At 38.0% G+C, this 144,179-nt stretch overlaps 8 protein-coding genes and 6 pseudogenes across 12 annotated transcripts; 4 read left to right on the forward strand and 10 right to left on the reverse strand.

Moving 5' to 3' along the window:
- Positions 1-6,606: 6,606 nt before the first annotated feature.
- LOC116108733 (transcription initiation factor TFIID subunit 9-like) lies at positions 6,607-8,999 on the forward strand. 4 transcript variants are annotated; one of them, XM_031394967.1, is made up of 2 exons: positions 6,607-6,993; positions 7,837-8,999. In XM_031394967.1, exon 2 carries the CDS (start codon positions 7,966-7,968, stop codon positions 8,527-8,529), a length of 564 nt encoding a protein of 187 aa, XP_031250827.1. In that variant the 5' UTR covers positions 6,607-6,993; positions 7,837-7,965; the 3' UTR covers positions 8,530-8,999. The 4 variants fall into 4 exon arrangements, with proteins under 4 accessions (XP_031250827.1, XP_031250826.1, XP_031250824.1 ...); XM_031394966.1 differs by having other exon boundaries at positions 7,840-8,999; XM_031394964.1 differs by having other exon boundaries at positions 6,607-6,962.
- Positions 9,000-10,043: 1,044 nt separating this feature from the next.
- LOC116108704 (RNA polymerase II C-terminal domain phosphatase-like 1) lies at positions 10,044-13,651 on the reverse strand. Its single transcript, XM_031394934.1, has 6 exons — positions 13,503-13,651; positions 12,321-12,556; positions 12,118-12,204; positions 11,294-11,359; positions 11,090-11,163; positions 10,044-10,960 (listed from the first exon to the last, which is right to left on the reverse strand). The coding sequence occupies exons 1-6, from the start codon at positions 13,564-13,566 to the stop codon at positions 10,852-10,854; spliced, it is 636 nt and encodes a 211-aa protein (XP_031250794.1). The 5' UTR covers positions 13,567-13,651; the 3' UTR covers positions 10,044-10,851.
- A 398-nt stretch (positions 13,652-14,049) lies between these two features.
- Positions 14,050-23,108, reverse strand: LOC116108703 (RNA polymerase II C-terminal domain phosphatase-like 1). Of its 2 annotated transcripts, none has more exons than XM_031394933.1 (17): positions 22,445-23,108; positions 21,102-21,578; positions 20,578-20,788; positions 20,288-20,445; positions 20,093-20,163; positions 19,827-19,932; positions 19,649-19,732; positions 18,922-19,503; positions 18,753-18,816; positions 18,512-18,642; positions 18,377-18,430; positions 17,509-17,605; positions 16,327-16,562; positions 16,124-16,210; positions 15,300-15,365; positions 15,096-15,169; positions 14,050-14,966 (listed from the first exon to the last, which is right to left on the reverse strand). In XM_031394933.1, exons 1-17 carry the CDS (start codon positions 22,703-22,705, stop codon positions 14,858-14,860), a joined length of 2,868 nt encoding a protein of 955 aa, XP_031250793.1. In that variant the 5' UTR covers positions 22,706-23,108; the 3' UTR covers positions 14,050-14,857. The 2 variants fall into 2 exon arrangements, with proteins under 2 accessions (XP_031250793.1, XP_031250792.1); XM_031394932.1 differs by having other exon boundaries at positions 20,288-20,448.
- Positions 23,109-47,386: 24,278 nt separating this feature from the next.
- On the forward strand, positions 47,387-56,477 carry LOC116108725. Its single transcript, XM_031394947.1, has 13 exons — positions 47,387-48,154; positions 50,287-50,386; positions 50,861-51,200; positions 51,861-51,973; positions 52,642-52,770; positions 52,864-52,957; positions 53,142-53,255; positions 53,339-53,997; positions 54,110-54,357; positions 55,073-55,304; positions 55,453-55,550; positions 55,627-55,708; positions 56,083-56,477. The coding sequence occupies exons 1-13, from the start codon at positions 47,646-47,648 to the stop codon at positions 56,164-56,166; spliced, it is 2,802 nt and encodes a 933-aa protein (XP_031250807.1). The 5' UTR covers positions 47,387-47,645; the 3' UTR covers positions 56,167-56,477.
- A 265-nt stretch (positions 56,478-56,742) lies between these two features.
- Positions 56,743-57,604, reverse strand: LOC116108709 (annotated as a pseudogene).
- A 1,053-nt stretch (positions 57,605-58,657) lies between these two features.
- Positions 58,658-60,221, reverse strand: LOC116108710 (annotated as a pseudogene).
- A 12,200-nt stretch (positions 60,222-72,421) lies between these two features.
- Positions 72,422-74,892, reverse strand: LOC116108711 (annotated as a pseudogene).
- Positions 74,893-74,969: 77 nt separating this feature from the next.
- Positions 74,970-76,822, reverse strand: LOC116108734 (bifunctional epoxide hydrolase 2-like). The gene is made up of 5 exons (XM_031394968.1): positions 76,703-76,822; positions 76,404-76,618; positions 75,972-76,139; positions 75,648-75,883; positions 74,970-75,388 (listed from the first exon to the last, which is right to left on the reverse strand). The coding sequence occupies exons 1-5, from the start codon at positions 76,770-76,772 to the stop codon at positions 75,142-75,144; spliced, it is 936 nt and encodes a 311-aa protein (XP_031250828.1). The 5' UTR covers positions 76,773-76,822; the 3' UTR covers positions 74,970-75,141.
- A 12,314-nt stretch (positions 76,823-89,136) lies between these two features.
- LOC116108705 lies at positions 89,137-91,664 on the reverse strand (annotated as a pseudogene).
- Positions 91,665-99,013: 7,349 nt separating this feature from the next.
- Positions 99,014-104,403, forward strand: LOC116108712. The gene is made up of 11 exons (XM_031394940.1): positions 99,014-99,126; positions 99,787-99,899; positions 100,568-100,696; positions 100,790-100,883; positions 101,068-101,181; positions 101,265-101,923; positions 102,036-102,283; positions 102,999-103,230; positions 103,379-103,476; positions 103,553-103,634; positions 104,009-104,403. The coding sequence occupies exons 1-11, from the start codon at positions 99,015-99,017 to the stop codon at positions 104,090-104,092; spliced, it is 1,965 nt and encodes a 654-aa protein (XP_031250800.1). The 5' UTR covers position 99,014; the 3' UTR covers positions 104,093-104,403.
- Positions 104,404-104,599: 196 nt separating this feature from the next.
- LOC116108728 (bifunctional epoxide hydrolase 2-like) lies at positions 104,600-106,020 on the reverse strand. The gene is made up of 5 exons (XM_031394958.1): positions 105,869-106,020; positions 105,582-105,796; positions 105,344-105,508; positions 105,018-105,256; positions 104,600-104,941 (listed from the first exon to the last, which is right to left on the reverse strand). The coding sequence occupies exons 1-5, from the start codon at positions 105,936-105,938 to the stop codon at positions 104,668-104,670; spliced, it is 963 nt and encodes a 320-aa protein (XP_031250818.1). The 5' UTR covers positions 105,939-106,020; the 3' UTR covers positions 104,600-104,667.
- A 1,165-nt stretch (positions 106,021-107,185) lies between these two features.
- Positions 107,186-109,079, reverse strand: LOC116108730 (bifunctional epoxide hydrolase 2-like). Its single transcript, XM_031394959.1, has 5 exons — positions 108,920-109,079; positions 108,621-108,835; positions 108,189-108,356; positions 107,865-108,100; positions 107,186-107,604 (listed from the first exon to the last, which is right to left on the reverse strand). The coding sequence occupies exons 1-5, from the start codon at positions 108,987-108,989 to the stop codon at positions 107,358-107,360; spliced, it is 936 nt and encodes a 311-aa protein (XP_031250819.1). The 5' UTR covers positions 108,990-109,079; the 3' UTR covers positions 107,186-107,357.
- A 2,387-nt stretch (positions 109,080-111,466) lies between these two features.
- LOC116108721 lies at positions 111,467-112,839 on the reverse strand (annotated as a pseudogene).
- Positions 112,840-122,331: 9,492 nt separating this feature from the next.
- On the forward strand, positions 122,332-125,253 carry LOC116108713 (annotated as a pseudogene).
- Positions 125,254-144,179: the final 18,926 nt, after the last annotated feature.

A 144,179-nucleotide genomic window follows, 5' to 3' on the forward strand; every position in this document is an offset into this window, starting at 1 on the left:
AGAAATTTGAGGCTTTGCTGATATGTTTTTATGATGAACTTCTAACCAATCAAATAATGACTCCACTTATGCACCGCAAACACAATAGCCATTAGTTCTCGTTCATATACAAATTTCTATTTGGAGGAAACCAAAAATGCTTTACTAAGGAATGCTACTAGACGACCGTGTTGCATCAGAACAACCCCTATGCCTTGGCCCGAGGCATTAGTCTGAATTTCAAATGGTAAAATGAAGTTAGGAATGGCGAGCATAGGAACCATGACCATGACTTTTTGCAATTTTTCAAAGGCTTGTTGAGCCTCCACAGATCACTTAAAAGAGTCTTTCTTCAAAAGTTTTGTCAATGGCTAAGCAATCTGTCCATAATTTTGAACTAATTTGCGATAATACTTTATGAGACCTAGGAAGCCCCTCAAACTTTTCACTGAAGTTGGAATCGTCCAAGAAAGCATGCACTCTATCTTTGCTGGATCGGCTTCAACCCCTTTAGCCAAAATTAGATGGCCTAAATACTCAAGCTTTTCTTGAGCAAAAAGACATTTATTTTGATTAACTACCAGTTGATTCACCTGTAGAATCTGAAAGACCTATCATAAATGCAATAAATGAGTAGAGAAGTTAACACTGTAGATTAATATGTTGTAAAAGAAAACAAGGACAAACTTGCAAAGGTAAGGTCGGAATATGTCATTCATTAGTGCTTATAAGGTTGAAGGCGCATTTGTTAATCCAAATAGCATCATAAAGAACTCATAGTGCCCGTCATAAGTATGAAATGTTGTCTTTGAAACATCTTCATCTCAAACTCCAATATGGTGATATCCAGGTTTGAGGTCTAACTTTGAAAAAATCATTGCTTCCCCTAACTAATTCAGCAGTTCATCGATCGTTGGAATTGAAAATCTATCCAGTATATTGATATCATTCAATGCCCTATAATTGACACATAAACGCAAGCTGCCATCTTTTTTCCGCACAAGAAACATTGGGATGGATTATTCCTGCAACTAACATTTCGCCGACAAGCTATTTGATCTCATTCTTTTTGGAGTATGAGTACTTGTATGGTCTAATATTCGGGGATTGGGCACCTTCTTTCAAATTAACTAGGCAGTCATGGTGGCGATGAGGGGGTAAACCAGATTGTTGGTCCAAAATTGGAGCAAATTCAGTTAGCAATGAACTGATTCTTGGGTCTAAGGGTGCTACCTTTGATTCCTCTTGATGCACAATTGAGCATAATTCAACCATGTAACCATATCCCTTCTGATGGACAGACTTGAGCATTGGCTTTAAAGACACCACAGTCTTTAATAAAGAAGGATCTCCCTGTAGTTTAACCTGACGCCCATGTAAACCCTCGTGTCAGCGTTCCGATGCTATAAGGTATGTAATTCTACCATTAAAAGGATTTTTTTCAATAAAAGGGTAAAATGGTAATTTTTTATGCATTATGAGACGTGAATGTTGTAAAGTGTTAGTAATTGATGATATTGATAAGAAATATGGTTAAAAGGTCATGAAGGAGGTTAGTGGGGTTAAACGGCATAGATGGTTCCCAAGGGGTATAATGATATTTTCACAATAATTTATAGGAATCAAGTATCCATAAAAGTGCATTATGGGTAAATTAGTTAATTATCTTATGAATTTACTTGGTCACCAAGTAGAAAAGAGAAGTCAAATGGCATTAAAAGAGTGTAATAATTATGTTGTAGTGGAAATGGCCAAAATGCCCTTATATGCAAAATTTATACCAAATGACCCTTATATCTACCTTTCAATGGCCATTCCCATTTGGGAATTAAAAAAATGAAATATTTATAAGATCTTTTCTTGGTTAAGTCGGGCAACACTCTTAGAACACCAAACTCTCTTATTCAAGTCTTATTTTCCTCGATTACAGGCTTTAATTCAAGCTCTCTCTCTCTCAAAATTTTCATAGGATTTCAAGTTGAATTTGGAAGGAGATCACCATTCACACTTAAAGAACTTCAATTTCAGGGTTTAAGGTGAGTTTTAAAACCCTAGTTTGTTGTGATTTTTAGTTGAAAGAGAAATTCATAAGTGGTTATGTGTGTAAGGTAGAAAGGGTGAACCTTTGGAGCTAAGGAGGAGTGTCTTTGTGCTTTGAATACTAAGATAAGAAAAAAAAATCTCTCTTATGACTACGATAACACCTAGGGTTGATGAAACTTACATCTATTTATGTTAATTTGAGTGTGATGCTATGTTTTGGTTATGGATTGTTTAAATGGGTGTGTTGATTGGTGTATGTGTGCATATGGAGGATAATTATGCCAATTAAGAGATTTGTAGTTGGATGATGTTTTGACACTTTTTTGTTTTGTAAAAAGGGAGGTTTTTATGGCTTTTTATACTTAGAATGATATAGCAAATACTATGAATGTGCAAATGAATGTGACATGGTTAAAAATGAATAGAATTCAGATTTGGCTTCTTAAGACTTATACTGTACATGCTTCGCTGAATCAGTCATAACTGAAGTTATAAAAGTTTGATTGAGCTGATTCTTCAAGTATTAAAAAATTAAGAAAGACCTAAAATTTTATGTTTTAGCCAAAAATCAATTCAAATTGGAAGATGAGGAAAAAATTGCTTGAAAAGTGACGAATTATATGGCATCCACCTCCTTAATAAAAATTCCCATCTTTTTTTATAATTTCTAATAAACCACTGAATAATCTTACTGTTGAAATTCCTTGTGTTGTATGAGAAATCAAATGAATTAAGTTAATGAATTTAATAGGAAAATATTCAAGTCATGGAGTTTTGTTAAATTGATTGATGAATTGTGAAAGTGGCCAAGGGTATATGTTAAATGAATGAATAGTATGATTGAGTATGGGAGATGTTATCCCATATGTTTACATTCATAATGGTAATGCATATAGCTTATTTAGTTGACTTATGAAAAATTTATGAAATGTTAAAGAATGAATTCCATGAGTCTCTTGAGGTATAAACCAAGATCAGAGGAATATAATTTTTGTGGAAACCATGAGTCCCTTGAGGTGACGACCAAGAACAAGGTAATGGTTCAAATGAATCCGATCGAATAATAAAGACTAATGAAAACATCAAGTACAAAGGCAAAAGAAATAGACATGCCATGTTTATGAATATTGCATAATTCATATATGTTCTATGTTATATTATATATGGTTATGTTATGACTTATGTTTATGAGGAAAGTCCAAAGTGTATGACATGTTTTATGAACTTGATAATGTCAATGAATAAAGGTCATGTCTTGTAGGTAGGTAAAACCTTGAGTGATATGCTTATATAATGAACCTTAATAGTTTATAAATGGTCATATTCCCTTATTGAGCGATTAGCGCTCACCCCACGACAGTTTTTTAAAAATGTTTTGGAGGTAAGGATTGAAGCTTGAAGCTGGGAGAGGCTACTGGGGAATGACATGCGCATGAAGGAATGCTTTTGCTATGCTTTGAAATTTTGTTGTAAAATAACATCAAATGGTTTTTGGTTTATGGATGTTGAAGTAAATATGTTTTAATAAACCTAGTATGACCATTTCCTTGTCAAATGAATGAAAAAGGTTAAATGATATTATATACTTATGATATTAAAAAAAAAAAAAAAAAAAAAGACAAAACAGACAAAAGTATAGGTTTTGAAACAAACTCATTTCTTAGGCGTGTCTTTTCTAGGTTCTCAATGGCCAAGTGATACTTAGGAAATAACCGGTTAAGGAGGGGTTTTACAACCCATTAACCTCAAACTTCATTGGAAGACACTTCCAATTAGCACAAACATGAGCTAATGAACTTAATCATGCCAACCCAAGACAACATTAGCCCCTCCAAGCTTGAAGGGAAAGAAATCTTGTATTACAGCAAGGCCTTGCATCTAAAATTTCAAGCCATGACATATTCCCGTACTCCTAATAGTGTATCCATTACCCACTATTACCCCAAAAGATTTCATTCCATCCATTGTCAATTCTAACCTTTGAATCAGATCATGAGAGATGAAATTGTGCGAGGCGCCACTATCTACTAACACTATCACATCCTCGCCTCTAATCTGTCTCCGTAACTTCAATGTATTGGCAAAAGTTAACCCCACAATAGAATTCATAGATGACGCAACAAGATTACCTTCAATATTATTCTCCTCCTCTAGATTGAACACGACGTCCTCTTCATCAACTTCATCACTTTCAGTCATCAATAAAATTTGTAAAGCTTAGTTTTTGCATTGGTGAGCTAACCCAAATTTCTTGTCGCACTTGAAACATAACCCTTTCTCTCTCTTATATTGAATTTCAGCTTTAGAAAGTCGTCAAAAATTGTTTTCTCGACCAAATGCTAGTGTTGACTCACTTGTGTTATCCCCCTTTTTCAATTCGTAGTGGAGCTGTTGGGGATTTGTCTGAAATTCGTGGAGAATCAAACCCCCAACTGATACGAAACAGGTTTAGGCTTGGGGTGAATCGCGTATAAGCTTCAGGCCTGCTGTTCCATTGGGCTCGACCCAATTTGCTTTTATATTTGTCTAAGACACAATTCTTCTCCTCAATCTTATGGGCATGGTCCATCAACTCAATTAGATTATTAGGCTTCACCAAATGCAATTCTGCCCTAACTTCTTCCTTTAACCTATTTGTAAATGATCCCATGAGCAGCTCTTTTTCCAACGAGTAATGCTAGTCTTACTCACTTCTCTTACTTACTTTTGTAAATATATAGCATAGTACGGGTACTATACACATAGTACGGGTACCATATGTCATTTTAACAAAGGTGAATAAGAGAAGTGAGTAAGAGAAGTGAATAAGGATAACATTTTTCTTTTCCAACTCTATCAACGACACTACACAAAGCTCAAATTGCTCACGATATTATGTCACTATTCCAATTTGCTTCAGCGCTACCAGGGATTCAAATGTTGATCCCTTAAATAACGGTCGAAAACGCTTAATCAGTGCATTTTTAAACGTCCCCCAACTGGGAAATGTTGTTCTCGAATCCACCCACAGAAACCAATTGAGTGCTTGGCCTTCCATATACACCACTGTTGTTTCCACTTTCTCTTCCTCCGCAAATTTGTTAACATTGAAATACCGGTTGGCTCTGAAAGCCCAACCATAGGGACCTTCTCCGTTAAACATTGATGGCTCTAATTTCCTCAGCCTCCGATCTTCTCCATTTGTTTTTGTGTTCTTAGCTCGACCGGAAGTACTCCTTTCATTGATCACTGGAATTTCAGTTGAATCCATCTTCTCCTTCCTTCAATTCTTTTTCTCATCTTTCAACCTGATCCATTCTCGCAACTTCATTAAATATTCTTTCATGTTGCCAATATCCTCTCTAACATTTCCCATCTCCTTCTCTAACCCTTCCACTCTTACATCCATTTTCCTATTCACCATTACCCACGCCCGAAATCTGTGTGTTGGCTCTGATACCAATTTTATAGAGACCTGAACAATTCTGACGCAAAAATCAAGCAATTCCAAACAACCAATAGATTGGAATGAAAATTGATGAGCTTTGTATTGATAAACTATAATGGAAAGTAGTGATAATGTTGAAAAGTAAAATAACAAATAAAAAAAAAAGATAGCCTAGCACTTCGAGGAGCTAGTGACCTCCTAACCGAATCCTTACTAAAAATGTTCCCCCCTTTACAAGTCATGTTTCCATACTTATACCCAACAATCACACAAATCCTACTGCCTATGCCACGTGGCTAACAACTTCCCCAATAGCTAACAAATTACTCAAATAGATCAAATACTAAGGCTTCACTTGGTACACTCTTTCAAATATTATTTTGATTTTTTTAATAAAGTTAAAACTTAAAAATGTATTTGTTTCAATATTTTCAAAAATCATATTCTACTTTATTCATCTCACAAAACATTAATAATTATACTTGTCGTAAACATAATCCAATTTTTTTTTTCAAAATATTATTCTAAAAGTATCAGAATAATGAACCAAATCTAAATAATCCTTTTCTTCCTCAACTTATAAACATGAGTATTGACTTATGGTACTACTGGAGTTCTATCATTCTTATTGTTCAATGACTATCAATTTTGAGCATTTTTACCTTATACAAAATTAAACACAGAACACGCATTTAATCGGTAATGTGGTTTTATTTTTTTTTTCTTCTAATTTTTTTTAAGATGTTTTGTGTAATTTGATGCTGTGTTCATTAATCATTGAAAATATTAATGGCTCCCGATTTGTAGCCTTTTGCTCAATGGATTTTCAGTTACTTTACCTGACCTCTCTATTTTTTTGAAATTGATTACTTGGAGAATTAATTAATTAATTATTGGCTCTGCGAAACTTGTATTTTTCACAATGTTTCCCATTTCAAGAAGGAAATTGTAAGAGGAAATTAGAAACATGATGAGAAACTAAAAGTGCAGTTTGAAGTGTATGGAGTTGTGAACTTGTGTGTTGAATTGAAATGAATTCGGAGGAGTTGATTGTGAGGGTGTAATTGTAAAAAATAAAAACTGTAGAAATTGTGAGATTGTAACTGTAAAAATTGAAAACTGGAATGAACGAACAGTGTGGACAACGGCGGGTCCACCCGTACCCGTTTAAGAAAGGGTACAAGTCAAACTTTTCAGCCAACTAACCCGTTTCGTATCCGTTGTCCCGGCCCGCCCATTTTGCCAGGTCTACAAGTAACCCCTCTTTGTCCGGTTTCCATTTAAGTTAAATTTCTCCATAATCGACTTTCTGTGAGCCCTTGACGACGGCGAGAGTTCCGGCGAGAATGATGAAGGAAGGCGTCGACGAAGTTTACATAAACACCGCCTGAGTTCAAAGCTTCCAGAAAACCGCTTGTCGACGGCGAGATTGACGAAGGGAGCCCTCGATGAAGCTGCCAAGAAGCACCGTGTATTTCTGAACATTCCAGAAATACCGTTTCTGAACGGCGAGGTGAGTTCCGGCGACACTGACGAAGAAGAAGGTTATTATTATTATTATTATTATTTTTCATATTGATTTGCTTAAAATAAAACACATTGAGGAAAATTTTGTGTTTTAATTCTAGTCAATTACCGTCCAAAACACAGACATTGAATTTCTTTGTGGATGCATTGTGACTGATTTAATTTCTGATTAAAAAACTGAGACCTTTTTCTCTATAAAGGGCTGCTAAGAATTGGTGTTTCAATTTTGCAATCAATTTGTAATAAATTGAGGTCTGTTTGTATTTGATCGTGTAGAAATTTGTTTAGATTTTTTTGTGGAGTTGAGTCTGTTTATTCGGTAGTGACTCCTTAAAGTATCACTTCTTTTATACAGACACATCTTGTTGGGCTTCTTTTCACAAAAATTTGCACCAGGCAGACTTGTTGGTTTTTAGAGCCGGTGAATTCTAAGAAATAAAAGGAGAAAAAACTGAAAAGTGAACTGCATTTTCATTACACTGTAACTTGCAATATATATTCAACAAAGCTTACTGTTTTACCAACTGCAACAACCATTCAGACTTTTAAAATTTAAAAACAAAGTTGGCAACTTAATACAATCTTATCTTAAGCTGCATGTCACAAAATTAACAACTCCAGCAGCTTCAATTTCGGCAGACAAGAGGGAATGCATCTGCTGTTTGGCGCCAAAAACTCATTAAAAAACAAACTAACTTTAACTGAATTTTCCAGCAAATTATCAATGCTTCAACAAGACTGCTTTGTTGCTGTTGTCTGCGGATGTAATGGTTTTGCCTTTTATTTTAGATATTCATGCATAATAACAAAGATAGAGTTATTTCACATTATTAATAATTATTGAGCTTCCATGTATTTAGTAGGTGTGACAAGTGAGAAAGCAGGAAACAAGACACAGAAATACACTAAGAGAAAGTCACTTTTTTTCAACTAAACTCACCTCGGCACAATCCTCTGTTGGTCGACAGGCAGAGTAGTCAGTCAAGAAAATGGCCGAGGGAGATGAGAACATGCCTAGGGATGCGAAGATTGTTAAATCACTGCTGAAATCGATGGGTGTGGAAGACTATGAGCCTCGAGTCATACACCAGTTCCTGGAGTTGTGGTACCGGTATGTTGTTGATGTATTAACGGATGCACAGGTTTACTCGGAGCATGCTGGCAAGTCTTCTATTGATTGTGATGATATCAAGCTTTCTATTCAGTCGAAAGTCAATTTTAGCTTCTCGCAACCCCCACCAAGAGAAGTCCTACTACAGTTGTCTAGAACCAGGAACAGCATCCCATTGCCAAAGGTAATAGCATCACCCGGTATCGCACTCCCACCTGAGCAGGACACATTACTCGGTCCTAACTACCAACTGTTGATCCCAAAGAAATCTGCCCAGCCAATGGAGGAAACAGAGGAGGATGAAGAAACTGCTGATCCCAGCACATCCCAGCAACAGAGAACAGATTTGCCACAACAAAGGATAGATCTGCCGCAACAAACACCTCAAGCTCAAAGGGTTGCATTTCCCCTTCTTAAACACCCAAAGCGCGAGATGTTCTAGCTTTTCAAGACATCTGATTGACACCCTGTTATGTGAAAGAGATAGGGCTTAAGGTGCATCATCAGTCAATAAGTATGTGTTTGGCTTGTTTCTGATTTTATGTGGGCAACTCTTAGTGCATGAATTTATTTTTAGTTTTGAGGATCTTCAGAAGAAGTAATTCACCGGTTCATTGAATTAATAGATTTCAGTCAGAAATGATAGGGCATATTTTGGTATTATTCTTGTTCAATGTATCCTGGAATATGTATAGGACTTGACCAAGTTTATAGCAACCAACTCTGATGATATAACGTTGCGTATGCTTCTTGTTGTCAAATATGCTTCTCTTTGGCTTAAAGAGTCATATTTCATGGTACATATGGTTTAACTACCCGTTCCAGTCTCATGTAGGCAATGGAAAAGTGGTCTTGAATGTTATATATGATTGTACAATTTGGAAAACCAAATGTGATAAGAGTTACTGTGCTCGGAGAGATTGTAATAGAATCAAATGAGAAGGCTCTTCATCATCTCAGAATTTTTTTTGGGATCTTTTAACCCGAAAAGGACAAGCATATTAATGATAATGGCTTGCGGATTACATACATGGATTATTGGTTCCTGCAACTTCAGAGAATTTGGGTGCTCTAAAATGAATTGCTCCATTAGGTATTCACATTGTTCTATGTGTAGTTAAAATAAATTAAATGAATCTTAATGTTCAATAAAGAAGTAGATTTTTTGTTGTGGTTGTGTTTCCTAGCTTGATCTGCTCGTAGTCATCACCTTCTGTTTTACTACAAGCTTGCCAGTTGCCAAATAAGAAGATAGGCCGAAATACATTTTCCACCCTGGTTTAAGCAAACTATCACCCTTCCACCCATAGTTCGTCTCCGGCTATAAGAATTCAGCTTTGACCATTAAAATACTTTTTTACCCTTTAAAATCTATATTATAAGCAAATTGACAAATTCCTAGTAACCCCAAATTAATAACATTCACAAAACAACCACATATATTTCAATTTTCAATCATCTACACCCTCTTCTTCAATTCTTTCATTTTCACAAAAAATAAAACACAAAATAAAAAACTTCACCTTATCCACATCTCCAAACTCATCATAACAATAACAAAAATAAAATTGAAATCCAAAAAAGTTTAGATCTAGAACATAATTAAACCAAAAAAAAACAGGCATCTTGTGCGGTAGCACACACCATGATCAGATCACGGTGACTAACCGATGGCCACACAAATAGTTAAGAGACATGACACAGAAATCCCAGCTACACAGAAGTGATCTTGCTCATTCATTCCATCGAAATCACAACTACCTAAGTTTCAATTCAGACATGCGGTTATGTTGATGTTAATAGTTTGAATAAAATATGTAAAGTAATTCCTAAGATTACGATAATTGAATTCAACAACCATGCAATGCTTATTGTTGGAAATTGGTTATTTTCAATCACTTGTTTTTGCAAAATTATTCTATATTACAGAACACGCTATCGATTAAACCATTGATATTCAATCAAAGAAACAATTTCTATTAAAGCATGATCCCCCACAGGGAAGAAAGAAACGTGAAATAAGAGATGCATTTCATCAAAACAACTAACAAGCAAATATGAAAAATTCCCGAGCGTGGATTTATGAGTGAAAACTTGTGTTACATCATTTCGGGTAAAGTCAGTAAGATGTTCACCAATGTCAGCACTCTAAATTCAATGTAATCTTCCGATTGGTGGGATTGACGAAGGGCTATATGACAATGACAACGATAGTGTCTTCTGTGACTCTTGAGTACACCCAAAACCAGAAACTCAAGCTGCCCTTGATTGCCTCTCAGTGCACAACTTCCACTTAACAAATATACATCATAAGCAATTCCACCCCAAGAAGGCTCTGCCAAATAACTTGGCACAGAAATGGCATCATCTGCCACAAGAATGAAAGAAATCAAGGCTACGCCTACATGGCACCCCGTTTTAATCTTGTCAGGCTTCTATGGATCTTTTCAGGAGGAAAAAATGATACAACATTGAGTCAGCCGGTCCCTGTTTCTTCGCTTGTCTCCTACGATGCAGAGACAAAGGACTGGAAAGACCAAATTTACATCTGAGAATTACGGTTACTTGGCAAGATAGTCTGTCTCCTCGTGTGCTGGAAGAATTCAAAATGAAGCGATAAGGTCAATCTGGGGCAACAAGGTGGTCAATTGGTGGCAGCCTGGATCTCAACAGCCCTTCCTCGTCTCTATGTTATGTACAATAAAAATGTCCCACCAAATAGTATAGCCAAAGCGTGGGATGAAAAAGCATATGCTAAGGGCTTTCAAGGAACAGGAGGAGCATTCTTGGGATATCTACCAGAAGGGGGCATTCGCTGTAAAACTCGTGGGAAGTCTGGCTTTAGACGTTTACTTGGCATCCCTTGCAATGGCCTGCATATCCTTTGGCATGTCATTAAGAATCGGCAAAAAGGAAATAGTGAAGAGAGCAGAGATAGATGGTACTCAAACACGCTATTTATAAAGGAATAAATAATATTAGCGACAGGAGATTTTGCACACCTTGGGGATCCCTGACGTTTTTGAGGAAATTGACCAAACGTTGACCTTAGGCTTCCAAGGGCCTTTTCAGCAGCCTAATGAAAAACATATCAAGGTGTTGAGATAGCATATAAAACAAACAAGGAGCATAAAATGTACTCATCAAGAAAAATACAAGCCTCATACAAGAAAATAAAAAATTAGAACATCCAACAAAAGATGTACCTGCATTTTAGCTTCATCCCAAGTTGACCCAATCCCCTTTCCTAACACCTGACCATCAATTTCAACCTAAAATATGGGCAAGGACAAAGATAGTTATAATCCAACTCAAATAATACCACAAAAACATATAACAATAATAATCACTTCTATTTCTAACAAATGACATTGTTACAACTTCTTGACACCCCAGAAAGAAATCATTCCCATTGTTTCCATGAGAAGTCATTTCTTAAATGTTGACAGTCCCAATATGAAGAAGTATTAGACCATTAAATGGGTTGCAGATCATTTTGCTTGAGATGATTAACCCAATGTTAAGTTTCAGTCAAGCAATATGCAATTTTTTTTCTTTTTTCTTTTAAAAAAAAAAAAAAAACCATTAATCATCCCTATAATGGCTAAAAAACCTAATGACTGGCAACTATACATTAAGAGCCTACTTGCAAAGGGTGAGAGAGCAAGCACTATATTGTTGCACAGGAAGGACATGGTAGTGTAAAAAGAAATGAAACAAATTTATAAATAGAAATGTAGGCCCTTCATTAAATAAAAATAAAATAATGTTAGAAGTTAACGAGCAATCAACCCTAGCTCATTATAGCCTGGAGCATTGTGCTTCAATATACATATAATAACTTTGCTTTAACTTATTTCACCAAATAATCGTGTTTTCACAACTTATAAAATTGGAGGATCATGATTGTTCTACAACTCGCTACACAAGTTAAAACTCAATTTCAGACAAAAGAAAAGAACTGCACTTCCAAACTTCACGCCAATCATTAAGGCAAATAATAATGATAAAAAAATGGTCAAATGCAAACCTGTGCATATACTTCGTCTTTCTGGATGGAATTAACTGGTGATGGAGACAACTTTGAAAAAGCAACTCCAAGGCCCTCCATCATGCACTGAAGAAGGTCATCGTAAATCCAAGTGAGAACAGAAACTCCAAGACTTAAATTTACCCACATGCAACTAATTTAGATAATTATAATGCAAGTTTTCCAAGTTCATGAAATCTCACTAATTCTTTAAGTGCAGACACTGAACCCATTGGTATCTTAGAGACCTCCAGCCTTGGATCTAGAACTGTAGATGGCTCTGACACAGTTGAAAATGACACAGACTCCTCTTTGGGCAACGGCTGACTCCCAAATAAATTAAAATTACCCAAAAACCCATTATCATTCGTGTTAGAAAATCTTCCAACATCTCCATGTGCAGAACCAGATTCAGGCTTTACACGTGACATATATACGTCTGCAAAAACATTTTCCAAGTTGGTAAAAATCTCCCAGAAATACCAGGAGGGAGAAATCTAAATTTGCAGGATATTTATCCAGAACAATAGTGCACAAGTAATAGAGTCCAGAATGGTAAACATGATAACTAATATATTTCCCTACGTAGTGACAAAGCTATATGGTATGGCAAGTTTAAGCACAATAATAATGAGTTCAGACAAATAGAACATTAAGCTTTTAAGTTCACTGAATTTAGCTCAAGCAGAAATCAAGTTTAATATCAAACTCATACAATGTTCAAGCTTGGTTTTTATTTCTTTAAATGAGCTCATCTAGTAAAGAAATTTATCATTTCTGTGAAGTAGACAAATCTAACACTATTTGCACATGAAATAAGCTACATTTGTGCATTACAACATGTATGGTAATGATATCATATATTAAAGACTTGATTGATAATTATTTTTACTAAAATTACCAACAAGCCACATAATGTGATCAAGGGGATAAAATCAGGACAAAGGGAAACTCGAGATATTAAGTATCTACAGTCTAATTTCTTTGGAATAAATTTGTCAAAGCATTTAAAATATAGATGCACTCTGCTATATTGAGCTGTTGTGCAGCAGTTACACTGCAAACCTAATCATAAATATTTGGCTCGTATGTAAAATAAGTGTTTTATAAGACATTCACAACCAATTCTCTTCATCCATCAGGTCCTGCTTCAAATTTTACCGTGCACACTAATGATCATAAGCTATCATTCTCTTACTAAACATTATGAGATACAAAACTTACTCTTTTACTCAATAATTTGTTGCAAAGAAGTTCTTCATGAAGAGAAAATTCACCAAATCATAAGCTTTGCCCAAAATGGCAACAGATAGGTAGACCATGAACTCTAAAAAATAAAAGCTTGTACAAATAAGTAACAGCTATAACCAAGAAAAAGAATTTACTAGCCAAGTTCTTGATGGATGCCTCAGCAGCCTGACGTTGGGCTTCCCTTCTTGTTTTACCCATTCCTTCACCTATCTTCTCTCCTGCAAACCAAGCCTACAAGAAAACAATAAGCATGATGAGGCACGTGGAGATATGTCATTTGTCAATTAAGAACTGGCAAAGTCATTTTGATAATATTTTAGATCTAGAACATAATTAAACCAAAAAAAAACAGGCATCTTGTGCGGTAGCACACACCATGATCAGATCACGGTGACTAACCGATGGCCACACAAATAGTTAAGAGACATGACACAGAAATCCCAGCTACACAGAAGTGATCTTGCTCATTCATTCCATCGAAATCACAGCTACCTAAGTTTCAATTCAGACATGCGGTTATGTTGATGTTAATAGTTTGAATAAAATATGTAAAGTAATTCCTAAGATAATTGAATTCAACAACCATGCAATGCTTATTGTTGGAAATTGGTTATTTTCAATCACTTGTTTTTGCAAAATTATTCTATATTACAGAACACGCTATCGATTAAACCATTGATATTCAATCAAAGAAACAATTTCTATTAAAGCATGATCCCCCACAGGGAAGAAAGAAACGTGAAATAAGAGATGCATTTCATCAAAACAACTAACAAGCAAATATGAAAAATTCCCGAGCGTGGATTTATGAGTGAAAACTTGTGTTACATCATTTCGGGTAAAGTCAGTAAGATGTTCACCAATGTCAGCACTCTAAATTCAATGTAATCTTCCGATTGGTGGGATTGACGAAGGGCTATATGACAATGACAACGATAGTGTCTTCTGTGACTCTTGAGTACACCCAAAACCAGAAACTCAAGCTGCCCTTGATTGCCTCTCAGTGCACAACTTCCACTTAACAAATATACATCATAAGCAATTCCACCCCAAGAAGGCTCTGCCAAATAACTTGGCACAGAAATGGCATCATCTGCCACAAGAATGAAAGAAATCAAGGCTACGCCTACATGGCACCCCGTTTTAATCTTGTCAGGCTTCTATGGATCTTTTCAGGAGGAAAAAATGATACAACATTGAGTCAGCCGGTCCCTGTTTCTTCGCTTGTCTCCTACGATGCAGAGACAAAGGACTGGAAAGACCAAATTTACATCTGAGAATTACGGTTACTTGGCAAGATAGTCTGTCTCCTCGTGTGCTGGAAGAATTCAAAATGAAGCGATAAGGTCAATCTGGGGCAACAAGGTGGTCAATTGGTGGCAGCCTGGATCTCAACAGCCCTTCCTCGTCTCTATGTTATGTACAATAAAAATGTCCCACCAAATAGTATAGCCAAAGCGTGGGATGAAAAAGCATATGCTAAGGGCTTTCAAGGAACAGGAGGAGCATTCTTGGGATATCTACCAGAAGGGGGCATTCGCTGTAAAACTCGTGGGAAGTCTGGCTTTAGACGTTTACTTGGCATCCCTTGCAATGGCCTGCATATCCTTTGGCACGTCATTAAGAATCGGAAAAAAGGAAATAGTGAAGAGAGCAGAGATAGATGGTACTCAGACATGCTATTTATAAAGGAATAAATAATATTAGCGACAGGAGATTTTGCACACCTTGGGGATCCCTGACGTTTTTGAGGAAATTGACCAAACGTTGACCTTAGGCTCCCAAGGGCCTTTTCAGCAGCCTAATGAAAAACATATCAAGGTGTTGAGATAGCATATAAAACAAACAAGGAGCATAAAATGTACTCATCAAGAAAAATACAAGCCTCATACAAGAAAATAAAAAATTAGAACATCCAACAAAAGATGTACCTGCATTTTAGCTTCATCCCAAGTTGACCCAATCCCCTTTCCTAACACCTGACCATCAATTTCAACCTAAAATATGGGCAAGGACAAAGATAGTTATAATCCAACTCAAATAATACCACAAAAACATATAACAATAATAATCACTTCTATTTCTAACAAATGACATTGTTACAACTTCTTGACACCCCAGAAAGAAATCATTCCCATTGTTTCCATGAGAAGTCATTTCTTAAATGTTGACAGTCCCAATATGAAGAAGTATTAGACCATTAAATGGGTTGCAGATCATTTTGCTTGAGATGATAAACCCAATGTTAAGTTTCAGTCAAGCAATATGCAATTTTTTTTCTTTTTTCTTTTAAAAAAAAAAAAAAAACCATTAATCATCCCTATAATGGCTAAAAAACCTAATGACTGGCAACTATACATTAAGAGCCTACTTGCAAAGGGTGAGAGAGCAAGCACCATATTGTTGCACAGGAAGGACATCGTAGTGTAAAAAGAAATGAAACAAATTTATAAATAGAAATGTAGGCCCTTCATTAAATAAAAATAAAATAATGTTAGAAGTTAACGAGCAATCAACCCTAGCTCATTATAGCCTGGAGCATTGTGCTTCAATATACATATAATAACTTTGCTTTAACTTATTTCACCAAATAATCGTGTTTTCACAACTTATAAAATTGGAGGATCATGATTGTTCTACAACTCGCTACACAAGTTAAAACTCAATTTCAGACAAAAGAAAAGAACTGCACTTCCAAACTTCACGCCAATCATTAAGGCAAATAATAATGATAAAAAAATGGTCAAATGCAAACCTGTGCATATACTTCGTCTTTCTGGATGGAATTAACTGGTGATGGAGACAACTTTGAAAAAGCAACTCCAAGGCCCTCCATCATGCACTGAAGAAGGTCATCGTAAATCCAAGTGAGAACAGAAACTCCAAGACTTAAATTTACCCACATGCAACTAATTTAGATAATTATAATGCAAGTTTTCCAAGTTCATGAAATCTCACTAATTCTTTAAGTGCAGACACTGAACCCATTGGTATCTTAGAGACCTCCAGCCTTGGATCTAGAACTGTAGATGGCTCTGACACAGTTGAAAATGACACAGACTCCTCTTTGGGCAACGGCTGACTCCCAAATAAATTAAAATTACCCAAAAACCCATTATCATTCGTGTTAGAAAATCTTCCAACATCTCCATGTGCAGAACCAGATTCAGGCTTTACACGTGACATATATACGTCTGCAAAAACATTTTCCAAGTTGGTAAAAATCTCCCAGAAATACCAGGAGGGAGAAATCTAAATTTGCAGGATATTTATCCAGAACATTAATGCACAAGTAATAGAGTCCAGAATGGTAAACATGATAACTAATATATTTCCCTACGTAGTGACAAAGCTATATGGTATGGCAAGTTTAAGAACAATAATAATGAGTTCAGACAAATAGAACATTAAGATTTTAAGTTCACTGAATTTAGCTCAAGCAGAAGTCAAGTTTAATATCAAACTCATACAATGTTCAAGCTTGGTTTTCATTTCTTTAAATGAGCTCATCTAGTAAAGAAATTTATCATTTCTGTGAAGTAGACAAATCTAACACTATTTGCACATGAAATAAGCTACATTTGTGCATTACAATATGTATGGTAATGATATCATATATTAAAGACTTGATTGATAATTATTTTTACTAAAATTACCAACAAGCCACATAATGTGATCAAGGGGATAAAATCAGGACAAAGGGAAACTCGAGATATTAAGTATCTACAGTCTAATTTCTTTGGAATAAATTTGTCAAAGCATTTAAAATATAGATGCACTCTGCTATATTGAGCTGTTGTGCAGCAGTTACACTGCAAACCTAATCATAAATATTTGGCTCGTATGTAAAATAAGTGTTTTATAAGACATTCACAACCAATTCTCTTCATCCAACAGGTCCTGCTTCAAATTTTACCGTGCACACTAATGATCATAAGCTATCATTCTCTTACTAAACATTATGAGATACAAAACTTACTCTTTTGCTCAATAATATGTTGCAAAGAAGTTCTTCATGAAGAGAAAATTCACCAAATCATACGCTTTGCCCAAAATGGCAACAGATAGATAGACCATGAACTCTAAAAAATAAAAGCTTGTACAAATAAGTAACAGTTATAACCAAGAAAAAGAATTTACTAGCCAAGTTCTTGATGGATGCCTCAGCAGCCTGACGTTGGGCTTCCCTTCTTGTTTTACCCATTCCTTCACCTATCTTCTCTCCTGCAAACCAAGCCTACAAGAAAACAATAAGCATGATGAGGCATGTGGAGATATGTCATTTGTCAATTAAGAACTGGCAAAGTCATTTTGATAATACTTCACATTAGTTACATAAGAAGTAAGATGGTTTAACTCCAAAACAAAATGTCATATTACATTTCAAAAGGTTCACATTGCAGCCACCTGATAAATCACATACACTCAGCAAAAGATAGTATTTCCTTGTTCCTCATGTTATTCTTTGGTGCAAAGCCTTGTATTCAAGGTAATTCTATGAGTCTGTGAATGTGTGTGCACATATTAAGTGTAAGGAGAGAGTGTTTCCCTTTGGAAAAGCTTTGATATGCTATGGTCTAGTTATCGAGGCACTAAATAGAATGGCATAAATAATAACCCAAAAATATTGATATCAATTAAAGAGAGTTGTTTCATAATTTACTTTAACATTTTTATTTATTCAAATGAAATGATGTCCTCTAATTTAGAGAAAAACATAAAATCCTCCTATCCAGCTAGTACAATCCAAGCTCAAAATCTACTTAAGATTTCTTCGGCAAATATAATTGTTACACACACATATATATGCAAATGTGTACAAATCCTTTTTTTTTTTTTTAAGAAAAAAAGTGTGCAAATCATGTCAAAAATATAATGAAACAAAAGGATGCATTTCAGCTGACTAACTTAATTCATTCACTTGAGGGAAATAGATAAAAAAAAATGATTTAAATCTGAATTGACTAGTGCAAAATATCATATCATGGAAAGCAATGATATAGAGAACCTCAATGGAGAACTGTAATTCCATGCTAGCAACCAAAGCTGGCCTAAATTCCACCTGTAATGGGGAAAAAAAGGAAAGTGGGTCAATGGATATGGAACATAGACTATCTCATACAATTCAAAAGTTTTGTACTACCTTGGCTCCACACTTTATAGCAATATCCTGTAAAACTGCAGCTGGAGTTTCCACACTTGAAACATCTCGTCCAGATTCAAAGTCAAAATCCTTGTTGCTAGAAGATGATCGGCTCAACGGGACCTCATCACCTTCAAATGGAATCCCCACATACCAGACACCATAAGTATAACTGTGGGAAATCTACAAGCACCTCTTAAACAATTCATCTAAATACCCAATTTAATGTGTAATAGCTTACCTGAGAACGAATTATAACTAGACAGGGCATGGTTTAACCTCAACCGGTCATCTCTACGAAGTGGCTGCAAATAAGTATAATCCTATAAGATCAACATGATTTACTAGCAAAAGTAATTTTGACATTTCGGCACACAAATTCAATGCTAGACAACCACAAGATAGATTACCTCTTTTGTCAATCTTTGATTTTCATGAAGTCTATCAGGTGGAACAGGACTCTCAACCTTAGGAAAAAAAGGTGGATGATGAGGCCGGTGCTTGTCAATTTGCATTGGCTCAGAATCTAAAGAAAATTCTTTGGGTCCTGCTCGGTTCAGCTGTCGAGGGCTCATCTCTTCTTCGGATGGAAACCAACTTCCACGTGATTGCACACGTGGAGCTGAAACTTGCATCGGAGGTCTTACAGGAAATGAGGGTTCACTTGGTGGCTGATCTCTGGTATCTTGACCATGTTGCAATATGAGAAGTCGCCTCCTAGTATCAGGATCTAATTCTGATTCTGGCACCTCACCCTCTTCTCTAGCAGGAGAACTTTGCAAGCTTGGTTCTTGAGGGGGAACATGACCCAATGGTTTCACTAATGAAGCTGCTGAAGAAAACTGCACATTGGGAAATGGCAAATTTGCCACTTGAGATGTTGGGAGAGGAATTGAGCTAGAAGAAGTTGGCATTGTGTACTGAAGTGAAGCAAGCCTTGGATCAAGATTCGTGAGGGCTGAAGAGATTGTTGAAGAAGCCGACATTGCATCCTGCATGAAAGAATAACAGGATATCTTTAAAGCTTACAGGCTGAACAGTGAAATTATATATCTTTACAAAGATTTCCAGAGTCCCATATAAGTATATCTAGACATATAGATCAAAATAAGAGCTGAAAATGGCTACAATAATTACCTTAAGTCTTCTTTCAACCTCTGCATCTGCCATGCCGTCAAAAGTAAGTGGATCTTTGGTTCCATTCAAGAGAGAAGCATCATCCTGGAAAGCAACCAAAATCACAATAGTAAATAAGAAATTTAAGCATGGATGTGAACAAAAAAATAATCATGGATAGGGAATATTCATGACTAACCTCTGAAACTAAATAGTTGCTCACATCAGGAGGCAAAGGAATATCCTTCATATCATCTTCATATGAAATTTCCGGTATCCTTTGTAAAAGACCATCATCAAACTCTCTGTTATCAAATTCATAGTTAATATCACACCAAAGAATGATTAATTCAATATATAAAAAGGACCAGAACTTTGCTCAACACTTTTGAGTTGCAATGATAACAATAAATGAGGGACATGCGTGCCACGAAAAAGAAGTTAGTCAAGGTTTCACATTCTCACTTGAAAAAACCGCCTCTAACATTGCAAGCAACATTTCTCGCCACACACAAGACAGGAACTGCATTATTTGCCTGCAACATGAAAAAATATGATGAGTGCATGCTGCCAAGAAAAGGTGATAACTTTGATGTGAATATGTGTGTTATGGCAATATGGAAATTTCAAACTATATAGCCAAAAGTAGATAAAATATACTTCAGCTTGAGGAGCATAGTATGGAGCAAATGCAGGAACAACATGCACCCGAGGTTGATCTTTCTCATCCCACACTTTTAAGCGATCATCTATCACAAGTGCCATCTTAGGATGGCAAATTCCATCTTGAAAGACATTGAACAATGACTTCCTTGAACCTGCTAATAGAGAAATAAGCAACATTAAGTATAATGAACAAGCTATTTCAGTAATTTGAGGCAAAAGTTACAATAATGAGAAGCAGCTGCAACAAAGCAGAAGGCATTTGCAAGCTTTATCATGCCACATACCAGATTTGACACACACGATGCGATCCAACAGTTCTTTAGTATTTATCAAATTTGACTCTGGATCAAGAAGCCTCCACATTTCCAGAGCATAATCCCTTTCAGCCATAGTGCAAACATAGACCTCAAAACGCTTGCGTCCTCTAGCAGTCAAGTAGCTCCGTAGATCTTCCCATGCAGGTCTCAACCTCACAAGAACACTGGTATCACGAATCTATAGGAATAAAACAGTTTTGTGTTACTTGGACAAACATAATCTGATAACTTAAAAGCTTCAAAACTACTCTGAGCCAGAAACCATCGAGACTATTAGTTGAACCCAAGATTGGATGCTGCAGAAACCTCAATTTCTTAATACATTTTATATAAACTACAAATAAATCAAAACAGATATGAAACTGCAACCAAGCGAGAAAGTAAAACCAAGAAAAAAAAAAAGGTGGTGTGTAAGTCCAAAGTTGCAATAGCAGTAAAGACAATGAATCAATGCATTAAAGCAATTTCCTTCAGATTTGATATATATGTACCAGCGGGTTGATGCGAGTCAGAATGATGTTTTTCTCTTGTAGCCGTATAAGTGGCCGAACAATAGTTTGATGGTTGTCAGACAACGCTGGAACAACCTCTGACTGAACTTTGATCACCTTCCCGTTTTCAACAACCTGATCATTGTCTGCATATTGCTTCAATATAGTCTTGTCATCTTGATAGCGCTTGATCTCAGCCTGCATACCAGCAATGCGCTGTGGATCCACCTCAGTGCTTATTTTACGCAGCAAAGCTTCAATTCTATCCTCAAATGAGCGCATTGTATTTGCAACTATAAGGGTTTCATCCAGATCAAAAACAATGCCAAGACATCTAAGGTTCAACATGACAAGACAAGAATTATACAGTCCAGATGCAACAATGAATCCCCAGAAACAGGGATACTGCCTCTCGTTATTCCTAGAATACATAGCAACCAAGTGGAGCTCGTCTGCCCCTAGTGGCATCACTGCAGTCTGCAGACACCAAAACAATAATCATTATCTATGTTCACCAAAAATATCCACCCTTGAGTATGACAAATTGCTGAATAAAAGGTAAATTAAAATAAGTAAGATATGCATGAAATATACATAATTCCTTCCAAACAAATAAGGCTACATTCAGAAGAACTGCCATGGATAAACACCCTATGATTGTGTACTTCACATTTAAATATGCATTGTAAGCCACAAAGCAATCTCAGGTACCCATTACTTTTAATTCTCATACACATATAACCAGTGTGAGCCAAATCACTGAACATAGAAATCCTTGTATTGTTTCTTTCAACATTCACAACTATCTCCAACCAAGAAAATTATGAACCACAACTATTAGCAAGAAGAAATCAATAAAATTGTCACAAAATGACAAAGCATTCATAATATTAACTTAAGCAAGCTCCACCACAACGCCTAATTTAGCAAGTGCAGTAACCTGGGCTAAAACGCTGAGTTCAAAGTTTAATAAAATTAGATCATAACTTCTATTTCTGGGCAAACTTATTAACTCAAGCAGTTCTCATAAACTTAGGGCAAAAGTGGCATAATTGGGTTCACTCAAATTCTTAAAGTTCCCCCAATTTTTTAAAATCAGTTCACACAATTTACTTGCAAAAAAATTGGCAAATGGGTCCACTGAAATTGTCAAAAACTCAGCACAACTAATTTCATTCAATATTAGTAGTCCTTGCCAAAATTTTGTTGTTTTATTTGTCCAGAAGAACAGTCCCTGTAAAATTCAAGTGAGGTTTATTTTTTCCAGTTTCAAGTTCAAAATTTTTAATTATATTTTACTTAATTAATTAATTTAATTTGTTAATTTTGGGTTGATATTATACCTTGTTTTCTCTGATACAGGAGGAGTGCAATAGATGTAGCTGCGTGTTGTCCGATGATTTAGACTCCATTTTGAAGCAAATCCCACTAGACGTAATGGTATGTAGCACTGCCAGGGGTGGACATCTCTCACTCGCTTCCGTGTAGTAACTTATTCTGATTTCATCGAACACTTTCTTGTTCTTTTCTTCTTCTCCTTGTTGTGGATATATCTCTACTTCCCCCAATTTTTCTTTTCCTTCATACACCGCCGTTTTATACATTTTCTATTCTTCTCAGATCTCCCCAAAAATAAAGTTGTCAAAAAAAGAAATTCGAAAAAAAAATAGAAAAATATCTCAGTTCTTGGCTTCGATTGTGTGTCTCATCTCATCTCATCTCATCATCGTCAAATCAAATATAACAAAAAAAAATCATGAGGTTTCTTTTGATCATCATCGGTGCTTTTAAGATTTGATCCGATTTTTGTACAAATTTAAAAAAGAACAAGTTTTTTCTTAGATAGATCATAAAACTTCTCCTCCTTCTTCCTCGATGATCTACCGCTTTATTTGATTGAAATTAACCAGTGAGTGGTGGTGCTAGGGTTTCTAATCTTGATGATGATGATGGTGAAGAACGAGTCTTGAAAAAAGAAAAAAAAAAACCCTAGATCCGGATAGCGAAAGGTCAAAATTAGTACTCCAATGACGATAATAATAAAAATATTTACGAATATTTTTCAATTTAACATTTTAAAATAATACGAGTTCTAGTTGAATTGTGCTTTACTTTTTTTATTTATATACTTTTTGTGACGGGAAAAATTAGCAAATACACGCGAATTTTTGTTCCATTACGTAACTTTCGGTACGCTGACGTGTCGCGAAATATAGGGATGTAAGTGAATAGATATTCAAAAGTAGGTAGGCGTTTCGGGAATTTTCCGAAATATGTGGGACAGGGAATATAGATTTTTGGTGCCCTTACGTGGCATGAACTCATTGGTTTTCCCTTTATATGGTTGTAAGTGTAGTTTCAAGATTCCGATACTTAGTCCCTTCGTGTGAACTTACTTGCATCACTTCTGCCTTCTTTGGCTTCTGAATTCTGAAAACTTAAGCTCAAGGTTTACGTAATAAGTTTATTTAATTATTATAATTAAAATATAAAAAATGTATTATGATATCATTAATTAAATATATTAAAGAGGTGTCAGTTGTTGCATCTTCTACTTAAGACAGTTGATGTGGTCTTTTATTAATTTTATGAATCCCTTTTTTGTTTTTTGAAATTAATAAGAAAATATGAAAAATTAAAACACATGTTTTTAGTAAGGTAATTGGTGGGTCACCCATTTGGTACAACTCAAACTCAAGACTCAAGAGTCAAGACGCTTGGTCTCTCAACCCTTCACCCCTCCTTCAATCCATCTTGTCACAAGGGGGTGGTTAAAACATATTTTGTATGTTTGTTCGAAAATTATTTTTTTATATGTGAAAATGAAAACACTTCGGATGTTATTGTTGAAAGCACAAAATAGAAAAATGATAAAAAAATTATGAAATTCATTACTTATACAATTGATATACCCCTTCAAATTACTACTTATTTTGTTTATCTCAAAAAGTTTGTCTCAAATATATTAGCCCCTGTTTTTTACACTACTTTAAATCATTTTTCTATTATCCTATTTGGATTAAAAAATAGAATATGTGTTTTTCAACTCAAATATGATTTTTTGTCTCAAAATGAAAAATTGGTGAGACTTGTTTTCTATTATCCTATTATATTCAACTCAAAACATTTTTCCAACTAAAAACAATTATCTTTCACTCCTTCCAATATGAAAATTAGTCAACCCTTGCCAGATCTGGTCGTTCGTGCATTGATCTTAACGTTTCTAGTCAAATCTATCATGGATACAGCCAGAAACAACCAGATCGACGATTAGATCCAACCATTAACGACCAGATCTATCTGGTCATTGACAATGGCTAGATTTTAGCTGTAGATCTAGTTAGAAACAGTCATATCAGCGCATGACCAATCATATCTAGTTGGTCGTGCGCGGTTCCGACGACTGTCGATTACCGCCTGACAATGGTGGTCGGTGGTCCTCTTAGATGGCTATGGTGCTTTAGTTAATTTTTAAACTTGTATGTAGGGGGAGTTTAGCTAAATTAATAAATATAGGGGGTTAAAATGAATCTAAAATATTTTAAGAAAATATATCAAACAACTATTCAACATTTTATCAAACTCTGAATATACTTTTCAAATATTTTACCAAACACATTTTTAGAATCTGATTCAATTCGATTTAATATAACTCAACTCAACTTAAAATAATTTTTCAGAAAAACATATAATCTACCAAACATGTCTTTAATTTTTTTTGTTTTTATTTGCAGTTTGTGATAAAAATATTGTTTTTTGAGAGAGGAGAGAGAAGATAAAGAGAAAATAAGAAAAATATAAATTATTAAAATGTTATGACATAAATGATATTCATTTTATTATTTAAAATGTTATGACATAAATGATATTCATTTTATTATTTAAAATGTTATGAATGTCATCACAAGTATGTTGAAACATGAGCATATGTCATGTCGTAAGTGGTATTGTAAATTTTTTAAAATAATGACGATTATGATACTGTTTCCTATTTTGCAATTTACAAACTTTCTATGAATGTTATACATGCCCTCAGCATCGGGTAAAATTACAAAATTTTATTTAAAATTGAAAAAAAAAAAAAAAAACACTCTTATAATATTTACAAAAGGATTTTATTTCCCTCATAGATTTCCTTGAATAAAATTTTCCACTCTCAGGTATATGAAATAGTAATATTCCCCTTTACGACAATATTATGTTAGGGTTTTGGTTATTAATTTAACTAATAATTTGGGTAAGTTAGATGACAAAAACCTTAAACAATTAGGGATAAATTATTATAACAAATGCAACCCTATTTGTTTTTGAAAGCTTAAACTTGTCTTTAATAATATTAGGGCTGAGCATGGGTAACGGGTAGACCCGATACTGGCAGGTACTTGAATCGTTGGTTTTGAGTAGGAATCGGAACCGGCCTGTATGTGGTCAATTCTGGTTCTGCTGTGGGTGGAACCGATATAGTGTGATTTCGATATCGGCTCCACCCATTGAAGGAATCAAAACTAACATGGGAACCAGACCAGGAACCGAGGTTCGGGTACTGGATTGGAACTGGTTTAAAAACCATCTAAAATCTTATAAATACCGAAAACAAGAAGAAGAAGAAGTTAAAATACATCTAAAATCCAATAAATATCGAAAAGAAGAAGAATAATTGATTGGGTTGTGAGAGGAAGAGCCAGGAGGGTTTGTGGAGAAAGGGGTGGTGGCTAGGCTTTATGATGAAAGAAGAGCTGTTGGATTGAAAGATGAAGGGCTTTTGTAATTTTTATGAACATTTACACTTTGGGTGTATTTATAATTTTTGTAAACTATTGGGGTATATGAATTTTATAGGGTTCATTTGTTATTTTTTAAAAAGTAGGGAGTAATTAAACTATCTCAGGTACCCAGAACGAAGCTTATTTTGCAGGTTTCAGTTCCAGGTTTTTAGGTATCGGAACCGGCCGATTCTGATTCCAAATCTAAGGAACTGGGCAGTTTTAATTCCTTTGATTTTTGGCGGGTACCCAAACCCGCTCACCTAATAATATTATGCAAGTGATGCAAGGTATATTTGTAATAATTTTAAACAATAAAAGGCTTTAACATATAGTATAATATAGGTGGTTAACTGTAATTCTCCTACAAGACAACACATATATTTTTCCAGAAATCTTTCTGAAGAAATTATTAGGAATCTGTCATTTTTAAAAATTAGGGAGTTCCATTTAAAATTACGATCCAGTTATATATATATATATATATATATTATTATAACATGGGTATTGTTGTTTTATGTATACTTTTAAGAATTTTGATAACCCTCCTAAATATTTATTTTTGATTGTGTCTGATGGAGGATTACATAAAAAAAAAAAAAAAAAAAAAAAAAAAAAAAAAAAAAACATATTTGATTCATTTATCTTCAAAAATTCACATCGACTATAAATATTGTGTTGAGAAATTATGTGTAATGTGTTAAAAGTCTTAAGATCTTCGATATAGATTTTCATATAATTTAGGTGAGAGATTTTAGAGTTTAGTTGGAGAGAAAGTGAGAAAAAATGAGAGAAAATAATATTTCTATTAATTGAGTTCAGGTTTCCAATAATATCCTTTCTCATACACTTTTTTTTTTAATAACCGGGGCGTTCGAGCCAGCTTACGTGTACCTTAACTAATCTTTTGGGACTCTAAAACTATCGACCGGGTAAGAGTTTCAATAGCTACTCTTATTAGCAATCGAGAAAGGACTCGCACTCGAGACCTCTTGAGTAATACATCCAAGAGTCTTTATTGAACCACTCGGCCACTCAAAGGTAGTTCTTGCTCATATACTTGGTATCTCTTTTCCAGTATATATATATATTGGAAAAGAGATACCAAGTATATGAGCAAGAACTACCTTTGAGTGGCCACACAGTGTTATTTCAAACTGATTTAACAAGATCAAACATAACAGTTCCTAAAACAATCAATTGGGACCAAATAACTTTACTAGAGGATTAGGGATTAGCTAATGTAGTCATTCCTTCAGAAATGAGAATTCCTAAACCTTTAACCCAACCAATCCAAAATACAGAAATTGAAAATATAACTGAAAATTCTTATGGAAGTGTTTGGATTAGGTTTAGTAGGCCTCCAAGAATAAGTTTTGATGACTCACACTTATCCTCATCCAGATTAAATCCCAAAGAACCTCTTGAACAAAGAAGATTTTCTTGTTCAGTAAGATACCCCCCTAGACCTAGCCAGGTTAAAACAAATATTCAAGGAATTAATAATTCCTCAACAATACCACAACCTTATTATTCAGTTCAAACACCCTTCTAACAGGATAGGGAAGAGACATCACAAAGAATGTCTCCAACCTATTTCCAAATGACAGATTTGCTAGAATTAAACATGATTGAAAAATTTGAAATTGATAAAACCTTCTTAAGAGATTTTTATTCAAAAGAAAATCAAGAATTAAGAGAAACATTCTTCAAAAACTTTAATAATAATTCAACAAAATTATTACAACTTTATGAAAACACACCAAATTCTTATACCTTTCTTCCAATGGTTTGATAGTGAAAAAACAATCAATATCCAAATAAAAGCAAAATAGTGGAAAATCACAAGAGGAAAAGATAATGAAGAAATAGAGTCAATTCATCCACCTTTAACAAAAGTAACGATTCCATATAAAGGAGTAGAAATTAAGGCTCCATCTTTTAAAGTCAAAGAAAATTTAAGTGAAATATCAGGAAATGATATAAAAAATATTTATCAGCAAAATAATTATGCAAACTAATGTTTGAATACTATTAGCGAACAACTGAATAGAATTGAAGACATTGTAGCAAAACCCATCCTAAAACCTATTGACGAAAGGTCAAAACCACTAAAAATTGTTGATAACAAACATTTATTCGTTCCACATGAAATCCCTCCAAAACACACTAAAACTTTAACCAACAAAGAAGAATTTATGCAAGAAATAAATAGAAAACTCAACCAGATAAAAGAAGAATTCTCTAGTGTTGTCGTACCAGAATTCTCTAGTGTTGTCGCACCAAACACCCCACAAACTTCTAGACATATAAATTTTATTGGCAAAATAGATTCATTAGAATCATCAGAAATTGATTATCAAAATACATCCTCAAGTGATAATTTTATTCAAATCAACAACATGAATTGGAAAAAACCCCCGAAAATGTATTATCCAAGAGCTTCAGCCCCAAATTCAGTCTTGGAAGAATCCTCTCAAATACAACAAAGAAAATACAATGCCAATTCCATCTATGAATGGAACATAGATGGCATGTCTGATTATAATATTATTATGGTCTTACAAAAAATGACTATGGTCAGTAATGCCTATAGGACTAAACATAATTCAACAGACCAAGCCATAGCCCACTCGTCGGTAGCTGGTTTCATTGGCTTTCTCAAATCCTGGTGGGATAGCCACCAACAAGAAAAAAACCAAAGTGAAATTCTTAACGCAATCAAAATTGATGATAATGGAATACCAATTTTGGATGAAGATGGTAATGAAATCCAGGATGTTGCTAATACCTTGATTTTTGCAATAACTCTCCACTTTATAGGAGACTCTACAAACGTAAAAGACAAAAGTCAAGCTACACTAATGAACTTAAAATGCAAAATCCTTCATGATTATAGATGGTATAAAGAAACATTTTTTGTTAGGGTTATGCAAATGCCTGATAGTAACAAAGCCTATTGGAAGGTTAAATTTTTGATAAGATTACCTAACATCTTAGCTTAAAAGGTTAGAGAAAAAATTAGGAAACAATATGATGGTATTATACCATATGACAATTTAACTTATGGACAGTTACATAGTTTTGTCTAGAAAGTTGGAATGAAAATTTACAAAGATGAAAAACTCGCCTACCAAAGGCAAAAAGAGAGAAAACAGCTAGGAAAAGAATTAGGAAATTTTTATCAACAATTTGACAATCATCACATAAATTCTTTTAAAGGAAAGAAAACCAAGAAAACAATAACCTGCAAAGGTCAATGTGATAAAACCATCAATAATTGTAATAAAACCATGAATAATCATAAGAACCAACATACAAACCCACATTTAGGAAAAAACCTTTTCAACAAAGCAAATTTCCTAAAACAGACAAACCCACAAAACAATTCACGTGCTTCAGATGCGGTAAACAGGGTCATATCGCTAGATATTGTAAAATTAGTAAAGGAATTAGAGAATTGAGCCTTGATGATGAGATCATACATAAAATTGAAATGATAATGATACAATCCTCTGATTTTGATTCAAGTGAAAAAGAAATGTCTGACAACAACCAAGGTGATGAAATCGAAACCTCCAGTGAAAATGAAATAAATGTCTTAACCAAAGACCAAGAATTCCTCCTAGAAGCCGTTAATAAAATTGATGATCATCTTTTGAGAAATGAGTATCTAGAGAGACTAAAAATACTGTCGAAAAAACTGATAGGAAAATAGAAACCCATAAGGCTTATAGTTTTCAAAATATTATTGACAAATTCGAAAAACAAGAAAAAATGAAATTAACACTTGAAGATTTAACAAAAGAAATCCAACAATTAAAAATTGAAGTTAAAGATTTAAAAGAAAAACAAAAACAACATTCGAAATTACTTGTTGCCCAAAAAAAAGATAAATCTGAAGATGATGAAGATCATAATGAAAATTTCATAAATATGCTAACCCAAATAACTTATCAAAAATGGCATATTAAGATAGAATTCTTAATCAATGATAAATTTATCCTAGAAACAATTACTCTATTTGATACTGGAGCAGACTTCAATTGTATCCAAGAATGATTAGTTCCTACAAAATACTATGAAAAAACACTAGAATCTGCTAAGTCAGCCAATGGCTTAACACTTTTTATCAATTACAAATTATCAGATGTTAAAGTTTGTAATCAAAATATTTGTTTAAACACCTCCTTTTTATTAGTAAAAAATTTGAGAAGAAGTATAATATTAGGAACACCCTTCATTAATTTAGTACAACCATTTAGTGTTGATGATTCGGGGATATCCACAAAAATAATGGGTGAAGGTCTTATCTTCAAATTTATACACAAATCCATCTAAAAAAACCTTAATATTCTGCAAGAATACTCAACGTCAAAGAAAGAAATTAATCACCTTATCCTACATAAACAAAAACATATATACTTCCTCCAAGAAGAAGTTAAAAGTAAGAGAATTGAATCCCAACTTCAACAGAATGATATCTGCACAAAGATAAAACAAATACAAAAAACTATTGAAACTCAAATTTGCTCTGACCTACCTAATGCCTTTTGGGATAGAAAAAAACATATGGTTAGTCAGCCTTATGAAAAAGAAATACCTACAAAAGCCAGACCAATACAAATGCATAAAGAATTAGAAGAACATTGTAAAAAGGAAATCAATGATCTTCTACAGAAAAAAATTAATTAGGAAAAGCAAGTCTCCTTGGAGTTGCTCGGCCTTCTATGTTCAGAAAAATGCTGAACTTGAAAGAGGAGTTCCAAGACTTTTCATAAATTATAGGCCTCTAAATACAGCCTTAAGATGGATAAGATACCCAATCCCAAACAAAAAGATTTATTACAAAAACCATCCAATTCAAGAATCTTTTCCAAATTCGACATGAAATCTAGATTTTGGCAAATCCAAATTAAACCAGAAGATAGGTATAAAACCGCATTTACTGTACCATTTGGTCAATATGAATGGAATGTAATGCCCTTTGGGTTAAAAAATGCCCCATCAGAATTCCAAAGAATAATGAATGATATATTTAATCCATACTCTCAATTCCTTATTGTCTATATCGATGATGTTCTTATATTTTCATTTAGTATATATCAACACTTTAAACATTTAAAAACATTTATTCATATTGTCAAAACAAATGGTTTAGTTGTATCAAAAACAAAAATAAACCTTTTCCAAACAAGGATCTGATTTTTAGGACAAATAATCTACAATGGTACAATTATACATATTCAAAGATCCATTGAATTTGGTAAAAAATTCCCTAATATCATCACTGATAAAACCCAGTTACAAAGATTCTTAAGAAGTCTTAATTATGTAATGGATTTTTATCCTAAACTTAGTAAAATTTGCAAACCTTTATATGAAAGGTTGAAGAAGAATCCAACACTGTGGACAAGCCAACACACTAATACAATTTGACAGATTAAAGCCCAAATCACTCATTTGCCATGTTTGCATTTAGCAGACCTATTAGCCTTCAAAATAGTTGAAACAGATGCCTCAGATTTAGGATATGGAGGTATTCTCAAACAAGTACAAGATAATAAAGAACAATTTATCCAATTTACTTCCAAATTTTGGAATGAAACTCAACAAAAATACTCCACTATAAAAAAAGAGATTTTATCCATTGTCCTATGCATTTCTAAATTTCAAAGTGATTTACTTAATCAAAAATTTCTACTTCGTATTGATTGTCAAACTGCTAAACATGTTTTACAAAAGGATGTTCAAAATATTGCATCAAAACAAAGTTTTGCAAGATGGCAAGCAATTTTATGTGTGTTTGATTTTGGCATTGAGTACATCAAAGGAGAAGCTAATTCCCTGCCTGACTTCCTCACCAGGGAATTCCTTCAGGGGAGATAACCATCATGCCTCCCAAAAAGACCAACCGTCCAATCACTCAAAAACAATCAAATGCTTCTTATGCCCAAAAGCCCACAAACACCAAATTGTAGTATGAACTCGTATGTGAAGAAGAAGCCCAAAAAAAGGCCCAACAATCAAAAGGAAAAGGCATAGCCTCAACAAGCTCTTCTTAAAGCCTAACAAATACAAAGTAAATCCAGAATTGGATCAGCTCTTTTCAGCAAAGTCCAGAAGCAGCCTTAGTCATGATTGGGTTAATACCAAATTTACCAAAAAATGAGATTTTGAAATTTAAAGAACCTCAAACTCTTCCAAAAAGTTCCCAAGAATTTTCCCAATGTGAAAAAAATTCACTAAGCAAACTGCAAAAGGCAGCTCAAATTGCTCTTTCAAAAAACAAAGAACTTGTTTCTATGGCTACACCATTAAATGCCCTTAAACTAGGGCAAAAATATATTCAAAAAGGAATTGCAACAAATCTTTTGGTTTTTGAAGAAGGATATGATTTTGAAAACCCTAAACAATTAGTTCAACAAATTTTTCCAAAAAATATTTAATTTTATCCCTGAAGATTTAAGGAAAACTAAAAAATTTTATGAATTTATTCTTGTTGATTCTGGCTCTTGTGAGTTTAAACACTATGAGGATAAAAACCAACCAGGATTTATCACTCATTCAACCTTTCATATCATGAAAATCCTTAGTCCTTCTTATTGGGGATCCAATCCAAACCAATTCAAAAAAATTTCCCAAAATTTTGTTCTACCTATATATAATTACTAGGACTATCAAAGGGCCTGGAATAGATCACTCGTTCTCCAAAATAGTCATCACAGGCACTCCTGGATGATTTACTTCAAAAAGAACAATTTATTCAAATTTCCCAATTGGTTTTCCCAATGGTGGGATCACTTTGGATTAATTCCTGAAATCCTACCCCCAACTGTCCATGAAGGATTCAATGAGTTCAAGCTCAAGTTCAAAGTTTCCGAAGCAGATTCAAACTTCCCTCCATCACTTCATTTCTCAGCAAAGTTCCACCTCTCGTGGATATTACAATGGGAATATGAAATTGTCCAAAATATTAGCAATATCCCTAATTTGATCCGGAAATTTAAAGTCAAGTGGTGGGATAAATTTGATGCATCCCACGTGTCCAAAGAAAAAATTCAACTTTGTCTTTCAAGTTCACCTCATCAAACTTAGGCAATTACCTCTAAAATTGCCAATTTTTTACAAAAAAAGACTATGGCATCAGTATCCTTAGCAGGAGCCAAGACAAAACAAGAACTTAAAGACCACCTCAAGACTATTCTTTCACAACTCCAAGATGAAGATGAATCTTACCGAAGCTCTAGTGCCTCGATCAATCTTGCCTAGAGCAATGAAGATGACTGTTATGGAATCATCTAAGTTATTCCAAACAGTTTGAAATTACCGCTTCTCTAAAAAAGAAGACTGCCAAAGAACTAATATCCAATTCAAAGAATATCTGGCATAATATTGAAGAGTTAGAGATTCCCTGCAAAAAGAGACATTTAATGCTCTTTAAAAAAAATATTAAAATATTCACTCAATAGTAATCATATGATGCTATAATAAGATAAGATTTCTATAAATTTGGGGGACTCGTGCAATGTGAACCAAGCTTTAAAAAGCCAATTCTTAAACTTTCTCCCTCACTCTCTTTACATGTAAACCTCTCAAAGCTCTCCAAAAAGAAAGCTTTTATTGTAAGTTTAATTTCCTTAAATCTTTCAATAATCATTCAATGTTTAATCTTTCAAGTTCTTTAATCTTTTAATGTTTAATCTTTCAAGTTCTTTAATTATTCTCTTCATCATTCATCATGTTTGGTTTTAATGTTTGTTTAAGTTTTTATTTGTGTTCTTTGTTTCTTTAAATTTTTGTTCATCACTTAATCTGGTTCTAGTGCGACACTGTTGCCATTACCTGATTAAGAATTAATCTCATTTCTTAATATGATTTCAGTGCGGCTCTACCGCCGTTGTCTTATTAAGTTGTAAGATTATTTTTAAGTTAATTTTTAAGTTTCTTTAAGTTTTATTTAATCTCTGCATATCTCCTCTTTCTGTGCAACGATCCTGTGATTCCTCATATATATGTGATTCCTTATATATATATATCCTGTGATTCCTCATATATATGTGATTCCTTACATATATATATATATATATATATATATATAGTTTCATAATTTTACTTCAACACCCATATGATTTTGTTTATTTAATTGATAATAGTTATTATTATCCCATTACTTATTTAATTAACATTAATTGAGAAATTCGCCAATTTAATATTAATATACTAATAACATCAAATAAATGATAGTTTCATAATTTTACTTCAACACCCATATGATTTTGTTTATTTAATTGATAATAGTTATTATTATCCCATTACTTATTTAATTAACATTAATTGAGAAATTCGCCAATTTAATATTAATATACTAATAACATCAAATAGGTAATTAACTAAACCCGTAGAGAAGTTATAATTAAACATTTTGTTCCGAGTATTGAACCATTATATTCTGAATATTTAAAGAAATAATCACAACCTTTTTTTAAGAGTTAAATTGAAATTGACATCTTTTTAATTGGCTTAATAAATAAGATACTTCATCCAATTTCTATTCATGTTTATCCTTTTCAGTTTTCACCCTAGCAATTAGAGAAAGTCACTCTAATACTAATCGTTAGAGTCTAGTCAACTTTAGTACTAAAGTTTAATTTTTTTTCATTTCTTATTTCTAGAGAATTAAAATAACTCCTATTTACAATATATTTTATTTCTTAATTTTATTAATAAAATATAATTAGTTAATTTATTTATTAGTTTAAAGAAATTACTGAAGTGTACACATTCATAGAGATTTTGGAGACAATGGATTTCAAACATTGCATGATTAATTTCCAACTTAATTATCATTTTTTTTAGGTAACTGAGATATCTAGGCTTCTATTGGAGTCTGCTTAATCTTTAGGGCCGCAGAACACCCTACAAGCCCAATCGATCAAGGCAATTACACAAATTATGTGATAGGTACCTCTCCTACGATTCGAATACAAGACCTCATAAGCTAAAGGGTTTACCGTCCAACCACAAGGGGAGAGGTCTTGATTATCATTTTGAAATAGGGTTCACTAAGATTTTATCGACTCTTCCTTATATTTGCTTCTCTAACATTTATTATTTTTGTTGATAGTATTTCTTTTTTTATGAAACAATTATAGAGAATAGAAGCTACAGTTTCAATGAGAATAATTCCACACACAATTGATTGATTCTGTTCCATAAATATATATATATACAAGACAACTAATCTATCTTAGGCAATATACAGCCATCAAGGCTAAGATTCTAACGGTTACAAAAGAATCAAATAATAACGTATGCAAGATTTTAGCCTATACTAATTACAGAGAATATCTTGATTGTGTGAGCTGTCTAGTTTTGAAACGCTTTCCTTAATACGCCCCCGCAAGATAGGGCTTCCATCGGCAAGACCAATCTTGTTTCTCAAGGTTTTTGTTCTTTGCTTGGATAGTGCTTTCATCATTAAATCTGCTAACTGATCTTGAGTGTGCACATGGCAGACTTTGAGCAGATTTTGTTGAACTAAATCCCACACAAAATGGAGGTCAATTTGTATATGCTTCTATCTGGAGTGTTGCACTGGGTTGAAGCTTAAGTGAGTGGCTCCAAGATTGTCACAAAGAAGAGATGGTGGAGCTTTGATAGAGAAGCCAAGTTCCTTAAACAGAGATAATAACCACATGGTTTCAGCTGCTGCATTTGCCAATGCTCTGTATTCGGCCTCTGTGGATGATCTTGCAACTACCCGTTGTTTCTTAGAGCTCCTTGAGATAGGATTGGAGCCAAGAAAAATGATGTAGGCCGAAGTAGATTTTCTGTCATCATGATTCCCTGCCCAGTTAAGTGATGTGGTGCTGACTTGTTAATTTGGATTCCATGAAATACAGTATGTTTTAGACATCGAAGTACTCTCTTTGTTGTTGTCCAATGAGTGACTGTAGGCTTATGCATGAATTGTGATACCTTGTTGACAGCAAAGGAGATATCTGGACGCGTCAGTGATAGATATTGCAAGCTGCCAATTACACGCCTATATTCAGTATTGTCCGCTACCGATGTACCATCCAGTAGTTGAAGAGAGGTGTTTGTTGAAAGTGGAGTGGAGACATCTTTTGCACCCAACATGTTTGTGCTTTCCAAAATATCACGAACATATTTGTGTTGTGATAGAAATAAACCAGCACGTGTAGGAACTACTTCCACTCCAAGAAAGTAATGTGGAGAACCCATATCTTTTAATGAGAACTAAGCACCAAGTTTGTGAATGACAGATGATACAAATTTTTTATCATTTCTCGTAATGACCAGATCGTCAACATACACAAGTAGGTAGCAAGTAATAGATGCATGGGAATAGACAAATAGGGAAGAATCAGCATGAGAATTTTGAAACCCGATCTGAGTAATAGCAGCTTTAAGTGCTGAGTACCATGCTCTTGGGGCTTGTTTAAGCCCATATATAGCCTTTCTTAGTTTACAAACATGCTCAGGTTTTGACATATCCTTGAAGCCTGGAGGCTGCTTCATATAAACAACTTCTGTCAAATTACCATGTAAAAACGCATTATTGACATCCATTTGTCCCAAGTCCCAACCATTCATCACTGCAATTGCTAACACAGACCTGATTGTTGCAGGTTTGACAACAGGACTGTAGGTCTCCTTATAGTCAATTCCAGGGCGTTGGTTGTAGCCCTTGGCCACAAGTCTGGCCTTGAATCTGTCAACTGAGCCATCGGCTTTCCTCTTGACCCTAAAAACCCATTTATAGCCCACTGGATGACAATTTTTTGGTGGTGGTACCAAATCCCATGTACCATGATGCATAAGAGCTGTAAGCTCACTGGACATGGCCTCATGCCACTTTGGGTGAGACACGGCTGGACTGACACATGTAGGTTCAATTGGTAATGGTAACGGGTGTTTGGTAGTAGTATGAAGCTGTTTAGGTTTGTAAATATTATTCATTGACCGCGTGGTCATTGAATGAGTTCGGGTTGGTGGGTTGGTGTTTTGAGGAGGTTGAGTGGACTCAATGATTGGAGTTGGAGCATGCGAAGGTAGGGCTGATGAATGCATTAAAGAAACATTTAGGGGAGGATGCGATGGTGGGACGTGAGAATTTGGGTTTATTTCATCTAGAGTTTCATGAATATGAGAACAACCATGAGGATGAAGAGAGGAAACGTTACCTGGAGGTGCAGCGGTAGCAGCAACTACAGTTTCCGAGTTCCCTGGCGACGACGACGGCTGAGATAGGAGACTGATTGGAGAATGAGACACTGGAGATTGAGTTTCGATTTGGGGAACATTGGAAGATGAGTTCGTGTGAGTTGAAGAGGAAAGAAATTCATGTGGGCTGGAATAATTGTGAGCCACGGATGGGCTTGAGAAAATGTTTGGGCCTTTGGGATTAGCCCGTGAAGAGGAGTTTTGCATTTCATCAAACGTAACATGTCTTGAAATGTATATTCTCTTGGTCAATGGATCCATGCATTTATAGGCATTTTGATTTGGAGAATAACCAAGAAATATGCAGGGAGTAGATTTGGGCTCCATTTTATTGGTGTTATATGGCTTGAGAAGGGGATAACAAAGGCATCCAAATTTTCTTAATTTGTGATAATTTGGCCTTTGACCGAATAGAGCCTCAAAAGGAGATTTGTTTTGGAGAAGTGGTGTGGGTTGACGATTTATGAGATAAGTGGCCGTTTGGAAGGCATGCGGCCAGTATGAAAGAGGTAACAATGCATCATGAAGTAATGTGAGACCCGTTTCTACAAGATGACGATGACGGCGTTCCGAAACACCATTTTGTTGAGGTGTGTATGGGGCCGTTGTGTAATGGCTTATCCCATGGAGAGAAATTTTTTTTTTAAGACTGATGAATTCTCCTCCATTATCAGAGTATAAACTTTTTATTTTTGAATTGAAGCGTGTCTCAACAAGAGTTTTAAATTGTGGAAAGATGGTTGATACACTGGATTTGGTGATCATCGGATAAAACCACATGTATTTTGTATAATGATCAACAAATATGAGATAATATCTAGAACCATCCAAGCCAGTGTAGTGAGCAGGTCCCCAAACATCAGTGTAAATAATTTCAAGAGGCAAATGACTTTGAAAACTAGTGGAACCAAAAGGTTGTTGATGTGCTTTATTAATGGAGCAAAAAGTACATGAAGATGGTATTTTTTTTGTGGTAAGCGGAAGAGAAAACAAATTAATAAGACTTTGAACAATCTTTATTGATGGATGTCCAAGACGCTTGTGCCATCCATCAATTGAAGTCTGTTCATGCACATTTGCAACCATTTTGGATTGAGAAGCCGCCAAAGAGTTTGGAAACGTGTAGACACCACTTTCACACGCCTCTCTTAGTAATGTCGCCCCCGTAGTTTGATCCTTCACAAGAAAATGGAAAGGGTGAAATTCAACAAAAACATTGTTTTGTTTTGTAAAATGATGAACCGAAATTAAATTCTTGTGAAGATTTGGAACACAAAGTGTATCAGTTAAATGAAAGATTTTTTTTTGGGGAATATAAGGCTGGAGAACCAATATGTGAAACAGTCAAACCTGTGCCATCACCTAAAACCACTTCATTAGTTCCATCGTATTCAGAGTGAATTGACAGATTTGATAAATCTCCAGTGATATTATGAGAGGCTGCAGAATCTATCAACCATTTGTTTTCTCCAGAATTTGATGTAGCAGTAGAGTTGACGGACATTTCAGTGGACTGGAGTTGAGGACACGTTTTTGCTGTATGGCCCAATTGGTCACATAGTTGACACTTAGGCTGGTAGCGTTTGTGGGCTGAATTGTTACGGCTCGAGACATTATTTTTGCGCCTTTGATCTCTTTGTTGGTCATTGCCCGTGCGAGAAGACCCTTGAGATCGAAATGGTGCATTAAGGCGTTGAGCTCCTCTTCCCGAATTGCTTCCATGGAAGCTGAGGTTTTTGGAGGTGAAATTGGCGGCAGCAACTAGTTGCTTAGCGGCGGCCTCCATGCGACTCAGGTAGTTTTTGTGTCCAACGAGCAAATCGTGGAGTTCTTCAAAGGCTAGGGATTTCTCTCTCGCGAGAATAGGAGCGGCGATGTCTCTGAAATTCGGACCCAATTTGTTGAGAATGTATAGAGTAAGATCATCATTTGAAATTGGATGATCTATGAGAGCAATTTCATCAGCGAGTGCTTTAACGGCATGGAGATAGTTCGGAACCGTGCGATTCCCTCGCTGGATCAAGGTTAGTTCCTCTTTCAGCTGCATTGCTCTTGTACGTGACTTACTAGCATACATATTTTTGAGTTTTTTCCATGCTTCTGGGGATGTCTTGGCTGTGGCAATGAGAGGAGTGATGGTAGTAGACGTAGAGGCAAGGATAGCATTGATGATCAGCTTATCTTGCCTAATGCAGTGATTTCTCTTTGACTGGGATGAGGAAGTTTCATCGGAGGCAGGGCATATAGAGTCTCCATTGACATAGTCCATCAAGTCATATCCAATTAGAAGTGCCTCAAATTGAGCGCGCCATTGAGGAAAAGAAGAGGGTGTGAGTTTCTCATTGATTTGTGCCGTGATGTTGAAGACGACAAGAGGATTTTCAGTGGATGAAATAGGTTGGGTGGTTGTTGCGGAAGCCATTGTAAGGATCGAAGACTCGTTTGAGGGTAGGACTCTTGATACCATATAGAGAATAGAAGCTACAGTTTCAATGAGAATAATTCCACACACAATTGATTGATTTTGTTCCGTAAATATATATACAAGACAACTAATCTATCTTAGGCAATATATAGCCAACAAGGCTAAGATTCTCACGGTTACAAAAGAATCAAATAATAACGTATGCAAGATTTTAGCCTATACTAATTACAGAGAATATCTTGATTGTGTGAGCTGTCCAGTTTTGAAATGCTTTCCTTAATAACAATAACCTCTTACTTTCAACCTCGTTAAATATGATCAAAATTGAAGTTCACTGACCCATGCTTAAGGGCAACAACAAGAAGGTGGCCCTAAGAATTTTGATCAATTACATATTAATTTTAATTTTAATTTTATAAAAATATATCTCTTAATCTTAAATAATAATTTTAATTTCTCATTTCACAAACAGCTTTTTATTCTATTTTCTTGTTTATTTTTTCTAAGTTCTTAAATAAAAAACAATCTATTGTGTGAGAACTTATGACAGGCTCTAAATGAGTGGTAGCTAGGAGCTTGCTTAAGCGAGCTATAACTTGGAGTAACTATTGAGCTGCGGTTGGGTATGAGCAAGCAATGCTCATTGGAGCGAGCTAATCAGACAGTTTTCCCACATATCACAGATGAGCATTATCCCCTAGAATCAAAAAGAGAATTTTGACATCTTATTAAGCAAAACTTGGATTGAGCATATGATTACGCCTAGGGCTACAAACGAACCGAACAGTTCGCGAACAACTCGATGTTCGTTCGATAACTGTTCGACATTATTCGCGAACAGTTCGATGTTCGTTCGATAATATGTTCGATCGAGTTCGAACATGAGCTGTTCGTTCGATTATGTTCGCGAACATTATACGTTCGATTGATCCATCCGTTTGCGAACAATCTGTTCGATTGTTCGTTTGTTTATGTTCGAAAAACATGGTATGCATTATTATAATTTATATTTTTTTTTTCTTTTTTATATTATATTTGGTTTAGTTTGGATGAATTTTTTTAATAGTAATCAATAATAAAATATTATGATACTTTTGTTTTTCTTATATATAATATGTTTGGATTTTTTTTTTTTCAAATGTCATCAATAATTAAATATATAAGTATATATCATTTTAATTAATAAGTAATAAATTATTATGATACATATCATGACAAATTTAATAACATAATAGATTGTATAATCAAGTGATATATAATATAGTAAATCCAATAACATAATTGCTTCATATTTTTCCAGATATAATCAATAATTGAATATTATAAGATAACATTTCAATTAATAAATAATAAATATAATATGGTAAATTGATGAACATAACATGTTGTATAATCAAGTGATGTATAGCATAACAAATTTAATAATATAATAGTTTAGTTAAATATAGTATGATAAATTGATGAACATAACATATTATACAATTAAGTGATATATAGCATGACAAATTTAATAATATAATAGTTTAATTAAATATAATATGAGAAATTTATGAACATAACATATTATATAATCAAGTGATATATAGCATGACAAATTTAATAACATAATAGCTTAATTAAACATAAATTAATAACACATTTGTATTGATCATATATTACAATAAACCCTCGTACCACTATGAATTTATAGGTGTTGATACAAAATATATATGTAGATAGTTATTCGAACGGGTTGGTGTATATTTTTTATTTGAACAGGTATTCGAACGAGTTATTCGAACATGTATTTACAAGTTATTGAACGAGTTATTCGAACAGGTATTTACTAGTTAGTCGAACAAATACGAATTGGTCTTTTGTTAATCGAACGAACACGAACAGTCATTCTATGTTCATTCGAGTTCGAACATGAAATCGAACAATTGAACATGCTTATCGAACGAGGCTGTTCGTTCGTGTTCGGTTCGATTGTAGGCCTAATTACGCCAATCATGGGATTAACTTCCTATGTTTAAGCCACAATCTCTAAAATCACTCTGCTTACTGTTATCAATTTCAGTGTATAAATAACCCTAAAAAAAACTCATTGTAAGGGGTTAACAAATTTAGAGTGAGAAAAATAATGTTTATTCTTGTAATTTCTCATATTTAATATGATAACAATTGACGTAAGCTTAAGAGTTAGCTCACCACACTATTTTAAAAAGAGTTATTGTCTTTTGATTTAATCTTCTTTGTTGATTATTTATGATCAAGCGACAATCTGATTTGGTTCCATCAATGTCAATTAGATCTCTTTAGTTGGTGTGACTTTCCGTATCAACATAATCTTATTTCTCTTCTTAAAATTTTGTAATAAATTCAATTTAATGTGAGTATTTTCTTCATTTATCGCCTTTCCAATTTCTTTTTTTTTTTCCAGAAAAATTAAAAACCAATATAATAAATAAATTCTATATTAAAAAAAAAAAAATTGAATAGAAGATGACTATAGGTGGCCGAAAGATGACATGTTCAGTATTAGTGTTGACTAAACTAGGGTTTGGATTTATTTGCATCATTAATAGTTTGCTTATCATTAATGGTATTTTAATTAACATTTTTTAAAACGTATTTTTGAAAATTTAATTAATATCACATTTTTATGATAAACTTGTTATTAAATGATGTCATAGAATCAACATTGTAAAGCATGTTGGTTCATTATTTTTATTCCTATCCTGGACCGGATTATTAAAATAATGTTTGGTATTTTTTCACAACTCTATCCCCAAAACATGATCCTGACACAAGTTTGAATTATCTGCATCTTCACAGCTTTCTCAAGTTTGACCGTTTCAATTTTTTTTTTATTCATTTTCTGCACTGCGTGAACCATTTTGCACTGCATAAACCATTTTCTTCACCTTTTCTTCACTTTTCGTGACTACTTCACCATTTTTTGCGCTGCATCTGACTGAGAAAATTAAACCATTTTCTTCACTGCATCTTTCACTTTTCGTCAATGCTTCACCATTTTTACACTGCATCTGACTCGAGGTGTGGACCATTTTCTTCACTGCATTCTTCACCATTTTCTTCACTGCATCTCACACGTGAACCCACCTCACCTATTGCATCGCAACAGTCGTGAACCACCTCAGCTACTGCAGCTCCCCAGCCGTGAACCACCTCAGATATGCATCTTCACAACCGTGAACCCACCTTAGCTATTGCAGCTCCCCAGCCGTCAACCCACCTCAACTACTGCATCTTCACAGCCGTGAACCCACCTCAGCTCCCCAGCCACCGTCAACCACCTAGCTCCCACCGTGAACCCACTCAGCTCCCCAACCACCGTGAACCCAGATCTGTCACTTCTCTTCTCACGTTCGCAAATCGCAAGCTGTGAAGCTGATTTTCTCTCAATTCTATGCCAGTTGTCCTTCTCATTCGGCTATTTTATACAAAGTTCGTTGATTAATTTCTTCGGCGAAAGTATTTTCCAGTTTTTTATTTCTATTTCTTTGACTTCGTGTGTAGAAATGTTGTAATTGGTGGTATTGAACTTAATGGTCGTGGATGTTGTGATAATAGAGTGATAATGATGTGGTATGACGGTGCTGGTGGCGGATCGGTGTAGTTTTGGTCGTTGTGGTGTGAATAAATTTGAATATTAGGGTTCAAATTGGGGGTTTTAAAATTTAGTCCTTCTGTCGCAATGTTTACTTGATAATGGCTATATATTTTACAAAATCTTTGAATTTTTTTTTTTTTGGTTACTTTAATCGACTAATGTTGTTGGCAGATGATGGAAACTAAATAATCATTAAATGGTGAATGTGGTTCAATGTTAATGGGTTTGGATTTGAGATTGGGGGTTTAGTTTTGAAAATCAATGATTGATTCTGAAGATTTGTTGATTCAGGTTTTGATTCGAAGAAGAAGAATCAATCGAAGAAAGTGTGGTTGTACAAAGGAGTTGTAAACAATATAGGGTACCAACGAAACCGAACTAGTAGGTTCTAAAAGCTTTGGTAGTAGTATTTTGCAAAGCTTTTTTTTTGTTTTTATTCTATTCTACAGTTAATAAAGCTGAATTTTCCTAAGCTTGATGAAATTTTTATTTGTTTGGCAGGTTTTAATATTTAATTCGGATTTCACTAATTGATATATTTGTTCTATAGATTCGACATCGTGATTTATCGTAACAGAAATTACGCTCATATGCACAGATGTCAGTATAATTTGTCTCGATGGCGTAGGATTAATTACTACTTCCAGCAGAGGCGAAAGTTTTGATGTTTTCCAGACTCGGAGTTTGTCATACACCCTGTTGGCTCATTATCTTTATCTTCCCCTGCATTGACGTTTTCAAGCAGTGTCGGGTCGAACGAGGTATAAGTTTATATGTGTTTAGTTGATTACATTACATGTGAGTATTATATTTTGCAATGTGATTGGTGATTCGTATGGTGTCCCAAGTTGGTTGTCCCTGATCGTACCGTCCTTAGATGAGTGATTCTGTGGCCTGGTCCGCTGAAATGACCCACCGATTTCTGGTCCTGTTATCTGAGCGAGCCAAAACTTCGCACGGTATGCAATAAAAACAGCTGATTACCAAGAAATGTTGGGCGACATATCATACTGGCTGGCAGAGACTCAATGTCACACAATTAACCTCTAAGTTCTTTCGGCTGCGAAAAGTGTATCAAGCAGGGCGAAATTGCTGCAACACACGGGGTTTGGGTGGGATCACGAGTCACAAAGTCAACGTGTCCGTTGAGGTGTGGCAAGAATATGTCAAGGTATATTTTTATATTTTTAACTAATATTATTCAACGACACGTAAATGTGCACATTTTTTTTGGATTGTAATATTAATATATTATTCTTTTAACTTACCAGCAAAACCCAATAGGCAACAATTTACCACAGGGGACTTCCTCACAAAGAGCTTTATGAAATAAATTCAGAAGCAAACTGCCACTGGAAGATATGCATACAATCTACATCCCAACCGGTGGAGACCTCCAGTAATTCCAATCCCGGGCGGTTCCCATGGATGATAGTGAGTTTGAACCTGATCTGATCAACGATAGGGGAAAAACGGTCAAACACATCTGGCCATGGAAGAGCTAGAAATAAGAGGCACAGACGCAACTCGAGACAATCAATTGCGGATGCCATTTTCAGCTTGAGGGACGAGCTTGCGGAGAAGCGGACTATGGGATCGAGGGCTACCAATCGCAGTGCAGATGAGAGGGAAGAAGAGAACACCAGTGCTTCATCTGATTTTTTCCATGAGCAATTGTATTGACATCATGACAGCCATGCAAGTACCGACACATTTTACCTGCGGTTGTCACGTACTTATATGAAAATCCAGGGTGGCGGGAGATATTTGTAAAACTCCCACTGGAGGAAAAGGCTAACTGGATTTATAACAACTTTCCTAAGAAGTAGATTAACACTATATTTATAAGTGTTGGCAACAATTTGTATATGTTAGTGGGCAGTTGTGCATTACATTACAATTTATAACGCTACTGTATGAACATATTATGGATATTATATGTGTAAACACCGTTTTCGATTGTCATTACAATTAAAAATTAACTATTATATTTGCTAAGTAGTACAACAACTGTTAATTGTTGATAAATGTTTTGCAAATGTGTAGGTATAAATGGTGTCGTCTAGCCGTACAGGAAGAAGATGACGTGCTACAGATGAGAGGGACGAAGAAGAAATAATGATAGATGTAGCCATTGCACTTTGCGCTGCTGCCGCATTAGAAGCAAGTGGGCATCCACGACGACATACATCCGTATTAACTGGTCATCAGTACATGTTGGAAGTACTCAACGGTCATCTGACAGGATCTATGACAAGTGCCGCATGGAGAAGACTGTTTTACATTGTTATGTGAAATTTTGTCTGATCAAGGCAAATTGCAACCAACCAGGACAAGAGTGTGGAAGAACAAGTTATGATATTTAACAATTGTTGGAAAAAACGAGACAATCAGAACAATGATGGAGGATTTCAACATTCGGGTGAGATGATCTTAGACATGTTACCGCAGTTGCAATGCTATATGTATTTGAAGACAAGTTAATCAGACCACCTGACTTCAATGATGTTCCATGGGAAATATCGGCCAACAGAAAATATTACCCTTTTTTAAGGTATTGGTTCATTATGTTTGCTATAAGTAGATAGTTAAGTTCATTGTGTTATTAATTTTATAGTAGGTTAATATGAGTAAAATTCAATTTTCATTATAGGACTGTATTGGAGCATGGATGGACACAGTATATGCTTCAGTTCCACGTGAATTGCCGTTAGGTACCGGAATCGCAAAGGATCGATGTCATAGAATGTAATGGGGTATGGACTTAAGATGATGTTCACTTATGTCATTACTGGATGGGAATGATCTGCGCATGATTCAAGAGTTTTAAATTCAATTATTGATGATCCTAATTCTGGATTCCCACATCCTCCACCGTATAAGTATTTCTTGACGTATTCTAGCGTATTACCTCCACTGTTGAGACCTTGTAATTCAAATAAAATCTTGATATTATTACGGGAAATACTATTGGTTGATGCGGGTATCCAAATAGAGATGGGTTCCGCCGCTCATAGGCGAGTGGCTTACCATATTTTAATTATCGCCGTAACGAAGGGGGCACAAGAGTTGTTTAACTACAGACATGCTTCACTCCGCAATGTTATCGAGAGAACCTTTGGTGTTTTGAAAAAACGGTTCCGTATTCTAAAGGATGAACAATTACCGTTGGACAAACAAGGGAAGATTGTTATGGCATGTTGTGTACTTCATAATTTTATCAGAATGTACAATATGGACGACCGTATCTTCGAAGAAACAAATAGTACGGGTAATGAGCAAGTATATTGTGGTCGTCAAAACGGGGCAGAATAGGGCGAAATGGAGAAGGACCGAGTCAACCCAACAAGGTATTATAGACAACATGACGACTGTAGGGATAATAAACGAATGCACTGTGGACAACACAATGGACCATGGTCGTAGTTGTTAATGGAGTATACGTGTATAATGATTGTAAGGGTTGATAGTTAGTACTTTTGTCATATATGTATTAATGTGTGTTTTTAAACAGTTGGATTAGTACTTGAAATTAATATGGGTTTTTGTTTTTTAATATCTACGGGTGACAAAATACCAATAAAATATTTAGTATTATTAAAATATAACTTGATAAGTTATAATATAATAATACATTATTTCAACAAAATTCAACAAAATATTATATTAATAAATCATTTATAAAAAATATATTAATCAAATATTCAACACAATATCAAGGTCAAAATACTCAACCAAACACTATTCTATAAATATATTCTCGTAATCAAACCTTATCAACTATCCAATTCTATCACCAAAATCCTACAAATAAGAACCAAACGCACCCGCAATTCAAGCTCAAAGGGATATGTCTTGTCTTGGGTGATTGAACAATTAGATGAATAACGGTTCTCATATTTTGAATCACAATAAATTATTTCTTAAATTTTCACAACATCCATATTTATGAAATAGATTTCAAGTAATCATTTTTATAAAAAATTAAAATAGAAAATAATATTTTTAAAATATTATTGTTTGCCAATTATATCACATGTATTTTCATTTTCTGAATCATCAAAACACAAACGGACCCAATATTTTTAATATTTAAATAACTGTAACACAGCCCAGTCATTCTAGCATTTGTCCTACGCATTAAGCAATGACTATACTACCCCTCACCTCACATTAATCTCATCATAAAAGTTAACCCAGCAGCCAAAGCGAAAACCAAAAGAGGAAAAAATAAGAAAAAAAATAAAAATAAAAATATTTTTTCAAAATCAGCTCGACGCTTTAACCAACCAACACCAACAGAAGCCTCAGCTCCTTCTTTCACCTTCTTTTCACTCTTCTTCAGCTCCCTAATCGCAATTCTAAGTCTCAGATTTTTCCTTTTTATTCCCCAAACTACCCTCGCATTTCCGTTTAAATGCCGAATTCAAAATCTTTTTCAAGATAGGCCAAAACGACGCCGCCACCGCCGCCGCTTCCAAGATTTGAAAATGATTGTTAGGACATACGGGCGCCGGAATAGGGGGATCACGAGAACGTATTCGGACACGATAGACACCGACGACGACGTCGTTTTGGACGATTCATTTAGAGACTCTTTTTCTCTTTCCCAAGATACCCCTCAAGATTTGTATAGTTTACCATTCTCGTCCTCTCAAGATTCGTCTCCGCTTTGGTCTTCCCAAGAACCCGACTACAACAATAATTCCGTTCAAATTTTGCCTTCGACTAGACCTCTTTTTACCAATTCTGACGAGGGCGTTGTCGGTAGGAGGTCAAAGAAGCAGAGGAAGGGGAGCTCTGGGCCGTTGATTCCGGCAACTTCGACGCTGATGGAGGCGCAGGAGTTTGGAGAGATGATGGAGCACGTTGATGAAGTGAACTTCGCTATTGATGGGTTAAAGAAAGGGTCTCAGGTGAGAATCAGGAGGGCTAGTTTGTTGTCTTTGTTGTCGATTTGTGGCACCGTCCAACAAAGGAGGCTTCTAAGAACTCAGGGGTATGTTAAATTTCAAGAATTCTGATGGGTTTCTCTTGTTCTTTTTAAAGTTCATTGAAAGTTTGGTTCTTGGAGGTGAATCTTGCAAAAAAAATTTTGGCGTGATTTCTGTAGACGTGTTGAAAATTTGATTTTTTTATTCGGCATGCGAATTTTGGGTGGATTTTGATCGATTGTGGGTTTTATTTTGGGATATTTTGAAATTTAATGCTGGGTATTTGAGTTTTATGGTAGATTATTTTTTTAGGGTTTCTATGAAATGGGGTTTAGTTTAATGCTTGACATTGGAGTTCTTTTTTGGGAAAATCTGTGAAATTTTTGAACTTTGGGATGTGGGTCATGTTAGTTTGGAGAAGATTTTGGTGTGTAGTTTATTACTCAGTGGAAGTTTTTGAAATTTACGGATGGATTTATGAACTGAGAAGGTTCTTTGGCGGCTTAGGTACGTGAGTTCTGTTTTGTGGATAATTTGTTGAAATGGTGCATAAATTTTTGAAATTACATGTGGTCTTTGGGGAAGTAGCAATTTACATATGGAAATGTGTTGATGATTCAAAAATTTGTGCAACTGTTGTGTCATTTTTGAATTTGATCTTGCACTGAGACTGCAAATTTCTACTTAGGTGTAGAAGTTACTTATTGGTAGTTTGTGACTTGATGTTATCAAAATCAACTTGGTTTTCATATCTTTTGATGGTTTTTCGGGGTTGAGCATTAAACTTGGTTTCTAATAAAAGTTGAAGTTAACTTCTATTTTGTACATCTAACAGTATCAGCAATGTCATCAGGGCTCATTTTAATTTTTATGTTAATATCTTCTAGATGTTCTTAAGAATACCTGCAACTATCTTCTAGATGTTCTTAAGAATACCTGCAACTGTTACTATTTTTTAATGGAGGGAAAATGTTCAATCTTTGTTCCCTAGCTAGTTTTCTTGTCTTGAAAAAACCACATGGGTTGTTAAAGCTTTCAATTTCATCTCAGGCTCTCTTGAGCTAGGGCTTCCAAATGCAAGATAAACATTTTCATGTCAAGCTTTCTTAATAGATTAGGTGTTATAAAAATATGAGGATGAATTTGGCAAATTTGAAGTATGTTCAATTGGTTTTCGTGAAGAAATGCATGTGTGGGAGCTGAGCTACTTCTGAAGCATAATCACACCTTTGTTGGAGTTCAATTGCTACCGTTGGGACAATTCCTGTCAACCCAAGCCCTTCAAACCAACTGTGTCTGAACATAATATTACAGTTGGGGTTGATCTTGATGTTTGGTGTTCGAATTCTCCATTTTATTAAGAATATCAGTAAACATACAATCTTTGTATACTAACTTTTTGTAAAACTGACATAACACATAATGTATTGTAGAGTGTATATAAAAGTTCAATTTCATAAACTGTCAATAAATGAGGATGAATGATCTGACAATAAAAGAATAATTCCACATTAATTTGTACACTAGAGTTTGTCTACATTATTTGTATGTATTGTATTACTCTTCAATTAACTATGAGTTTGTGTTAGTGTGCTAGGGTCTTCATATATATCTGTGTATGTTTGGATCCACTAAATAAGAACTGTTTATTAGATTCTGCCATGCATGTGAGGGGAAGTATGTTAGAGTATTGATACTTTTGCTAGGCCTTTTTTATCAGCCTAAACATTTGGGATCAATGATGTCTCAATAACCTTTTTTCATTTGAGCTATGACCTTGTCTTGGAAGTGCTTTGACAGAATATTGTTTGAGGTATCAATGGAGTGCCATATACAATTGAACATGCTAAACATATGTGGTTATTTATTACAGGATGTATAACACTTGTAATGTCTTCCGGTTCACTTACCTTTTGTTATTTTATTTTTCATTTAATCATAATTTTATGACATTGATCCCGATGATTTGGGATTCTAAGTTCTCTTATCTGAAACGGTTCTTTAAAGAAAAGGGTTGTATGAAGGGTTGTTCCATTGATGGATGGCCATCCAAATGAGTAGTTTTATTTTGGCCATTCACTATATCAACTATATTCTATGAATTATTTGCATAAGGTTGGCTTCCTGTCTTGAAGAAATTAAAATTATTGTGCTATGCCTACTGATGCTTTAATTAACATCTGACACTTGTGTCCAGGTTGGCAAGGACAATAATTGAGGCTATTTTGGGTCTCAGCTCTGATGACTCACTCAGCAATTTAGCTGCTGCCACACTTCTTTACGTTTTGACTAGTGATGTAAGCTGTAATTCTTTTTGCTTACTGATTGATGTTCTGTATAATTTGAACTGTCCATAACAAAGCTGAAGACAATGATGTAAATATGTATAATTTCCAGTGATGTTTTAAGATATAACCAAGCCTTTCACATAACCCAATAACTTATTGTAACATATATTAAATTATTTGAACAGCTCAAAGTCATGTATAGAGCCTTTTTTTTCTTTTTTGTTGCGTGATTACCCCTATACATGTACTGAGATTTCTAACTGGTAATGGAGTATAATTTCATTGATAGAAGCATTACATTGATTCTTAGTTTTGGGGCTGAAAAGCTTATTGATCCAACTGAGTTGTTCTCTTGGTCTCTCTTCATCCACCGAAAACTGTTCCTCAGTTTCTTTAAATTTTGATTGACCTGCATTTTCTGGAAACATTTTTAGCTACTGTTAGAACAGATTTAAAAATTCTGTTTAAATTTTACTTTATCAGGGTCAAGATGATCACCTCTTGGAGTCACACAGCTGCATTCATTTTCTAATTAAATTGTTGAAGCCAGTCATTTCTACTGCTGCTGAAGACAAAGCGCGAAAAATAGGTTCTAAGCTTTTGGCATTACGTAAGGATGCTGACATCATACAAGATGCGACTAAAACCTTAGATTCTAGTTCTTCTGCCATTCTTTCCAAAGTTCAAAAAATCCTTGTCAGTTGCAAGGAAATGAAGTCAAGCTGTGGAGATGATGATGGAATAGGGAGGCCAGAGTTAAGTGCGAAATGGGTGGCTTTGTTAACAATAGAGAAGGCTTGCTTATCTAAGATCTCCTTTGAAGGTATTGTGGAAAATTATCCCTTCTGCTATATGTAAGGTGCTGATAATTTTTAGTTTTAATTTTTAATTTTTTTTCATAGATTGACGTGTTCTTCTTAAACATTTGTGGAATAGCAATTGAATCATGAATTTCATTTGTTGGAACTGTTACCTTTCTCTCCTTTGACCTGTATTCTCCTAAATTGCGTGTCTTTTGTATTAGATGTGTCATTGTGTCTTATTCTTTATTAGTTCTTTAGCACATTCCATTGGTTTGTTTGGCTTAACATGCTTGTAAGTTTAATTACTGGATATTTTCTGTGTATTGTTTTGAGAAGTTATTTGAGGCGGGCCACCTTCTTGATTCTTTGCATGTTGCAACTTATCCAAAGCTTCCATTAATATTGTTCCAACCTTCTCATTAATCAATTATCTGCTGGTTATAGATGGTCAAAAGTCTTTTTGGATGCTAGGAATTGAGTGCATGTTAAATTATTATATTGAGGCCTTTTATTTTCACAGGAATTATCATCACCAAAAATATACCTATATTTGTGCATATACTGTGTATCCAACTCTATATATTTAAATTATATGCCTTTCACATGCTTTTTCTTTTTTATCTGTGTTAGTCTTTGCTAATTGTTCATCTGTTTATTTTTGTGGCCTTTGCATTTTTCAGATGCCACAGGTGCAGTGAGGAAGACTGGGGGCAACTTTAAAGAAAAGCTGAGAGAATTGGGAGGACTTGATGCAGTCTTTGAGGTCATCTTGAATTGTTATTCTGTTATGGAGGTGTGAGCCAGTATGTTTGTTTAATCTCATTATCTGTTTTTATTATATTTGATTGAAGTGTAATGTCTTGAATGAAACAAATTAAGAGATGTTAATGCTTCAAATCATGGGAAAGTTTTTTGATTCCCTGTGTTGTGAACAGGAAAGTTCTGTCAATTAATTATTTGCAGTGACAGATTTATACTTGTTGGTATACCTGTGTTCTTCAGTAGATAAATTGGGAAATTGGGATATGTTATGGTACTGTACTGATTTGAAATAGTAACATATATATATATCACATCATCATGCCATGAGCTTACACAGACCAAACAAGTAAAAGGAATACTGCATATTAACATTGAATCCAATAAGTCAGTAAATACAACCAAAACCAGATAAATACCAAAGGGTCAGTCGGATTACTATTTCAAATCAGTACAGTACCGTAACATATACCATATCTATGTGTGTGTGTGTGTGTATTTGAAATTATCACCAGAACTACAGCCACAATGCTATTTAGTTAGAAGGCTTTTAATTTCTGATTTCTGGAAGTTTTTGCCCTTGACTATCAATTCATGACATAATGATCTATAGTGTATCTCCTTTATAACTTCTGTTTAGAAACTTATTTAATGGAGATTATCAATAAATTTCTCTAAATGCCAAAATATTCATTTTTTCAGGGTTGGATATTACATAGTTCACCTTCTATTCAGACTGCAAAGCATAATCTGGACCTGCAGAGCCTTGTGTTTCTTTTAAAATGTTTGAAGATCATGGAAAATGCTACTTTCCTAAGTAAAGATAATCAGGTACAAATCTCCCCCCCTGCCTATCACTTATTTGCAGAACTCAAAAGTGCCACAGTTACTAAAAGTTTAATCTCAAATCTTTCTTTAATATAGAGTCATTTGCTTGGAATGAAAGGGAACTTAATTTCTAGTGGGCCCCGACAATCGTTTACGGAAATTGTTATAAGTGTCATCAAGACTCTTTCAGGTAACTAGTGGTGCAAGAGAATAGTTCTGAAATCTTTTTTTGTTTGTCCTTTGTTACATAGAGAGTACTTACCATCTTTGTTCAGCCCTGTTTGAGATTGCTTTTGATAACTTAAAAATAACTTGTATTTACAATTTCGTACTTATCCTGTCTGCGTGGAATTATTAATACCTTTGATCTCTAGATCTTTATCTACGTAGAAGTTCATCCACCTCTGCTGATGATAAGTCATATAATTTGTCTGATGGGAATGGGACTGGTCACACATCAGAATTGGCTCTAATTACTGACTGTAAAGGTACTTGATAATCCTTGTATTACTGTAATATTTGGGGTGCCTTGCCTTTTTTTCAAACTTATGTTGTTCTCATGAATTTGCAGAGAACAGCAACGAGGTTATATTCATCAGTTCTTCTAAAAGCTTCTCTAGTACTGAGTTGATTTCTTCTGAAAAGAGCTTTTGTGTATCTCAGAACAGTCGGTGGTTATCCACTGATCGTTTGGGTCATTCTGAATCCAATTCTGAGACCACCACTACATTGATGAATGACAGTTGCATTCTGAAGATGAGATCCCGTTCTTCCTTGTCCACCTCATGTAGTGGGACACCACGGAGTTCTGATAGTGGACCTTTAAGTGGTAATGGCCCAAGGACAAAATTTGATCCTGCAGAGAGACCTAATAGTAGAAAAGATGACAAGTGTGGACCTTTTGAGGATAGTGAAGATCCTTTTGCATTTGATGCTGATGATTTTGAGCCCTCAAAGTGGGACTTACTATCCGGGAAACATAAAAAACCTCAAACTAAAAAGAGTGGGGTAATTTGCAGAGATCTTGAAGATGAGTGTCAATATGAAATGATGATGAGCCAACCAGAATCAAGAAATGGGGAAAAGCACCAACTTCGATCAGGTAATGGGCTGAATCACCAGCCATTAAGTAATGGGGGAAATCTCTTTTCACAAGAAAGCTCATGTTCACTTGTCGATGATAAAGAGAATTCTGATCTTTTAGCTGATTGCCTTCTTACAGCTGTCAAGGTAATTACAACTTATAAAATTTTGCATTACTAAATTCTTTTAGGTCCTATTAGTGCATCTCTGTTCTACATTGTTGGTTTAATTAATTTGCGGGGTATTATCTTCTGTGCAGGTTCTCATGAATTTAACAAATGACAACCCTGTTGGCTGCCAACAAATTGCCTCATGTGGAGGTCTGGAGACAATGTCTTTGTTGATTGCCAGCCACTTCCCCTCATTCAGCAAATCTCTGTCTCATTGCAGGGATAGTTCTGAGTTTGACCACCAGGATGATAGACCTATGACTGATCAAGAGTTGGATTTCCTTGTTGCTATATTGGGTCTGCTGGTGAACTTGGTAGAGAAGGATGGACTTAACAGGTTAATATTACTTCTTAATGTTTATCCTCATTCCTGTATATGTAGTTTGCATGAAGCTGTTGGTGCATGGCAGAATAGATTGTCCTTCTGATTCTACTAAACTATAGTAATGTGCTTATCGCTTCATGTTAGTCTTTTTATGTAGCTACTACTCGTCTTTATGCATCTTAATCCCTTTATGTTTTATATCAAAACAATTTTCAAGTTCAGAAAATTTCAGTGTCGAGGGAAACTCTGTATCTAAGGCTAAAGTTGAAGTTCTTTTTGGCAATTTTAGCAATATTTCCCAATTATTTGCATAATTACAATACTCAAAAACCAAAATCCTCCTATGCATTCCCAAAAGTCATTGTACTTCTCTAGCATACTGCTTAATTAGATGCTAACTCGGGATTCTGTTTATTTTGTGGTCTGATATTGCAAAATTCATCCTGAAGTAGCGCCATTTCCAATATCTATAAGCATCCATGTATCCAGGCAATCAGCATTACTGCTAGTTATACTCGTACTTTTGTAACCGCTGTACTTAATAAATTAGATATCTTCTCAATGTTTTATCTTGGAAGTTGCTGGTCTGCTCTTTAGGGGCTAATTCTGGTTCAAATAGACAATGGTCTGTCTGAGCTTATGATGCAGCAAGTATTCATATTGCTGGCACATGACAAATAAATATCATGTTTTGTAGTATTTAAAACTTACAGTAAGGTTACTGCAGGTCGCGGCTTGCGGCAGCCAGAGTTCCATTACCTAATTCAAAAGGGTTAGAAGCAGAGAGTCATGGGGATGTAATTCCGCTGCTGTGTTCAATCTTTCTTGCTAACCATGGGGCAGGTGATGTAGTTGGAGAAGGAAATGCAGGTGATGAAGCTGGGGAAGGAAATGCACGTGAAGAAGCTGGGGATGGAAATGCAGGTGATGAAGCTGGGGACGGAGATGCTGTGCCTTGGGTGAGTGATTTACTCTCATGCCTTTTTTCTGGTGTTTGAAGCAAAAAGTCTACTTCAAATGAAACTCTAAAGCACTCTCTTTTTCTTACAATCAGGCATGATAATTTGATCATAGCTATCATTATTTAAAACCTATGTTATATTACAGGACGCTGAGGAAGCGGTTCTACAAGGAGAGAAAGAAGCAGAGAAGATGATTCTGGAAGCTTATGCAGCACTGCTACTGGCGTTTCTTTCAACTGAAAGGTTTCCCCCTTATCTGTTCATATGACATTGTATTTCTGAAGTTTCTCAGAATTAATGTTTTCTTTGCTATTAACAGTGCGGATATACGTGGTGCAATTGCTGAATGTCTTCCAAACCGCAATCTGGCAATTTTGGTACCTGTGCTGGAAAGATTTGTGGTATGTACTTATTCCTTGTTGTAAGTGGGTCAAGCATGGATTAGCCACAAAATACTGATAAAATCGTATTATTAACCTCCTTTCATTGTCCTCCTGCTCACTGGTAATAATATATGTATTACCAGTTGAGAGTTTCATTCTCTTAGTTCCTTTGTGCCCTTTTCTTTTAATAGTCAACATCGAATGCTAGTTGTAGCGGTGTAGACAACTGTTGAGGGGCCAAAATCTGTAACTTGTAGAATGGTTTCAAAACAATTTACCAAGTCGGTGGCTATAAACAATTTGACAATTAACATGGTGCAGATGTTTCTCTCGGAACAATTTACCTGGTCTGTCAGATGAAACTAATTTATTCCTTTTTTGGTTTTTTACAGGCATTTCATCTAACATTAAACATGATCTCAGAGGAGACTCATATTGCTGTGAGTGAAGTAATCGAATCATTAAGAGTGGCATGAGAACTCGAGAAATGGATATTCTGTACAGCCTCGGCCCTTCTGTTAGATAGCTGTTTGCTTTTGCAGACTATAGTGCTCATGGCGACGGGATTGCTCCAGCATCACAAACGTAATATTCTGACTACCGGCCTGCTATTATAGTCTGATCGACCCCTTTTGTTTGGTTTTCCCCCTTTTTTCTTTTTTATACTTTTTGTCTTTTACACTATTCTTTGTAGCTGTTTTGTCATCGTCTTGATGTAGGCTGGGACGCATGTATACAAAAATGTGATAGCAGAATGAAATTTGTTTTTGTCTGTGCATTGTCTATATTGTCAGCAGTTGTAATGCAGTTCCCTCGGGCAAGTTTGCTTATATTTTTTTCCCAATGATTTGAGTCTACTGAAGGGTTATTTCATACCAAGGAAAATGTAAATAGAAAGTAGCAATGAAATTGGTTGTTTGTATAAGGATCTATTATGGCCTCTATCTCTCTTCCTAATTCCTCCTTGGTGAAAATCATTGAAGATGTAAGAAAGTTATATGTTATTTCAAACATCAATGCGAGAACACAATTTATTACAAGCTTAAAAAGCTTTAAGCATTAGTAGATGCTTGATCTTGATCAGACAAGCCATTAAGGAAGGTGACGATGAACTCGTTGACCTGATCTGGGAGCTGCTCTTGAATGAAATGGTTTCCATCTGGGACGAATCTTGTCTCTAAATTATCCATATACTTGTTCACTTCTCCACTTGTAATGTAGTCTTCAATCCCTGGAAATTTAATGAAATAGTCTTTGTTTTGCCACCCTTATTAGTAACACTGGAACTTCGACTTTTGGATTGTTGACGGTGAAATCCTCATGCTTTAACCTGTATAAATATGGAGAATGAAACCATTTCATAAGCAAATTTATTGGATGTTGTGAATATTCTTAATTCTTACTTGTAATAAGGAACTCGCATTGGAGAATCAAATCCAGATTTTTGGTATACATGGCATAATTGGCAGACTTCAATGGTTAGCCATGGCGGTGGAGGGAAGATGGATCCACCATATCCAATCTCCTTATTCTGGTCAGCTATAGGAATCACTTCTTGAGAAGAGAATATAGATTCTTCGCCACACGGTTTTCACATCAAATCGACCAAAGTCCACCTCAGCTCTTCCAGGTTCCTGAACAAATTAATTCTAAATATTCAGTCTTTGGTTATGTCTCAATTTTTTAGTATTAGATCCCAAATCACACGTGGAGTACCTTCCAGGAAAATGTAGAAACCATCAGGGAGGCCCTGTATTGATTAGGTTTAGGAACGAAGAAAGGCACACCCAATGAAACCATCAGGGGGGGGGGACGGGACGAAGAGTCAAATAGTGGTGGTGGTTGGTTGTTGCCACTCAAACGGTCGAAAACTGGCAGAAAAAGTCCCATGACGAGATTGCCGTGGCTAGCCATCGGTGAGTGTTGGGGTGGGGTGAAGGGTAAGGTTTTTGTAGGGATGGGGGTTCAAATGGTGGTGACAAAGATGATTTTGGGTGGAAGATTGTTGGAAAGGGTGAAAAACGTCAGAGGCAATGCCTGCTAACATGCACTGCCTCTTACTAAAATGCGCCGGACCATTGTTAGAACCGGTGGTCTCCTAACGTGCGCGCCCCTCTACAAAATGACCACTTTACCTTTTGACCGTTACATTAACAATTTTCTATTATTTAAAGGTGAAAATTTAAAAATAATGCAACTGGGCCAGGGGTACCAACTTAGGATTTCGCCAAACCTCATGTGGAATATGTGGTTTGCTTTAAAACTATTCCCAATTCATTAAGAAAGTGGAAATGGTCCCGTTTTGCAATCAGGTCAACTAGATGACCAGCCCATTTCGTTACTGCTAATGCTTTTCATTCTTATTACTAATTTCTTGCTGATATTCTGCTCTTATAAAACATGAAAATATCTGAGTAACCATTGCAGAGATTTTGTTGGGTGTTCAAGTCGGTTGAGTTCATAGTAACCACAATTTTTGAATACTTTAGTGATACATTGTTGGCCGTTACATATTTTACATACAAAATTCAAGAATCCCAAATGGAGAACCTGAATTTAAGGTGTTTTTGAGTTGCATAGTTCATTTTCCCTTATTTTTCAGCCTGTTTTTCAAGAACTCTTGTCCTTTAACAGGCTAATTACCTAGGACATTTTTTTTTTTTTTTTTTTTAAATTTTAAAATGTACAAACATTTTTCATTTTGAAACACTGGCTGCCAGCCTTTCAATTCATCAGTTGGATTTAGATAATGCCAAATTCTAAATGCACTTCTTGATGATCATATGAGGCTTTCTTGAATTTATTAATAGTGTAGTTCAGGTGTGTAAAAGATATATTACAAGCCACACAGAAGGCAAGTACATAAACTTTCTCAACACATTATTCAAGCGACATTCATATCTATTCAAGGACCTTACATTCTTCAAGGAAGCCTTGTAACTCATACTTTGTTGAGGAAGGTGAGGATTAGCTGATCACCTGTTCAGGCAATTGTTCATGAACAAAATGGGTCCCCTCAGGCAAATATACGATCTCCAAATCTGGGACAAATTGTTTCACTTTCCGCTTCTTATATAGTCCTCCATCCCTGGAAATTTAAAGACGTAATCTTGGTCACCCATGATCAGTAGAGCTGGAACTTTAACTATATTTTCTGCTACACCATTATCTTCCTGAAAACTCCTACAATATGAAATTACAAAAGTCAAGTCAAATCGTAATCAACCTACAACTCAGTTGACTTTCCTTAACACGCACCGCTACTCGACATCAAATGTGAACCGAATGAACAATTAATGCATCATGCTCTGGAGAATGACAGTAACAATCTGTAATATGAAGCAGGATGCTGACTGGCTACGGTAGAGAATCAAAACCATGAAGTGGTATAGAACATAAATGCACAAGTCGTCCCTAAATAGGATTAAGCTTATTACCTATAAGGAACTTGCAATGCGTTTGAAATCCAGATTTTTCATACAAAGCTCCATATTCTGCAAGATCTTCCTCTGTAACCAGGTGAAGAGGAGTAGAAGCATCCACCAAATCCAGATCTCTTGGTTTTGCGCAGCTATTGGTATTTCACTTCTAGAGAAGAGTATGTGAGATGTCCTTACTACCGTCTTTGCATCGGTCGGCCAAAATCAGCTTCTGCTCGTCCAGGTTCCTGATCAAGCATCAAAATGTGAATATCGGCAACCAAATTGTTCCTATAGCTATACATGTGAAAAGTAATGAACCCACAAGAATACCTGCCATCTTGCTATAAGAAGCCTCAGGAAGAGTATCGCGGATACGAGAGGGACCTGGAGGCATAAATGCACTCCCATTGTTACAACTCCTCGAACCCTCTCTGATGGAGAAGGGCAAACTGATAGGCCGGCCGGCTCCAAAATCTTTTGCACAAGAAAAACCTACGCTTATTGGGAGAGCATATTGTAACATCCCCTTGATCTTAAACAATAACTTGGTCACAGAAATTCCCAACAAAGACACTCATGATAGTCCTGTTTTCAATAGATTCTGAGAAGATTGTTATTTATTCTATTGAAAGTCAAACTTGTTTTTTAGGAACATCCCAGCAATCAATTTACTTAAATATTTTCAAACAGAATTTGACACTGAAATTTTCAGATTACATATCTGTTAAACTTAAACAAGAAACTACAAATACCTTGAAATTCCGAGGTGGTCTAAAATTGCAAGGAATCGTTTATGATGTCTTTAAAGGTGGCCTTTTCAGTTGAGTGGTGGGTCTGATAAGCCGTCCCTCTATAATCAGGAGCAATAGCCCTGAAGCCAGCATTTGCGCAGCCACCATCTGATGGCGCCACGTGTACCATATCTCAGGGAAACCGTGCAAGAACACCACCACGTTAGGACCTGGAGATTATATTACAGATTAAAACGAAGGGTGTTTGATTGAAATATTTGAAACAAGATATCGGAGACGGTGAGAAACCTGTTCCGGTGTCGGCAATGTGAAGGTTGATCCCTGTACATTGATGAACTTGTGCTGGATTTTGTCCATGTTCAGAGGCACATTAAAAATGGGCAGAGATTCTTAAACAAGATGCAGCGAGAGTAGTCCATTGAACTTTGTCTTTAAGTCAAACTCCAAGATAACTCCATTTTACCTACTTTGGTTATTCTTTATACACCCCTGAAAGTATTTAAAATTTAGAGTGCCCCATCAAGTACATAAACCCTAATTTTTCTAAGAAAACGTGAAGAAGGTGTTCACTATATAGACGTGATTTTGTTTTAAAAATGCAGGAAATATTGGATTTCATTCAAGGCATAAAAACTAACTGGTGGGGGTATTTTTGTCTTCACAATTAATATTATTATATGTAACAAAATGTTAACGTATATAATGTTTGGATAATAAAATGTAAAGTCCTTAGGTGGGAAAGTGTTATTAAACCATTCTTTGGTGAAAAAGTCTTTTACTCTTATGTAATCTCGTCTCCTTTCAAACTATTAATTTTAATTTATAGGGAGAAGACATTTTCCACCCAAGTTTGGTGTAACAACACTTTCCCACCCACCACTATATTCATTAGGAAAATCCATTATTGTTTAACTATAAACGAAATACCCTTATTATTTGATTTAATAATTTTATTTATATTATTTTATGTCATGCAACTAGTCTTACCAATATACTCTCTCTTTAAATTTGAAAAATTGTATATAATTTTTAGTTAATTCCAATAAACATTATTTTTAATAAAAAGTTGAGATAAATTGTAAATTTGCATTCCCATTAACAACAACTACCCTGTAATAAAAGGTATCAAAATAACATTGTGAAGTTTCTAAAGAGAGAGAAGAAGAGAAACATGAACTTTTTTTTTCTTTTGATTGGTTCATGTCTCGCTTTCATTTCTTTACTACCACAACCACACACTCTTTGGAACAACACACACATTTTGCAAAATCAAAATATTTCTCTACCATTCGCATAGACCCAAAACCCTGAAACCTACATGGCTTCTCTAACATCTCTCTTTCATTCTCCGACCTTAATTTCCTGCTGTCATCTCTCTTCTCTCCTTCCTCCACCAAATGTATTCTGCCCACATCATCTTCTTCTTCTCCTTCCTTCACGAAATGTATTCTGGCCACATCATCATCTTCTTCTCTTTCCTCCACCACCCATTAAAATTTCCATTCTCTACTGATATTATTCAACTGAATTCATATAATTTTTTTTTTTCAGGAACCCAAACAACATAGCATAACATCTAGCAAGCCATTGAAGTTTTTGCTCTCTATTGAAATTTACAATTAAAATTCATATACAACTCTTTTCACAAACCACACAAATTCAACATCCAACAAATGAAACACCGTTTCAAGAAAAAAATCTTCAAATCCTCCAACTACTGAAAATCCACAAAAATGAACCCCAAAACCCCAAACCCACAAACCATAAGATCCAAGAAAAAGTGTGTGGGAAAAGAAAAGGGGTTATGATGTCGGTGTCAGTGTCACGTCGAGCTGGGTCTCTGTGATGCTGCATTCGGTTGTGATTTGGTTGGCTGCTAGCTGAGTTGGTGATGTCGCAGCCAGCCTAGCTCGTGGCTGAAGGTTTCGATGCTGCCAGCTCAGCTGCGGTTGTAGGTTACGCCGGCATCGCAGTCTCCAGCGTAGAAGGAGGGAATGGTGAAGATAAGAAAAAAAAAGAAAAAAAAAAAAAAAGGAAAAAGCATATTTCAGTTTTTAAATTTTGATTTACGAGGTTTATGTAAATTGATCATCTTACCCTTCTTATACAGATTTTCTTAATAAACATAACGGTGGGTGGGAAAGTGTGGTTTTGAAATTTAACAGGTGGAAAATATCGTTCCCACCCTTGGGTGGAAAAATGATGCTCTCCCTAATTTATAATAGTATAATTATAAAAAATGAGAATGCAATATAATTTGACTTATAATTAAATATTTGCTTAATATAATATAGTATAAGCAAATAGCTTGATTATGGCATGCTTAAACCCTAAAGTCCTGTTATGCCCAAGGAAATAAAGGGCTGACGTGAAGGTCACGTGAAGGGCGACCTGCTCCCGTCAGAGCAGCACACACACGTCAACCTGCCAGTGATATGGAGCCCACACGCGTCCTTTTTCCTGCAACAAGTCGTGCGATGTCAGCTTGGAAAAAGGGAAATGGCGATAAACCGATTACATACTGACAATCACACACAAACCATGGATTTAGTGATGATTATACGCTTCAGTCCAGTATAAAGTGAGGAGGACCCCTTCATTAGGGGGATTCGGCATTTCTCTACAAAGAAATCTTTCTCTCTTGTAATCTTTTCTTTTGACTTTTTCGTCTTATGTAAGTCAGCTCGCGACCGCGACCTGACACACACTAATATCAATACAAATCAGTGAATGTAGGACTTGCTACCTTGGCATCCGACCCACTTAAAAAACTCCCTCTACATTATTTCACTTTCATATTTCCATTTTCATGTGATTGAACACCAATCAACATTATACACGTAAAAATTCGTTGGTGCAAAAACTTAGTCAACAGTTTGGCGCTAGAAGGAGGCGATTTAGTGTCTACCCTTCATCAGGAGAATCTTTGACCTACTGGTCTTACAGCTACAATGGCCCCCATCTGAACCTGAGCAAGGGAACCAGCATGCAGAAGGAGTCCCCCTGGCCCAGAGGACACCCCTTCCAACATACCTCTAATTTCGCAAAATGCTGCTGGGAATACCCAACAGCCCGCCAACTGGACCCTGCCATCAGGAGTTACCTGGAGAGGTTCGATAATACTCTCCAGACAGTCACCAGAGTTGGACCGTCGGACCAAGGCATGTCATCTACGACCCGGAGCCGTACAACACAAAAACGCTACAGGTCGCGCGAAAGCGCGCAAAGGGCATAGCCCGTGCCGCGAGCACTGCAGCGCGTAAGCGCAAGGGTAAACAAGTGGCAAAAAATAAGCCTACGGCTCCCAAGGGCCGGCGAATACCAAAGGTGCCCCTAGCAGGTATCAGCAAAGCTGAGACTTGGCGAGAGATTGGACCCCGAGCGGTCCCATGCCACGATGCAAGCAAACCCAAGCAAAAATGCTGGGCATGGTGGTCCCGATCACCACCACAGAGCAATCCCACGATCGCTCTCTCACACCTCGAGGGCGTTCTACCACCGCAGTCGTAGTGCCCCTCACACCCGTCTCTTCACATGCCCATAGTCAGCATGTGTCAAGTGCGGCGGAAATGCCGGCCGAGGCGAGGAGGAATCCGATCTCCGGACTGTCCTGAACCGCAACCGAGAAGGAGGCTCGCACGGGTGAAACAACCCCCAATTGGCTCCATTACCGCAAATTGAGGAGCTGCAGCGAGCTCTGGACAGGTTAAGGAGCACAAAACGAGCAGGCACGGTCGTCTCTACATCCCATTTTCCCCTGAAGTGCTAGTTCCCCACTTCCACCAGGGTTCAGAATGCCAGATATGCGGCCGTTTGAGGAAACTATGATCCGCAGGATCACCTATATGAGTTCAACGCCTTGATGGAGCTCCACCAGGTTTTGGACCTTGCAAATGCCGATGTTTGGCTGTGACGCTGACTTCTCACGCCAAACGGTGGTTAAGGTCGCTCCGCCGGATCGATCAGTTCGTGGCCTCAATGAGCACGACGTTTCTTGCGGCATTTCCAAGCCAACCGAAATTTTCGATGCCTTTGAGCTACCTCAGCAACATAAGGCAGAAAGAGACGAATCCCTGCAGTCTTACGTTGATCGCTTCCACAGGGAACTCAACAAGGTCTCATGCCCCAGAAGATTCCATCCGAACTCTTATAATAGCCGGAGTTCGCCCGCAAACCGACCTGTGGAAGGAACTGCAGCTGAGGACGTATTCCCCTCACCAGATTCTACAACCTGGCAGAAAAGTATCTCCGAATAGAGAATTCACTGGCGGCACTTCGCCGTCGCGATCACGGCACCTCCAGCAGTACGTCGGTCGGAGATAACAGGCGAGCTGATCGTATAGGAGACAATGACGATCAGCGAAGGGAAAACCCCGCTACGAGCAGAAAAAGTCCTATGCTCCTGTCCCCGTCACGACCGTGACAGGGTCCAATACACTCCGCTGAATGTGTCCATATCTGCGATCCTCGACAATCCGAGGAAGCCAGCCTCTCGTGAACCAGAACCCATGAAAACTCCTGCACGCGCCAGGAACAGCAAGAAATATTGTCGTTATCATCGGGATAACGGCATCACATGATGAGTGCCGACTCTAAAGCAGGCTATCAAAGAGCTTATCAAGAAGGGGCACTTCAAGGAGTACATTGACGACTCCCCAAAGAAAACCAAGGGGAACGAAAGAACAAGCGACGTGATCGCAGCGGGTACAACAGTGTGAACCTAATTTTCGGAGGTCCGCACCTCGCTGGAAACACGCGGGGGCACAGGACGGTATGCTCGAAACGCATCATGACCCGATCAGGGTCATGAGCACATCGCAGCGACCTCAGAAAGCCAGGAAGGAGAACCAATCACCTTCTGCGAGAAGAGGCAGCTCGCTTGCACCACCGCACGAGGACGCTCTGGTAATCACACCCCTGATTGGATGTCATAACGTCTGCAGATGCTTGTGACAATGGAAGCGCTGTGAACATTCTGTTCAAGTCCGCTTTCGATAGAATGAACCTGGTCGAGGCCGACCTGAAGCCAGCCTCGATGCCTCTATACGGTTTTACAGGATCACCTGATCCCCAGCGGAACAATCCAGCTCCCAGTCACACTCGGCGACTACGACGAGGTGACTAGAGTTACAGAGTTCCTGGTCGTAGACTGCCCATCGGCCTTCAATGGAATCCTAGGGCGACCTACTGAGAACCTTCAAGGCGGTTACTTCCATCTATCATCTCAAATAAGTTCCCCACCCCGTCGGGATCGGGGAGGTAAGCGGGTCGCAAAGCGCATCACGCGACTGCTATGTAAAAGCGGTCCAAATGGCCGACAAAGGGAAGGCATTTCGCGGTGCGCGCCCCGTCAGGCTATGCGATCAGCCGATCGAGCCACAGCCCGGTCCAGGAGGATAATATAGACCCACGAATTCAGGAAATCCCCCCGAGCGCCCAGTTGAGGATCTGTCTAGTATCGGTTGATCCAAAGAGCGAGCCGAATGCTAAAGATCGGGAGTTGTCTCAATCCCTAGCTCGCTTTCGAGCTGGTGAACTTCTTGAAGGGAACATTGAGTGTTCGCTTGGTCGCATGCTGACATGGTCGGGATCAGCCTGGACGTTATTTGCCATTCCTGAACGTCAGCAGTGAAGCTAAGCCAGTACGCCAAAAGAGAAGGGCGATGGATCCAGAGCGGTACGCCGCGTTAAAATCAGAATGGAGAACCTTCTCCGAAATGGATCTGTTCGCGAGGCTCCTACCCGACCTGGGTAGCCAACCGGGCCTGGTAAAGAAGCCAAATGGCAAGTGGCGAACCTGCGTAGACTTCAGTGACCTGAACAAAGCTTGCCCGAAAGACAGTTTCCCCCTGCCAAGAATTGACTAGCTCGTTGATGCCACCTCGGCACGAGCTGTTAAGCTTCATGGATGCATACTCAGGATACAATCAAATCCCGATGTATAAGCCAGATGAGGAGCATACGACCTCATTACGGATCGGGGGCTATACTGCTACAAAGTAATCCCTTCGGCCTCAAAAATGCGGTGCGACCTATCAGAGGGTTGTCAACCAATGTTCTCCGACCAAATCGGGAGGACAATGGAGGTCTATGTAGACGACATGCTGGTTAAGTCCCAGGTCACCTCAGAACATGTTAAGCATCTCGCTGAGATATTTAACATACTCCGACTCTACAGAATGAAGCTGAACCCTCTCAAATGTTCATTCGGGGTATCGTCAGGAAAATTCCTGGGTATATGGTCAACCAGCGGGGCATAGAAGTAAACCCCGAAAAGATTCAGGCCCTGCTCGATATGAAGAGCCCGACCAGCAAAAAGCAGGTCATGAGTTTGAACGGGCGAATAGCGGCACTCAGTCGCTTCATATCAAGGCTAACCGACCGCTGTTTACCATTCTTTAATGTTCTGAGGCCATAAGAATTCGAATGGACTTCCGAATGCGAGCAGGCATTTCAGAGTATAAAAGAGCACTGGGAAGGCCACCTCTTCTCTCTAAACCTCTACCACAGGAAACCTGCTCATCTACCTGTCCGTGTCTCAGTTCGCGGTCAGTGCAGCTTTAATACGGGAAGAGGGAAAAGCTCAGTGGCCATTATATTATGCAAGTAAACGTCTATCGGATGCCGAGATGCGGTATCCGGAGATGGAGCGATTAGCTTTCGCCCACTGATCGCGTCCAGAAAGCTACGACCTTACTTCCATGCCCATACGATCAATGTAATGACAAATTACCCCCTCAGGCAGTCCTCCAGAAGCCAGAGGCCTCAGGAAATTGTCAAATGGGCCATGGAGCTAGCCAGTTCAACCTAAAGTATACGCCCAGGTCGACCATCAAAGGGCAGGCTGTTGCAGACTTCATCTCGGAATTCTCCTATCTCCCAACGAGCAACAGTCCAGCGAAGTCGGGCAAGAAACTGTTCGAGACCTATCGACCTGGAACCTCTACTCGACGGGTCATCAAACAGGAAAAGAGCCGGTGCGGGCCTTCTCCTGGTTGAGCCCCGAGGGGGTTCGAATTCATGGAATTCTCCGGTTCGGGTTTAAGGCGACCAACAATGAGTCTGAATACGAAGCCCTGCTCGCGGGTTGCGACTCGCCAAAGAATGGGTGCAACCGCGATCAGTACTACAGCGACTCCATGCTGTCGTCAACCAAATTCTAGGAGATACCAAGCCAAAGAAGGGAACGGTCCGCTACTTGAAAAAGCTAAGGCCTCTTTGGGGTCGTTTAGACACTTTAAAATCGCTCAGATCCCAGGGAGAGCAACTCATAGCGGACGCCTTGGCAAAGATAGCCTCATCATTAGACTCTGAGGCCCCTGATAGCATTCCTGTTCGTTTTGCGACGCTCCGTCTATCAGCTCGACCGAATAGGCCATGAACGAGGTTCAGTCAGATTCCTGGATGACTCCCATTATACAGTACCTCAAGGACGGGACCTTGCCTAACGACAAGGTCAAGGCAAGGGTCCTGCAGTAGGTCTGCTCGCTTCACACTCATCGGGGATCACGTATAAACGAGGATTCAGTGCCCCTCTCCTCAATGTGTAACCAGTGAAGAAGCAGACTACATCATGAGGGAAATTCATGAAGGGATCTGTGGTAACCAACACGCAGCTCGATCTCCGCGAACAAATTGTTCGTCAGGGATTATTGGCCCCAAATCCAAGAAGATGCGCACAACTTTGTCAAGAAGTGCGACAAATGCCAGCGGTTCGCGAACATTCCGCGAGCACCCCTCTCACGAGCTGGTTACTATGTCAAGCCCCTGGCCATTTTCTATGTGGGGATCGACCTTATGGCCCCAGGCAGTTGGAAAGGGAGGGGTCAAGTACGCCGTGGTCGCGGTAGACTATTTTACAAAATGGGTCGAAGCCGAGCCACTAGCCACGATCACGACCAGAAGTTAAAAGACTTCGTTTTCAAAAACATAGTGTGCCGCTACGGAATTCCTCATACCCTTATCTCATATATGGAAAGCAATTCGATAATGAGGAGTTCAAGCAGTTCTGCGACGAGCTGGGCATCCACAAAAAATTTCCTCAGTCGCCAGGCCGCAAGCGAATGGCCAAGTTGAAGCAGTCAACAAGACCATCAACACACTCTGAAGGCCAAGCTCGGGCAGCCAAGGGAAATTGGGCTGACGACCTCCCCGAAGTTTTATGGGCGTACAGGACAACCCCAGGACCTCCACCTCGGAAACCCCATTTTCACTAGCCTATGGCTGTGAAGCGATGATCCCTGTAGAGGTCGGGACCGGTTCTCTTCGGAGGGACCTGTACAACAGGACGACAACGAAACCCTCTGAGAGCAAGTTTGGATCTAATTGAAGAGCGTCGCAGCAAGGCTTCGCTAAGGATAGCAGCCTACCACAACGAGCAAAAGGTTCTTCCTCAAAGGTCCGGCGAAGAGACTTCCAGGTCGGGACCTGGTGCTAAAGGAAGTTCTCCTCGGGACCAGAGAGCCAAGTGCGGGGGTGCTAGGCCTAACTGGGAAGGTCCGTACCGGATCGACAAAGTGATCAGACCGGGAGCTACCATCTCAAGAGATTGAACGGCTCCAGGTACCCCGAGCTTGGAACGCGAGCACCTGCCACTCGGCCATTATCAGTAATCCCAAACTCAGCTCAGTTTTTGATAATTTCTTTTTCAAGCATTACTCTGTTTGCTTAAAACAGTTCGAATGTGTTCTGTTCGCATGTCAAGATTTATATGTAATCGCTCATGTAATCACAATTGTAAATAGTGCATATTTATAAAAAAGCAAACTTCAATTGCAAAGAAAGTCATATACAAAAGTCTAAGACTCGGGTACAATGGGAACGACTCTCTAAACACTAAGGCTGGTCGGGAAGATCCTTCGAGCCGGAGCCACCTGCTGGTCGGGTCCCTGGTCGGGTTCCTAGGTGGCCGCGGCAGCCTGGTCCTCCTCGGCCATGATCCGCAAGGTTGCCTGCCAAAGATCCGGGAGGTCGGAGAAGTCCAAGCAGGATTCTTTGCACAAAGGGTGTAGATGGACCCGATCGCCCAGTCTGCGGCCTCTCCCATCATCCCCTCAGACTGATTCTGCATTTCGGCAGTCAGAGAAGTGACTCTCTCCCTACTCTCTGAAGCTCGGCCTCAAGAGCTAGTCTTTCTTGCTCAGAGGCCCCTTTGTCTTCTTCAGCTCGCTGGGCCGTTCGAAGGTCGCCCGCATCTCCTGGTCCTTCTCAGCGACCTCCTTGGTGAGCCGGGCGGTTGTCCTTTGAAGCTCTTTTATCTCCTCCGCACGACGGTCGAGCTCCGCCTTTTGGAAATCCACTTTTCGTAAAGCGGCGTCCTTTGGTGCAGATACCTGTTCGCCGCTTCAAACGCCTGTGTTCTTTCGGCTTCGACGGACTCCAAGCTCTGCTTCAGCTTCGCGACCTCCTCTTCCAGGTCGCTTGTTCCCTTTGCGTTCCCCGCTTGTCTTCTCCATGGACATCCTCATCGCAAGCAATCCCTGTGAGCAGAGTACGAGTTAGAAAATAATCGGATTGAAATTTCAAGTACGGCTAGTTTACCTTGCTCAGATGCTGAAACGACGTACCAACAGGTCGTCGCCCGTGTCCGCAAATTCGTCATACGACTCTGATAGCTCGCAATCTAGCAGGCCGTAAACAATTGTTGCAGGTACTCGGGCAGACTCCCCAACGAGTCTAAAACAGGTGCATCCTTCGCCTTGTCGCTAGCACCTGCCTCGCCCACGGGCTCCTTGCCCGACCTCCGGGATCCCTGGCGCGACCTCAGAGGTTCTCCCTCAGATTCAGTCTCCGACCTTCGGCCTGAATCTGTTTCCTTTTCTTCGACTCTGGCCGAGCCTTCCGCTGGGACGAGCAGTCGGCGCCTGAGCGGCCTGTTCCGACCTGGTTGCCCTTGCGCAGCGGGGCGGGCTGAGGAGCTGGGACTGTTCGCACCGCTGGGCCGGACGTCACGAGCATCCTCAGCCCCCTCTCGATCCTCGATAGAGGAAACAACGGTGCTCGGCGGGACTGCCCGACTCCTTGGGGGCATCGTTCCTGCATTCAAGGTCGTTAGTAAACGAAACCAATTCACGACCAGAAGGGGACCAAGTGTAACTTACCTTCTGAGGTTCTAAAGACGCCTGGTCACTGAAAAAACCGTACTTCCGCAAGTTCGCGTGGTCACAAGCTTCCTCGCGTCGCGACTATCCTCGTCCAGTACTCCGAAGGATACAAGCCTTCCGGGTCAGCAGTAGCGACGCTCGGTCGTTCTATTAACTGCAAAACAAAATAGGTCGTTACTACGGATCGGTGCGAGCATAATGAACTCAGGGAAAACCTACTTGGATCTTGAAAACGGCAATAGCGTTGTAAAAGAAAAAGAAAACTTTGACTCGTAGGCTCCCGCATTGCTAGGTAGCTGTGTATCCCCGCGGCAATGGTAGTGCGCCGAGATAGGTAGTACGAGTCCTTTTCCCTACCTTCTTAAGGTAGTAGGCGACACCGAGCTCTACCGCCGTTGGCTCTCCCAACCGCTCTCGCAGCACGCGATGTACATCGCGACAGCGATGACATACGCGTTTGGCGTCAATTGCATCGGTGCGATCCCGAAATGATCCAGGACCGACTGATGAAAGGAGGAAGGGAATCCTCCCTCCACCCTTGAAGATCTCCTCTGAGATCGCGGCGAGGCCATTGTCCGGGCGCCGTGACGATCTGGATGGTCGAGGAACACCTCTGCGCGAATATCGTACTGCGTTCTTATCTATCAAATTCCTCGAAAGTAAGAACCGAGTAGACATCGAGGGCTGCGTCCTCGGGACTTCCTGCGAGGACGAGCTGGCTCCTTCCTCGGTTTGGATGTTGACGGTTCCATTCCAGTTTGCAACATCGACAGACACGGTCATTAGGGCCTCGTGTTCGTCCCATGTAATGACAGGACACCTAAAAATCTACAAATGACTCGAGCCGCCATCCACGGCTCGAATCCAAGGGCGGCGTCGCGTCTCCGGTGAAACGCCGAAGACCCAACGCCACAGTTCACCCAAACCAGTGCAAAAAAAAATATATAATAAAGGAAAAGAAAAAACCTTACTCTCTGAGATGCGAAGCTGATGCCGAAACACGTTCGATTGCCTGAAAAACGCCGATCGGAAGAAAGTTGTTCCTGGTGTGTAAAGATTTTTCACTTGAAGCGAAAGAAATTTCGGTGACCTCATCAGAAAAATGCAAGTTTTTATATGAGGTTGCGAATCGACGGTTACCACCCCTTGGAACTGAAACGACAGCCCACTCTCTCTCCCCACATTAATGCGCCCCACGTCGCATTAATGACATGATAATGTCGTCGTTTCGGTTACGCTGCGCCACTAACGCTGTCAAGCGGTGCCAGCTCAGCACGCGAGGCATTTAATGTGTCTGACAAAAGCTTTAACGCGCGCAGATCGCCTGACAGCATAAAACCAAGTTCATTGAATCTGTAGATGAGCGTCCATCAGATCCAGGTCGCTAAAGTGAATATTGTCAGGTCGCTCTGGCAGAGCAGCGCAAAATCGTGCTCGCCAGGGTTCTGTACCGAGCTCATCCCGTTCAGGTCGGAGCGAGCAAAAACTCCGACGTAACTTAGTTTCCAAGGTCCGACCCTCGAACCTTAAAACTAGGGGCTTCTGTTATGCCCAAGGAAATAAAGGGCTGACGTGGGAAGGTCACTGAAGGGCGACCTGCTCCCGTCAGAGCCAGCACGCATACGTCAGACCTGCCAAGTGATATGGAGCCCACACGCGTCCTTTTTCCTGCAACAAGTCGTGCGATGTCAGCTTGAAAAGGGAAATGGGACGTAAAGCCGGATTACATACTGACAATCACACCAAACATGGATTAGTGATGATTATACGCTTCAGTCCGTATAAAGTGAGGAGACCCCTTCATTAGGGGGATTCGGCCATTTCTCATACAAAGAATCTCTCTCTCTTGTAATCTTTTCTTTTGACTTTTTCGTCTTATGTAAGTCAGCTCGCGACCGCGACCTGACACACACTAATATCAATACAAATCAGTGGATGTAGGACTTGCTACCTTGGCATCCGAACCACTTAAAACTCCCTCTACATTTATTTCACTTTTCATATATTCCATTTTCATGTGTATTGAACAGCCAATAACATTATACACGTAAAAATTCGTTGGTGCAAAAACTTAGCATCAACAAGTCCAAACCTAGATTTTTCTTTTTTTTTTTTAACCCACATAAATGAATTTAATTAAGAGTAATAATCCTAGAAATCTTATCAACATATTTGATTTGTGGTCATATATATGTTACTATTATATCCTTACAACATACTTAATGTAACATAATTTATTTATTAAATACATTTAAACAAATAAATCAACATTATACATTAATCAATTCGAGGGCTTTTGACGAGGCTGTCCACTAATTTAGTATCCGAAAACACCACACAGAAGCAAAGTAAGTACACAAGTAACTTTCTCTCACACATATTCAAGCCAATTCTATTATTCAAGGACCTCAAATAAGCCCAGCAATCTGTTACATTCTTCCAGGAGCCTCGAACTCATACATGTTTGTTGAGGAAGGTCAGAATTATCTGATTCACCTCATCAGGCAATTGTTCCTGAACAAAATGCGTTCCCTCAGGCAAATGCACGATCTCCAAATCCGGGACAAAATCTTTCACCTTCCCGCTCCTTATATCCCTCCATCCCCGAAATTTAGCACATAATCTTTGTCTCCCATGATTAGTAGAGCTGGAACTTTAACTGTCAGTTCTGCAACGCCGTAATCTTCATGAAATTTCCTACACAATTCCAAATTCAAGTCAAATTGTAATTAGCCTTCAACTCGTGAAATGTTTGAATATGTGTCTTATTACCTATAGGGAACTTGCAATGCAGTTTAAAATCCAGATTTTTCGTATAGAGCTCCGTATTCTGCAAGATCTTCCTCTGTAAACCAAGCTGGAAGAGGAGTAGAAGCGTCCACCAAATCCATATCTCCTGGTTTTCGGCTGCGATTGGTATTCACTTCTAGAGAAGAGTATGTAGATGCTCTTTACTATCGTCTTTGCATCAAGGCGGCCAAAATCAGCTTCGGCGCGCCCAGGTTCCTGATCAAGCATGTTACGAAAATCAGAAAACAACATTGTTTCTCTATTGTTCTACATGTACAGTGATGAACCTACAAGAGTACCTGCCATCTTAATATATAGAAGCCTTCAGGAAGATTTTTGCGGAATTGAGAGAGCTCTGGAGGCATAAATGGCACTCCTAATGTTACAACTCCTGCAACCCTCTCTGGATGGGGTAGGGCAAACTGGTATGCCGGCCGGCTCCAAAATCTTTTGCCACAGAAAACCTATGCTCATTCAGAAGACCAAATTGTAAAGATCCCAATTCATCTTAATCTTAAACAAATTAAGCCCTTGTTATCTTTTGCTCAGAGCACTCCTGTTTTCATCGTATTCTGAGAAAATTGTTATTTATTCTACTGAAACTTTTTTTTTATCTGCACATATAATTTGACACTGCAATTTTTAGAAGACATTTCTGTTTGTACCTTAGCAAGTTAGCAACAGTGGCAGACCCATGATTTTTACTCAAGAGAGGCCTCCGCGACTCTGCCATTATTTATCCAATAACTAGTGAAAACTTTAAAAAAAATCACCAAATCTTAAAAAAAATCACCAAATCTTAAGCAAAAGAAATAATACAATATTAATAATCTGAAAGAAAATAATGTAATAACACAATACTTTGCTACTTGAATAAATCTATAGAAGCAAAACCTTGAATAAATTATGTTGAAAATAATATCAAATTTATGAGGAAACAGAAGAAATTTTTTCGTAGAAAAACCTCTTCAATTAAAGAGAGCAAAAGACCACGGGAATCTAACAATCCACTTAAATCCAATATAATTAAAAGAATTTACAACAATTATAATCTACCAAAAATGTTCAACACAAATTTCTTATTTCTCCTTTTTAAATTTTTTTTTTTTTTTTTTGCTTTCAAATATTATAATATAAATTTTCATGACTTTGATCAGGTCTAGCCTAAGTTAAAGTCAATCAAAACTTAAATTAAGTCAACGTTACTTTGACTTTTAATTGAATTAATTAAAAAAAGAGGGAAATTTTCTTAGTATAGACATAGATAATAACTCAAACTTCTTAAATAATTTTGAGTAGCCAAACGGTGACGTTTGAAATATAGGAAAGTGATGGGTGAATGATGAAGAATAACATTCAGTAAAATATAGTTAAGGTTTAATTTAGAAAAGCATGAACATTCTTAAACACAAAACAAACTCACAAGATCCATAAATTTTTCCATCAAATTAAAATAAAAAACCTTCAAAAAATAAGCATGATTCAACCCTAAAATAAACTAAAATGAAATGAACAATATACATACCTAAAATTGATAAAACAGAAAACGAATCTAATTGTGGCACCTTGATTAGTGAAAGCTTCAAAAATTTCAATCTTCAAAAGTTTTAAGAATGAATAACATAAAGAAAATGAAAGAGAGAATGAGAGAGTAAAGAATTTTAGAAATAAAATCATAAAAAAAAATAGGTGGACGTAAAAAAGTGAAAAGAGTTTTAAACTTTTAATATGATGTATGTCTGGAATATATATATTAATGACAAATTTTGTATGACTCTGAATATATGTATAAGATTTTTTTTTTTTTTTTTTTTAAATCTGAAAGCAAGGGTGACATATATATTAATAGAATTTTTTTATAAGCTTATATAAACAATATTTTTTTTTAAAATGCCAAGGGGCTGGGTCCGCCCCTGCTTAGCAAGTCCAAGGTGGTCTAGAATTGCAAGGAGATCGTTTATGAAGTCTTTATAGGTGGCCTTTTCGGGTTGAGGTGGTGGGTCTGATAAGCCGTAGCCTCAATAATCAGGTGCAATAGCCCTGAAGCCAGCATTTGCAGCGGCTAACAACTGATGGCGCCACGTGTACCATATCTCAGGAAATCCGTGCAAGAACACCACCNAAACATTTTTCATTTTGAAACACTGGCTGCCAGCCTATTCAATTCATCAGTTGTATTTAGATAATGCCAAATTCTAAATGCACTTCTTGATGATCATATGAGGCTTTCCTTGAATTTATTAATAGTGCAGTTCAGGTGTGTAAAAAGATATATTACAAGCCACACAGAAGGCAAGTACATAAGTAACTTTCTCAAACACATTATTCAAGCGACATTCATATCTATTTCAAGGACCTTACATTCTTCAAGGAAGCCTTGTAACTCATACATATTTGTTGAGGAAGGTGAGGATTAGCTGATTCACCTGTTCAGGCAATTGTTCATGAACAAAATGGGTCCCCTCAGGCAAATATACGATCTCCAAATCTGGGACAAATTGTTTCACCTTTCCGCTTCTTATATAGTCCTCCATCCCTGGAAATTTAAAGACGTAATCTTGGTCACCCATGATCAGTAGAGCTGGAACTTTAACTATATTTTCTGCTACACCATTATCTTCCTGAAAACTCCTACAATTATGAAATTACAAAAGTCAAGTCAAATCGTAATCAACCTACAACTCAGTTGACTTTCCTTAACAATGCCACCGCTACTCGACATCAAATGTGAACCGAATGAACAATTAATGCATCATGCTCTGGAAGAATGACAGTAACAATCTGTAATATGAAGCAGGATGCTGACTGGCTACGGTAGAGAATCAAAACCATGAAGTGGTATAGAACATAAATGCACAAGTCAGTCCCTAAATAGGATTAAGCTTATTACCTATAAGGAACTTGCAATGCGGTTTGAAATCCGGATTTTTCATACAAAGCTCCATATTCTGCAAGATCTTCCTCTGTAAACCAAGGTGGAAGAGGAGTAGAAGCATCGACCAAATCCATGATCTCTTGGTTTTCGGCAGCTATTGGTATTTCACTTCTAGAGAAGAGTATGTAGATGTTCCTTACTACCGTCTTTGCATCAAGTCGGCCAAAATCAGCTTCTGCTCGTCCAGGTTCCTGATCAAGCATCAAAGATATGAAAATCGGCAAACCAAGTTGTTCCTCTATGCTATACATGTGAAAAGTAATGAACCCACAAGAATACCTGCCATCTTGCTATATAGAAGCCTTCAGGAAGAGTATCGCGGAATCGAGAGGGACCTGGAGGCATAAATGGCACTCCCATTGTTACAACTCCTCGAACCCTCTCTGGATGGAGAAGGGCAAACTGATAGGCCGGCCGGGCTCCAAAATCTTTTGCAACAAGAAAAACCTACGCTTATTGGGAAAGAGCATATCGTTAACATCCCCTTGATCTTAAACAATAACTTGGTCACAGAAATTCCCAACAAAGACACTCATGATAGTCCTGTTTTCAATAGATTCTGAGAAGATTGTTATTTATTCTATTGAAAGTCAAACTTGTTTTTTAAGGAACATCCCAGCAATCAATTTACTTAAATATTTTCAAACAGAATTTGACACTGAAATTTTCAGATTACATATCTGTTAAACTTAAACAAGAAACTACAAATACCTTGGAAATTCCGAGGTGGTCTAAAATTGCAAGGAGATCGTTTATGATGTCTTTAAAGGTGGCCTTTTCAGGTTGAGATGGTGGGTCTGATAAGCCGTAGCCTCTATAATCAGGAGCAATAGCCCTGAAGCCAGCATTTGCAGCAGCCACCATCTGATGGCGCCACGTGTACCATATCTCAGGGAAACCGTGCAAGAACACCACCACGTTAGGACCTGGAGATTATATTACAGATTAGAAACGAAGGGTGTTTGATTGAAAATATTTGAAACATAAGATATCGGAGACGGGTGAGAAACCTGTTCCGGTGTCGGCAATGTGAAGGTTGAGTCCCTGTACATTGATGAACTTGTGCTGGATTTTGTCCATGTTCAGAGGCACATTAAAAATGGGGACAGATTCTTATAACAAGAGTGCAGCGAGAGATAAGTCCATTGAACTTTGTCTTTAAGTCAAACTCCAAGATAACTCCATTTTACCTACTTTGGGTTATTCTTTATACACCCCTGAAAGTATTTAAAATTTAGAGTGCCCCATCAAGTACATAAACCCTAATTTTTCTAAGAAAACGTGAAGAAGGTGTTCACTATATAGACTGTGATTTTGTTTTTAAAAATGCAGGAAATATTGGATTTCATTCAAGGCATAAAAACTAACTGGTGGGGGTATTTTTGTCTTCACAATTAATATTATTATATGTAACAAAAATGATTAACGTAATATAATGTTTGGATAATAAAATGATAAAAGTCCTTAGGTGGGAAAGTGTTATTAAACCATTCTTTGGGTGAAAAAGTCTTTTACTCTTATGTAATCTCGTCTCCTTTCAAACTATTAATTTTAATTTATAGGGAGAAGGACATTTTCCACCCAAGGTTTGGTGTAACAACACTTTCCCACCCACCACTATATTTCATTAGGAAAATCCATTATTGTTTAACTATAAAGACGAAAATACCCTTTATTATTTGATTTAATAATTTTATTATTATTATTTTATGTCATGCAACTGAGTCAATTACCAATATACTCTCTCTTTAAATTTGAAAAATTGTATATAATTTTTAGTTAAATTCCAATAAAACATTATTTTTAATAAAAAAGTTGAGATAAATTGTAAATTTGCATTCCCATTAACAATAACAATACCCTGTAATAAAAGGTATCAAAATAAGCATTGTGAAGATTCTAAAGAGAGAGAAGAAGAGAAACATGAACTTTTTTTTTTCTTTTGATTGGTTCATGTCTCTGCTTTCATTTCTTTACTACCCACACCACACACTCTTTGGAACAACAACAACATTTTGCAAAATCAAAATTATTTCTCTACCATTCGCATAGACCCAAAACCCTGAAACCTACATGGCTTCTCTAACATCTCTCTTTCATTCTCCGACCTTAATTTCCTGCTGTTCATCTTCTTCTTCATCTCCTTCCTCCACCAAATGTATTCTGCCCACATCATCTTCTTCTTCTCCTTCCTTCACGAAATGTATTCTGGCCACATCATCATCTTCTTCTCTTTCCTCCACCAAACCCATTAAAATTTCCATTCTCTACTGATATTATTCAACTGAAATTCATATAATTTTTTTTTTCAGGAACCCAAACAACATAGCATAACATCTAGCAAAGCCATTGAAGTTTTTTGCTCTCTATTGAAATTTAACAATTAAAATTCATATACAAACTCTTTTCACAAACCCACACAAAATTCAACATCCAACAAATGCAAAACACCCGTTTCAAGAAAAGAATCTTCAAATCCTCCAACTACTGAAAATCCACAAAAAATGAACCCCAAAACCCCAAACCCACAAACCATAAGATCCAAAAGAAAAAGTGTGTGTGGGAAAAGAAAAGGGGTTATGATGTCGGTGTCAGTGTCACTGTCGAGCTGGGTCTCTGTGATGCTGCATTCGGTTGTGATTTGGTTGGCTGCTAGCTGAGTTGGTGATGTCGCAGCCAGCCTAGCTCGTGGCTGAAGGTTTCGATGCTGCCAGCTCAGCTGGCGGTTGTAGGTTACGCCGGCATCGCAGTCTCCAGCGTAGAAGGAAGAGATGATGGTGAAGATAAGAAAAAAAAAGAAAAAAAAAAAAAAAGGAAAAAGCATATTTCAGTTTTTAAATTTTGATTTACGAGGTTTATGTAAATTGATCATCTTACCCTTCTTCATAACAGATTTTCTTAATAAAACATAACGGTGGGTGGGAAAGTGTGGTTTTGAAATTTAACAGGTGGGAAAATATCGTTCCCAAACCTTGGGTGGGAAAATGATGCTCTCCCTAATTTATAAATAGTATAAATATTAAAAAATGAGAATGCATATATAATTTGACTTATAATTAAATATTTGCTTAATATAATATAGTATAAAGCAAATATGCTTGAATTATGGCATGCTTAAACCCTAAAGTCCTGTTATGCCCAAGGAAATAAAGGGCTGACGTGGGAAGGTCACGTGAAGGGCGACCTGCTCCCGTCAGAGCAGCACACACACGTCAGACCTGCCAAGTGATATGGAGCCCACACGCGTCCTTTTTCCTGCAACAAGTCGTGCGATGTCAGCTTGGAAAAAGGGAAATGGGACGTAAAACCGGATTACATACTGACAATCACACCAAACCATGGATTTAGTGATGATTATACGCTTCAGTCCAGTATAAAGTGAGGAGGACCCCTTCATTAGGGGGATTCGGCCATTTCTCATACAAAGAAATCTTTCTCTCTTGTAATCTTTTCTTTTGACTTTTTCGTCTTATGTAAGTCAGCTCGCGACCGCGACCTGACACACACTAATATCAATACAAATCAGTGAATGTAGGACTTGCTACCTTGGCATCCGAACCACTTAAAAAACTCCCTCTACATTTATTTCACTTTTCATATATTCCATTTTCATGTGTATTGAACAGCCAATCAACATTATACACGTAAAAATTCGTTGGTGCAAAAACTTAGCATCAACAGTTTGGCGCTAGAAGGAGGGCGGATTTAGTGTCTACCCTTCATCAGTAATCTTTGACTACTGTCTTACAGTACAATGGCCGCCAACTGAACCTGAGCAAGGGAACCAGCATGCAGAAGGAGTCCCCCTGGCCCAGAGGGACACCCCTTCCAACATACCTCTAATTTCGCAAAATGCTGCTGGGAATACCCCAACAGCCCGCAACTGGCCCTGCCATCAGGAGTTACCTGGAGAGGTTCGATAATACTCTCCAGACAGTCAACCAGAGGTTGGACCGTCTGGACAAGGCATGTCATCTACGACAGCCGGAGCCGTACAACAGCCAAAAACGCCTACAGGTCGCGCGAAAGCGCGGAAAGGGCGATAGCCCGTGCGCGAGCACTGCAGCGCGTAAGCGCAAGGGTAAACAAGTGGCAAAAAATAGCCTACGGGCTCCCAAGGGCCGGCGAATACCAAGGTGCCCCTAGCAGGGTATCAGCAAAGCTGAGACTTGGCGAGAGAGTGGACCCCGAGCTGTCCCATGCCACGATGCAAGCAACCCAAGCAAAAATCTGGGCATGGTGGTCCCGATCACCACCAGAGAGCAATCCCGATGTTATGGGAGGCTCTCACACCTCGAGGGGCGGTTCGTACCACCGCGAGGGTCGTGAAAGTGCCCCTCACAACCCGTCGTCTTCACATGCCATAGTCAGCATGTGTCAAGTGCGGGCCGAAATGCCGGCCGAGGCGAGGAGGAATCCGATCCGGACTGTCCTGAACCGCAACCGAGAAGGGAGGCTCGCACGGGTGAAAACAACCCCCAATTGGCTCCATTACCGCAAATTGAGGAGCTGCAGCGAGCTCTGGACAGGTTAAGGGAGAGCAAAACGAGCAGGCACAGGTCGTCTCTACATCCATTTTCCCTGAAGTGCTAGTTGCCCCACTTCCACCAGGGTTCAGAATGCCAGATATGGCCGTTTGATGGAAACTATGATCCGCAGGATCACCTATATGAGTTCAACGACTTGATGGAGCTCCACAGGTTTTGGACCTTGCGAAATGCGATGTTTGGCTGTGACGCTGACTTCTCACGCCAAACGGTGGTTAAGGTCGCTCCCAGCGGGATCGATAGTTCGTGGCCTCAGATGAGCACGACGTTCTTGCGGCATTTCAAGCCAACCGGAAATTTTCGATGCCTTTGAGCTACCCAGCAACATAAGGCAAGAAAGAGACGAATCCCTGCAGTCTTCGTTGATCGCTTCCACAGGGAACTCAACAAGGTGGCTCATGCCCCAGAAGATTCCATCCGAACTCTATAATAGCCGGAGTCGCCCGCAAACCGACTGTGGAAGGAACTGCAGGCTGAGGACGATATTTCCCTCACCAGATTCTACAACCTGGCAGAAAAGTATCTCCGAATAGAGAATTCACTGGCGGCACTTCGCCGTCGCGATCACGGCACCTCCAGCAGTACGTCAGGTCGGGGAGAAAACAGGCGAGCTGATCGTATAGGAGACAATGACGATCAGCGAAAAGGGAAGAAACCCGCTACGAGCAGAAAAAGTCCTATGCTCTGTCCCCGTCACGACCGTGACAGGGTCCAATACACTCCGCTGAATGTGTCCATATCTGCGATCCTCGACAAACCGAGGAAGCCAGCTGCTCGGTGAACCGAACACATGAAAACTCCTGCAACGGCCAGGAACAGCAAGAAATATTGTCGTTATCATCGGGATAACGGGCATCACACTGATGAGTGCCGAGCTCTAAAGCAGGCTATCAAAGAGCTTATCAAGAAGGGCACTTCAAGGAGCAATTGACGACTCCCCAAAAGAAAACCAAGGGGACGAAAGAACAAGCGACGTGATCGCAGCGGGTACAACAGTGTGAACCTAATTTCGGAGGTCCGCACCTCGCTGGAAACACGCGGGGGCACAGGACAGGTATGCTCGGGAAACGCATCATGACCCGATCAGGGTCATGAGCACATCGCAGCGACCTCAGAAAGCCAGGAAGGAAGAACCAATCACCTTCTGCGAGAAGGAGGCAGCTCGCTTGCACCACCCGCACGAGGACGTCTGGTAATCACACCCCTGATTGGATGTCATAACGTCTGCAGGATGCTTGTGGACAATGGAAGCGCTGTGAAATTCTGTTCAAGTCCGCTTTCGATAGAATGACCTGGTCGAGGCCGACCTGAGCCAGCCTCGATGCCTCTATACGGTTTTACAGGGGATCACCTGATCCCCAGCGGAACAATCCAGCTCCCAGTCACACTCGGCGACTACGACGAGGTGACTAGAGTTACAGAGTTCCTGGTCGTAGACTGCCCTCGGCCTTCAATGGAATCCTAGGGCGACCTCTACTGAGAAACTTAAGGCGGTTACTTCCATCTATCATCTCAAGATAAGTTCCCCACCCCGTCGGGGATCGGGGAGGTAAGGGGTGCAAAGCGCATCACGCGACTGCTATGTAAAAGCGGTCCAAATGGCCGACAAAGGGAAGGGCATTTCGCGGTGCGCGCCCCCGTCAGCTATGGCGATCAGCCGGATCGAGCCACAGCCGGTCCAGCGGAGGATAATATAGACCCACGAATTCAGGAAATCCCCCGAGCGGCCCAGTTGAGGATCTGTCTGAAGTATCGGTTGATCCAAAAGAGCGAGCCGAATGCTAAAGAGGGAGTTGTCTCCATCCCTAGCTCGCTTTTGAGCTGGTGAACTTCTTGAAGGAGAACATTGATGTGTTCGCTGGTCGCATGCTGACATGGTCGGGATCAGCCTGGACGTTATTTGCCATCCCTGAACGTCAGCAGTGAAGCTAAGCCAGTACGCCAAAAGAGAAGGGGATGGATCCAGAGCGGTACGCCGCTGTTAAAATCAGAGTGGAGAACCTTCTCCGAAATGGATCTGTTCGCGAGGCTCTCTACCCGACCTGGGTAGCCAACCCGGTCCTGGTAAAGAAGCCAAATGGCAGTGGCGAACCTGCGTAGACTTCAGTGACCTGAACAAAGCTTGCCCGAAAGACAGTTTCCCCCTGCCAAGAATTGACTAGCTCGTTGATGCCACCTCAGGGCAGAGCTGTTAAGCTTCATGGATGCACTCAGGATACAATCAAATCCCGATGTATAAGCCAGATGAGGAGCATCGACCTTCATTACGGATGGGGGCTATACTGCTACAAAGTAATGCCCTTCGGCCTCAAAAATGCGGGTGCGACCTATCAGAGGTTGGTCAACCGAATGTTCTCCGACCAATCGGGAGGACAATGGAGGTCTATGTAGACGACATGCTGGTTAAGTCCCAGGTCACCTCAGAAATGTTAAGCATCTCGCTGAGATATTTGACATACTCCGACTCTACAGAATGAAGCTGAACCCTCTCAAATGTTCATTCGGGGTATCGTCAGGAAAATTCCTGGGGTATATGGTCAACCAGCGGGGCATAGAAGTAAACCCCGAAAAGATTCAGGCCCTGCTCGTATGAAGAGCCCGACCAGCAAAAAGCAGGTCATGAGTTTGAAGGGCGAATAGCGGCACTCAGTCGCTTCATATCAGGCTAACCGACCGCTGTTTACCATTCTTTAATGTTCTGAAGGCCAATAAGAAATTCGAATGGACTTCCGAATGCGAGCAGGCATTCAGAGTATAAAAGAGCATCTGGAAGGCCACCTCTTCTCTCTAAACCTCTACCACAGGAAATCCTGCTCATCTACCTGTCCGTGTCTCAGTTCGCGGTCAGTGCAGCTTTAATACGGGAAGAGGGAAAAGCTCAGTGGCCAGTATATTATGCAAGTAAACGTCTATCGGATGCCGAGATGCGGTATCGGAGATGGAGCGATTAGCTTTCGCCCTACTGATCGCGTCCAGAAAGCACGACCTTACTTCCATGCCCATACGATCAATGTAATGACAAATACCCCCTCGGAGGTCCTCCAGAAGCCAGAGGCCTCAGGAAAGTTGCTCAAATGGGCCATGGAGCTGAGCCAGTTCGACCTAAAGTATACGCCCAGGTCGACCATCAAAGGGCAGGCTGTTGCAGACTTCATCTCGGAATTCTCCTATCTCCCAAGCGAGCAACAGTCCAGCGAAGTCGGGCAAGAAACTGTTCGAGACCTATCGACCTGGAACCTCTACGTCGACGGGTCATCAAACAGGAAAAGAGCCGGTGCGGGCCTTCTCCTGGTGAGCCCCGAGGGGGTTCGAATTCATGGAATTCTCCGTCGGGTTTAAGGCGACCAACAATGAGTCTGAATACGAAGCCTGCTGCGCCGGTTGCGACTCGCCAAAGAAATGGTGCAACCGCGATCAGTATCTACAGCGACTCCATGGGTCGTCAACCAAATTCTAGGAGAATACCAAGCCAAAGAGGGAACATGGTCCGCTACTTGGAAAAAGCTAAGGCCTCTTTGGGGTCGTTTAGACACTTTAAAATCGCTCAGATCCCCAGGGAGAGCAACTCTATAGCGGACGCTGGCAAGAGCCTCATCATTAGACTCTGAGGCCCCTGATAGCATTCCTGTTCGTTTGTCGACGCTCCGTCTATCAGCTCGACCGAATAGGCCATGAACGAGGTTCAGTCAGATTCCTGGATGACTCCCATTATACAGTACCTCAAGGACGGGACCTTGCCTAACGACAAGGTCAAGGCAAGGTCCTGCGAGTAAGGTCTGCTCGCTTCACACCTCGGGGATCAGCTATACGGAGAGGATTCAGTGCCCCTCTCCTCCAATGTGTAACCAGTGAAGAAGCAGACTACAATAGAGGGAAATTCATGAAGGGATCTGTGGTAACCAACGCAGCTCGATCTTCGCGAACAAAATTGTTCGTCAGGGATATTATTGGCCCAATCCAAGAAGATGCGCACAACTTTGTCAAGAAGTGCGACAAATGCCAGCGGTTCGCGAACATCCGCGAGCACCCTCTCACGAGCTGGTTACTATGTCAAGCCCCTGGCCATTTCTATGTGGGGGATCGACCTTATCGGCCCCATGCCAGTTGGAAAGGGAGGGGTCAAGTACGCCGTGGTCGCGGTAGACTATTTTACAAAATGGGTCGAAGCCAGGCCACTAGCCACGATCACGACCGGAAGTTAAAGACTTCGTTTTCAAAACATAGTGTGCCGCTACGGAATTCCTCATACCCTTATCTCAGATAATGGAAAGCAATTCGATAATGAGGAGTTCAAGCAGTTCTGCGACGAGCTGGGCATCCACAAAAATTTGCCTCAGTCGCCAGGCCGCAAGCGAATGGCCATAAGTTGAAGCAGTCAACAAGACCATCAAGACACTCTGAAGGCCAAGCTCGGGGCAGCCAAGGGAAATTGGGCTGACGACCTCCCGAAGTTTTATGGGCGTAAGGACAACCCAAGGACCTCCCCCTCGGAAACCCCATTTTCACTAGCCTATGGTGTGAAGCGATGATCCCTGTAGAGGTCGGGAGGTTCTCTTCGGAGGGACCTGTACAACGAGGACGACACGAAACCCTTCTGAGAGCAAGTTTGGATCTAATTGAAGAGCGTCGCAGCAAGGCTTCGCTAAGGATAGCAGCCTACCAGCAACGAGCAAAAAGGTTCTTCGACTCAAAGGTCCGGCGAAGAGACTTCCAGGTCGGAGCACCTGGTGCTAAAGGAAGTTCTCCTCGGACCAGAGAGCCAAGTGCGGGGGTGCTAGGGCCTAACTGGGAAGGTCCGTACCGGATCGACAAGTGATCAGACCGGGAGCTACCATCTCAAGAGATTGAACGGCTCCAAGGTACCCCGAGCTTGGAACGCCGAGCCACTTCGGCCATACTATCAGTAATCCCAAACTCAGCTCAGTTTTTGATAATTTCTTTTTCAAGCATTACTGTTTGCTTAAAACAGTTCGAATGTGTTCTGTTCGCATGTCAAGATTTATATGTAACGCTCATGTAAATCACAATTGTAAATAGTGCATATTTAAAAAAGCAAACTTCAATTGCAAAGAAAGTCATATACAAAAAGTCTAAGACTCGGGTACAATGGGAACGACTCTCTAAACACTAAGGCTGGTCGGGAAGATCCTTCGAGCCGGAGCCACCTGCCTGGTCGGGTCCCTGGTCGGGTTCCTAGGTGGCCGCGGCAGCCTGGTCCTCCTCGCCATGATCCGCAAGGTTGCCTGCCAAGATCCGGAGGTCGGAGAAGTCCAAAGCAGGATTCTTTGCACAAAGGGTGTAGATGGACCCGATCGCCCAGTCTGCGGCCTTCTCCTCCATCCCTCAGACTGATTCTGCATTTCGGCAGTCAGAGAAGTGACTCTCTCCCTACTCTCTTGAAGCTCGGCCTAAGAGCTAGTCTTTCTTGCTCAGAGGCCCCTTTGTCTTTCTTCAGCTCGCTGGGCCGTTCGAAGGTCGCCGCGCATCTCCTGGTCCTTCTCAGCGACTCCTGGTGAGCCGGGCGGTTGTCCTTTGAAGCTCTTTTATCTCCTCCGCACGACGGTCGAGCTCCGCCTTTTGGAAATCCACTGTTCGTAAAGGGCGTCCTTTTGGTGCAGATACCTGTTCGCCGCTTCAAAAGCCTGTGTTCTTTCGGCTTCGACGGACTCCAAGCTCTGCTTCAGCTTCGCGACCTCCTCTTCCAGGTCGCTTGTTCCCTTTGCGTTCCCCAGCCTTGTCTTCTCCATGGACATCCTCATCGCAACAATCCTGTGAGCAGAGTACGAGTTAGAAATAATCGGATTGAAATTTCAAGTACGGCTAGTTTACCTTGCTCAGATGCTGAAACGACGTAGCCAACAGGTCGTCGCCCGTGTCCGCAAATTCGTCATACGACTCTGATAGCTCGCAATCTAGCAGGCCGTAAACAATTGGTTGCAGGTAACTCGGGCAGACTCCCCAACGAGTCTAAACAGGTGCATCCTTCGCCCGTGCGCTAGCACCTGCCTCGCCCACGGGTCCTTGCCCGACCTCCGGGATCCCTGGCGCGACCTCAGAGGTTCTCCCTCAGATTCAGTCTCCCGACCTTTCGGCCTGAATCGTTTCCTTTCTTCGACCTCTGGCCGGCCGAGCCTTCCGCTGGGACGAGCAGTCGGCGCCTGAGGGCGTCCGACCTGGTTGCCCTGCGCACGGGCGGGGCTGGGGCTGAGAGGATGGGACTGTTCGCACCGGCTGTGCCGGGACGTCACGAGCATCCTCAGCCCCCTTCGATCCCGTAGAGGAAGACAAACGGTGCTCGGCGGGACTGCCCGACTCCTTTGGGGGCATCGTTCTGCATTCAAGGTCGTTAGTAAACGAAACCAATTCACGACCAGAAGGGGACCAAGTGTAACTTACCTTCTGGAGGTTCTAAAGACGCCTGGTCACTGAAAAAAACGTACTTCCGCAAGTTGCGGTGGTCACAGCTCCTCGCGTCGCGACTATCCTCGTCCAGTACTCCGAAGGATACAAGCCTGTCCGGGTCAGCGAGTACGAGCTCGGTCGTTCTATTAACTGCAAAACAAAATAGGTCGTTACTACGGATCGGGCGAGCAGATAATGAACTCAGCGAGAAAACCTACTTGGATCTTGAAAACGGCAATAGCCGTTGAAAGAAAAAGAAGAACTTTGACTCGTAGGCTCCCGCATTGCTAGGGTACGTGTGTATCCCCGCGGCAAGGTAGGTCGCCGAGATAGGTAGTACGAGTCCTGTCCCTACTCTCTTAAGGTAGTAGGCGACACCGACGATCTACGCCGTTGGCTCTCCCAAGCCGCTCGCAGCACGCGATGTACATCGCGACAGCGATGACATACGCGTTTGGCGCAATTGCATCGGTGCGATCCCGAAATGATCCAGGACCGACCTGATGAAAGGATGGAAGGGAATCCTCCCTCCACCCTTGAAGATCTCCTCTGAGATCGCGGCGAGGCCATTGTCCGGGCGCCGTGACGATCTGGCATGGTCGAGGAACACTCTGCGCGAATATCGTACTGCGTCTTTATTCTATCAAATTCCCGAAAGTAAGAACCGAGTAGACATCGAGGGCTGCGTCCTGGGGACTTCCTGCGAGGACGAGCTGGCTCCTTCCTCGGGTTTGGATGTTGACGGTTCCATTCCAGTTTGCAACATCGACAGACACGGTCATTAGGGCCTTCGTGTCGTCCCATGTAATGACAGGACACCTAAAAATCTACAATGACTCGAGCCGCCATCCACGGCTCGAATCCAAGGGCGGCGTCGCGTCTCCGGTGAAACGCCGAGAGACCCAACGCCACAGTTCACCAAACCAGTGCAAAAAAAAATATATAATAAAGGAAAGAAAAAACCTTACTCTCTGAGATGCGAAGCTGATGCCGAAACACCGTTTCGATTGCCTGAAAACGCCGATCGGGAAGAGTTGTTCCTGGTGTGTAAAGATTTCACTTGAAGCGAAAGAAATTTCGGTGACCTCATCAGAAAAATGCAAGTTTTTATATGAGGGTTCGCATCGACGGTTACCACCCTTGGAACTGAAACGACAGCCCACTCTCTCTCCCCACATTAAATGCGCCCCACGTCGCATTAATGACATGATAATGGTCGTCGTTTCGGTTACGCTGCGCCACTAACGCTGTCAAGCGGTGCCAGCTCAGCACGCGAGGCATTAATGTGTCTGACAAAAGCTTTAACGCGCGCAGATCGCCTGACAGCATAAAACCAAGTTCATTGAATCGTAGATGAGCGTCCATCAGATCCAGGTCGCTAAAGTGAATATTGTCAGGTCGCTCTGGCAGAGCAGCGCAAAATCGTGCTCGCAGGGTTCTGTACCGAGCTCATCCCGTTCAGGTCGGAGGAGCGAGCAAAAACTCCGACGTAACTTAGTTTCCAAGGTCCGCCCTCGAACTTAAAACTAGGGGGCTTCTGTTATGCCCAAGGAAATAAAGGGCTGACGTGGGAAGGTCACGTGAAGGGCGACCTGCTCCGTCAGAGCAGCACGCATACGTCAGACCTGCCAAGTGATATGGAGCCCACACGCGTCCTTTTTCCTGCAACAAGTCGTGCGATGTCAGCTTGGAAAAAGGGAAATGGGACGTAAAGCCGGATTACATACTGACAATCACACCAAACCATGGATTTAGTGATGATTATACGCTTCAGTCCAGTATAAAGTGAGGAGGACCCTTCATTAGGGGGATTCGGCCATTTCTCATACAAAGAAATCTCTCTCTCTTGTAATCTTTTCTTTTGACTTTTTCGTCTTATGTAAGTCAGCTCGCGACCGCGACCTGACACACACTAATATCAATACAAATCAGGGATGTAGGACTTGCTACCTTGGCATCCGAACCCTTAAAAAACTCCCTCTACATTTATTTCACTTTTATATATTCCATTTTCATGTGTATTGAACAGCCAATTAACATTATACACGTAAAAATTCGTTGTGTGATGCAAAACTTAGCATCAACAAGTCCAAACCTAGATTTTTCTTTTTCTTTTTAACCCACATAAATGAATTATTAAGAGTAATAATTATCCTAGAAATCTTATCAACATATTGATTGTGGTCATATATATGTACTATTATATACTTACAACATACTATATATGTAACATAATTTATTTAATTAAATACAATTTAAAACAAAAAACATCAACATTATACATTAATCTAATTCGAGGGCTATTTGACGAGGCTGTCCACTAATTTGTATCCGAAAACAAGCCACACAGAAGCAAAGTAATAGTACACAAGTAACTTTCTCTCACACAATATTCAAGCCACATTATATTAAGGACCTCAATAAGCCTCAGCAATCTGTTACATTCTTCCAGGAAGCCTCGAACTCATACATGTTTGTTGAGGAAGGTCAGAAAGTTATCGATTCACCTCATCAGGCAATTGTTCCTGAACAAAATGCGTTCCCTCAGGCAAATGCACGATCTCCAAATCCGGGACAAATCTTTCACCTTCCCGCTCCTTATATATCCTCCATCCCCGGAAATTTAAGCACATAATCTTTGTCTCCCATGATTAGTAGAGCTGGAACTTTAACTGTCAGTTCTGCAACGCCGTAATCTTCATGAAATTTCCTACACAATTCCAAATTCAAGTCAAATTGTAATTAGCCTTCAACTCGTGAAATGTTGTTGAATATGTGTCTTATTTACCTATAGGGAACTTGCAATGCAGTTTAAAATCCAGATTTTTCGTATAGAGCTCCGTATTCTGCAAGATCTTCCTCTGTAAACCAAGCTGGAAGAGGAGTAGAAGCGTCACCAAATCCATGATCTCCTGGTTTTCGGCTGCGATTGGTATTTCACTTCTAGAGAAGAGTATGTAGATGCTCTTTACTATCGTCTTTGCATCAAGGCGGCCAAAATCAGCTTCGGCGCGCCCAGGTTCCTGATCAAGCATGTTACGAAAATCAGAAAACAAATTGTTTCTCTATTGTTCTACATGTACAGTGATGAACCTAAGAGTACCTGCCATCTAATATATAGAAGCCTTCAGGAAGATTTTTGCGGAATTGAGAGAGCTCTGGAGGCATAAATGGCACTCCTAATGTTACAACTCCTGCAACCCTCTCTGGATGGGGGTAGGGCAAATGGTATGCCGCGGGCTCCAAAATCTTTTGCCACAAGAAAACCTATGCTCATTCAGAAAGACCAAATTGAAAGATCCCAATTCATCTTAATCTTAAACAAATTAAGCCTTGTTATCTTTGCTCAGGCATCCTGTTTTCATCGTATTCGAGAAAATTGTTATTTATTCTACTGAAATTTTTTTTATCTGCAATATAATTTGAATGCAATTTTTAGAAGACATTTCTGTTTGTACCTAGCAAGTAGCAACAGTGGCAGACCATGATTTTACTCAAGAGAGGCCTCCGCGACTCTGCCATTATTTATCAATAACTAGTGAAAACTTTAAAAAAATCACCAAATCTTAAAAAAAATCACCAAATCTAAGCAAAAGAAATAATACAATATTAATAATCTGAAAGAAAATAATGTAAAACACAATACTTTGCTACTTGAATAACTCTATAGAAGCAAAACCTTGAATAAATATGTTGAAAATAATATCAAATTTATGAGGAAACAGAAGAAATTTTTCGTAGAAAAACCTCTTCAATTAAAGAGAGCAAAAGACCACGGGAATAACAATCCACTTAAATCCAATATAATTAAAAGAATTTACAACAATTATATCTACCAAAAATGTTCACACAAATTTCTTATTTCTCCTTTTTAAATTTTTTTTTTTTTTTTTTTGCTTTCAAATATTATATATAAATTTTCATGACTTTGATCAGGTCTAGCCTAAGTTAAAGTCAATCAAAACTTAAATTAAGTCAACGTTACTTTGACTTTTAATTGAATTAATTAAAAAAGGGAAATTTTCTTAGTATAGACATAGATAATAACTCAAACTTCTAAATAATTTTGAGTAGCCAAACGGTGACGTTTGAAATATAGGAAAGTGGGTGAATGATGAAGAATAACATTCAGTAAAATATAGTTAAGGTTTAATTTAGAAAAGCATGAACATTCTTAAACACAAAACAAACTCACAAGATCCATAATTTTTCCATCAAATTAAATAAAAACCTTCAAAAATAAGATATGATCAACCTAAAATAAACTAAATGAAATGAACCATAACATACTAAAATTGATAAAACAGAAACGAATCTAATTGTGGCACCTTGATTAGTGAAAGCTTCAAAAATTTCAATCTTCAAAAGTTTTAAGAATGAATAACATAAAGAAAATGAAAGAGAGAATGAAGAGTAAAGAATTTTAGAAATAAAATCATAAAAAAAAATAGGTGGACGTAAAAAGTGAAAAGAGTTTTAAACTTTTAATATGATGTATGTCTGGAATATATATATTAATGACAAATTTTGTATGACTCTGAATATATGTATAATATTTTTTTTTTTTTTTTTTTTTTAAATCTGAAGCAAGGGTGACATATATATATAGAATTTTTTATAAGCTTATAAAACAATATTTTTTTTTAAAATGCCAAGGGGCTGGGTCGCCCCTGCTTAGCAAGTCCAAGGTGGTCTAGAATTGCAAGGAGATCGTTTATGAAGTCTTATAGTGGGGCCTTTTCGGGTTGAGGTGGTGGGTCTGATAAGCCGTAGCCTCTACAATCAGGTGCAATAGCCCTGAAGCCAGCATTTGCAGCGGCTAACAACTGATGGCGCCACGTGTACCATATCTCAGGAAATCCGTGCAAGAACACCACCACGTTAGGACCTGGAAGATTATTACAGATTAGAAATGGAACATAAGTAGAGTATGATGAGATTACAAAGAGAAACCTGTTCCGGTCTCAGCAATGTGAAGGTTGAGTCCCTGTACATTGATGAAGTTGTGGCGGATTGTGTCCATTTTCAGAGGGAGATTAGGAATGTGATTATGAATTAAGGCGGCCTTAAGCTTTTATTAGTCGGACTCGGGTTAGAGAGTCTTATCAGAATTCATCAGTGTCTGATAAGTCCATTGAATTTGTACAAATTCCAAAAGAAAAATAATACAGTCATTCATTGACGGTAGTGCACCAAACTTATACATCGAATAATGTGACAAAATATTGATCATTGATTAATTTTAACTTAATATTAATAAACGGTCAGGATTTTGTTACGTCATTTGGTGCATAAATTCGGTGCACTACTTCGATGACTATAACATTACTCAATTCCAAAATGCCTGCTTTTTACCTACTTAGAGATAATGTCAGGAAATCAATCACGTCAGTCAATCTGCAAACCAAATATCTTAGGTAAATAATTTATTATTATTATACAAATGATATATCATTTGATTAAATTTCGAGTAATACCCTCATTCTACGCCCAATAGAGGTGGGAATTTTGGCCCGCCCAAAAAACCGGACTTGAGACCGATCCTGGAGAGGATTCGTCCTATAGGGTCTGGGCCAAAACCCAGACTAGGGTCCAGTCCCTCCTCCTGGTCCAAGGCCTGGTCCAAACTTCCTTCCTTAATTTTATTTATACCCTTGGCATATATCCATAACATTTTATTTTTTATGAAATTGATAATAAATTTAGGGGTTAAAATAAATTTTACAAAATAAATAAATAAATAAATAAATAAAGAATTCGACCGTTGAGCCAACGGTCAACTAACCGTTGAGGCAACAGTCATGGTGGGAAAAAAAAATATTTTCTTTCACTTGCCCCCCAAACCTAAACTATAATAACCCCTTAAACCACACATTTTCCTCACAACTCTCAATCTCTCTACTCTAATTCTCAAACTCTCTTCAATTTATATTTATATTTATTCATTTATTATTCATATTATCCAATTTCTTCCATTTTAGTTATTCATTATTTTATCATAAATTCATAATGGAAGGGTTTGAACCATTTTCACAATTTCCAGAGGCAGCAATTCCACAACCAAAAACGGGTAAGACTGTGTCCAACCAAACACAATCGAGCTGCGACACCACAGGAAGACCGTCGAAGAGGGCTGTGTCCGGAGTATGGCAATTCTTCACCAAATCAAAACAGGCAAAACCAAATGGGTAGGGGGAAGAGACGTGCGGGGTATGTAATTTTTGTCCAACCGTTATCAGCGCTGAGCATGGGACTTCGACAATACGACGACACCTGGAGAAGAAGCACTTTATTGGTCCAGTTCAACTTCAACTGGACCTGGTAAGCAAATTCAAACTCAACTTAATTTTAATCCACAATCTTCAACTTTCTTAACCTGACAATACAATGTACACCAAGCATGAGAGAAAATAGCAAGATACATAGTTGTTACAAACTCTCCCCTTTCTTTATCTAAAAATCCTTTTTGTGTTGATATGATTAAAATTGCTTTTTGTACACAATATGACCCTGTTAGTAGGGATACAAGTAGAAGGTGTTAGGATAGGTGCACTAGAGCCAATAATATTAGGACATTTGTAATAATATTATTGAATATTGATAAAGGCATAACTTCTATATCATAGCATTCATTTATTATTCGTATATATGTTGATATATGTTCTTAGAAGGGTTGAACCGTGACGAAGGAATTAAGTGTTTCAAATCTTAATTGTGAGAACCCTATGATCATATATGGTGGCCATTCTAGAACTTTCTGTAGCCCTAGTATTGATTTGATCAAGGACAAAGATTATACGGTAAGACTATCATAACGTTGAATGACCCTACCGAAAGGTAGTAATAATCCTTACATGTTAAGGTTGTTAGGTGACAACCTGATGCGACACATGTGTGCTTGTTGATGACAAGTTCACTAGACCAACCCTTTAAAGGATTTCACACAAGATGGTAACGCCAGTGTCTGTGGAATACATCCTCCAACGGATGGTGGTGCATGTGATCCCTTGACTTGAGATCACCAGAGCGTCGTGCGTAAATATTGATGTAATTTGACATTAGCTTAACACAATACTATTTAGGGTTATTAGTACGGTAGTCGTTAGTTACATTGAGAAGTACACTATGGCTATGGTAGTATGGTTGATCAACAAAAGATTCATCACTCTTGGTTATAGGAGAAATTATCTCGCTGAGATATTTGATTAGAAAGTACGACCGTAAAATCTATGGCCATAGTGGAATCGAGTAGTCGAATCCAATTTATATGGTTGTTGATCGACAACCGAATATAAAAATAACATGGTACATTCATTGAAGTTGACACTACTTATGTACTTCAAACCTTGATGAGATAAATGATGATGAAATGATTGGAATTAAACGATAACCATACCATTAAAAGGTAGCTACTTCGCTGAATTTTTATTTGTTGGATAATCATGATGCCTTGCTAGAGGCTAATCTTGATTGGTGTATGAAACACTAAATAGTTGATGCTTAATTATAAATCTAGTCCTTGCCAACATAATAAAGAGCCTATGGGTTAGACACATTAAAGACAGTTTTAATTGAGAATGAAAATGAAGGATAATTTCGTCTTTTAGATGAAAAATGGTATTTTGGTAATTTTACTGTGCGATTAAATTCACTAAAGGTCGTTCCCAACATCCAATATTTATATTGAAGTTAATTTAGCAAAGTTGTAATTATAATAATATTAATATAAAACATTAATATTAATATGGATTAAATAAATATATCTAATATAATTAAATATATTTAAATATCCCATTAATTAAATATATGAATAAATAAATATTCATATATTTATTAGGAATATATATTTAATTGGGAAATATTTTATTGCAAAATAGGAAGGTATATTTAATTGGGAAATATCTCATTCCAAAATAAGGAATAGAAATATTCCTATTCTTAATGGGGAACATTTTATTCCCCACTATATAAGAAAAGGAATGGGAGAATTAAATAACAAGAAGTTCATTATTTTTCTCCCAAGAAAAAAACCCTAGCCGCCTATTAGCTTTTGAGAGAGAATTTCTTTCTCTCGTGCGTTCTCTCTTCTTGCACCCAAGGATTCTAGCAAACTTCCTTGCGTGTGGATTAGCCTCCTTGCCTTTGTGTGGACTTCTCAGGAGCGATTCCATCTTGAATTGACTACTGAAAAGTAAATCAAATAAACCAAAAGGAGCCTCCAAACGTGGGTAATAACAACAATTCTTGTATGCGTTGTTTTATTTTATAAACGGATTGTATATATCAATCTTGATCATGGGATTAACGGGTTAATTGAATCAAAAAATTTGTTTTATATTCTGTGTATTATTTAACCATAACCCTATAGTGGTATCGAGCTTAGATTGATATATGTTTTCTATTATTGACACGTTGAATGATTTGATAGAAAAACTGCATGTCAGGGTTTTTGTTTCAATTGTTTAAATTGAAATTGATTAAATCTATTTTTAATCTTGTTGATGAACAATGAATTTGGTTCGATTACAGTTACGAAAACCCTAAAAACATGGTTGCTGTAGGGTTGCACGTTTTGGCGCACAACCACTGTCCCAAGGCTGCGTGCGACTGCGCGCAACCTCCTTATGGTGGCTGTACGCGTTTAGGCTGCACGCACATGCGCTTGCTGCGCACGACCTGTCCCTTGATGGTCCTTGGCCATGCGTTTAAATGCATGGCTGGCCAAGGCCCTTGGCCGTGCATTTAAACATACGGCTGACCATTGTGGGCTGCACGCGACTGCTTTAGATGCCTGTCCCAGGCGCTTGTTGTTGCCCCAAGTGCCTGTCCTAAGCACCATGCGCTGTTGTTGGTCATGCACACTCATGCGTGACCCCTAACCGTGGCCTATCAGTAGTGCATGGCCTGCCCATGACAAGCCAAGGCTGCGCATTCACTTGCGCAGTCGCCCCGGTGTTTTTGGTTACGCAATAACACACGCAGCCTAGTGGAAGAAGCCTATTTTGGGCTTATAGGGATGTTGCTGATCATTGTTGGTAGTACCCCGATCAATGAGTTGTTTCCCCCGAGCTTTTGTGTGGAAATTAAAGGGTAAAGGGTCCCTCCCGATATTGCGGGAGAAAGATGTTTTAGGAATTATAAGGTGGTGTTTTGAAACTTTTGCCGAGCCATAAAATAGAGCAATTGCTACTGATATGAACTTCTCAGTTTGTTTTCAAATTGGATAGGGACTAAACTACAAATTTTGCAAGTTTAGGGACCAAAGTGAAATTTTGCATAATTAAAAGGGGTAAATATAATTTACCTTGTAAATTTAAAATTGAGTTTTTGAATGATATGCCATATTTTATTGATGTCTAAATATGCACGGTGTTTGGTACTTGGCCATCGATCTTAGGTTTATTATTTATTATGGGATGAATGCTTGTAATTTTATAATTATTAATAGGGCTTGCGTGTCCTGCCTATCTCTTTACTCTCAATGTATTCTCTTCTCATCTAAATCCCCTTGAATGTAACTCAAGGTTTTTTTTTTAATATTTAATGTAATTTAGAATAGGGTTATATTATTGTTGTAAAGAAGATAAAGCGAAGGTGTGAAGCAAGTCCCGAAGACTTCAATGAAGTTGTGTAATAAACTGTATGAACCTAGGTTGACCTACAAATTCCTCAAAGCTTGGGAATTTGATTTTAGATTGGCCATGTACTGACACATTTAATTTTATCTTAGAAAGCATACTAAGGTTGAATGTTTTAACATGCCACACTATAATATACTAAAAAGATAATAAAATTGGTGAGATAATAAAATCAAGAATCCTCAATTAAGATATTAAGTCACAAATAACAATATGCCTTCCATCAATATGGGATTAATCAAACCACTATTCGTCGTGGCCTTGTCCGCTCTCGCGAAGGATACACTTTTACCAGTGGGAGGTTAATTATTCATTGGAGGTTATCCTTAATAATGATGGGTTCGACTTAACTAGGTGTACTTTGCTTGTTTACCGCTGTGAAGGTTGATAAAGGCGTAGTAGAGTAATGCACTTAAAAAGCACAAGAGGACATGTAGTGTCCTACTCATTGATTAGAAAGTTACACTTAAAAGATAAAGGTTGATAAAGGCGTAGTGGAGTAGTGCACTTAAAAAAGCACAAGAGGACATGTAGTGTCCTACTCATTGATTCGAAAGTTACACTTAAAAGATAATGGTTGATGCCGTTGGATTGTGTATTCGGTTTGTTGGCTTGATTTACATTTGAGTTTAATAGCTGGTGCTATTAGATGGTGTAGATTAAAGTTTGTTGACCTACCTAATCACCCTATTTTAATTTGTTCGCCCCCGTGAAGGTTGAAATAGAAATGATGGGATTTCGGCCCACTAGGAAGACCAACAGGCCTTCCTAAGTTTAATAGTGAGGGCTATTGAGCTTGAGTAAAATAGTGTGAGCAATTGATTAAGAAAATGCCTTGTTAATTAACATAGTATTAACTCTGTTTAAATTTTACATTTGTAGATTCATTTTCATTATGACTTCATCTACCTTATCTCTGAGATCAATCATCGATAAAGAAAGTAGGTTTGACGGTATGAACTTCACTGACTGGTATCGAAATCTAAGGATTGTACTAAAGTCAGAAAAGAAGTTGTACATCATCAATGAACCTATTATGGAAACGCCTGAACTTGAGGCTACTCATGAAGCAAGAGATGCTTATCAAAGGTATTTTGATGATGCTGACATTGTTCAATGTATCATAATGGTACCATTGACACCTGATTTGCAAGAGCAACATGAAAATTTGGATGCTAGTTCTATCATCACAAATCTTAAGGAACTCTTCTAGAAGCATGCAAGACACAAGCGATACAAGGTGTCGAAGGCATTGTATAGATGTCGTATGGTTGAGGGAGCCCTAGTTGGCCCGCATGTAGTCAAGATGATTGGCTACATTTACAGGCTTGAGACTTTGGGATTCATCATGGATGCATAACTATCCATAGATCTTGTTCTGCAATCTTTGCCTGATTCATTCTCCCAATTCATATTAAACTTTAATGTGAATTCTATGGAGAAGACTCTCTTAGAGCTACTGAATATGCTGAAGACCACGGAGAGGGACATGAAGAAATCCAAACCAGTGCTACTAGTTGCTGCTGCTAGGGGTGTTCGGTTCTGGGTACCCTGCACTTTTTGAAAGAATTGGAACCGGAACCGATGGTTCCTTGAAATTTGGAACTAGAACGGGAATCGACGGTTCCTAGGTACCCAGAACCAGAACCTGTAACAAAGGTTCCGGTTCCGGGTACCCTATAAAATTACATGACCCCCAAAAATTTTTTAAAATGGCAAAAAAACCCTTAAAAACTTACAAATATCCCCCCACCTGGCACTTGTTAACAAAAATAAAATTACAAATTATAAATTTAAAATTACAAACTCCATTACTTTGTAGAGGTAGATTCTCAAAAGTCAAACCAACTTACTTTAAATGTTATGAAATATAAATATAAATGTATTCACATTACTTTTTCTACAAAAGTTTTTATTAACCCCCTTAATATTTAATTTTATTTTATATTAGTCTCAGTTCCTTGTCCCTAGTTATGGTTCCAAAAATTTGGAACTGGAACCTACCCATTGACGATTGGTTCTGGGTAGGAACCGGAACCAAACCCAGGGTACCCGCCGGTTTCGGTTCCAACCGGTTTTTTTGAACACCCGTAGCTACTGTACATGGAAAGGGAAAGGGTAAACAAGGCAAAGGAAAGGCCAAGGCCAATCCTGAGTTCAAGCCTAAGACCCAAGATGTCCTCAAGCTTGCTAGAGGCATGAGCAAAGATAGAAAGGTTGTTTGCTATCATTGTGGGATACCTAGCCACTGGAGGAAACATTACAAAGCCTTCCTAGCAAGCAAGAAAAAAAAATCTGCATCTTCTTCTAAAAGTATGTATATGATTGAAATTAATCTTTCTCTTATTACATCTTGGGTTATGGACATTGGATGTGGTTTTCATATTTGCACTTCTGTGTAGGGACTGTGATAGAGTAGATCGCTTAGTCAAGAAGAGGTAGACCTACGAGTTGGATGTAACGCCCCACTTGAGGTACGTATTTGTTGTTTCTTCTTTCGCTCTTATTTGAGTTGGTTTTTGGTAATATTGTTTGATTGAGTGTTGTGTTGAATAATTGCCCTGAAATTGGTTAAAAAAAAAAGAAGTTAAATGTAACAAACTTCGCCGGGGCGAAGAAAAATCTTCGCCGCGGCGAAGAGGTGTTGAAGCCACGGGGAAGCTGCTGGACAGTTTCGCCGCGGCGACAGAAGTTTCTTCGCCGCGGCGACAGGCCGATTAAATTGTTNCAAGGAAATGAAGTCAAGCTGTGGAGATGATGATGGAATAGGGAGGCCAGAGTTAAGTGCGAAATGGGTGGCTTTGTTAACAATAGAGAAGGCTTGCTTATCTAAGATCTCCTTTGAAGGTATTGTGGAAAATTATCCCTTCTGCTATATGTAAGGTGCTGATAATTTTTAGTTTTAATTTTTAATTTTTTTTCATAGATTGACGTGTTCTTCTTAAACATTTGTGGAATAGCAATTGAATCATGAATTTCATTTGTTGGAACTGTTACCTTTCTCTCCTTTGACCTGTATTCTCCTAAATTGCGTGTCTTTTGTATTAGATGTGTCATTGTGTCTTATTCTTTATTAGTTCTTTAGCACATTCCATTGGTTTGTTTGGCTTAACATGCTTGTAAGTTTAATTACTGGATATTTTCTGTGTATTGTTTTGAGAAGTTATTTGAGGCGGGCCACCTTCTTGATTCTTTGCATGTTGCAACTTATCCAAAGCTTCCATTAATATTGTTCCAACCTTCTCATTAATCAATTATCTGCTGGTTATAGATGGTCAAAAGTCTTTTTGGATGCTAGGAATTGAGTGCATGTTAAATTATTATATTGAGGCCTTTTATTTTCACAGGAATTATCATCACCAAAAATATACCTATATTTGTGCATATACTGTGTATCCAACTCTATATATTTAAATTATATGCCTTTCACATGCTTTTTCTTTTTTATCTGTGTTAGTCTTTGCTAATTGTTCATCTGTTTATTTTTGTGGCCTTTGCATTTTTCAGATGCCACTGGTGCAGTGAGGAAGACTGGGGGCAACTTTAAAGAAAAGCTGAGAGAATTGGGAGGACTTGATGCAGTCTTTGAGGTCATCTTGAATTGTTATTCTGTTATGGAGGTGTGAGCCAGTATGTTTGTTTAATCTCATTATCTGTTTTTATTATATTTGATTGAAGTGTAATGTCTTGAATGAAACAAATTAAGAGATGTTAATGCTTCAAATCATGGGAAAGTTTTTTGATTCCCTGTGTTGTGAACAGGAAAGTTCTGTCAATTAATTATTTGCAGTGACAGATTTATACTTGTTGGTATACCTGTGTTCTTCAGTAGATAAATTGGGAAATTGGGATATGTTATGGTACTGTACTGATTTGAAATAGTAACATATATATATATCACATCATCATGCCATGAGCTTACACAGACCAAACAAGTAAAAGGAATACTGCATATTAACATTGAATCCAATAAGTCAGTAAATACAACCAAAACCAGATAAATACCAAAGGGTCAGTCGGATTACTATTTCAAATCAGTACAGTACCGTAACATATACCATATCTATGTGTGTGTGTGTGTGTATTTGAAATTATCACCAGAACTACAGCCACAATGCTATTTAGTTAGAAGGCTTTTAATTTCTGATTTCTGGAAGTTTTTGCCCTTGACTATCAATTCATGACATAATGATCTATAGTGTATCTCCTTTATAACTTCTGTTTAGAAACTTATTTAATGGAGATTATCAATAAATTTCTCTAAATGCCAAAATATTCATTTTTTCAGGGTTGGATATTACATAGTTCACCTTCTATTCAGACTGCAAAGCATAATCTGGACCTGCAGAGCCTTGTGTTTCTTTTAAAATGTTTGAAGATCATGGAAAATGCTACTTTCCTAAGTAAAGATAATCAGGTACAAATCTCCCCCCCTGCCTATCACTTGTTTGCAGAACTCAAAAGTGCCACAGTTACTAAAAGTTTAATCTCAAATCTTTCTTTAATATAGAGTCATTTGCTTGGAATGAAAGGGAACTTAATTTCTAGTGGGCCCCGACAGTCCTTTACGGAAATTGTTATAAGTGTCATCAAGACTCTTTCAGGTAACTAGTGGTGCAAGAGAATAGTTCTGAAATCTTTTTTTGTTTGTCCTTTGTTACATAGAGAGTACTTACCATCTTTGTTCAGCCCTGTTTGAGATTGCTTTTGATAACTTAAAAATAACTTGTATTTACAATTTCGTACTTATCCTGTCTGCGTGGAATTATTAATACCTTTGATCTCTAGATCTTTATCTACGTAGAAGTTCATCCACCTCTGCTGATGATAAGTCATATAATTTGTCTGATGGGAATGGGACTGGTCACACATCAGAATTGGCTCTAATTACTGACTGTAAAGGTACTTGATAATCCTTGTATTACTGTAATATTTGGGGTGCCTTGCCTTTTTTTCAAACTTATGTTGTTCTCATGAATTTGCAGAGAACAGCAACGAGGTTATATTCATCAGTTCTTCTAAAAGCTTCTCTAGTACTGAGTTGATTTCTTCTGAAAAGAGCTTTTGTGTATCTCAGAACAGTCGGTGGTTATCCACTGATCGTTTGGGTCATTCTGAATCCAATTCTGAGACCACCACTACATTGATGAATGACAGTTGCATTCTGAAGATGAGATCCCGTTCTTCCTTGTCCACCTCATGTAGTGGGACACCACGGAGTTCTGATAGTGGACCTTTAAGTGGTAATGGCCCAAGGACAAAATTTGATCCTGCAGAGAGACCTAATAGTAGAAAAGATGACAAGTGTGGACCTTTTGAGGATAGTGAAGATCCTTTTGCATTTGATGCTGATGATTTTGAGCCCTCAAAGTGGGACTTACTATCCGGGAAACATAAAAAACCTCAAACTAAAAAGAGTGGGGTAATTTGCAGAGATCTTGAAGATGAGTGTCAATATGAAATGATGATGAGCCAACCAGAATCAAGAAATGGGGAAAAGCACCAACTTCGATCAGGTAATGGGCTGAATCACCAGCCATTAAGTAATGGGGGAAATCTCTTTTCACAAGAAAGCTCATGTTCACTTGTCGATGATAAAGAGAATTCTGATCTTTTAGCTGATTGCCTTCTTACAGCTGTCAAGGTAATTCCAACTTATAAAATTTTGCATTACTAAATTCTTTTAGGTCCTATTAGTGCATCTCTGTTCTACATTGTTGGTTTAATTAATTTGCGGGGTATTATCTTTTGTGCAGGTTCTCATGAATTTAACAAATGACAACCCTGTTGGCTGCCAACAAATTGCCTCATGTGGAGGTCTGGAGACAATGTCTTTGTTGATTGCCAGCCACTTCCCCTCATTCAGCAAATCTCTGTCTCATTGCAGGGATAGTTCTGAGTTTGACCACCAGGATGATAGACCTATGACCGATCAAGAGTTGGATTTCCTTGTTGCTATATTGGGTCTGCTGGTGAACTTGGTAGAAAAGGATGGACTTAACAGGTTAATATTACTTCTTAATGTTTATCCTCATTCCTGTATATGTAGTTTGCATGAAGCTGTTGGTGCATGGCAGAATAGATTGTTCTTCTGATTCTACTAAACTATAGTAATGTGCTTATGGCTTCATGTTAGTCTTTTTATGTAGCTACTACTCATCTTTATGCATCTTAATCCCTTAATGTTTTATATCAAAACAATTTTCAAGTTCAGAAAGTTTCACTGTCGAGGGAAACTCTGTATCTAAGGCTAAAGTTGAAGTTCTTTTTGGCAATCTTAGCAATATTTCCCAATTATTTGCATAATTACAACACTCAAAAACCAAAATCCTCCTATGCATTCCCAAAAGTCATTGTACTTCTCTAGCATACTGCTTAATTAGATGCTAACTCGGGATTCTGTTTATTTTGTGGTCTGATATTGCAAAATTCATCCTGAAGTAGCGCCATTTCCAATATCTATAAGCATCCATGTATCCAGGCAATCAGCATTACTGCTAGTTATACTCGTACTTTTGTAACCGCTGTACTTAATAAATTAGATATCTTCTCAATGTTTTATCTTGGAAGTTGCTGGTCTGCTCTTTAGGGGCTAATTCTGGTTCAAATAGACAATGGTCTGTCTGAGCTTATGATGCAGCAAGTATTCATATTGCTGGCACATGACAAATAAATATCATGTTTTGTAGTATTTAAAACTTACAGTAAGGTTACTGCAGGTCGCGGCTTGCGGCAGCCAGAGTTCCATTACCTAATTCAAAAGGGTTAGAAGCAGAGAGTCATGGGGATGTAATTCCGCTGCTGTGTTCAATCTTTCTTGCTAACCATGGGGCAGGTGATGTAGTTGGAGAAGGAAATGCAGGTGATGAAGCTGGGGAAGGAAATGCACGTGAAGAAGCTGGGGATGGAAATGCAGGTGATGAAGCTGGGGACGGAGATGCTGTGCCTTGGGTGAGTGATTTACTCTCATGCCTTTTTTCTGGTGTTTGAAGCAAAAAGTCTACTTCAAATGAAACTCTAAAGCACTCTCTTTTTCTTACAATCGGGCATGATAATTTGATCATAGCTATCATTATTTAAAACCTATGTTATATTACAGGACGCTGAGGAAGCGGTTCTACAAGGAGAGAAAGAAGCAGAGAAGATGATTCTGGAAGCTTATGCAGCACTGCTACTGGCGTTTCTTTCAACTGAAAGGTTTCCCCCTTATCTGTTCATGTGACATTGTATTTCTGAAGTTTCTCAGAATTAATGTTTTCTTTGCTATTAACAGTGCGGATATACGTGGTGCAATTGCTGAATGTCTTCCAAACCGCAATCTGGCAATTTTGGTACCTGTGCTGGAAAGATTTGTGGTATGTACTTATTCCTTGTTGTAAGTGGGTCAAGCATGGATTAGCCACAAAATACTGATAAAATCGTATTATTAACCTCCTTTCATTGTCCTCCTGCTCACTGGTAATAATATATGTATTACCAGTTGAGAGTTTCATTCTCTTAGTTCCTTTGTGCCCTTTTCTTTTAATAGTCAACATCGAATGCTAGTTGTAGCGGTGTAGACAACTGTTGAGGGGCCAAAATCTGTAACTTGTAGAATGGTTTCAAAACAATTTACCAAGTCGGTGGCTATAAACAATTTGACAATTAACATGGTGCAGATGTTTCTCTCGGAACAATTTACCTGGTCTGTCAGATGAAACTAATTTATTCCTTTTTTGGTTTTTTACAGGCATTTCATCTAACATTAAACATGATCTCAGAGGAGACTCATATTGCTGTGAGTGAAGTAATCGAATCATTAAGAGTGGCATGAGAACTCGAGAAATGGATATTCTGTACAGCCTCGGCCCTTCTGTTAGATAGCTGTTTGCTTTTGCAGACTATAGTGCTCATGGCGACGGGATTGCTCCAGCATCACAAACGTAATATTCTGACTACCGGCCTGCTATTATAGTCTGATCGACCCCTTTTGTTTGGTTTTCCCCCTTTTTTCTTTTTTATACTTTTTGTCTTTTACACTATTCTTTGTAGCTGTTTTGTCATCGTCTTGATGTAGGCTGGGACGCATGTATACAAAAATGTGATAGCAGAATGAAATTTGTTTTTGTCTGTGCATTGTCTATATTGTCAGCAGTTGTAATGCGGTTCCCTCGGGCAAGTTTGCTTATTTTTTTTACCCAATGATTTGAGTCTACTGAAGGGTTATTTCATACCAAGGAAAATGTAAATAGAAATTAGCAATGAAATTGGTTGTTCGTATAAGATTTATTATGGCCTCTATCTCTCTTCCTAATTCCTCCTTGGTGAAAATCATTGAAGATGTAAGAAAGTTATATATTATTTCAAACATCAATGCGAGAATACAATTTATTACAAGCTTAAAAAGCTTTAAGCATTAGTAGATGCTTGATCTTGATCAGACAAGCGATTAAGGAAGGTGACGATGAACTCGTTGACCTGATCTGGGAGCTGCTCTTGAATGAAATGGTTTCCATCTGGGACGAATCTTGTCTCTAAATTATCCATATACTTGTTCACTTCTCCACTTGTAATGTAGTCTTCAATCCCTGGAAATTTAATGAAATAGTCTTTGCCACCCATTATTAGTAACACTGGAACTTCAACTTTTGGATTGTTGACGGTGAAATCCTCATGCTTTAACCTGTATAAATATGGAGAATGAAACCATTTCATAAGCAAAATTATTGGATGTTGTGAAAATAATTCTTAATTCTTACTTGTAATAAGGAACTCGCATTGGAGAATCAAATCCAGATTTTTGGTATAACATGGCATAATTGGCAAGATCTTCAATGGTTAGCCATGGCGGGGGAGGAGAAGATGGATCCACCATATCCATAATCTCCTTATTCTGGTCAGCTATCGGAATTTCACTTCTTGAGAAGAGAATATAGATTCTTCGCCACACGGTTTTCACATCAAATCGACCAAAGTCGGCCTCAGCTCTTCCAGGTTCCTGAACAAATTAATTCTAAATATTATCAGTCTTTGGATTATGTCTCAAATTTTTTAGTATTAGATCCCAAATCAAACAGTGGAGTACCTTCCAGCGGAAAATGTAGAAACCTTCAGGGAGGCCCTGGTATCGATTAGGTTTAGGAACGAAGAAAGGCACACCCAATGAAACAATCCCAGAAATCCTTTCTGGATGAAGAATGGAGAGCAGATACGCAGGCCATGATCCAAAATCTTTCCCAATAAGAAAAGCCTGTCATCAATTTCACTTTAGTTTCTGAGTTTCACACTAGAATAAGATCTTGCATCAGTTCAAGAAATGTCACCTTGTCAATATGAAAATAATCAAGAATGGTAAGCGTGTCCTCAACAAAGTCATTGAAAGATGCCTTTTCAGGTTCAGGGTGGGGTTCAGATAATCCATATCCTCTTAAATCAGGTGCAATTGTACGGAATCCGGCGGCCGCCAAGGTCAACATTTGATGCCTCCATGAATACCATGCCTCTGGGAACCCATGAATAAATACTACCACTCTTGGACCTGTAAGAAAGAAGATCAAAGACTCAATATTTTTATTTCATTTCAACATGAAACAACTGTGTGAATCTGAACCTGTTCCAATTTCAGCAACGTGAAGCTTCACTCCTCTTACGTCGATACACTTGTGCTGTATCCGATCCATCGACAGAGTTCAGAGTTCAGACAAGAAGGTTTACTGTTTGCAGTAGTGGTCAATGTCAAACACTTGTTGAAAAGCTTATAAACCAAAGAGCAAACGCATATCCCACCGCAGGTTTGGCCAAATTCTAAGGTGGCACCTTGGTTTGTATTTATTTTAGATTTCTACCGCTGATGTTTTTAAGGTTACAAAAGATGCTATTATCATAATTCCCTTAAAAAATAAATTAATAAATCACTTTTCAATCCCCAAATTAGTAGAATTATAAAATTAACTAGCTTACTTTCAAATTTATTTCAATAACACTCTTTACGACTATGCACCCTCTCAGGTTTTGCTCGATCTGGGCTTTTTTGAAGGGTCGAATCCTCCTGTCACCTCCATCATGTTCCCCATAGCCCTTACTCCAAAACCCCCTATGTTTCCCGATTGATTGACCCCTTCGATTATTGGTGCTGTTATCCTTAAGGTTTCGTTGTTCATGGCCAGACTTCGACTGTCAAAATCCAATTGGACACTGCCACTGCAACTAGCGTCTCCAACTCTACAAAACCCCTCTATCCCTAGCAACCAATTAATCGCTGTTCGTCGGCCAAGAGGTTTGTGTTCATGGTGTTTTTTGGTCAAGTGGTGAACAAAAAACAGTGAGCTGCCATGGCGTAGACGGATGGGGGTTCAAATGGTAATGACAAAGGTGATTTTGGGTGGAAGCATTGCTAGAAAAGGGCGAAAAACTATTCCCAATTCATTAAGAAAGTGGAAATGGTCCCGTTTTGCAATCAGGTCAACTAGATGACCATGTCCATTTCGTTACTAATAAATGCTTTTCATTCTTATTACTAATTTCTTGCTAATATTCTGCTTCTTATAAAAACATAAAAACATCTGAGGTAACCATTGCAGAGATTTTGTTGCGTGTTCAAGTCAGGTTTAGTTCATAGTAACCACAATTTTTGAAATACTTTAGTGATACATTGTTGGACATTACATATTTTTACATACAAAATTCAAGAATCCCAAATGGAGAATCTGAATTTGAGGTGTTTTTGAGTTGCATATGTTCATTTTCTCCTTATTTTTCAGCCTGTTTTCTCAGAACTCTTGTCCTTTAACAGGCTAATTACCACAGGACTTTTTTTTTTTTAATTTTAAAATGTATTAAACATTTTTCATTTTGAAACACTGGCTGCCAGCCTATTCAATTCATCAGTTGTATTTAGATAATGCCAAATTCTAAATGCACTTCTTGATGATCATATGAGGCTTTCCTTGAATTTATTAATAGTGCAGTTCAGGTGTGTAAAAAGATATATTACAAGCCACACAGAAGGCAAGTACATAAGTAACTTTCTCAAACACATTATTCAAGCGACATTCATATCTATTTCAAGGACCTTACATTCTTCAAGGAAGCCTTGTAACTCATACATATTTGTTGAGGAAGGTGAGGATTAGCTGATTCACCTGTTCAGGCAATTGTTCATGAACAAAATGGGTCCCCTCTGGCAAATATACGATCTCCAAATCTGGGACAAATTGTTTCACCTTTCCGCTTCTTATATAGTCCTCCATCCCCGGAAATTTAAAGACGTAATCTTGGTCACCCATGATCAGTAGAGCTGGAACTTTAACTATATTTTCTGCTACACCATTATCTTCCTGAAAACTCCTACAATTATGAAATTACAAAAATCAAGTCAAATCGTAATCAACCTACAACTCAGTTGACTTTCCTTAACAATGCCACCGCTACTCAGACATCAAATGTGAACCGAATGAACAATTAATGCATCATGCTCTGGAAGAATGACAGTAACAATCTGTAATATGAAGCAGGATGCTGACTGGCTATGGTAGAGAATCAAAACCATGAAGTGGTATAGAACATAAATGCACAAGTCAGTCCCTAAATAGGATTAAGCTTATTACCTATAAGGAACTTGCAATGCGGTTTGAAATCCGGATTTTTCATACAAAGTTCCATATTCTGCAAGATCTTCCTCTGTAAACCAAGGTGGAAGAGGAGTAGAAGCATCGACCAAATCCATGATCTCTTGGTTTTCGGCAGCTATTGGTATTTCACTTCTAGAGAAGAGTATGTAGATGTTCCTTACTACCGTCTTTGCATCAAGTCGGCCAAAATCAGCTTCTGCTCGTCCAGGTTCCTGATCAAGCATCAAAGATATGAAAATCGGCAAACCAAGTTGTTCCTCTATGCTATACATGTGAAAAGTAATGAACCCACAAGAATACCTGCCATCTTGCTATATAGAAGCCTTCAGGAAGAGTATCGCGGAATCGAGAGGGACCTGGAGGCATAAATGGCACTCCCATTGTTACAACTCCTCGAACCCTCTCTGGATGGAGAAGGGCAAACTGATAGGCCGGCCGGGCTCCAAAATCTTTTGCAACAAGAAAAACCTACGCTTATTGGGAAAGAGCATATCGTTAACATCCCCTTGATCTTAAACAATAACTTGGTCACAGAAATTCCCAACAAAGACACTCATGATAGTCCTGTTTTCAATAGATTCTGAGAAGATTGTTATTTATTCTATTGAAAGTCAAACTTGTTTTTTAAGGAACATCCCAGCAATCAATTTACTTAAATATTTTCAAACAGAATTTGACACTGAAATTTTCAGATTACATATCTGTTAAACTTAAACAAGAAACTACAAATACCTTGGAAATTCCGAGGTGGTCTAAAATTGCAAGGAGATCGTTTATGATGTCTTTAAAGGTGGCCTTTTCAGGTTGAGATGGTGGGTCTGATAAGCCGTAGCCTCTATAATCAGGAGCAATAGCCCTGAAGCCAGCATTTGCAGCAGCCACCATCTGATGGCGCCACGTGTACCATATCTCAGGGAAACCGTGCAAGAACACCACCACGTTAGGACCTGGAGATTATATTACAGATTAGAAACGAAGGGTGTTTGATTGCAAATATTTGAAACATAAGATATCGGAGACGGGTGAGAAACCTGTTCCGGTGTCGGCAATGTGAAGGTTGAGTCCCTGTACATTGATGAACTTGTGCTGGATTTTGTCCATGTTCAGAGGCACATTAAAAATGGGGACAGATTCTTATAACAAGAGTGCAGTGAGAGATAAGTCCATTGAACTTTGTCTTTAAGTCAAACTCCAAGATACCTCCATTTTACCTACTTTGGGTTATTCTTTATACACCCCTGAAAGTATTTAAAATTTAGAGTGCCCCATCAAGTACATAAACCCTAATTGTTCTAAGAAAACGTGAAGAAGGTGTTCACTATTTAGACTGTGATTTTGTTTTTAAAAATGCAGGAAATATTGGATTTCATTTACGGCATAAAAACTAACTGGTGGAGGGTATTTTTGTCTTCACAATTAATATTATTGTATTTAACAAAAATTATTAATGTAATATAATGTTTGGATAATAAAATGATATTTTAAAAGTCCTTAGATGGGAAAGTGTTATTAAACTATTCTTTTGGTGAGAAAAAGTATTTTACTCTTATATAATCTCGTCTCCTTTCAAACTATTAACTGTAATTTATAGGGAGAACGAAATTTTCCACCCAAGGTTTGGTGTAACAACACTTTCCCACCCACCGTTATATTCCATTAAGAAAATCCACTACTATTTAACTATAAAGACGAAAATACTCTTTATTATTTGATTTAATAATTTTTTTTATTATTTTATGTTATATAACTGAGTCAATTACCAATATACTCTCTCTTTAAATTTGAAAAATTGTATATAATTTTTAGTTAAATTCCAGTAAAACATTATTTTTAATAAAAAAGTTGAGATAAATTGTAAATTTGCATTCCCATTAACAATAACAATACCCTGTAATTGAGCAGTAATAAAAGGTGTTGGGTGGGTATAAAAATAAGCATTGTGAAGATTCTAAAGAGAGAGAAGAAGAGAAACATTAACTTTTTTTTTTTTCTTTTGATTGGTTCATGTCTCTGCTTTCATTTCTTTACTACCCACACCCCATACTCTTTGGAACAACAACAACATTTTGCAAAATCAAAATTATTTCTCTAGTATTCGCATAGACCATAGTACTCACCACCCAAAACCCTGAAACCTACATGGCTTCTCTAACATCTCTCTTTCATTCCCCAACCTTAATTTCCTGCTGTTCATCATCTTCTTCATCTCCTTCCTCCACCAAATGTATTCTGCCCACATCATCTTCTTCTTCTCCTTCCTTCACGAAATGTATTCTGCCCACATCATCTTCTTCTTCTCTTTCCTCCACCAAACCCATTAAAATTTCCATTCTCTACTGATATTATTCAACTGAAATTCATATAAATTTATTTTTTTTCAGGAACCCAAACAACACAGCATAACATCTAGCAAAGCCATTGAAGTTTTTTGCTCTCTACTGAAATTTAACAATTAAAATTCATATACAAACTCTTTTCACAACCCACACAAAATTCAATATCCAACAAACGGAAAACACCCGTTTCAAGAAAAGAATCTTCAAATCCTCCGACTACTGAAAATCCACAAAAAATGAACCCCAAACCCACAAACCATAAGATCCAAAAGAAAAAGAGTGTGGGAAAAGAAAAGGGGTTATGATGTCGGTGTCAGTGTCACTGTCGAGCTGGGTGTCTGTGATGCTGCCTTCGGCAGCGATTTGGTTGGCTGCTAGCTAAGTTGGTGGCGTCGCAGCTAGCCTAGCTTGTGGCTGAAGGTTTCGATGCTGCCAGCTTAGCTGGCGATTGTGGGTTACGCCGGCATCGCAGTCTCCAGCGTAGAAGGAAGAGATGATGGTGAAGATAAGAAAAAAAAAAGAAAAAAAAAAAAAAAGGAAAAAGCATATTTCAGTTTTTAAATTTTGATTTACGAGGTTTATGTAAATTGATCATCTTACCCTTCTTCATAACAGATTTTCTTAATAAAACATAACGGTGGGTGGGAAAGTGTGGTTTTGAAATTTAACAGGTGGGAAAATATCGTTCCCAAACCTTGGGTGGGAAAATGATGCTCTCCCTAATTTATAAATAGTATAAATATTAAAAAATGAGAATGCATATATAATTTGACTTATAATTAAATATTTCTTCAATATAATATAGTATAAAGCACATACGCTTGAATTATGGCATGCTTAAACCCTAAAGTCCAAACATACATTTTTCTTTTTTCTTTTTTAACCCACATAAATGAATTTAATTAAGAGTAATAATTATCCTAGAAATCTTATCAACATATTTGATTTGTGGTCATATATATGTTACTATTATATACTTACAACATACTATATATGTAACATAATTTATTTAATTAAATACAATTTAAAACAAATAAACATCAACATTATACATTAATCTAATTCGAGGGCTATTTGACGAGGCTGTCCACTAATTTAGTATCCGAAAACAAGCCACACAGAAGCAAAGTAATAGTACACAAGTAACTTTCTCTCACACAATATTCAAGCCACATTCATATTATTTCAAGGACCTCAAATAAGCCTCAGCAATCTGTTACATTCTTCCAGGAAGCCTCGAACTCATACATGTTTGTTGAGGAAGGTCAGAATTATCTGATTCACCTCATCAGGCAATTGTTCCTGAACAAAATGCGTTCCCTCAGGCAAATGCACGATCTCCAAATCCGGGACAAAATCTTTCACCTTCCCGCTCCTTATATACTCCTCCATCCCCGGAAATTTAAGCACATAATCTTTGTCTCCCATGATTAGTAGAGCTGGAACTTTAACTGTCAGTTCTGCAACGCCGTAATCTTCATGAAATTTCCTACAAAATTCCAAATTCAAGTCAAATTGTAATTAGCCTTCAACTCGTGAAATGTTGTTGAATATGTGTCTTATTTACCTATAGGGAACTTGCAATGCAGTTTGAAATCCAGATTTTTCGTATAGAGCTCCGTATTCTGCAAGATCTTCCTCTGTAAACCAAGCTGGAAGAGGAGTAGAAGCGTCCACCAAATCCATGATCTCCTGGTTTTCGGCTGCGATTGGTATTTCACTTCTAGAGAAGAGTATGTAGATGTTCTTTACTACCGTCTTTGCATCAAGGCGGCCAAAATCAGCTTCGGCGCGCCCAGGTTCCTGATCAAGCATGTTACGAAAATCAGAAAACAAATTGTTTCTCCATTGTTCTACATGTTAAAAGGGATGAACCTACAAGAGTACCTGCCATCTTAATATATAGAAGCCTTCAGGAAGATTTTGGCGGAATTGAGAGAGCTCTGGAGGCATAAATGGCACTCCTAATGTTACAACTCCTGCAACCCTCTCTGGATGGAGTAGGGCAAACTGGTATGCCGGCCGGGCTCCAAAATCTTTTGCCACAAGAAAAACCTATGCTCATTCAGAAAGACCAAATTGTAAAGATCCCAATTCATCTTAATCTAAAACAAATTAAGCCCTTTTTATCTGTTGCTCAGAGCACTCCTGTTTTCATCGTATTCTGAGAAAATTGTTATTTATTCTACTGAAACTCAAACTTTTTTTTTTTTATCTGCACATATAATTTGACACTGCAATTTTTAGAAGACATTTCTGTTTGTACCTTTGCAAGTCCAAGGTGGCTAGAATTGCAAGGAGATCGTTTATGAAGTCTTTATAGGTGGCCTTTTCGGGTTGAGGTGGTGGGTCTGATAAGCCGTAGCCTCTACAATCAGGTGCAATAGCCCTGAAGCCAGCATTTGCAGCGGCTAACAACTGATGGCGCCACGTGTACCATATCTCAGGAAATCCGTGCAAGAACACCACCACGTTAGGACCTGGAAGATTATTACAGATTAGAAATGGAACATAAGTAGAGTATGATGAGATTACAAAGAGAAACCTGTTCCGGTCTCAGCAATGTGAAGGTTGGGTCCCTGTACATTGATGAAGTTGTGGCGGATTGTGTCCATTTTCAGAGGGAGATTAGGAATGTGATTATGAATTAAGGCGGCCTTAAGCTTTTATTAGTCGGACTCGGGTTAGAGAGTCTTATCAGAATTCATCAGTGTCTGATAAGTCCATTGAATTTGTACAAATTCCAAAAGAAAAATAATACAGTCATTCATTGACGGTAGTGCACCAAACTTATACATCGAATAATGTGACAAAATATTGATCATTGATTAATTTTAACTTAATATTAATAAACGGTCAGGATTTTGTTACGTCATTTGGTGCATAAATTCGGTGCACTACTTCGATGACTATAACATTACTCAATTCCAAAATGCCTGCTTTTTACCTACTTAGAGATAATGTCAAGAAATCAATCACGTCAGTCAATCTGCAAACCAAATATCTTAGGTAAATAATATATTATTATTATACAAATGATATATCATTTGATTAAATTTCGAGTAATCCCTGATTCTACGCCCAATAGAACTGGGAATTTTGGCCCAGGCCCAAAAACCGGACTTGAGACCGATCCTTGAGAGGATCCGTCCTATAAGGTCTGGGCGAAAACCCAAACCAGGGGCAGTCCCTCCTCCTAGTCCAAGGCCCAGGCCCAAACCCCCCTTCTTAATTTCATTTATACCCTTGGCAAATATCCATAACATTTTATTTTATACGAAATTGATAATAAATATAAGGTTTAAAATAAATTTTACAAAATAAATAAATAAATAAATAAAGAATTTGACCGTTGAGCCACGGTCAACTAACCGTTGAGGCAACAATCATGGTGGGAAAAAAATTATTTTCTTTCACTTGCCCCCCAAACCTAAACTATAATAACCCTTTAAACCACACAATTTCCTCACAACTCTCAATCTCTCTACTCCAATTCTCAAACTCTCTTCAATTTATATTTATATTTATTCATCTATTATTCATATTATTATTTATATTATCCAATTTCTTCGATTTTAGTTATTTATTATTTTATCATAAATTCATAATGGAAGGGTTTGAACCATTTTCACCATTTCCAGAGGCAGCAATTCCACAACCAGAAACGGGTAAGACTGTGTCCAACCAAACACAATCGAGCTGCGACACCACCGTCGAAGAGGGTCGTGTCCGGGGTATGACAATTCTTCACCAAATCAAAACGGGCAAAGCCAAATGGGCAGGGGGGAGAGACGTGCGGGGTATGTAATTTTTGTCCAACTGTTATCGGCACTGAGCACAGGACTTCGACAATGCGGCGACACTTGGAGAAGAAGCACCTTATTGGTCCAGTTCAACTTCAACCGGACTTGGTAAGCAAATTCAAACTCAACTTAATTTTAATTCACAATCTTCAACTCTCTCAACCTGACAATACAATGTACACTAAGCATGAGAGGAAATAGCAAGATACATAGTTGTTACGGACTCTCCCTTTTCTTTATCTAAAAATCCTTTTTGTATTGATATGATTAAAATTGCTTTTTGTACACAATATAACTCTGTTAGTAGGGGTACAAGTAGAAGGTGTTAGGATAGGTGCACTAGAGCCAATAATATTAGGACATTTGTAATAATATTATTGAATATTGATAAAGGCATAACTTGTGTATCATAGCATTAATTTATTATTCGTATATATGTTGATATATGTTCTTAGAAGGGTTGAACCGTGACGAGGGAATTAAGTGTTTCAAATCTTAATTGTGAGAACCTTATGATCACATATGCTAGCCATTCTAGAATTGTCTGTAGCCCCAGTATTGATTTGACCAAGGACAAAGATTATACGGTAAGACTATCATAGCGTTGAATGACCCTATTGAAAGGTAGTAATGATCCTCACATGTCAAGGTTCTTAGGTGACAACCTGATGTGGCACATGGGTGCTTGTTGATGACAAGTTCACTGGATCGACCTTCTGGAGGATTTCACACAAGATGGTAACGCCAGTGTTTGTGGAATACATCCCCCAATGGATGGTGGTGCATGTGATCCCTGGACTTGAGATCACTAGAGCGTCGTGTGTAAATATTGATGTAATTTGACATTAGCTTAACACAATACTATTGAGGGTTATTAGTACGGTAGTCGTTAGTTACATTGAGAAGTACACTATGGCTATGGTAGTATGGTTGATCAACAAACGATTCATCACTCCTGGTTATAGGAGAAATTATCTCGCTGAGATATTCGATTAGAAAGTACAACTGTAAAATCTATGGCCACAGTGGAATCGAGTAGTCGAATCCAATTTATATGGTCGTTGATTCGACAACCGAATATAAACATAGCATGATACATTCATTGAAGTTGACACTACTTATGTACTTCAAACCTTGATGAGATAAATGATGGTGAAAGGATTGTAATTACACGATAACCATACTATTGAAAGGTAGCTACTTCGCTGAATCTTTATTTGTTGGATAATCATGATGCCTTGCTAGAGGCTAATCTTGATTGGTGTATGGAACACTAAATAGTTGATGCTTAATTATAAATCTAGTCACTGCCAACATAATAAAGAGTCTATGGGTCAGACATATTAAAAGCAGTTTTCATTGAGAATGAAAATGAAGGGTAATTTCGTCTTTTGGATGAAAAATGGTGTTTTGGTAATTTTACTGTATGATTAAATTCACCGAAGGTCGTTCCCAGCATCCAATATTTATAGTTGTAATTATAATAATATTAATATAAAACATTAATATTAATATGGATTAAATAAATATATCTAATATAATTAAATATATTTAAATATCCCATTAATTAAATATATGAATAAATAATTATTCATATTTATTTATTAGGAATATATATTTAATTGGGAAATATCCTATTGCAAAATAGGAAGGTATATTTAATTGGGAAATATTTTATTGCAAAATAGGAAGGTATATTTAATTGGGAAATATCTCATTCCAAAATAAGGAATGGAAATATTCCTATTCTTAATGGGGAATATTTTATTCCCCACTATATAAGAAAAGGAATGGGAGAATTAAATAATAAGAAGTTCACTATTTTTCTCCCAAGAAAAAAACCCTAGCCACCTATTAGCTTTTGAGAGAGAATTTCTTTCTCTCGTGCATTCTCTCTTCTTGCACCCAAGGATTCTAGCCAACTTCCTTGCGTGTGGATTAGCCTCCTTGCCTTTGTGTGGACTTCTCAGGAGCGATTCCATCTTGAATTGACTAGTGAAAAGTAAATCAAATAAACCAGAAGGAGCCTCCAAACGTAGGTAATAACAACAATTCTTGTATGTGTTGTTTTATTTTATAAACGGATTGCATATATCAATCTTGATCATGGGATTAACGGGTTAATTGAATAAAAAAATTTGTTTTATATTTTGTGTATTATTTAACCATAACCCTATAATGGTGTCGAGCTTGGATTGATATATGTTTTCTGTTATTGACACGTTGAATGATTTGATAGAAAAACTGCATGTCAAGGTTTTTGTTTCAATTGTTTAAATTGAAATTGATTAAATCTATTTTTAATCTTGTTGATGAACAATGAATTTGGTTTGATTACAGTTACGAAAACCCTGAAAACATGGCTACTGTAGGGCTACACGTTTTGGTGCACAACCACTGTCCCAAGTCGCGCAGCCCTCTTATGGTGGCTGTACGCATCTAGGCTGCAAAAACATGTGCTTGCTACGCACGACCTGTCCCTTGATGGCCCTTGGCCATGCGTTTAAATGCATGGCTGGCCAACGCCCTTGGCCGTGCATTTAAACGTACGGCTGACCATTGTGGGCTACACGCGACTGCTTCAGACGCCTGTCCCAGGCGCTTGTTGTTGCCCTAAGTGCCTGTCCCAAGCACCACGCGCTGCTGTTGGTCACGCACACTTGTGCATGACCCTTAACCGTGGCCTGTTAGTAGTGCATGGCCTGCCCATGACAAGCCAAGGCTGCACATTCACTTGTGCAGTCGCCCCGGTGTTTTTGGTTGCGCGATAACACATGCAACCTAGCGGAAGAAGCCTGTTTTAGGCTTATAGGGATATTGCTGATCATTGTTGGTCGTACCCCGATCAATGAGTTGTTTCCCTCGAGCTTTTGTGTGGAAATTGAAGGGTAAGGGGTCCCTCCCGATATTGCGGGAGAAAGATGTTTTAGGAATTAGAAGGTGGTGTTTTGAACTTTTTGCTGAGCCATAAAATAGAGCAATTGTTGCTGATATGAACTTTTCAGTTTGTTTTCAAATTGGATAGAGACTAAACTATAAATTTTGCAAGTTTAGGGACTAAAGAAAATTTTGCATAATTAAAAGGGGTAAAATAATTTACCTTGTAAATTTAAAATTGAGTTTTTAAATGATATGCCATATTTTATTGATGTCTAAATATGCACAGTGTTTAGTACTTGGCCATCGATCTTAGGTTTATTATTTATTATGGGATGAATGCTTGTAATTTTATAATTATTAATAGGGCTTGCGTGTCCTGCCTATCTCTTTACTCTCAATGTATTCTCTTCTCATCTAAATCCCCTTGAATGTAACTCAAGGTTTTTTTTTTTTATTTAATGTAATTTAGAATGGGGTTATATTATTGTTGTAAAGAAGATGGAGCGAAGGTGTGAAGCAAGTCCCGAAGACTTCAATGAAGTTTTTTAATAAATTGCATGAACCTAGGTTGACCTACCAATTCCTCAAAGCTAGGGAATTTGATTTTAGATTGGCCATGTACTGACACATTTAATTTTATCTTAGAAAGCATACTAAGGTTGAATGTTTTAACATGCCACACTATAATATACTAAAAAGATAATAAAATTGGTGAGATAATAAAATCAAGAACCCTCAATTAAGATATTAAGTCACAAATAACAATACGCCTTCCATCAATATGGGATTAATCAAACCAGTGTTCATCGTGGCTTTGTTTGCTCTTGTGAAGGGTACACTTTTACTAGTGGGAGGTTAATTATTCATTGGAGGTTATCCTTAATAATGATGGGTTCGACTTAACTAGGTGTACTTTGCTTGTTTGCCTCCGCGAAGGTTGATAAAGGCATAGTAGAGTAGTGCACTTAAAAATGCACAAGAGGATAGGTAGTGTCCTCCTACTCACTGATTCGAAAGTTACACTTAAAGACAATGGTTGATGCCGTTGGATTGTGTATTCGGTTTGTTGGCTTGATTTACATTTGAGCTTAATAGCTGGTGCTATTAGATGGTGTAGATTAAAGTTTGTTGACCTACCTAATCATCCTATTTTTATTTGTTCGCCCCTGTGAAGGTTGAAATAGAAATGATGGGATTTCGGCCCACTAGAAAGACCAACAGGCCTTCCTGAGTTTAATAGTGAGGGCTATTGAGCTTGAGTAAAATAGTGGGAGCAATTGATTAAGAAAATGCCTTATTAATTAACATAGTATTAACTCTGTTTAAATTTTACATTTGTAGATTCATTTTCATTAACTTATCTCTGCGATCAACCATCGATAAAGAAAGTAGGTTTGACGGTATGAACTTCACTGACTGGTATCAAAATCTAAGGATCATACTAAAGTTAGAAAAGAAGTTGTACATCATCAATGAACCTATTATGGAAACGCCTAAACCTGAGGCTACTCATGAAGCAAGAAATGCTTATCAAAGGTATTTTGATGATGTTGACATTGTTCGATGTATCATAATGGTACCATTGACACTTGATTTGCAAGAGCAACATGAAAATTTGGATGCTAGTTCTATCATCACAAATCTCAAGGAACTCTTCCAGAAGCATGCAAGACACAAGCGATACAAGGTGTCAAAGGCATTGTATATATGTTGTATGGTTGAGGGAGCCCTAGTTGGCCCGCATGAAGTCAAGATGATTGGCTACATCTAAAGGCTTGAGACTTTGGGATTCATCATGGATGCATAACTATCCATAGATCTTGTTTTGCAATCCTTGCTTGGTTCATTCTCCCAATTCATATTAAACTTTAATATGAATTCTATGGAGAAGACTCTCTCAGAGCTACTGAGTATGCTAAAGACCGCGGAGAAGGACATGAAGAGAAGTCCAAACCAGTGCTACTAGTTGCTGCTACACATGGAAAGGGAAAGGGTAAACAAGGCAAAGGAAAGGCCAAGGTCAATCCTGAGTTCAAGCCTAAGACCCATGATGTCCTCAAGCTTGCTAAAGGCATCAGCAAAGATAGAAAGGTTGTTTGCTTCCATTGTGGGATACTTGGCCACTGGAGGAAACATTACAAGGCCTTCCTAGCAAGCAAGAAAAAGAATTCTACATCTTCTTCTAAAAGTATGTATATGATTGAAATTAATCTTTCTTTTATTACATCTTGGGTTATGGACATTGGATGTGGTTTTCCTATTTGCACTTCTGTGTAGGGATTGTGACAGAGTAGATCACTTAGTCAAGGAGAGGTAGATCTACGAGTTGGAAATGTAATGGAGATCGAGATGCTGACCAAGTTGATGTTCTCAAATATTCCCAAGATCCTTTGCAAGGAATTGGCGGTCCAATGACTAGGGCAAAGACAAAAAGGATGAAAGAGGCTTTGCAAGGCTTGATCATGGAAGTGCAATACAAAGCAGCTGTACTAGAAGACTCTAAGACTAAATTCGAAGATTTCAAAGCTTCACCAAGGATGATCTATTATCTTTTTACGCAAGAGGTAGATTCGGAAGATCAAGTTGGATGCGAGGATTAATTTAGAACTTAATTTTCGTTTTTTTTTTAATCTTGGGCTTTTTTTAATGTTTTAATTATCATTAGATTCTTTAGTCTTTTATTTATTTAAGTTTATTTAGGCCCAATTCGCTTGTACTTAAGCCCAACCCCTTTTTTTCAAATAGCTAGGGTTTTTTTTTAGGGTTTGCTGCTTATAAAAAGGGGCAGCCATGTTATTTTTGAGGGACATATTATTATCAATTGAAGTTTACTTTCAGAAAACTATTTGCTTGCCTTCTTGTGTTCTTGAATGAATGCTTGAATCTCGACTTATCAAAGGGAGTGATCAACCTTTGTGGCGTCTCAAAATTAAGATTTTAAGGACTTAGTTTCCTTAAGGTTCTAATTCAGTCATCCTCAACACGTTCCTAGCAAACTAATTAACTTGTTCCTATTCCATTGAGTTTGTGGGTTCCTAGGGTAATTCGCCTAGAGGGTCTACATCATTTGGTATCAGAGCTTTAGTTGCTGGAAACAGGTTATTTATCTCCAACACTCTTTGTTTGCTTTCTTGATTCAAAAAAAAAAAAAAAAAAAAAAATTAAATTCGTGCTTTAATAGTTCTTCTGCGTTTTCTTTGAATTTCGTTTCACAATTCTCTTTGAATTCTTCCTTTCTTTTTAAATTTTCTTGTGCTTTATTTTTATGTGTTCAATCCATCGTTGTTTCCCCAAAAAAAAAAAAAAAAAAAAAATGAAGAACAAAGTGGCAATTTCGAGTTGTTAAATTTCCCATTCTTGTTCTCTTTGCTAAGTATCCTATTTTTGTTGAATTAAATTGCCAATTCTTGTTTTCTTGCTTGAGTTTCTTATTCTTGTTGAATTAGTTTCCTTTATTATGTTCTAGTTTCCTTTTTATTTTGTTCTAGTTTCCCTTTATTTTTTGTTCTAGTGATTGTTTCAACTATATACAAGGTTCTTTGTTGTCTTTTGCCTTCTTAATCAGTTAGTGTCAATTCTAGTGATTTCTTTCACATGTCTTTTGCTTCCTTTTAGAGTTTTCTTATTTTTTCTTGGTTCTTTAGAGTCATCTTGGGTCTTTTTTTCTGTTCACCGCTTGCCTCAGCTAAGTTTTAAAGTTCTGATTTTTGAGATTGTCATCATCTAACCGGTTGCTTCTTGAGATTTGTGAATTCTTTGATTATGTTAAAAACATAAAGGGGGTTGGCTTGGCTTTGAGTGGTAAAAGGCAAGAGAGATCATCATCAAGAAAAACCCAAAATAGTGTGAAACACAAGTGATAACAATCTGATTTGAGTGTAAACACGTGAGGGAGTGTGTGAGGAACAACACCTTTTTTTTATATTTAATTTTACAGGTTGAAACCATGAGTAAGGAAGGAGGAGAACCATAAGAGGTCGACATGAAATTCTTCATCAAGGCTGTTAATGACCAATTTAAATTACTGAATGCGAGATTGAATGATTTGGAGTCCTCTTCTGCTTCTAAATCACATAGAAGACATGAGTTCGATGAAGAAGACAAAGCTAATTCCGACGTGGAGAGAACAAGTTATAAGCAGGCCAAGAAGGTTGACTCCAAAGGAGATAACAATATATGCAGTATAAAGATGGCAATTCTGACTTTTCAAGGAAAGAATGATCCTGAGCTATACTTGGAGTGGGAAAGAAAGGTTGATCACGTATTTGATATTCATAATTACTCCAAGGAAAAGAAAGTAAAGCTAGCAGCCTTGGAGTTTACAGATTATGTAGGTATATGGTGGGATCAATTAGCGATCAATAGGCGCAGGAATGGTGAGAGGCCTATTAGGTCATCGGAAAAGATGAAGTTGGTGATGCACAAGAGATTTATACCTAGCCATTACTATAGAGATTTGTATAGGAAGTTGCAAGGACTGGTTCACAGTTCCATGAGTGTAGAGGATTATTATAATGAGATGGAAATCGCCATGATTAGAGCAAACATAGAAGAAGACAGAGAAGCAACAATGGCTAGATTCATTGCCGGATTGAACAAGGAGATTGCTGATGTGGTTGAGTTGCAACATTATATAGAGATGAAGGAGCTACTGCATAAAGCCGTTAAAGTGGAGAAGCAAATCAAGTCCAAGAGGTTCAGATCTGGTTCGTCCTCTAGCTCTCCATGGCGATCAAATTAGAAGGACAACAAAGTGCCTTTAGAACAAAAGAAGAAGCAAAGTCGAAGAAGTCGGTTGCTGTTCCTAAAGGTAAACCTGAAACTAAAACTCTTACTAAGTCATGTGATATTAAGTGTTTTAGGTGCCAAGGGTTCAGACATATTGCTTCCGAATGCTCAAACAAAAAGGTTATGGTTGTACGGGCAAATGGGGAAGTCAAAAGTGCTAGCTCAAGTGACGATGAGATGCCACCATTGGAGGATTGTTCCGATGTTGAAGTGGAAGAACCTGTGCATGGTGATTTACTTGTTACAAGGAGAGCCTTGAGTATACAGCCGAAGGATAAAGGAGATAAGGAGCAACGTGAGCATATTTTTCACACAAGATGCCACGTGAAGGATAAGGTATGTACATTGATTATTGATAGTGGGAGTTGTACTAATGTTGCTAGTACTTTGTTGGTAGAAAAGTTGAATTTGAAGTGGGAGAAGCATCCTAAATCGTACAAGCTACAATGGCTGAATGACTGTGGAAAAGTGAAGGTAAACAAGCAAGTTCGGGTTCCTTTTTCCATTGGCAAGTATGAGGATGAGGTTCTTTGTGATGTGGCACCGATGTATGCTGGTCATATATTACTTGGCTGACCGTGGCAGTTTGATAGGAGGGTGTCGCATGATGGGTACAAAAATCGTTATTCTTTTGTAATGAACAACCGAAAAGTTGTACTAGCCCCTCTCAAACCTTTGCAAGCTTATGAGGACCAGATTAGGATAGCAAGAGAGTGCAAAATGAGAGAGAAACAAAAGTGTGAGCAAGAGGAAAATAGAAAGAGATCAAGTGAAGTCGAGAGGAAAAATGGAGAGAAAAGTGAGCAAAAAGGAGAGAAAATTGAGCAAGAAGGAGAGAAACATAAAAGAATGAGTGTACTTGCTGAAAAACATGAGGTTAAGAGTGTAATGATGGCGAGGCAACAAATACTTGTACTTATGTACAAGGATATTTATTTTTCTACTAACGACCTTAACTCATCTCTGCCTAGTGTTGTCGTGTCTTTATTATAGGAATTTGAGGACTTATTTCCCGAGGAGATTCCCTATGGATTACCACCTTTAAGAGGAATTGAGCATCAAATAGACTTTATACCTGGTTTCGTCATACCAAATCGACCTGCTTATAGAGCTAATCCCGAGGAAAGGAAGGAGATACAAAGGCAAGTGGATGAGCTGTTGCAAAAAGGATTTGTAAGGGAGAGTCTCAGCCCATGTTCGGTTCCTGTCCTCTTAGTCCCAAAGAAAGATGGAACATGGCGCATGTGTGTGGATTTCCGAGCTATTAACAAGATAACGGTAAAGTATAGACATCCTATCCCCAGATTAGATGATATGCTTGATGAATTGCATAGCTCTCAATTGTTTTCTAAAATTGATTTAAAGAATGGCTATTATCATATTCGCATGAAAGAGAGAGATGAATGGAAAACTGCATTTAAAACTAAATATGGATTGTATGAGTGGTTAGTAATGCCTTTCGGTTTAACTAATGCACCTAGTACATTCATAAGGTTAATGAACCATGTCTTGCGTGCTTTCATGGGAAAATTTGTGATAGTTTACTTTGGTGATATTTTAGTTTATAGCAAAAATTTGGATGAACATGTGAAACACTTGCATGCTGTGTTTAGGGTGTTGAGAGAGCACCAATTGTACGCAAATCTTAAGAAGTGCACGTATTGCATGGAATCTGTTGTGTTTCTTGGATTTGTTGTTAGTTTGCAGGGTATTAGTTGATGAAGAAAAGGTAAGGGCAACAAGGGACTGGCCTACACCTAAGAATGCGAATGAGGTGAGAAGTTTCCATGGTTTAGCAAGTTTTTATCGAAGGTTTGTTAAAGATTTTAGTTCTATTGCTGCACCTTTGAATGACCTTGTTAAAAAGAATGTTGTTTTTAAGTGGGATGATGTGCATGATTGGGCTTTCAAAACTTTGAAAGATAAACTAACTAATGCACCTTTGTTGTGTTTGCCTAACTTTGATAAAGCTTTTGAGATATAATGTGATGCATCCGGAATTGGAATAGGAGCTATTTTGATGCAGGATTCTAAACCAATTGCTTATTTGAGTGAAAAGCTAAGTGGGGCAGCGTTGAATTATCCTACTTACGACAAGGAGCTTTATGCGTTAGTGAGAACTCTTTAAACATGGCAGCATTACTTGTGGCCAAGGGAATTCATCATTCATTCCGATCATGAGAGCTTGAAGTTCTTGAAGACCCAAGGTAAGCTTAATAAAAGACATGCTAAGTGGTTAGAGTTCATAGAAATGTTTCCTTATGTAATCAAATACAAGCATGGGAAGGAAAACGTTGTGGCTCACATTGTCTAGGAGGTACGTATTATTTACTTCATTGCAAACTAAATTACTTGGTTTTGAATTGCTTAAGGATTTGTATGCGAATGATTTTGATTTCAGCCAAGTATGGAATGCATGTGATAAGTGTGCGTTTGGTGATTTTTATAGGCATGAAGAATTTCTATTCAAGAAAGATAAATTATGTGTACCTATTTGTTCTGTTCGTGAGTTGCTTGTTAGGGAAAGTCATGGGGGAGGTTTGATAGGTCACTTTGATTTATCTTTGTTTGATGTAGGTGATTCCAGGACGAATCCCTTCGAAGAGGAGCAGAATAATGGAGATCGAGGTGCCAACCAAGTTGATGTTCTCAAATATTCCCAAGATCCTTTGCAAGGTATTGGCGGTCTAATGACTAGGGCAAAGACAAAGAGGATGAAAGAGGCTTTGCAAGGCTTGATCATGGAAGTGCGATACAAAGAGGCTGTACTAGAAGACTCTAAGACTAAATTCGAAGATTTCAAAAATTCACCAAGGATGATCTATTATCTTTTTACGCAAGGGGTAGATTCGGAAGATCAAGTTGGATGCGAGGATTAATTTAGGACTTAATTTTCGTTTTTTTTTAATCTTGGGCATTTTTTTTTTATGTTTTAATTATCATTAGATTCTTTAGTCTTTTATTTATTTAAGGTTATTTAGGCCCAATTCGCTTGTACTTAAGCCTAACCTGTTTTTTTCAAATAGCTAGGGTTTTTTTTAGGGTTTTGCGGCTTATAAAAAGGAGCAGCCATGTTCTTGAATCTCGACTTATCAAAGGGAGTGATCAACCTTTGTGGCATCTCAAAATTAGGGTTTTAAGGACTTGGTTTTCTTAGGGTTCTAATTTGATCATCCTCAGCACGTTCCTAGCAAACTAACTTGTTCCTATTTCATTGAGTTCATGGGTTCCTAGGGTAATTCACCTAGAGGGTCTGCATCAAAATGGAGTGCGACTTGCTGCATTAGTCGTAGGGATTTATTATTTATCTTTACCTTCGAGCCTTATATTAGAACTCTCAGATTGTTATTATGTTCCTTCAGTTTCTAAGAATATTATTTCTGTATTCACGTTGGTCAATGTTGGATATCAGTTTTTGATAACTAATGGGTCATTATCTTTTGGTTTGGATAGTATTCAATATTGAACTGCTAAATTACATAATGGTTGTATATTCTAGATTTAAATAATAATGAGATATTTAATCTTGAAAATAAGGAAGCCAAGACGATGGCTTAATCAAACCTATTTATGGCATTATAGGTTGGTCATGTGAACCAGACTCGCATATCAAAACTCCATAGGGATGGAGTTTTGGACCTGTTTGACTTCCAGTCTTCTAAGGTATGCAAGTCGTTACTATTAGGCAAAATGACCAAGTGTAAGTAATTGATCCACCATACTCAGCGGAAAACAAAAATTCAATCGGTAAATCAATTACCTTTCTTTGCCTAGATCCGAGTATAGATTATACCGTTTACATTTTTATAAACAAAAATCTGTATAAAGTAAATCCGTTCAAGGATTAGAATACTTATGTATGTTTGGAGGCTCCTTCAAATATCTCTGATTTCGGACACGAACACTGTTTGTGGTTACTGTCCACCATATACTGTTCACATGATTCTTCACTAATCGATCCAAAGTAGGATCGCACTCACGGAAGTCCACACGAAGATAATCTGCAGAACCCTTAATTATTTTGCTACAACAATCAACGGCTTCAAGAATCAAGAAAGAAGAACAAGAAAAGTTTTCTTCTTCAGAGAGAGAGAGATAGGGTGGCTAGGGTTTTAATTGAATGAATAATTCCTTAATGTTTTAATTTTAGGTTGTACTTATATAGTGCAACAATTAAAACCTTATTCCACTTAGGAATAGCCATGGGCTCCAACTGTAGTTCACCCTTGCAACCAAACACACCCTTTATGGTATTTTAATTAATTAATTATTATTATAATTAAAATAAATTAAATATAATAATATATTAATATTCAATTAATAATAATAATTAATTTAAATATATACATAGATATATTTAAATATAATCTCACTAATTTAATTTTAAAATTAAATACAGGCAATAACCTCAGCAAATTTAATTGCATTGTGGGATTACCAAAATACCCTTTCTTCCTGAAAGACGAAAATACCCTTCTCACAAATTGATTCTTAAATTATCTTCTAAGTGTGTGACCTGTAGGCTTCTCATTATATCGGCAGCGTGTAGTAACGCGATTAACACCAATTAATCGTCTCACTACAAATAGACCAAGATTGGCCCCTAGCAAGGTATCATGGCCACTCGATAGATTCAGATTCAGCGAAATCGTAGCCTGTCAACGGTTTGGTTACTGTGCAATCATCCTTTCATCAAATGTTATCTCATTGAGACTGAGTTATAGAAATAGTGTCAACCTCAACTATCCTCGACATGTTTGTATTTAGTTATTGGACCAATGACATGAATATTAAATTGGATTGAGCAACAACTCAATCCCACTGTGGCCATAACTTTAGTGTCATTGCCAATCACTAAATTCCGCCGTGAGATAACTTCTCCCATACTCGGGAGTGATGAATCATTTTTCGATCCACCATAGTCTCGATACGCTTCTCAATGTAGCCAATCACTACCGTATTGATAGCTCTGAATAGAACTACGTTGGGCTAGTGTCAAACTACACCAATTGGTGCACAAGGCGCTTGGGTGATCTCAAGTCTAAGGATCACATGCACCACCATCCGTTAGAGGATTTATTCCGTAGACACTCAGGTTACCATCCACATAGAATCCTTTGGTGGGTCTGTCCAATGAACTTGCCTACAACAAGCACCCATGTGTCACACCAGGTTGTCTGCAAACAACCTTGACAAGTGAGATCAGTCTCTGCCTTTCGATAGAGTCGTTCAACACTATGATAGCCTTACCATATTATCTGTGTCCTTGGTCAGAATAATACTGGGGCTACAAACATTTCTAGAATGGCCACCATATGTGATCATGGGGTTCTCACTATCAAGATTTGAAACACTTGATACCCTTGTCATGGTTCTACCATCCTAAGGACATATATCAATACATATAATATGATTTACGTGATATAGTAGAACATGCCTTTTATTGAAAAATAAACATTTATTACAGAGTTAATTTTACAATAATAGATTGACTCTAAGGCACCTACTCTAACAATCTCCCACTTGCACTATAGCCAATCATTCATGTATTTAATACCGAATGACCTTAAGTGTTTTTCATGCTTCTGCTATGACAAAGGCTTCATCAGTGGATCGGCGAGATTGTCATCAGTATACACTTTACTGATCTGTACATCTTTCCTCTCAACCATTTCTCTGATGAGATGAAAATGTCTCAGTATGTGTTTAGACTCCTAGTGAGACCGTGGTTCCTTTGCTTGAGCAATTGCTCCATTGTTGTCACAATAGACATCTATCGAATCAACAATCGTGGAAACCACACCAAGTTCGGTGACAGACTTCTTAATCTAGACTACCTCCTTGGCCGTATCATATATTGCAATATACCCAGCCTCCATTGTAGAGTCCGCTACAGTGCTTTGCTTGGAGCTCTTCTAGCTCACTGCACCCCCATTGAGACAAAATACAAACCATGATTGCGATCGATAATCATCTTTATTTGTTTGGAAACTAGCATCACTATATCCTCTTATAGTGAGCTCATCTTCCCCTCCATAAACCAAGAACATGTTCTTAGTCCTCTTCAGGTACTTAAGGATGTTCTTGACAACTATCCAGTGACGCTTACCTAGATCCGATTGATATCTATTATAAGTACTTAACGCATATGAGACATCAATCCGAGTACATAACATGGCATACATGATGGATCCAATTGCTGACGCATATGGGATCCTCTTCATTCTATCTCTCTCATCATGTGTTTTAGGACACATATCCTTAGAGAGATAGACACCATGTGACATCGGAAGAAATCCTTTCTTGGATTCTTCCATACTGAATCTCTTCAGTACCTTGTCAATGTATGTACTCTGACTTAGGCCAAGCAGCCTACGTGATCTATCTCGGTAGATCTTGTCTACAAACTTTGATGGCACACGGTTCAAAATGTGAGTTGTAGTTTCTAGGGCATAACCCCAGAATGATGCAAGTAAATCACTAAAACTCATCATGGACCTAACCACGTCAGGTAAGGTTCTATTCCTCTTTTCAGACACTCCATTGTGTTAGGGTGTATACTGAGGGGTGAGTGGTGATACTATCTCACATTCCTTCAGGTATTCACAAAACCCTAAGGTTAAGTATTCACCTCATCGATCCGACCAAATAGCTTTAATACTTTTGCCCAACATATTCTGTACTTCATTCCTGAATTCTTTGAACTTATCAAAGACTTCAGATTTATGTCTCATGAGGTAGACATAACCGTATCTACTGAAATCATTAGTACATGTGATGAAGTAGGAATATCCACCTCTGGCTTCAACTACTATTGGACCACATACATCACTATGGATGATGCCTATGATGCCTAACAGTTCAGTAGCCCTTTCACTTTGTCCTGTGAAAGGTGACTTGGTCATCTTGCCTAAAAGGCATGACTCGAATACCTCAAGTGACAAGATGTCAAAAGGGTCCAAAACTCCATCCCTTTGAAGTTTTGCAATGCGGATCTGATTAGCATAACCCAATCTACAATGCCAGAGGTATGTATGGTTTTGTTCGCTATGTTTAGCTTTCTTAGTTTCAACATTGAGAATATCCTTATTGTTCAAATCAAGAACATATAATCCGTTATATAACCTTGCAATTCCAAATAGAATACTATTCAAATGAAAGAACAACAATCCATTAGAAATCTCAAAACGATATCCTATATTATCCAAAGTGGATACTGAAATAATATTTCTAGAAATCGCAGGTACAAAATAACAGTCTTTGAGTTCTAATAATAAGCCCGAAGGCAAAGACAAACAATAAGTCCCTACAGCTAATGCAGCCACATGTGCTTCATTTTCAACTCGTAGGTCCACTTCTCCCTTGGCGAGCAATCTACTCTGCCTTAGACCCTACACATAAGTAAAAATGTGAGTATCACATCCTGTGTCAATGACCCAAGATGTTGAAGGAGAGAAGTCAATCTCAATCATAAACATACCTAAAGTCGAAGCATCTAACTTCTTCTTGTTTGCGAGGAAAGCCTTGCAGTGCTTCCTTCAGTGGCTAGGCTTGCCACAATAGAAGTAGACTACCTTCCCACCTTTCCCAACGCCACCTGCAAGCTTGAGAGCATCATGTCCTTTAGGCTTAGGCTTAGGCTTTGGATTGGCCTTGCCCTTACCCTTTCCTTTACTGGCAGTTACCAGTAAAACAGGCTTGGACTTCTTCAAGTCTTGCTCTGCAGTCTTTAGCACGTTCAAAAGCTTCGATAGGGTTTTCACCATAGCGTTCATATTGAAGTTCATTATGAACGGTGCATAAGAGTCAGGCAAGGATTGCAGAATTAAATCCATTTGTAATTCTATATCCAACTCAAACCCCAAAGTCTCAAGCCTCTCCATGTGCTCGATCATTTTGAGCACATGAGGGCCAACTTGGTCTCCCTCGGTCAGGCGACTTCCAAACAATGCTTTTGATACCTTGTACCTCTCATGTTGAGCATTCCCTTCGTAAAGCTCCTTGAGGTGTAGAATAATAGCAGCAACGTCCATATTCTCATGCTGCTTTTGTAGCACTGGTGTCATTGATGCTAACATCAAGCATTGAACGCCATCAGCATCATCAAGGAACTTTTGAAAAGTATCCTTTACTTCCTGAGTGGCATCAAGATCAGGCTCAACCATGTATGGCTTATCAAGGATATACAATTTCTTTTCGGACTTAAGTATAATCCAAAGATTACGATACCAGTTAGAGAAATTTGATCCATCCAACCTGTTTTCTTTCTCGATTATCGGTCGTAGGTTCATAATGCTCATTTTTAAGTGAATCTACAATTCAGAAAAGTAAAGTCAATATAATGTTTATTATTTCTTAATATGGTCTTTTATTAAAAAACACTCCCACTATTGTCCTCAAGCCAATAGCCCTCACTATTAACTTGGGAAAGCCTGTTGGCTTTCCTAGTGGACTGAGATCCCATCTGGCCTATTTCAAACCTCCGCTGTGGCGAACAAGCCAAAATGGGTTGATTAGGTAGGCCAACAAACTTAATCCACACCAGTTGATAGCTCCCACTACCAACCTCAAATGTGAAGTAAGCCAACAAGACAATCACACAATCCAACGACCTAGCTATCGTCCTCAAGTGTGATTCCCAGTATCGGTAGAGTGGACACTACATGTCACCACATACACTCAACATGTGTACTTCTCTACTATGCCTATGACGTGTTTATCAACCTTCGCTATGATGAACAAGCGAAACTGTCATTTTAAGTTGACCCATCATCATTGAGGAAAACTCCAATGAATTTTAACCTCCCACTGGTAGAAGTGTACCCTTCGCTGTGGCGAACAAGGTTTCGATGAATAGTGGTTTGGTTAAAACCATGGTGATGGAAGGCATACGTGACTTAATATATCTTATTTGAGGGTTTTTATTTAATGTCTCACCAGAATATTATCTTTGTTAGAATGACATTGTTTGGCAGGTTATTGAACATTCAACCTTAACATGCATTCTAAACAAAAAATTAAACATGCCAGTACATGGCTCACTAAAACCGATTTCCTCGAGTCTAGAGGAATTGGTGGGTCAACCTAGGGCTTAAAAATAAATCTTGGATCTTCAAGTTATTCCTCTTCATAGCTCCTTCGTTTCTTCTTCATGATCATTACAAATAATTTTATAATAAAAAAACCTATTCTAATTTACATCAATAAAATAGAACCTCGCGTTACATACGAGAGGAGTGAGATGAGGTGAAGAAATACATGGCGATTTAAGAGAGAGAGGCAGGACACGCAGGTCCTATTTGTTTATAAAAATTACAAACAAACCCAATAAACAATAAACAATAGGTCTAAGGCTCATGTACCGGGCACCATGCAATTATCAAACAAGAACGATGCATGCATGCAAAAACAATCAATTTTTGAATTGGGTGGTGGTGCGTGTCGAATCCAACAAATAATAAAATTCTCACTCTCAAATAAATAGAAATTGTAATAGTGATGAGCAAGGTCGTATCCACAGAGATTGGGTAGATTTATTTTAATGAAAATTAAAGCAAAGAAAAAGGGGGGTTTTGAAATTTCGAAGTGAAATAAAAAGAAACCAATTATAATCAACTAAAAATTAAGGAAAAATCAATATCAGGCAAATATCCAACCAAAGGTATAATTTCAGAATTGGTTCAGAGAATTGATCACAGATACAAGGATAAAATCTTCTATTCTTCACTAAATTGGTTATGGTTATTAACAAGCTCTAACAACCTATCTCTCCTTACTTTCTCGATAACCAAAACAAGCTCTTTGATTACTTCCCTTGTCAATAAACAACCCTAAACAAGCTCTTAGGATTTAATCTATCGACAGCATTAATAATTAGAGAGACTACCAATTCTAGCCAACAAATACACAAGCTCGATTCATTTAGACTAGATTATACATCTTCATAACATAAATCGAAAATCCCTTTATAATCAACTATGTTATTTTACCACTAATATTAGAACACTTAAACAATTACGGATTTAAAGTTCTAAATGGCAATTTATCAACCTGATAATTGAACAACGGGCCCTTTGCATCAATCAATCAAGACAATAATTGTTAATAAACATAGAAGATATATAAATAGTAAAGAATTAAAAGAACACTGAAAATTATTTAGATCTCACAATCCTTGAAGAACCAAAACTTCAATTATCCTTCAGTTGGAAGAAAAGTATTTAGCTACACATAATTTAAAAGAACGCCTAAAGAAAAGAGAAGAAAAAGAGGTAGAGATAGATGTCCCTTTTCTTGTGAATAATCTCCCTATTTATAACGCATCTAATAATAGTTATCCTATCTAGATCAGGAAACTAATTAAAAGCAAATCCCACCAAAATAGGGAGTCTTAGCAAATCCTAGAGATTAAGAAAGGGTAAATAAATCTTTCCAGCTGTCATACATATCTTTTTCTCCAACAAATTTGTAACCCTAGGTCAAAAATCTCAGATCCAGTAAGGTGCGCCCACGCTTTATCTGCTGACTGCTTTTGTGAACATTCTGGGAAAACAGGACGTGCCCACGCTTTAAGCAAAATCTGCTTCTGGAATGTATCTCTTTTTGAGCTCTGATTTTTTCTCTCCAAATCTCTAGATTTTGAATTCAATTTGATTTAACTCCTTAATCTACTCCACAAAATACGAAACATAATCAAAATCCAAGATTTAAGCATTTATAACCATTAAAACATGAGGAAATATAACAAATATATAGATATTATGAATGCTTATCAGGTGGGTTGACTTATCAAGTTACCACCTTAAACGTGCAGAATGAATATTAGCTTTAAAGATTCAAAAATTGCATTTTAGCCCCTATGCGAAAAAGGGAAAGCAAAAACGGAACAGTAGGTTTCTTGCCACGGCGAAGAAACTCTTCAACCCGACGAAGTTCATGCACACATGGTCACTGCGGCGAAGTTTTATTTTGCCGCGGCGACAGTGAACTTCTAGAAAATACAAATCGTTCTAGAAAGTTTTATGCTGCGGCAAAGTTTTATTTCATCGCGGCTAGATCAACTTTTCCGGAATTTCACCGTGGCTAGAATCACTTTTTTCATCTCGTAGCGGCAAAGTGTTATTTCGCCGCAGCTAACGCCGCGAAACAGTGAATCAGGCACAGTAATGTCTTTTGCAATTTTTCACATAATGACACGGATCCAAATCAAATCGAATGCTTAAACATTCGACCAGGATACCAACCAACCAATACACATTCAATCAATACATTATTTAATCAATTGATTAATTAAGAAATTCAACATACATAATTTTTCCAGATTTAAAAAACACTTCAAATCATGCAATAACATGTTATCAAACAAATATACATGTTATCAAACATCAATTAAACAATATAAACTAATACCTGAGGCTCTGATACCACTGTAAGTAATTTGATCTACCATACGCAGTGGAAAACAAAAATTCAATCGGTAAATCAATTACCTTTCTTTGCCTAGATCCAAGTATAGATTATACCGTTTACATGTTTATAAGCAAAAATCTGTATAAAGTAAATCCATTTGGAGGCTCTTTCGAATATCTCTGATTTCGGACACGAACACTGTTCACATCTATTGTTCACGTGATTTTTCGCTAATCGATCCAAAGTAGGATCGCACTCACGGAAGTTCACACGAAGATAATCCGCAAAACCCTTGATTATTTTGCTAGAACAATCTAGCACTTCAAGAATCAAGAAAGAAGAACACGAAAAGTTTTCTTCTTGAGAGAGAGAGAGAGGGTGGCTAGGGTTTTAATTGAATGAATAATTCCTTAATGTTTTAATTTTAAGTTGCACTTATATAATGCAACAATTAAAACCCTATTCCACTTAGGAATAGCCATGGGCTCCAACCCTAGTTCACCCTTGCAACCAAACACACCCTTTATGGCATTTTAATTAATTAATTATTATTATAATTAAAATAAATTAATATATAATAATATATTAACATTCAATTAATAATAATAATAAATTTAAATATATACATAGATATATTTAAATATAATCTCACTAATTTAATTTTAATATTAAAATTAAATACAGGCAACAACCTCAGCAAATTTAATTGCATTGTGAGATTACCAAAATACCCTTTCATCCTAAAAGATGAAAATACCCTTCTCACAAATTGATTCTTAAATTATCTTCTAAGTGTGTGACCCGTAGGCTCCTCATCATATCGGTGGTGTGTAGTATCGCGATTAACACCAATTAATCATCTCACTACACATAGACCAAGATTGGCCCCTAGCAAGGCATCATGGCCACTCGATAGATTCAGATTCAGTGAAACCGCGGCCTATCAACGGTTTGGTTACCGTGCAATCAAATCCTTTCATCAAATGTTATCTCATCGAGACCGAGGTACATAAATAGTGTCAACCTCAGCTATCCTCGATATGTTTGTATTCAGTTACTGGACCAATGATAGAAACATTAAATTGGATTGAGCATCAACTTAATCCCACTATGGCCATAGATTTAGTGTCATTGCCATTTACTGAATTACCCCGTGAGATAACTTTTCCCATACCTAGGAGTGACAAATCCTTTGTCGATCAACCATAATCTCGGTACACTTCTCAGTGTAGCCAATCACTATCGTATTGATAGCTCTGAATAGAACTACGTTGGGCTAGTGTCAAACTACACCAATTGGTGCACAAGGCGCTCCAATGATCTCAAGTCTAAGGATCACATGCAGCACCATCCGTTAGAGGATTTATTCCATAGGCACTAGGGTTACCATCCAGATGGAATCCTCTGGTGGGTTTGTCTAGTGAACTTGCCTCTAACAAGCACCCATGCGTTGCACCAGGTTTTTCGGCAAACAACCTTGACAAGAGAGATCAGTCACTGCCTTTCGATAAGGTCATTCAACACTATGATAGCCTTACCGTATTATCTGTGTCCTTGGTTAGAATAATACTGGGGCTACGGACGTTTCTAGAGTGGCCACCATATGTGATCATAGGGTTCTCACTATCAAGATTTGAAACGCTTGATACCCTCGTCATGGTTCTACCAACCTAAGGACATATATCAATACATATAATATGATTTATGTGATATAGTAGAACATTCCTTTTATTGATAAATAAACATTTATTATAGAGTCAATTTTATAATAATTGATTGGCTTTAGGGCACTTAAGTCATCTTTTACTGGACACAGTGAAAGGGCAATGGAGCTGTTTGGCATCATCCATAGTGATGTATGTGGACCACTAACAATACAAGCCAGAGGTGGATATCCTTACTTCATCACTTTTATTGATGACTTTAGTAGATTTAGTTATATCTATTTAATGAGACATAAATCTGAATCATTTGACAAGGTCAAAGAATTCAGGAATGAAGAACAGAACAATTGGGCAAGAGTATCAAGGTTCCCCAATCCCATAGGGAGGAGAATACTTAAGCTCAGAGTTTGATGCATTACCAATGAATTGTGAGATAGCATTTTAACTCACACCTCTTTATACACCTTAGCATAGTGGAGTGTCTAAGAGGAGGAACCATACCTTGTTGGATATGGTTCGGTCTATGATGAATGTTACAGATCTACCCACATCATTATGGACTATGCTCTAACGGCTGCCACTTACACACTGAATCGTGTACCGTCTAAGTTTATAGATAAGACACCATATAACTATAGAATTGATGAAAGCCCATTTTATCTTATCTAAGAGTTTGTGGTTGTGATGCTTATGTAAAGAAATTGACTTCAAACAAGCTTGCCCAAAAAATCTGAGAAACGTAATTTTGTGGGTGTCCTAGGGAAACTAGAGGATACTATTTCTACCATCCAGTTGAGTAGAAAGTTTTTGTCGCTCAAACTGGGGTCTTCTTAGAGAAGGAATTCCTTCTAAAAAAAGATAGTGGGAGGAAGATAGAACTTGATGTAGTTACATCAGACGATGGACAAGATGGTGTGCCTAGTGAAATGGTTGAACATCGTGAAGAGGTTACTCCACATAGAGTGGAGCAAAGTATACCAATTCAAACAACACAATAGCTCCATAGATATGGGAGAGTACGTCGTGAGCCCGAGAGATATAGTTTTCTCATGATTTATCATGGCGACGTATTGGTCTATCAAGACAATGAACCTAGAGCTTTCGACGACTCTATGTTGGATCTAGATTTCGCAAAATGGTTAGAAGCCATGAAATCTGAGATGGACTCCATGTACCAAAACAAAGTATGGGCTCTGGTGGATCCACCGAAGGGGTAAAACCCTAAGGTGTAAATCGGTCTTCAAGAAGAAGATTGACATGGATGGTAACGTGCAAACCTACAAAGCACGACTAGTTGCTAAAGGTTTCAGACAAAAACATGACATTTGTTTGTTTTTGGATCGTTTATGCAGCAAAAATATAAAACTTTTCGATCACAAAAACTATAAAACCAATGATCCAACTACGGATCTACATCAATTCAATATAAGAAAAATATTTAAACTAAGTTAAATGTCATACCAACGTTTGGAGGCTCCTCTGATTGATGTGATTTTCTCCCACTCCAAGTTAGGAATGAACTCTTGGTATCCACACGAAGACGGGACAAACGTTGTTGAGGAACTACTATGCTTGGTAATTCACTCAACTAAGGGAACAAAAATCTGCATAATTTTTCTTTGAGAGAAAAATTATTCTCTCACCAATGGAGGCTCACGGTTTAGAGAGATAGAGAGGAGGCTAGGGTTTCTTTTAATTTTTGCAATATTATTTCATTCAACTTAATGAATTAATTTTAGTTGCACTTAAATAGTGCACACTAAAACCCTATTCCAAATTGGATTAGTCATCTATTCCAGTTGGAATATTGGAATAGATTACCTTTGCAACCAAACATGACATTTCAATTCAAATTTAAAAACCAAATTTGAATTCACATTATCAATATTAATAATAGATAATATCCATTGTATTTAAATATATAAATATATACATATATTTATTTATTTAAACTAAATATTTAAATATATATAATCTCACTAATTTAATTTCCATGTGAAATTAAATTTAGGCAACAACCTTAGTAAATTTAATTACACTATGAGATTATCAAAATGCCTTTTCAAATTAAAAGAAGAAAATGCCATTTCATCATAAATGACAAAAATACCCCTCTCATGAATTTTATTCTTAATCGGTCTTATATGTGTGCGACTTGAAGGCTCCTCATCATATCGGCAGTGAATAGAATAGCGATTGACAATCAATCAATCGTCCTACTAGACAAAAACCAAGATTGACCTTTAGCCAGACATCATGGCTACCCGATAGATTCAGATTCAACGAAACTTGTACCTATCAACGATATGGTTACCGTGCAATCCAATCCTTTCATCATCTATTATCTCATCAAGGATGAGGCATAGAAGTATTGTCAACCTCGGATATCCTTTATATCTTCATATTCGGTTATTGGACCAACGACTAGAATAGATTGGATTGAGCTACAACTCAATACAACTCAATCCCACAGTGGCCACATATTTAATGTAGTTGCCATATACTAAATTACTCAGTGAGATAATTTCTCCCGTACCTAAGAGTAATGAATCCTTTGTTGATCCACCATAGTCTCGATATACTTTTCAATGCAGCCGACCACTACCATTCTGATAGTCCTGAGAGGACGATGATGGGCTGGTGTCAAACTACACCAATCGGTGTACAAGGCGCTCCGGTGATCCCAAGTCTAAGGATCACATACAACACCATTTGTTGAAGAATTTGTTCCACAGACTCTGGGGTAACCATCTATGTGGAATCATCTGATGGGCTGGTCCGGTGAACTTGCTTACAACAAGCACCTATGTGTTGTACCAGGTTGTCACCAAACAACCTTGACAAGTGAGATCTGTCACTGCTGTAACGACCCACTTGAGTTACGTAGCTAACGTTTCTTCTTTTGCTCTTATTTGAGTTGGTTTATTAGTATTATTGTTTGGTTGACCTTTGTTTGAGTGGTGTGTTGAATACTTGCCCTAAAATTAGTTGAAATAGAAGAAGTTCAGTGTTCCATGCTTCACCGGGGTGAAGAAGAATCTTCGCCTTGGCGAAGAGGTGTTGAAGCCACGGAAAGCTGCTGGACAGTTTCGCCGCTGCGACAGAAGATTCCTCGTTGCGGCGACGTGCCAACCAAAATTTTTGTTAAGTTTTAGATATTTTCTTCCCTAAAGGCAATTTGACCATTCTACCCCTAATTAGCAGGAAAAGTGGGGAGTAAAATGTAAGGAATTTTCATGGAGAATATGTTGTTATAGGGGTGTGTTTGTAATGAATCAAAGGATATAGATGGAATTCCTAAAGAAGAGTAAGGGCAAAATGGGAATGCTTGTGTATAAATTTCATTAAAATGAATTAAGTCATTGCAAACCCTTCATTCTTCTTCTCCATCACCACTCTCCTCTCTTGCTTCCTCTCAATTTCTCTTTCTTTTGTTCAAGGAGTTTTAAAGGGCTTTTGGAGTGATTTGGGGTAGAAAATCAATCTAAGGCATCCTAAGGTAAGGATTCTTGCTTTGGTTGTGAAGCTTTGTGAGTTTTTGAATATATTTGATTATTGAGGGTTTTTGTTCATTTGTTTAAGAGTAGAGAAAAAGTCAAGCAAACCAAGTGAAAGGAAGAGCTAGTGAAATCTCTCCATAACAAGGTAAGTAAATCCCAACCCAAGTTGAGATTTGAGAATTTTCTTAATTAGGGTTTTTAATAGCAATTATGTATGTATGTTATATACATGTTATATGCCATGTTATTGAGTCTTAAATGGAGATTATTAGTGCTTTGTGATTGTTCATACATTTCAAGTATAAGAAGTGAGATGTGGGTTGGAAAGGTAGTTTGAGATGGAATTGAAAGATATTGAGAAATCCTTTTTGGAAGTGTCTTTCTTTGGCAGGAATTATGGCTATGTGAAGGAGTTTCTCCCCATTTTGGATGGTTAGAGAAAGACATAGAATTATTGTTATAGTAGAGTTTTATTATGCACTTGAGTTGTTTGATGAAATGCCTAATAGAGGTTTGAGTATGAGTAGTGAACCTTAATTCTTGCAACATTTCATGTTGGCATTTCATAAGTGCATTAGTGGAGATGAACCATCAATAGGCATTAATTGTGCATTAAGAAGTGACCTAAGAAGGAGTAGAAAACTTTGTGTATGCACTTGCTCTATGAGTAGAGAACTTTGTGGATGCAACTACTCTAAGGGTAGAGAGAATGAGAAGTGCTAGAGTAGAGTGAATGAGAAGAGTATTAGAAATGGGTCGATGCTTTGTGATCATCACCTGACCGTTATGAGAATCGGGTTAATGCTTTGTGATCATCACCCGAATAGCTATTAGAAATGGGTTGATGCTTTGTGATCATCACCTGATAGTTATTAGAAATGGGTGGATGCTTTGTGATCATCACCCGGTTAGTTATTAGAAAGGGGTTGATGCTTTGTGATCATCACTCGACATTTATTAGAAGTGGGTTGATGCTTTGTGATCATCACCTGACAGTGATTAGGAATGGGTTAGTGCTTTGTGATCGTCACCCGATAGTTACAAAAATCGGGTAGGTGCTTCGTGATCCCCACTCGGTAGTCACTAAGAACGGGTTGGTGCTGTGTGAACTCCACCCGACAGTTATGAAGAGTGAGATGGTGCTATGTGAACGCCATCCAGTCGTACCTCCGGTAAGATGAGGCCTTGACGTTTAGTAGAAAACAACAGAAAATGTGAGGAAAGAATTAAGAGAATTACATACGAGGATAAACAGATAGAGGGTTTACTTACTGGGCATTATTTTGTGCTAACCCCGTTATTTTCCTTTGTGGATGCAGGATCTAGGTGATGATGCAGTCGGAGGGGCGTCGGCAAGCGAGGAGCAATAGCTACACTGTTTCCCCTATTTTTGTCTTTTAAAATGGCTTTTTGTAAATGATGCTCTTTGTGTATAAAAGACGTATTACTTATAATAAAAAGAAAAGTTTTGGGCCCATTTTCTATTGTTATTATGCATGCATTGTACTAGTTTACAACAGTTGTTACAACTGCCTTTCAATAGGGTCATCCAACACTATGATATCCTTACTTTATTATTTGTGCCTTAGGTCAGGATAATACTGGGGCTACAGACATTTCTAGAATGGCCACCATATGTGCTCATAGGGTTCTCACTATCAAGATGTCAAACACTTGATGCTCTCGTCATGGTTCTACCATCCTAAGGACATATACCATTTTCTTATACGAATATAATCAGATCATATGGTATAGATAAATGCCTTTCGTTGATAATAAAACATGATTACAAAGAGTCAATTTACACAATTGGATTGGCTTTAGGGCACTTGCTCTAACAATCTCTGACTTACACTATAGCCAATCATTTTATGTATTTAATACCAAATGACGCTAAATGCATATCATGCTTCTACTGCAACAAAAACTTCAATAGTGGGTTAGGTGGTATTCTGCAAATCTGCACATCCACTATCCGATTGATTTTTTTAAAATCAGATTGAATTAACTAAATATGTGTTTGGATCACTGGTGAGACCGTGGTTCCTTAGCCATAGCAATGGCTCCATTATTGTCGCAGTAGATCTTTATTGGATTAGTAATGCTTGGAACCACATCAAGTTCAGTAATTAACTTCTTGATCCAAACTACCTCCATGGCTGCATTAGGTAATGCGATATACTTAGCATTAGTTGTAGAATCCGCTATAGTACTTTGCTTCGAGCTCATTACAACTCCATTGAGACAAAATACAAAGCTCGACTGCGATCGATAATAATCTTTGTCTATTTGTAAACTAGCATCACTATATCCTCTTACAGTGAGTTCATCTTCCCCTCTATAAACCCAGAACATATCCTTAGTTCTTTTCAGGTACTTAAGGATGTTCTTGACAACTATCTAGTGTCGCTCACTTGGATCTGGTTGATATCTACTACAAGTGCTTAATGCACAAGAGACATCAATTCAAGTACACAACATGACATAGATGATGGATCCAATTGCTGGTGCATATGGGATCCTCTTCATTCTGTCTCTCTCATCGTGTGTTTTAGGACACATATCCTTGGAGAGATAGACACCATGTGACATCGGAAGAAATCCCTTCTTGGATTCTTTCATACTGAATCTCTTCAGTACCTTGTCTATATATGTACTCTAACTTAGGCCAAGCAACCTACGTGATCTATCATGATAGATCTTTATTCTGAGGATGTAGGTTGCTTCTCTTAATTCCTTCATGGAGAAGCACTTTGATAACCAAGTCTTTACTGATTGCAAGTTCGGTATATCATTCTCGATGAGAAGTATGTCATCGCCATATATCACCAAGAATTCCACTGTGCTCTTACTTACTTTTTTGTAAACACAAGGCTCATCTTCCTTCTTGATGAAACTGAATTCTTTTATGGCTTCATCAAAATGAATGTTCCAGCTCCTTGAAGTTTGTTTGAGTCCATAAAGGGACCTCTGCAACTTGCATATCTTATCAGCTTATCCATCAAGAACGACACCATCGGGTTTTGTCATATACACATCCTCAGGTTTTCGTTCAAGAAAGCTGTTTTGACATCCATATGCTAAATCTCATAGTCGTGATATGCATCAATCACAAGCATAATCCGGATAGACTTAATCATGGTAACCAACAAAAAGGTTTCTTCATAGTCAATGCCATAAATTTGTTTGAAACCTTTGGCAACCAGTCGTGCCTTATAGGTATGCACCTTTGCTATCCAGTCAGTCTTCTTCTAGAAGACCCATGTACACCCTATGGGTTTTACCCCTTCAGGTGGATCTCCAGAAACCATACTTGGTTCTAGTACGTGGAGTCTATCTCAGATTTCATGGCTTCAAGCCATATAATGAAATCTAGATCTGATATAGCATTATCGTAGGTCTTGGGTTCATTGTCTTGGTAGACTAGTACGTCGCCATGCTGAGTCATGAGAAAACTATTTCTCTTGGGCTCATGGTGTACTCTTCTAGGGCTACGTAGCTCTTGTACTACTTGAGGTGGTTCACTTTGATCCACAAATTGTGGAGTAACCTCCCCACGATGTTCAACCACTTCTTATGGCACATCATCCCGTCCTTCGTCTAATGTATCTTGTGGTACTAGAATCTCATTGAGTTCTACTTTTCTCTAAGTAGTATCTCTTAGAAGAAATTCCTTCTCTAAGAAGACACCAGTATGAGTAAAAAAAATTTTGCACTCTTCTGATTGGTAGAAATAATATCCTTTGGTCTTCTTAGGATACCCCACAAAAATACAGTTATTAGATTTCAGGCCCAGTTGCTCGAAGTCAATTTCTTGACATAAGTTTCGCAACCTTAAATCTTCAAATAAGACAAATTGGGCTTTCGCCCACTCCATGGTTCATATGGAGTCTTACCACAAACTTCAACGACGCACGGTTTAGTGTGTGGGTCATAGTCTCTAGGGCATAACCCTAGAATGATGTGGGCAAATAAGTGAAACTCATCATGGACCTAACCATGTCAAGTAAGGTCTTATTCATCCTTTCAGACACACCATTGTGCTGTGGTGCATAAGAAGGGGTGAGTTGTGATACTATCCCACACTCCTTCAGGTATATTTAACTCAACTTACCATACTTGATATAGTTGTTACCTTGAGAGTATTCATATTGTCTATTTCAAGAACATATAAAATTATTATGAAATAGTTCCATATAGAATATTATTTATACTAAAAGATATCAATCCATTAGTAAAGCAATATTATCACTTGTCCAAAATGGACATAGAAATATTATTTCTAGAAACTGAGGGAAAATCATAATAATCCATAAGTTCCAAATAACGAGCCCGTACGCAAAGTCAGACAATAAGATCCTATAGCAAATGCAGCATTACTTGCTCCATTTCCAACTAGTAGGTCCATATCTCCTCAACCGAGCAATCTACTTTGTCGTAGTCTTTTCACATTATTACAAATGTGAGAATCACATTTAGTGTCAATGACCCAAGATGTAATAGGAGATAAGTCTCAATACACACCTTTAGCACAAGAGGCTTTCTTCTTTTATTCTCTAGAAAGGCCTTCCAATGTTTCCTTCAGTGGCCAAGCTTGCCACAGTAGAAGCAAACTACCTTTCCTACCTTTGTTGATGTCACCTCTAGACTTAAGAGCATCCTGAGGTTTGGACTTAGCCTTACCTTTACCTTTGACCGCTCTTCTACTAGTGTTAGCAACAACTAACATCATTGATTTAGACTTTTAATGTCTTGCTCTACTGTCTTTAAAAGGGTTAGGAGCTTAGGAAAAGTCTTCTCATTTGTGCTCATATTATCTATGAATTGAGAATCAGGTAAGGACTGCAAGACTAAGTCGATTGCCAAGTCATTGTCCAAACCACAACCCAAAGTCTCAAGCCTTTCAATGTACCCAATCATCTTGAGTACATAAGGGCTAACTTCAACACCCTTATCCATTTTGCAGCTTAATAGCTATTTCAACACCTCATACCTTTCATTATGTTGAAGGTATAAAATCATGGTAAAAGGATCCATGTTTTCATATTGCTTTTTTTGCAATTAAGGTGTTATTGATGCTAACTTAATGTTAGTATCATCCAAATGTTTCAGCAAACATCTTGCTATTCTCAGGTGATGTCATCACCAGGCTCATGATGTAGAACCTGATCAATGGTATACATTTTACTTTCAAACTCAAGTACAATTTGAAGATCTCTATACCAGTCGAAAAAATTACTACCATCCAGCCTGTGTTATTGCTCATATTAGGATTCTACAAGTTTTATCATCATGTTTATTATTATTATTATTATTATTTAATAAGGTCTTTTATTAAATGATTGCTTCCATTATTTTCCTCAAGCCAATAGCCCTCACAATTAACTTGGGAAAGCCAGTTGGCTTTCCTAGTGGACTGAGATCCCATCTAGCCCATTTCAGACCTTTACTTTGGCGAACAAGCCAAAATGGGTTGATCAGGTAGGCCAACAAACTTAATTCACACCAATTGATAGCTCCAACTACCAGCCTCAAATGTGAAATGCACCAACAAAACAATCACACAATTCAATGGCTAAAGCTATTGTCCTCAAGTGTGATTCTTAGTATTAGTAGAGTGGATACTACATGTCACCACGTACACACAACAAGTGTACTTCTCTCTTATGCCTATGATGTGTTTATGAACCTTCGCTAAACACATCATTTAAGCCGACCCATCACCATTAAGGAAAACTCCAATGAAATTTAACCTCTCACTGGTAGAAGTGTACCCTTCGCTTTGGTGAACAAGATTCCGACGAACAGTGGTTTGATTAAACCCATGGTGATGGAAGACTTTTATCGATTTGACTTAATATACTTTATTGAGAGATTTTATTTTGTGTGTCTCACTAGTTTTATCTTGTTT

This window comes from Pistacia vera, unplaced genomic scaffold (assembly GCF_008641045.1).
Source record: "Pistacia vera cultivar Batoury unplaced genomic scaffold, PisVer_v2 Contig568, whole genome shotgun sequence".
NCBI classification, from domain to species: Eukaryota; Viridiplantae; Streptophyta; class Magnoliopsida; order Sapindales; family Anacardiaceae; genus Pistacia; species Pistacia vera.

What these genes read in the sequence shown, in the direction of transcription:
- LOC116108725 (XM_031394947.1), top strand. Translation starts at nt 47,646, where the DNA reads ATGATTGTTAGGACATACGGGCGCCGGAATAGGGGGATCACGAGAACG. An exon ending in TCCTAAGTAAAGATAATCAG is followed by an intron (nt 52,771 to 52,863) that starts GTACAAATCTCC and finishes TCTTTAATATAG; the next exon opens with AGTCATTTGCTTGGAATGAA. An exon ending in CTGTGCTGGAAAGATTTGTG is followed by an intron (nt 55,709 to 56,082) that starts GTATGTACTTAT and finishes GGTTTTTTACAG; the next exon opens with GCATTTCATCTAACATTAAA.
- LOC116108704 (XM_031394934.1), bottom strand. Translation starts at nt 13,566, where the DNA reads ATGGGTAAAACAAGAAGGGAAGCCCAACGTCAGGCTGCTGAGGCATCC. An exon ending in TGTCTGCACTTAAAGAATTA is followed by an intron (nt 12,205 to 12,320) that starts GTGAGATTTCAT and finishes GACCTTCTTCAG; the next exon opens with TGCATGATGGAGGGCCTTGG. An exon ending in GGGATGAAGCTAAAATGCAG is followed by an intron (nt 11,164 to 11,293) that starts GTACATCTTTTG and finishes GTTTTTCATTAG; the next exon opens with GCTGCTGAAAAGGCCCTTGG.
- LOC116108730 (XM_031394959.1), bottom strand. Translation starts at nt 108,989, where the DNA reads ATGGACAAAATCCAGCACAAGTTCATCAATGTACAGGGACTCAACCTT. An exon ending in CATTGCCGACACCGGAACAG is followed by an intron (nt 108,836 to 108,919) that starts GTTTCTCACCCG and finishes TATAATCTCCAG; the next exon opens with GTCCTAACGTGGTGGTGTTC. An exon ending in TCTATATAGCAAGATGGCAG is followed by an intron (nt 108,101 to 108,188) that starts GTATTCTTGTGG and finishes ATGCTTGATCAG; the next exon opens with GAACCTGGACGAGCAGAAGC.
- LOC116108733 (XM_031394967.1), top strand. Translation starts at nt 7,966, where the DNA reads ATGGCCGAGGGAGATGAGAACATGCCTAGGGATGCGAAGATTGTTAAA.
- LOC116108734 (XM_031394968.1), bottom strand. Translation starts at nt 76,772, where the DNA reads ATGGACAAAATCCAGCACAAGTTCATCAATGTACAGGGACTCAACCTT. An exon ending in CATTGCCGACACCGGAACAG is followed by an intron (nt 76,619 to 76,702) that starts GTTTCTCACCCG and finishes TATAATCTCCAG; the next exon opens with GTCCTAACGTGGTGGTGTTC. An exon ending in TCTATATAGCAAGATGGCAG is followed by an intron (nt 75,884 to 75,971) that starts GTATTCTTGTGG and finishes ATGCTTGATCAG; the next exon opens with GAACCTGGACGAGCAGAAGC.
- LOC116108728 (XM_031394958.1), bottom strand. Translation starts at nt 105,938, where the DNA reads ATGGATCGGATACAGCACAAGTGTATCGACGTAAGAGGAGTGAAGCTT. An exon ending in CGTTGCTGAAATTGGAACAG is followed by an intron (nt 105,797 to 105,868) that starts GTTCAGATTCAC and finishes TCTTTCTTACAG; the next exon opens with GTCCAAGAGTGGTAGTATTT. An exon ending in ATGCGAGTTCCTTATTACAA is followed by an intron (nt 104,942 to 105,017) that starts GTAAGAATTAAG and finishes ATATTTATACAG; the next exon opens with GTTAAAGCATGAGGATTTCA.
- LOC116108712 (XM_031394940.1), top strand. Translation starts at nt 99,015, where the DNA reads ATGAAGTCAAGCTGTGGAGATGATGATGGAATAGGGAGGCCAGAGTTA. An exon ending in ATTGTTATTCTGTTATGGAG is followed by an intron (nt 99,900 to 100,567) that starts GTGTGAGCCAGT and finishes TCATTTTTTCAG; the next exon opens with GGTTGGATATTACATAGTTC. An exon ending in TGTCATCAAGACTCTTTCAG is followed by an intron (nt 100,884 to 101,067) that starts GTAACTAGTGGT and finishes TTTGATCTCTAG; the next exon opens with ATCTTTATCTACGTAGAAGT.
- LOC116108703 (XM_031394932.1), bottom strand. Translation starts at nt 22,705, where the DNA reads ATGTATAAAACGGCGGTGTATGAAGGAAAAGAAAAATTGGGGGAAGTA. An exon ending in AATTACAGTTCTCCATTGAG is followed by an intron (nt 17,606 to 18,376) that starts GTTCTCTATATC and finishes GTTTTCTTGTAG; the next exon opens with GCTTGGTTTGCAGGAGAGAA. An exon ending in AAACGTCAGGGATCCCCAAG is followed by an intron (nt 14,967 to 15,095) that starts GTGTGCAAAATC and finishes AAGGATATGCAG; the next exon opens with GCCATTGCAAGGGATGCCAA.